Source organism: Talpa europaea (genome assembly GCF_964194135.1).
Source record: "Talpa europaea genome assembly, chromosome: 2".
In the NCBI taxonomy this organism is placed as follows: domain Eukaryota; kingdom Metazoa; phylum Chordata; class Mammalia; order Eulipotyphla; family Talpidae; genus Talpa; species Talpa europaea.
Genome location: NC_140068.1, coordinates 4082591 through 4222226, shown reverse-complemented (window position 1 = coordinate 4222226; position 139636 = coordinate 4082591). Strand labels below are relative to the sequence as shown.

General features: G+C 55.9%; 2 protein-coding genes across 2 annotated transcripts in view; both read left to right on the top strand.

The window, feature by feature from the left end:
• Nucleotides 1-27422: 27422 nt before the first annotated feature.
• On the top strand, nt 27423-114864 carry IGF2R (insulin like growth factor 2 receptor; the record flags this gene model as incomplete). Its single annotated transcript, XM_084228281.1, has 48 exons — nt 27423-27565; nt 43726-43865; nt 52884-53008; nt 54497-54595; nt 58658-58790; nt 61123-61252; nt 62647-62752; nt 65198-65357; nt 65485-65653; nt 66597-66700; nt 72589-72753; nt 74996-75136; nt 76085-76228; nt 77669-77806; nt 78342-78489; nt 78943-79120; nt 79710-79825; nt 80259-80427; nt 82225-82404; nt 84230-84331; nt 85400-85501; nt 86826-87018; nt 87771-87941; nt 88482-88625; nt 88706-88881; nt 89111-89198; nt 89602-89817; nt 90385-90515; nt 91384-91481; nt 93831-93967; nt 94822-95012; nt 96328-96454; nt 97058-97177; nt 97409-97665; nt 97917-98138; nt 98934-99083; nt 101312-101473; nt 102388-102595; nt 102916-103062; nt 104210-104444; nt 104667-104803; nt 106218-106332; nt 107648-107794; nt 108244-108431; nt 110884-111070; nt 112628-112777; nt 113644-113713; nt 114364-114864. 48 exons carry the CDS (start codon nt 27423-27425, stop codon nt 114778-114780), a joined length of 7476 nt encoding a protein of 2491 aa, XP_084084407.1. The 3' UTR covers nt 114781-114864.
• Nucleotides 114865-120878: 6014 nt separating this feature from the next.
• LOC311167767 (solute carrier family 22 member 1-like) overlaps nt 120879-139636 on the top strand; it is a gene marked incomplete at both ends in the record, with an annotated part of 23372 nt that continues 4614 nt past the window's right edge. The window contains 8 exons of the mRNA XM_084228828.1: nt 120879-121289; nt 124808-124911; nt 126413-126567; nt 127675-127843; nt 130147-130261; nt 130473-130579; nt 132763-132977; nt 134957-135065. Of these exons, the coding sequence (XP_084084954.1) occupies nt 120879-121289; nt 124808-124911; nt 126413-126567; nt 127675-127843; nt 130147-130261; nt 130473-130579; nt 132763-132977; nt 134957-135065 (1385 nt within the window). The remainder of the gene's footprint in view (nt 121290-124807; nt 124912-126412; nt 126568-127674; nt 127844-130146; nt 130262-130472; nt 130580-132762; nt 132978-134956; nt 135066-139636) is intronic.

Genomic DNA, 139636 nt, shown 5'->3' with positions numbered 1-139636 from the left:
ATATTTAACACATTACTTTTTTGGGTTTGTTTTTTTAGGCCTTCAATTAAATATGCATTTTCCTGTGTCATTAAGTGTGTTTTAGAAGCATAACTACGGACCCCATGAAATTGCACAATGTGGTTGCTCATAATTAGTCCAGTGGCTGAGTATCCGGCTGGCTCCTGAGTGCCAGGGCTGGGCAGGGACCCGGTGCCCCACCTGCTCCAGGCGGGCTGGGAGGCTCCCCCGTCTGTGTGCAGCCTTCCAGGCACAGGAAAAGTTGAATGTGCTTGTCAGTCTCTTGTTGCATCTCTGATGTGTGTCAACATTCATTGAACCCCATTTTGCCCGTGAGAACCCCTCCTGATGAGTGTGCAGGGAGCCAAAGTGGCTGTGAAAAGGAGGGAGACCTGGGGGACAAGCACGAGGGATGCCAGCAGCAGCATCTCAACAAGAGCACCAGAAATGAGATATTTTAACATTCAGTTCACCCCAGGCGCATTTACATTCATACCTGTGACGATGGTTGTTCAAAAAATAATAATAATAAAGGAATAAAATAAAAATTAACAAAAAAGGAAGCAGGGTGGGTGAGGATGTGGAGAGAGAGGCACCTCGGCTCGCTGGTGGGGATGAAACGGTCCCACCGTTCAGGAAAACACTGTTGTGGGTGCTCAGAGCCAGCAGAGAACTGCCCCCAGGCCCCCCAATCCCACTCTCCCCAGACCTATGCGGGGCCATCGCAGCTGGGACCCGAGCAGGCGTTCCTCGGCCAAGGTCCCAGGAGCTCTCCCCGCACAGCCAGGGTGTCGCGGCTCGGAATGTCCATCAGCGGGGTACACAAGGCGGGGCTGGCCAAGGACGGGCCATGATTCAGTCTGGAAAGGGGGGATCTGATCCTGCTCCAGCCAGATGGACCCGGAGTTGACGACATTCAGGGAAACACCTGCAGGGGACAGCCCTGTGGTCCCACGTCCCCACAGTGGCCCCTCTGGGGTCCCCGCAGGAGTCCAACTCAGAGACAAGGTAGAGGGGGCTGCCGGGGCGGGGGTGAGGCAGGTGGGGCCCCATCGCCGAGGGGTGTGGTTTCGGGTTTGTGCGATGAAAGCATCTGCTGGTGGGCGGCCGTGAAGGTTCACCACGTGAGGCACTCGATGCCACTGAACTGTGTGCTTACAAATGGTTAAGATGGGGCCTCCCTGGTGGCGCAAGGGGTTAGGATGTAACACTGTGAAGCTGTCTGCAGCCTCTGCAGCATGAGTTTGATCCCCGGCCAGGGAGCTACCCACATGGCGCAGCAGACCTCTCCTGTCCCCCCGCTGCTCCCCTCAGCAGTGTATTTCAGTAGATCTGCCTGTTCTGCTCCCCGCTCTGTCTCTGGTGGATCCTCTTACCCCTACACCTCTGGCCTGCACCCCAGCTGTTATATGCATAAATAAATAAATGTTTAAAAAAATGGTTAAGATGGTAAATTTAATGTGTGTATTTTACACACACACACACACACACACACACACACACACGGTACAGCAGCAATGTGTGAAAAGTTGACATCACTGTCATTTTAAAATGGAGAAAGCTGTGCACGCAGGAAAAAGCACTTTGCTGCCCTCTGAGCTGGGCCAGGCCTCGGGACAGAACCAAGCCTCTAACCTTCCCAGAAGCCAGCAGGAAGGAGGCATCCTGTTTGGAAAGCCGGTAAGGTGAACTTTTGCCACCTGCTGCCTTGTGATCTCTCCACCTGCCCATGACCCCAGCATGGCTGCCTTTTCCGCTCTATAAAAAACCCTCGACCTTTGCTCCTCCTCCAGGCACAGACCCTGACTTACTTCTGAGCCTCCTCCCTCCACTTCCACCCTGGAGCCACACACTTTGCATGAAAAGGCCCCCAAGACTGTACAGGAGTAAAGAAAAAAACGGAGCATGAGAGTTAGAGCGTGCAGGCGAGAGAGAGAGAAGCGCAGGGCCTGACGACACCTTCTTTTTGTAACAGGTGCCTGTTTGCTGTCCTGTTGCGCTCGGCTGCGGGAGTTGTTCAGAGCCCCGAGGATGCAAAACCCAGTTGGGAATGTTTTTAAAGGGCAGCCAAGCAGGCGTTTCTCTTCCAAATAACAGGATTGATTCCACTGTTGGCTTTTTAAGTACTTTATCTTCACTAATTATTTAACTTTGATTTTTTTGCTTTCTCACCAAATAAATATTCTGAAATTGGCTAAAAGAATGTAAAAATAAGATCACTGCAAAACACTAGGTTTACCGCGTGTTCTGGGGACTAGAAGCCTGGGCCGAGACTGGGGATGCTCAGTTTTGCTTCTGCCCCACTGTGAATGGGTAAGCTTGCAGCAGCCTCTCCCCAGGCCACCGTCCAGGGTTGGCCAGGCCTGCAGTATCATTTGAGGTGCTCCAGGGAAGAGGGGGCTTCTAGCTGGTTCCTGGTCTCACTGCTGTCCTGTGTAATAAAAATGGGGACACATTTTCTAGCATGCTCCATGGCCTGGCTGGCCTCTCATTGATAAAGGCCTTCTAGGTCCTCGCTGGGCTAAGCTGTCCTTCTTGCTGGCGGCATTGGTCAGCAACTGGAGGCCACTCAGCTTTTCACCACATGGGCTTCTCCGCCACGGCCCTTGTGGCAGCTACTTCAAGGCTGACAAGGGCGAGTCCAACACATGAGTGGCAAGATGGGATCTTCTCTACACATGGTAATGGGTTACAGAGAGGCACCCCACCCCCTCTGTGCTCTGTGGGCCATAAGCAAGTGGCAGTTCCTTAGGGAGGGGATTAAACCCAGGAGGTGGGTTACCTTGGGGGCCACCACATTCTCCTCTAGACCACTGACATAGGAGGGTGGACATAAGAATGAATGAATATTTAATGCCCCCTGCTCTGCTGGAAAGTATCTAGAGCCTCAAGCTGGCACTGTGCTTGTCCATCTGTCTCATCTTCAGCTTCTTTGTATATTTTGTGGCCAGACCCCAAGAAGATGAGCCTGTTGGGGTTCTGCTCAGTGCAAGTGTGTGGATTCAGGCTGCAGGGCCTTCACATTTGCTTTGACACCTATGTTGAATGAGGGTTTTCCTCTGATCAAGGAAGGCTCAAGGCCAGCTGCTGGCCAGGCCACTGGGTGACAGACACGGCATTTTTATCTCCATCTTCAGTAGAAGGCTTTAATCAACAAGAGACCACCCAGGCCATGGAATGTGCTGGGGATATTTTACTACACAGAACAGCGGTGAGACAAGAAAGCGCTGGAAGAACCCTCTCCATTCCCTGGAGGCTCTGAACATTCCACACTCTCCTTTGGGGAGACTTTCAGTGTCTGTTCTTCTATTCTCTGATTAAACAGGAATGGTGACAATCAGGGCTGGGAGAAGGAGGGACAAGGGAAGGGTGTTTGTGATCCAGGGCAGCAAGGGGCACTAAAACTGACCAAGGACACTGACCAAATAGTTTACCGGTCCCTGTCTGATTTCTTCACCGGTGCACACAATTGCGGACTATTCAGGCTCAGGGAACAACGATGGGATTATTTAACAAACCAGGGAAAAAGTTACTGAGGCCAAAAATGGCCATCTATCTCACCTGAAGCAGCGTCCAGTGTTTCTCAGTCCTAAACAGAAGCAGCTAAGATGGCATTTTCCCGCCCCCGAGGGTCGATGCTTCTTTCCCAAACAATAGGCCACTTGTCCAAGATGGCGTCTTTTTTGCCGTTGCTGACCTGGAGCATGCGGAGCCAGACTCTGAAGCTTCTGACTTAGAAAGATAACGGAAAACACAGCAGGAGACACTCCTGGAGCTGACGGGACAACCCAGCACAGCACCAGACAAGCGACACTCAAGACAGCAGCGGCCAAAAGACCCGACAGAGGGCCACACTCACGCAGCTCAGCAAGGTGTCCCGCTCTGGGTCTTCACCTTCTCTGCCACCGTAACCACAGCAAAGCCAGGAACAGTTTCCGTCACATGGCTAATTGCAAAGCCTCAAACGTTTCCTCTCCAAGATTGTCGGCTGGAGGTGTCCATCTTCGGAGGGCCACAACAGCCTTCTGGAAGATAGGTGTGGTGGGGGCCAGAATCCACTGACCCAAATGCTGGAAATCCAAAATCCTTGAATCCTGAAGCCTGAATGAATCTGCGCCCCACTCTGCCCCATCCGTTCCCTGGGGCTCTCTATCCTCACCAGCAACCCCCTCCAGGGGGCTCCACCTGTAACAGTGTTTTGTCTTCAGCCACCGGTTATGTTTGCACAGAGAAGGATGGAGAAACCCAAACTCATTCCTGCTTCACAGACGAGCTGACCCCCACATCAGAGCAGGCGGAAGATCAAAGATCAAAGATCAACACCCATTTTCTAGGTTGGAAGATAAAAAAACAAAGAGGATGGCTACTTCTTAGAAAAGCAGTGTTATTTCAAATGTTAATTATTATTCAATTTACATTTAGCTATGACTTTAATTTTAATGTTAGCATAGTTTTATATTTAAATTTGGGGAGATAGCAAGTATTTCCCTAAATTTTTGTTCAAAGTGTCCTATGCCTGGTTGCCAAATCCATGACCATTCTGTGTAAGAAGGCCAGAGACGGCCTCTTTTTTAATTTCCTTTTTAGTGCGTGGCTGCCTCAGTTTTCAGAGTAGGAGGATGGGGGTGAGGCTGGAAGAGGAAGTGAGGGGGAAGAGGCCAGGGGGGCAGAACTTGCCTCAGCGAGACAGGCAGGCACTATCGATGCCCACATCGACCAGGACAGCATAGTTTCTGGGTTCCACTTATATTAAGTCTAGAAGCTTACGCTGTAAACTGCTCTGTGTGACAGCTGACAAGTGGCTGCTGGGGCATTGCAAAGGCAGATCGTAAGGAAACCTGGAGGGAGGGATAGTGTCACTACCTGCTCTGTGCCGATGGTTTCACAGGTGCTCGCATTTGGCAAAACTTACCACATTGTATGAGGAGTTTATTGATGTCGATTGGCAATTTGTTGCATGTGATGATGCCTCCATAAAGCCATTTACACTTTTCAAAGGTGCCTCTACTGCCAAGAATGTGCCAGCAAAACTCCTTTATCAGACTCAGAGATAAGGCTGTGCCAGTGGCTGCCAGCAGACAAGAGGCAGGTGTAGGGGGTAGGGAGACTTGTGCCCCTGAGTTCCCTCCGAGGGGTCACTCAGGGGTTAAGGGAGTCGGGGAAAGAGCTGGGCTGCTTGGCCTGTCCAGAACCTTCTGCTCTGAACCAAGTGTTCTCATCTGTAAGACGGCAGGCTTGGGCAGGTCGTTCTTTAACAGTCAGGGCTTCCTGGCCTGGTGAAAATATCTTGATGTTTCGTTCTCGATAAATCTGAATTTGAATTCCAATTCTACCAGGCGCTGGCCCTTGCTTCTGTAACCTTTGACCCCGAGTGTCCTTAGCATAGGGGGGTTGTTGACCCTTGTGGCTGTGGGCATGAGTGGCGTGCTGATGTCTGGGTAGGACGGGGACTCCGGGGTGCTTATTTTCAGCCCTCTCCCTCCCTGGTAAAAATCTTGTTCTACCACGTCGGAGAAATCACATTTTTTTCTTTACTTTTCTGGTCCTGAATTTCATGTACACTTTGAGCCATGCGTCCACTGGAGAGCAGAAGTCACTCCTGTTTGCTGCCTTTTCTCAGAGTAACTTCCAGGCTGTTTCCGTGGGGCCACGGGAGAGGTGGGGGTCTGCTCTGATGCCTTTGGGGGACAATCCTCCTGCTCACACTCGATCACACCTCCGGGCCCTCGGCTGCCCGCCACCCTACCCACCTGCTCTCTGTCCTTTGGGAGAAGCACGTGAGTCAGGGAGGCCACTGGACAAGGCGGCTGCCCAGAGGTGAGGTCCAGCCCTCCACGCCCCCGAGGGCACAGCCTTCATCTTCGCACCTGGAAACAACTGGGGTTAAAATAATCTAACTTTTCCTGTGGGTGTGAAACCCAAGTGAGCTGGTGCTGATGGCAGAACCTGGAACTTGGCGAGTCTGTGAGAAATGGCATTTGTTTTGTTATTTGAAGTGTGGAGGCCTGTAGGGTAAAGAAAATGTCAGGCTTTTCTGCCCTTCCGCCATCAGGATAGATGATGGATCCTTGTCCTGAATGCATTCCTGATGGCGGGCACCTGGAATAGGGTGTGGGCATAGGTAGATGGGATTCAGCTGAGCTAAGACTGTGCTTTTAAGGGCGGCGTCACGTCACAGGGAGACGCCAGCAGCACCAGCAGCAGCAGTAGCAGCACCAGCAGCAGAACCTGAAAGAGAAGCCGAAGCAGAAGCAGAGAACGCCAGAGAGCCCAGATAGAGTGAAGACTTGCTGGGGGCTGGGAGGCTTGCCAGTCTCCCAGCCCCCCAGCCAGAACCCCTGCCTGCCATATGCCTGGTGAACCCCAAATAAAAAACCTGCAAAACTACTGAGGACTCTGACTCCTCCTTTACCCGGTCTGCATGGGATCAGAAAACCTGCACCGTGTCCAAGTCCTGCCCTTACAAGGCCTGACTGGGTGTGTCCTTCTGCCTGCGCTCTGGCGCCCGGGGTTCTGCCAGGAAAGGAGGCACTTGGCCCCTCTGGTCTTCTCTCTCCAGACAATCTGGGGGTTCTGTGCGATAGAGGATCCAGGACGCCATCACAGCCTCCTCATTTGGGGTTCCCCAACAGAGGCCCCCCACCCCCAGGGATCTAGTCTGAGGGAGAGAGGGTGAGGGCAGAATGCCCAGCTGCTGCCTTTCATGCATCCCTCACAAAGCACATGGACACCAACCTCCACCTGGCTCTCAGTCTCGAGGCCAGGAGCGGCTGCCTTATTGTCTGCACCAGCCCTCACAGAGCTCCGCGTGAAAGCCACATCTGCAGGGCCCCCTGCCTGGCCAGAGACTCAGGGTGCAGGGACATGCTGGGGCACCCTTGGGGTCCTCTCCCAATGTTAGCCTCTGCTAGTCCTCTGGGACCAGAGGGAAGTTGCCAGCAGAAGCCGCCCCACAAATATTAGGGCTGGGACAGCTGCTTCGCCCTCTCCACGCAGAAGGCCAGACCCGGAGGTCAGAATCCCTGGCAGCACCGGCTCAGGAGGGGCCGTGACCTGCCATCTAAGGCCTCCGGCAAAGGTCAGTATTCAGCCCAACGGGGCGGGCACCATCCAGGAATAGAATCAGCTCCAACTGCATTTTCCCTGTGGACACGTGATCTATTTTTGGGGTGGCTTAGTGGGGTGGCTTGATGTTTGGGAGTGAATTGAGACTGAAAGTTATTTTGTGCAGGGCAGTGTCATCCTGCCACCTTGTGGTAAGAGCTGCGAAGGCTTCTTCCTGTTGGTGTGGACTTTCCCCCGAAGGACAGTGTTTGATTCCCGCCCACCCCCCCATGTCTTATTAACCATCATTGCACTCTGTGAAAAGCAGATGACTTAAGTGTAACCATATCACTCAGATCAAAGTACTCGCTCGTCACCTGTTGGTCTTCCTACGAGCCTCGAGCAGAATGAGGCTCTGGAGGCGGCGGTGGGGCAGAGTCCTGTCCCATGAGAGGAGTTACCGGAGAACAGGACAGTTTTAAAAATATCTATATTAAAATCCCCCCAAAAATTTCGTGTCCTCTGAGGAGCTCCAGACAAAAGGGAAAAGGAAGTGAAGCCAGCGGAGAAAGCTGGGAGGGTCTGGTGAGGGAAATGAGGTTCTCCACTAGAGGGGAACAGAGGACTGCGGAGCGGCCTGGTGGGCGGGGCGCACAGTCCTGCTGCTCTCGCGCCCCTGAGAAGCGAACAGACAGACGAGCCGTTTCCACACCATAAGAGAAGTAAGGGTATTTCGTCAATGAAAAGCATGCCCAGGTAGAGCGTTACATTACTCCTATGTTGAAAGGAGGAGCATAAAAGAATAAGGAGAATGATCTAGTGCTTTCTTCTTGCTTTCATTGTGTAGCCAGGCCCACCCCACCCTGGGTGTCCTCAGTTTGGGAGGGAGGTGGAGAAAGCACTCCTGGGGTCTGTAGATACCAGGGACCTGAGTGGAGACAGAGCAACGTGGGACAGGGAAAGACTTTTGGAGACAGAAATAGAGAATTGCCACGCATTGACGGGGAAAGAACTGTTTAAGGTGATTTCTAGGGGGGTTTTGTTTGCTTGTTCATTTTTGTCTTTAAATTATTTGATGCTGGAAAGACACGAGACATGTACTGAAAGTGGTAACACAGAGAAAAGGCAAGTTTTGGAGATCACGAGCTTGTTTTGTACATGTTGAAATCTACTTAGCTTCCACAGGAATCTGGAAGTGTTAACTGTCCAAGGGAAATCTGGACATTTCTCTCTCAAGTCCAAAGTGCAGTATTTCATGTTATTCAGAGGAGATGGCAGACTTGAGGTTGTCCAGGAAAAGACTGCTGAGTGAGGAGACACCATAGCCAGGGGCAGACCCCCAAGGGCAGACCCCCTCCAAGGCAGACCCCAAGAACAGACCTCCAAGGAAAGACCCCCAAGGACAGACTCCCAAGGGCAAACCACCAAGGGCAGACCCCAAGAGCAGACCCCAAGGACGGCTCCCAAGGACAGATGCTTTCTGTCCGGAAAGGTAGGGGGCTGGTGATGCAAGGGTGACTTGAATCGCTCTGTCCTTGCCAGGGAAGTTTATCCAGCACTTTCCGGATAGACTTGATTTTCAGCTTTGTAACGAATCGGCCATAACAGATTATTCCACTCTATGACCTACTGTCCGGTCGTTTTACCAAGCGCCTGATCTAAGTGCTTCCTCCAGGCATGAACACCTCTGTTCTCACACCGTGCTCCAGAAAGATAGAAAACACTTGCTTGGAGAATGTAACTTTCCCATTCACTTATTTATCCACTACGGTGCGGAATTCTTAGGTGCTCAGCGTCGGGCCGGTCCTGAAGGTGGGGGTGGGCGGCGGGGAAGGTGCTCCCAGCAGAAAGGCACCGAGGCCAGTTGTACACGAGGCACCTCGCTGTGTCCAGAAACCTCTTCAACTCCACTCTGTAGGTGCCTGATCTTCAAAAAAATAAAAATCTTTGAACAGGCTTATTGAGATATAATTCATACACCGTACAATCTGCCTATTTATAGAGTATAATACAATTTTTTTTAGTATGTTCACAGAGAGATCAATTTTAGAGCAATTTTCATCACCTTAGAAGAAAGCTCATCCCCTTTCTCGCCTGCCCCGCCCTGAGGCACCACCACTCTGCTCTCCTTGCAGATTTCTCTTTTCTGGCTAAGTCCTATAAGTAGAATCCTATGGACGTGACCTTTTGTGGCTGTTTCTTCCCCTTAGCACGATGGGTGCCTGGGCCACCCCCCGTGTCCTGGGGCTCATGACTTCCTCCTCATTTACGGCCGAATAACATTCTGCCGCGTGGCCAGACCACACTGACCAGCCTAGCCGGGGGATGTCAGGGTTATTTTCACCTTGTGGCTGTTACGAGTCAGGCTGCTTTGCACAGTATTTTCTGTGGGTATCATTTTCACTCCTCCCGGGGAGATAGCTGGAGGGAAACTGCTGGGTCACGTGGGCAGCAGTGAGACACGGCCAGGGTTTCCCAGGCAGCTGCACCTTGGAAAGGCCAACTCCCCCCAGGACACATGTGGGGGCCCCAGCAGTTGTTACCCCCTCATTTTTTGATTCCAACCATCCTAGGGGTGAAGGCTACAGTTTCCACTTGTGTTTCCCTAATAGCTAGGGCTGTCGAGCCTCTCCCTTGCTCACTGGCCATTTGTAGATGTCTCAGGCAGCAACATCTGTTTGGATGGCTGGCTTGTTAAGGGGGTGACTGGCCTTTTTATAACAGAGTTGCAAGAAGGCGCCAATCTTGAAGGGGAGCTGATGTTGAAAGAGACACATCCAGGCTGGTCCTTAGGAATTTCACATAGGCGCCATGTTATTTTTAAACGTCTCACCAAAAATATACATCTGCCAACATGAGATCTCTTGGGGTAGTTCAACTCTCAGGTTGTTTTCCTTCAGGCAAGACCTGCAACTACCCAGAGTGGTCACACGAGCTGTGTCAGCCTTGCTGGGAGCTGCTGGCATGGGGTTCTCCAGTGTGAGAGCAGTGCCCCCCAATAGTGGACAGAGCCACACCTGGACAGCCACAGCTCCTGGAGAGGACATACCTAGTAGGTCCTCAGACTACACGGGGGTCGCAGAAGTCTAAGATGTACGCTCTCGGATTCATTCAACAAGCATTGGCCATTCTGTTGATGCTGAACTGTGAGAATAATTTCTAGGATGAATAATTGGCTTCATGGATCTCTTCTGTGAATGTGCACTTTCTTATTTGAAGAGGGACTCCGGTGTTATCCTTCCTCTCCAGCATTCTTCCAGCTAAAGATCATCTGTTCCATTTTCTCACGCCTGTCCCTGGCCATACAGCTCCTTCAGGGTCTTCTTTAGCAAGCCTGAAGGGTGCATGAGTTATGGGGCTAGAATTTGGACGCATTGTTGTTCTGTTTAGAACCTCGCCAAGGGCGGAGCAGATGGCTGGGCTTAGCAAAGTTTCCCTGTTCCCACGGTGCGCGGCGCATCCAGCTTGTACCCTGGCCTGCCCTCCCCCCAGCCCCAACAGGCCCGCCTTTTCTCATGGCGGGGGGACAGTGAGGGCACGGTAGGTGTCGTCCTCCGGGATTTTTCCCAGCCTGCCTGTGCCTTCCCCACCCGGTTCTGGACCCCGGCATGGGCCGCCCTCCCCTGCCGCCACCTGCGCCTTTCATGATGCTGTCTCCAAATCTGCTGGGCAGAGTCACTTGTACCCTTGAACTTCCAATGCACTTTCTGGAGTCCTTACTGCTGCTGAGTGGACTTGTTTGCTTATTTATCCATTAATTCTGCAAATATTTGGCAGGTGCTGTGCCAGGACTAGACGTGACCCCCGTGAGCGCAGTGGCGAACCCCTCTCATGAGGCATGTGGGCTAGAGGGCCACGCGCTAAATCAGCAAGCTGTCCTGGGGCGAGGGAACAGTGCAGGGATGGAGAACACCAGGTAGAGGGAGCAGCTCCCCGCAGTGGCAGCTGGACTCCCCCATTTGAGGCCGCGCCAGTTTCCTCTGCTCGTGTGGGAAAGCGTTCCTGGCAGAAGGAACTGTAACACATAAGCCTTGTCAGGAAAGAACTTGGCCCCAGCACACAAAGGAGACCAGTGGGACCCAGCTCAGCGCGGGAGGAGGAAGGACGGATTCCCGAGTCTGGATTCATTTACAAGCGCCATGGGAAACCGCTGTAACACTCGAGCAGGAGACGGCCGCGACCCCATAAAAGGCATAAATCTCCCCGTCCGCAAACGCGGGTGTGCAGCAACGGGCCTTCTCTAAAATCAAATTCAGTTGAGTTCACGACTTTTCCTTTCTTCTGAAGGAGAACATCTTGCCGGAATTCCATCGCCTCCGCTTCACCACGATCTCCCAGTTCACTGGGGATTTTCTCCACCCCCTGCCGCTCCTTCTCCCGGGGGTGCGTGTCAGGCTCCCATGCTGGCCTGCAGTGGGGCAGGGCGCTGTCGTCCCAGGTCCCTGTTCTCTCTGGCCTGTCGAGGTCCACCAGCCCCAAGGCCGCTCACGTGGACATCGGCCTCGTGTGGGCCTGGGTCTCCCCGGCGCCTCTGGATGTGTTAAGCATCTCCTGGCCACCACCACCGGGGCACCCTGTGGGCCCGCAGGTTCCCTGTGGGGTCGGCAGCTCGAGGGCTGTGCCCTTGGGGCCAGGCTCGCTGCAGTCTCCCTGGGCTTCTGGGCCTACTTCCTGAGCTGCCCATCCAGTGTCCAGCCCCAGAGACAGGGCGCTGGACTCCAGCTGCGAAACTATTTAGATTCCCGATTTTCTTTTTCTCACCAGCAGCTTGGGCCCTGCCTTTTGGGATGGAAATGGTGCTTGTTTCTTTCCCCTGGTTTCTCACTGCGAGGACCGAGTTACCCTAGCCCTGGGAAGGGTAATAGGTTCAGTGTAGGCCTAGGGCATGTGGGAAATGGAAAGTTTTTATAGACAGAAAGAGGGTGGTGAACGAAAAATGGTTCCTGCAGAGTCACCTTCCCTCAGGGGCAGGCAGGGGGTCTTCACCCCTCCTGTTGCTGACCAGGAAACTCCCCAACTGGTTAGTTTAAATTTCCACTCTGGGGAGAGGCTGAGACTGCAGTTAGGTTGGGTGTTCAGTCTTGGTCTGTGTTTCTTTCTTTCTTTCTTTCTTTTATTTTTTTTATTTAACACATTGAATTCTGCCTTGGGCAATGGCGAGATTTCTTCTCTAAGCAATTTTTGAAGTGACAAAGAATAGAACAATAAAGCTAGACCTCAAAGTGTTCTTAGGTGTGACATTTCATAAAAGGAAAATTTGGTAAATCGAACTTCACAAAATTGGAAGCTTTGGCTCTGAGGGAAACTGCTAAAAGGATGAAAACACAAGCTGCAGACTGGAAGGAAATACTTGCACACAATAGATTGTTCAAAAATAGAAAAACAGGCCCCAAACAGAGTTCTTCCGGCTGGGTCCCCACCCAGACTCAAGATCTAGTCTCACTGCAGTTTCAGCCTCTCCCAAAGGTGTCACCCTCATGCAATCAGCCTGCCAATTCCAGACCCCCGCCCCACCACCACCCGAGCCTCTCTGGCTTTACCTGAAAGAATCCTTTCTTTTGCTAAAAACCTTGTCCCACTCTCCTTCTGTCCACAGAGACCCCCTGTGAGCCCCTGAGGGATGGAGATGGAGGCTGCTGATTCAGGGATCACTCAGGAAAGCCAGTAGATCTCTAAATCTGCGAACTTTGTCTTTAAATAATAGCCGAGACAGAACTTGTATCTCACATACATAAAGAACCTTAAACAGGGAAACAAGCAATCAACTGAATTAGAAGAGAGGCTGAAGATGCTGTCTTGGGATTGTACCCCTCAGAATTCATGTTGAAGCTGTGAACCCGAGTTTCCCTTCGCTCCACCCAACCCTCCCTCCACAGGGTGCTCCCCACATCCCCGGGGGGCTCAGGAGGCATAAGCACGCCAAGTGAAACCAGATCGTTGGTGATGACAGGCTGGTGACTCCAGGAGGGACAGCTCGAGGCCTTCTCTCCACCCTCAGATGAGGCCCTCTTGGCGGTCTCCTGCTCTGCCTTGGAGCCCACCCTCCCCCTCCTCTTGGCTCCCACAGCTCCTGGCATATTTTCCTGCAGCCCTGGAAGCCAGAAGTCAGCACATCTGCCCCTGGATCTGCACGTCTGGCCCTGAGGCCCGTGGCCTGGCTGAGAAGCCAAGTACTTGCAAACTTTGTTCCCAGTCTGAAGTGGGTGACTCAGGCCCATGAGGCACAGAGCCCCAGAGAGGCCCCCTGTTACAGCAGAAAGACTTTCAGGTGGGGGTGGGGCCGGGGAGCTGAGAGGGAAATTCACTGGGAAAAGCTTTGAAATCTGATTCTGGAGTCTTCCAAATACCCTCAAACTTCCCAGTGGGGAAGGCTGGTCTGTTCTACCCCCGCTGAGAGTGACTGGGCCGGGGAAGTGGGGTGTGGAGGACAGAACTGTGACTTATTCTGCATTTATGGACTGTCTATACTGTGTGTGCCTCTTGGTGAGGGACCTCGCTTCATCATCTTGGGAACTGGTGGTGACTAGTTCTGCAGAGTTGTCACATTTCTGGATTCTGTTTCAGTCAACTGACCTTTTTCAAACTTTCAGGGTCATCGTGATTATATTCTTGGGCTGCCCCGGACTAGCCATCCCCTATAAATCGTGATTAATGGCAACAGCTCGGCAAACAAAGCAGCTGTCTTTTGTAAACACACTCAAGACCTGTGTTGTCCCCCGAGGGAGCACCCCGGAAGGGCCGGCTTGCAGGCGCCCGCCGGTCAGCGAGGCTGTGCAGTGAGGAGGCCTGGGAGTTGGCAGTTTGCTCTGCAAACATGTCTACCTCTGTCTTTAACCTATAGCCGGTCAGCTCCAGAGTCGGGGAGAGCTGGGTTGATGTGTCTTGCTGGAAACACACAAGCTGGCCCCTCATTCAGCAGAGACACTTGCCAGTGGCCCAGCGTTCACACCCCAGGCCTAGCATGCCTCCTGCCCAGGACCTCTGGTTCTTTGGAAGCCAGTGTGGCCCTCCTAGCACACAGCACCCCATTGCCTTGAGTACAGGGCAGGAGCTCCCCACAAGCCAGTCCCCCGCCAGCCTTCTCTAGCTTGGGCCGCTGTGACCCATCACACACTCTTGGGAGACAGACAATCTCTGCGGGGGTCACTCAGGGGTGCATTTCTCAAACTCTGGGGCCTACGTGCTGAAGCGAGGCATCCCACCCAAGGCCGAGCATCAAACAGCAGAGACGGTGGGGAACAACTCCTGGCAGGGTTTGGTTGCTGGAGTTGAAGCTTGTGCACACTTTTTTAACCTAAAAGGAAGACAGAGTCTTGCGTGACCTGCAGCCAGAGATGTTCTTGCTGGCTGGGCTGTGATTATTTTTTAAAATTTTATTTTAGTTATTTATGCATACAAGAACTGGAGTGCAAGCCGGAGGTGTGGGGTGTGAGAGGACTCACCAGAGACAGAGTGGGGGGCAGAACAGGCAGATCGACTGAAATCCACTGCTGAGGGGAGCAGCAGGTGAGACAGGAGAGGTCTGCTGTGCCATGTGGGTAGCTCCCTGGCTGGGGATCGAACTCGTGCTGCAGAGGCTGCAGACAGCTTCATAGGTTGTGTCTTAACCCCTTGCATCACCAGGGAAGCCCTCATTCAACATATTCAACTTTTTAAAAACATAGAAACCATGAGCAATTTATTATCCAGAGTTGTGGGGGGAGAGAGGACTCACCAGAGACAGAGTGGGGAGCAGAACAGGTGGATCCACTGAAATCTACTGCTGAGGGGAGCAGCGGGGAGACAGGAGAGGTCTGCTGCGCCCTGTGGGTAGCTCCCTGGCCGGGGATGGAACTTGTGCTGCGTGCCTGTGGACAGCTTCATTGTGCTGAGACTTGACCCCTTGTGCCACCAGGGAGACCCTCAGTTGTGATTTTATACTGAAGAGTGAGCAGGATGGAACCATCAGAAAGTTTCATTCTTTATTTCTTCTCATCAAAATGTTAGGGATTTGCCATTCGTTCACAGAAACAGCTAGGTGTGGGGCACAACTTCTCAACGTGTCCACGTGCTGCGGTCACCCCCGCCCCCCAGCTCCAGAGCAGCTCCCCACCACCCTACCTCTCCACCCCACACCCCCTTGGAGCCGGTGGGCGCTGTTCCTGCCGCTGCTGCTTTCACCCTGATCTAGCTGTGGAAAGCCAGGAATGTAGCCCTTGACCCCTCACGGGTTCCTGTCCCAGGAGGCCATAAACAGGAATCCGCAGGCTCTTTAGAGAAATAAGCAGAGAGAGGCAAACTTTATTTAAGAAAGTAAAGGACGGTTTATTTAAAGGCAGAAAGCAGAGGACTCCGGTATGCTCTACCTGGGAGGGGCGAAGACGCCTTGATGGGCCGCATCTAGGGCAGATTTCAACATTTTTTTCTCTGCTCTTAAGTCTCATCATCCCGCTTTAGGATGGGCTCCACAGGCCTGCACTCCTCCGGGCGGATGTGCCCATTTTCCCAGCTCTTATCTCAGCGCTTTTCCTTTACCTCCCCTGTCCAAGGCCTTATTAATTCTCTCAGGATTTACTGTCCCTGTTTATTTAGTCCTCCTGGACTTTCTGTCCTGGGCTCTGGAGTATGTTTGGTTATAGCATCTCTCAGAAGTCACTGCCCTTATCTCAGAAGCCTCTTTAACTCTCCCGAAGTCTCTGCCTGTTCTGTCCCCGAAGCTGCCACTTAACCCTAACGTGCCCTGGGGCTCACCCAGGCAAGACTCGCAGAGTCTCTGAGCGATTGTGTTGTGCTTTACTAGCTCGTTTCCTTTGAGTATTTGTACTTTACCAAGGGGTGGAACCATCCGGAAACAGTCTTTCTCTGTGTCACCCAGTTCACTTAGCACCAGCCGTCCCTCCGCTCCCGGTGGACGACCTCATCTTCTATGTACTCTGCTGAGCCTCTGCTCCACAGTTGCTTTACCTGGTCATCTTCCAGTCAGGGCTAATCTTGATTTCATGTCTTGGTTACTGTGAATAATGTTGCTCTGAACATAGGGTGTAAAAATCTTTTGTATTCATGTCAGAACAATGTATTGTAAAGTCAGAGGGTATCCTCGGCCCTGCTCACGTGGCTTTCCAACCAGGACATAGACGCCTGTGAGGCGACTTGGGAGTACACATGGGCAGGTGTACTTGAGATGTAAGTGCAGAAGCATCTAGACTTGGGATTCTTTTAAAAAAAAATTATTTTTATTTATTTATGCATACAAGAGCTGGGGTACAGGCCAGAGGTGAGAAGGGGGGAGAGGACTCACCAGATTCAGAGCAGGGAGCTAAACTGGCAGATCTACTGAAATACACTGCTGAGGGGAGAAGCCGGGAGACAGGAGATGTCTGTTGCGCCATGTGAGTCAGCTCCCTGGCCGGGGATCAAACTTGTGTTGCAGAGACTGTGCATAGCTTCATAGTGCTGAGACTTAACCCCTTGTGCCACCAGGGAGGCCCCCTTAAAAAAAAAAAAAAAAAACAGACAGCAGGGCCTCCCTGGTGGCGCAGCGGTTGAGCGCTGGGTTGCGAAGCTGCCCGCAGCCTCTGCAGCGCTGGTTCGATCCCCGGCCACCGGCAAGGGTCCCACATGGCGCGCAGACCTCTCCTGCCGCCCGCTGCTCCCCTCAGCAGTGTACTTCGGTCCTTCTGCCTGCTCTGCTCCCTGCTCTGGCTCTGGTGAATTCTCTCACCCTCCCGCGCTTCTGACTATACACAGTGCTTCTATAAATAAATAAATAAATAAATAAATCTTTAAAAAAAAAAAAGACAGTACATTACAAAACAAAGAATTCATTTCTGCAGGCACATGTTAATTTCCAGACAGCAGAATGTGCCTACTTCAAACTCAGATCATTCTCTCATTATCTTTGGTAGATGCAACCTGTGTGAGAAAAGCAAGGACTAAGGAGAGCAAATAAAGAAATGCTTGTTTGGTTGGACATTTGGGGGTCACACCATGCTTTCAGATGGTGATTCCTGTTGATTGGCCTCACAGGGCAGGACTGAGCTCAGGGAACCTCCCCTCCCAGCAGATCTGTTTGTCCTGCTGACTTCTGCCTCTGCAAGTCTTCATTCCCCCTTTGCCCAAAGTGTTGATTTTCTTTTACAGATAGTAGTTTAAGAAAATGTGGTATATATACACAACGGACTACTACTCAGCTATAAAAAAGGATCAAACCAAGTCATTTGCAACAACAAGGATGGACCTAGAGGGTATTACGATCAGTGAAATAAGTCAGAGGTAGAGAAACAAATACAGATACAAATACAAATACAGCATGATTTCACTCAAACATGCAGATAATGAAATAAAATAAAAATGAATGAACAAAATAAAACAGTATAAAAATTTTAGATTATAAAAGTGAATTAGTGGTTACAGAAGGGAAGGGGAAAAGGAGGTGGGTAAAGAGATCAGTTGTAGGGTAAAGGATAGAATCAGACTTTCAGTGGTGAACTGAGTGTAGTCTAACTAGATGTTGATTTATAATGAGGCGCACGCCTGAAACTTTCATTGCTTGCATATTATCATGCAAAGCTACTTCAAGAAAATATTTTTAAGGGCCTCCCTGGTGGCCTACGGGTTTAAGTTTCAGTGTTACCATTGTAAAGGCCTGAGTTCGATCCCCGGCCAGGGAGCTGACCCACATGGCTGGCGCAGCAGACCTCTCTTGTCTCCCCATTGCTCCCCTCAGCAGTGGATTTCAGTAGATCCGCCTGTTCCGCTCCCCATTCTGTCTCTGGTGTATCCTCTCACCCCCTGTACTTCTGTCCTGTACCCCAGTTCTTGTATTTATAAATAAATAAAAATAAATCTTAAAAAAATAAATAAAATCAATGGCCCAAAGGAAAGGTTGAAGCTCAATGTGGACAAAAACATTCCCATTTTATAGGAATCAGAAATCTGGCCCCCAGAGCAGGTTTATGGTAAGATAGCACAAAGTCACACGTCAAGCTTTGTCTATTACTTCTTAGCTGCCTTTTTAATACCCATTAAACAAATGAAACTTTATAGACATTCATTATGATTCATATCTTGGAGATTAGAAGGTTAAGTTTGAGAGTGTGAGATCCATCTTCCAGATGGCCCAGCAAGAGTGTCAGACTGCAAGGATTCAAATCCAGGATGCCTTTCTGGAAGCCCAGTGCTTAGCCACAAAACCAGGGCTCATCCCACTGAAGTCTCCGCGATCACGGGCCTGGGAAAGACTCCCACATCCAGCCGGCCTCTAGTGCCACGTCGATTCCACATCCCCAAAGCGAGAGTGTTGTTCCAAGCTTGGGGCACTGGATCCTGCAGAGAACACAGAAAATAATATGTACGCACCAAAAAATCATATAAAATGTAGCCCCTGCCTTTGCGTTTGCCAAAATCAACGCACAAAAATGGAAAGTGAACTAATGACACGAGTTAGCTAGTTCACGGCCAGCGCCAAACGAGAAGCAGCCTTAAGGAGTGTCCTTGGCGCGCGGAGAGGGGCCCGCTGGCGCCAGCAGGGTCAGCGAGGGATTGTGGACGGGAAAGGGGTTCACGCTGGGCTGGAAGGAAAGATAGTCTGTCCACAGGGGAAAGGGAGTGGGGCTGGAATCAGAAACTAGACTTCCGCGGGGCCCCCGCTCTGTCGTCCAGCAGATGTGCGGGCTCGAGGCCGCCTCCCGGTGCCACACGTCCAGGTGTGTGTGCACGCCAGCCCCGCTCACCTGTCCCCCACCCCGGCAGACCGTGCCGTCCCTTCCTCCCGGGGGCCCCAGGGCCTGTCCGAGGTCCCGCCACCCCCAGCGCGGCCCAGCCCACCCTGGGAGCCGGGTCCCAGCCAGCAGCGCTGCACAAACATAAGCTCTGGCAGCCCCCACTTTCATAGTTTCCGAGCTGAGCTGTTCTCCCTGAATGTCCTTTGAAATCTCGCAGACCGTGTCAGCTGCGGGCGGGGGCGCTTCCTGGATCTTCCACCTCGGGATGGCTGGAACCTCTTCTTGGGAGCCTCCTCTCTCCCCTGGAGCAGGAGGACCATGGCCCCTCTCCTGTGGCTGCGAGGTTCACCGGCCAGATCAGCCCGTGTGACACCGGGCGCGGGAGGGGCCCGTGGGGCCTGCACCCCCATCTACTTTCTCTGCGGCCCTCCCTGCAGCAGTGGCGAGCAGACGAGTTATGAAGTGTGATATTGGATTCATGTATTTCTTTGTCTCAGATTTTAGATCAGCACGGAACTGGGTCATCCCAGAAAGATAAAAAAAGAAATGGAGGGAAAAGGCACTGCTAGCTGCGCTCACCCCCCACCCCGGGCAGCAAAGAGAGGGGAGAGCTGGCCTGGGGGTGCTGTTGTGTCTTAATTAGGGCTCAGCACGTCTTGATGTTAATAAATAACCACAGATCCCTATTCTTACCTTTCTGCTGCTAAAGAATATGACCCGGCATGGTAATGGCTAGTCTGTAAGGACTTCCTCGGGGGCAGAAGCCGGGTAGTCAAAGAAAACTGAGTTTTGACTCCGGTCCACACCCTTCAAACTGAAGTTTCTGAATTGCCATCTTCCAGGAGAGAGAGAAAGAGAGAGAGGGAGGTGGGGGAGAGAGAGAGAGGAGACAGAGAAGGGGGGAGGGGGGAGGGGGAGGAAGGGGGGAGAGAGAAGGAAGGAGAAGGAAGAAGAGAAAGGAAGGGGGGGACAGAAGGGCTTTGCAGGAGCCCTCGGCCTCTTCTGTGGTCAGCCCCAGGATCCCGACACTTCATCACTTTGACATGCTAATAATTACTGCTGGCTGCTTTCCACCAAGTCTTTTCTGATGTGGGCTGGGAATCTCAAGCTAAGAGAAGAGATTGTTTGCAAAAAAAATTTTTTTTTAATTATTAAAGAGAGATGAAGGACTTTCATTTCCAACGGAACACGGGTGTCAAAGGCCCGGGTGGGTCTCTGGTCAGCGAGCCAGACGCGCAAGGCTGGGGGAGGGGGTTCGGTGATTATTTCAATATTGCCATATTTACATTGGTCGAGCTTGGTGATCTGCCTGCCACGGTCACATACATTATCCCGCTTAGATTTCATGGCTACCCTTGGAATGAGGTTTTCACTTAGGATGCTTTTAGCTGAAATAACAGATGACCTAATTCAGAGTTAATAAAGGGAAGTTGGGAAACTTTTTAGTTCACATGAAAAGAAGTCTAGAGAAAAGGCTTCTCTCTGTCATCCTTATAGTCAAACTTTTCCTAAGGCCACTGGGATGGAGAGAGGCTTCGGGGGCTGGGGGCTTCGCTGTCCTAGTCTGGGGCAGGGAGAGGCTGGACTTCACACAACAGCATTTTTCAGGAGCGAGGATGGTGATTTCTCAGCTGCCTCCAGCAACCCCCTCCTCGTGTCTCATTGGCACACAAGGGCTGCTGTTTCTGAACTAGCACATCCCAGGGCATGGACATCGCTGTTTGGCTGGACCCATCAGCTGGGATGAGCGATGGAGCGGTCACGCACGACGCCCTCTGCTCGTGTCCTTGTGGCCCTGGTATTTGTAATGGGAAGTGTCTACTTGGTCTTCCTCCTGGTTTGTGGCACGAGCTCTCAAGGCCCTGGGAATTTCCTAAGTGCTGGGAGGGATCAAGGTGCCTTTGGTTCTGTTAATGAGGTGACTTTGGGGGGGTACCAAGGCTTGGGGCAGGTTGCCAGTGGAGTCAACTGTGTGTGCACTCAGGGGTTGGGAATTTCATGCCCTCCTCACAGATCCCCGACCTCCGGGGAGGGCCGAGGAGAGAAGGTCTGGAAAGAATCAACTGCCAATTGGCCAGTGAGTTAATCAATCGTGTTGACAGAATGAAGCCACTCTATAAACCCAAGAGGACAGTGTTCCGGGTTGGGCACAGGAGGTACAGGGAAAGCCTGGAGGGGCAGGGAAGCGCCACCTCCCTTCCTGAAGAACTTGCCCCGTGTATTACTTCCACCTGGCTGCTCCTGAGTTTTATCCTTTCATTAAAAAACAGTGATTACATACATAAAATATTTCTGTGTGTTCTCTAGGCCACTCTATCGAATTAATCAAATCCTGGGGTTTATAGCTGATTTATAGCTGTTGGTCAGAAGCATAAATAAAAACCTCGACATGAGACTGGTGTCTGACAGGAGGGGGGCTGAGCCAGGGACTGAGCCTTTAACCATGGGGTCCGATGCTTTCTAGGGAGAGTGTCAGATCTGAGCTGAAAGATTGGACAGTCCCCTGTCCAATCACAGGAGACTGTCCATCACAGCTATGGATTCATACAAGCAAATGGCAGGACTGTGTGCCAATAAAACTTTATTTACAAAAACAGACAATCATTCCAATTTCGTCCAAGGTCTGCAAACTGCTGATCTAGAAAACAGTCCCTTTTCAGGTCCTAATCACCAATTTCTGATGTGTGGAGTGGGGAGGGAGGGGGAAGTCACCGTCACGAATTCAGTCTCTCAGGCCAGATGTGCCCACCTATGCAATGCAGGCCCACACCCCACTCCAGGTGCCTGCCATCAGGCATGCATGTAGGACCGCAGGGATCTCTCATTAATGCTAATGGGCAGGAGGGCGGGAAAGCCTGATAGTTTTCACTGACCCTACAAACAGACAATGCTCTGAACACTGACTGGTGTCCTACAAGTCAACTCAGCCTAAGTCCACAAAGCCTAAAACATCCACTAATTGGCCCTTGATAGCAAATTTGTTGGTCCTGGGTCTAGATGAAGAGTGTGGAGTGAGCGTTGAATGATCTCCCAAAGCGAGAAACTGGCTACTAGGAAGAGCATGGCTCCCGGCGCAGGTGCGGAAGCTGTCTTCACGTCCCACTCCGCCCAGAGAGCCGCCGGAGACGGGCTGGCCTGCCGGGCATGTGAGCGGCCTGGAAGCAGAGCAGCCCCAGCGAAACCTCCAGCGGATGGTCCTCCCGTGCGCATCTGATTGCAACCTCAGGTGAGAGCATGGGCCAGAACTGCCTGTCAGGACCCCCAAAAGTGAAAGAGATAAGAAGGTTCATTGGTATTTTAAGTTGTCACGTTTTGTCATTTTGCAATATATAGAAACATTGAATCAGTTTACACCTGAAATTAGTGGAGAATGTTGCTCACGTCTGTAAAAAGCCCTTCCTTCCCTGAGGACCCCTGTCACGTTGGATGAGGGCCCACCCTACTCCAGAATGATCTCATCTTAACTGATTACAGCTGCAAAGAGGCTTTCCAAATAAGGTCCATGCAGAGGCCCTGGAAGCGAGGGACTGGAACATGCTTTGGGGGACACAGTTCCATTGTCACATCTGGTCATGCCACAGTCTCCCCACAAGCCTCCCTGCCTCTGGTGGTCCCCCCGCAACTCCCAACCCACCTGTCCTTCACAGAGTGGTCAGTTGATTGGTCAAACGTCCTCCCCAGTTTTCTTCTCTTTGGCAAAGCACGGTTTCTCACCCCCCATGTGCCCTCTCTCACCCCCTCCTCCCCTGCTTTCCTCTCACGGGTGTTCCGGCTGCCTCCAGCCAAGCCGCGTTCCCTGCCCCCAGCTGCATCAGGCCCCACTTCCGGGCATGCGTTCTCCCAGCTTTGTGCCTTTTTTCTTTTTTAAACCAGCTCCCCTTTTTCCTGAATGCTCCTCCCTTCAAGGCCCGAGCACCCCCGCTGGAGTCCCTGGTCTCCAGATAGGGTTCCGTTGACAGGCCATTTCTGTCTCCCCTGGTTCCCTGCAGGATCTGTCTGCGCCCTACCTGCCTGGTGTGCTGAGCGCTGGGTGAATCCTTTGCCCACCTCTCCTCTTAAATCTGAGTCCCTTGAGGCGGGGACTGTGCCTTCTCTGCACCTCGAGTGCTGAGCATAGTGTCAATGAAACTAATTGGTATTTTACGTGTTTGTTGAGTTAACTTTGCTGTCGTCTCTTGGAAGTGTGCTGGGCGAGGAAGTTGCGGAGAGCAAGGCGGTGGTGGGTTGGGTTGCAGGGCTCCTGCCGGCGAGGGTGAGCGAGCGCTCCGGTGGGCGCTGCCGGCCCAGCCCGATGCCCACGTCTATTTCTGCGCCCCCTGCTCTCCTTGCGGGCAAGTTTACAAAACTACGGAAACAGACACTCTCCTCATACGGGATACACTTACTTAGACAAGTAGAGTGAAGAATGATGGAAAATATATATAAAATAGAAAATATTTTTAGCTTACAAAATAAAGGGGCGCTGCCTTCCCATCTTCTCTCACATCTGAGGTTGTCTTGCCTCCTGGCAGGAGACCTGAACTCATGGGAGTCTGAAATCAATCCACGGACTTTCTCTTCATCCACCAACCTAAAAGTGAGATTCTTGCGGGAGCCACTCACGACACAGCGCTCCCCATTCATTTTTATTCGTGCTTCTCCTGACTGGGCTCTGAGCAGTTCTCCAGTGGAACGCCACCAGAACTTTCCCTACCCTCTGGGCACCCTGAGTGCCCTTGCTTCTCTTGCTACATCTCTGCTTCCTTTCTGACATGTTTCTAGAGATGGCCACACCTCAGTATTCATTATCTCTTCTTTGGATGTGGCCAGACGCTCCCTTTGAGTCCTGGGGTCTCAGGTTCCTCCCCTGGAGCTGCATGGGGATGGGGAGTGCCCTGCCCCACCCTGCATGCCAGAATTGGTGTGATGCGACAGCTGTGCTGAGGTCGCCTTTGTCCCTTTCTTTTCCCCTTCTCCCTGTTCTCTCCCTCTCTGACTTGCTGCCCGTCACCACGGTTGGTGGTGCTCAGGCCACGGGTGCAGCCACACCAACCCTCAGACGTGGGAGTCCATGAGTTCTCATCGCCTCAGCCCTAAGCCCTCCGGTCTTCCAGCTGAGGGCCAGAAGTCACAGAGCAGGAAGGCCATCCCCACTGGGGACTGTCAATTTCTGACCCACAGAAATTATACAAGTGGTGATTATGAGCCTGATTCAATTTGAGGCTATGGGTCACTAACACACCAAGAATCTCTCTTCTCTTGTCCTCTCCCAGGGCGATTTCGTTCACATTGTAATGTCCAGTTGTCCCTCCCACCACCACCTCTCCTGTCCAAGTGTCTCCACTGTAATTGCTCCTGACCTCTTGTCCGTGTTCAGCGTTGCACCACCAGCTCTCTGTGGGCATCTCTTCCTAGGTATTCCTCAGACTGGCTACTGCATGGAACCTATTGCTGGCAATGTTAAATGAGCATGTACTGTGTCATGAACTCAGTGTTTTACAACAAAAATCTATTGTCTCACAATTCCGGGGGCTGGAAGTCCCAAATCAGGGTGTCCGCAGGGTCATGCTCTCTCTGAAGGCTCCAGAGTTTGCTAAAACAAATTCTCCATTTGTTCCTGCCTTTCCCCTAGTTTCCGGGGCTGCCAGCATTCCCTGGTTTCCTTGGCTGGCAGACCCAGCTTCTTCTGCACTCACTAGGCTGTCTTCTTCCCGTGGGCCTCTGTGCCTCTTCAGTTTGTTAGGAAGCAAACCTTTTCCTCTACCCTTCTAGGTTCTTAGCTAAGATGCCCCTATAAGGAGGGAAAAAGTAGAATCCTATGCATATGAGCTTCAGAAAAAGGTTCAATGAAATGACCAATGCAGATTGCTTTCATAACTTTTAGGGAAAAAAGCAAGAAACCTGTGAAGAGTAGACAGGACAGAGCAATTTTAGATTTGGACACCAATTTTAGTGTGTCTATGGCAGACAATATACGAACAAATGGGTATGACGATGGTGCAATAAAACTTTATTTGTAAAACAGCTACCGGACCAGCTTATCTCTCAGTTTGTTGTCTGCTACCCTAATCTAGGATAGTACTCACACTTTTTTTTTTTTTTTTTTTGGTTGGGTATGTGCCTTGAGGGTGGGATGTCTTTTAGAGTGCTGACACTTTCCTTGTAGAATGTTTCACAGTCTGGACTTGATTGTTTTATTTTGATTTGATTTAGGTTAAATGTCTTGGCAAGAATACCACATAAGTGATACAGGGGAAAACTGTGAAGGACTTTGAAATTAACCCAAAATATTATTGGATAACTTCACGGAAAATAACGTATTGTCTTGCACCTTTCTGGACTATAAAAAAACAACACAATTTAACTGCGTGTAATTGAAAGACCTTACCGACCTTATACAGTGGTCACAAATGGGGCAGCTTCCAGTCTAGCAGATAAAAAGGAGCCCTAAAGAGCTGTACAAAATGAAAGATTTTTATAGGCAGAAGGGAGCAGGACAAGGAAGATAGATCAGCCAAAAGCAAATGGCTGTGGCAAGCCTCCTTTAGGGGACTGCAGGAGCTGGTCAGGCAGATCACCTCGTTAGTACTAACCAGACAACCTTAAATTAAAGATTCCATTCCTGGGAGAAGCTGAGACTATAATTAAATTAGGTGTGAAGCCTTGGTTTGGTGACCTGGGTCTTACCACAAGTCACTCCACTTTGGATCTGTTGTCTCTTTTCTTTTAATAGATTCTATGTGGTTTTCATTGTCTTTGAGCTATTTTACAACTCTGTAAATTGTAGACTCTTAAGGGAGAGTTCTATGATTCTTGTCTTTAGAAATGCAACGAATGACCTATGGATATTGATCAATCTTCCATCTGTTACAGGGCAACCCTGTTGTGAAATGGGTTGCTTGCCTGTGGGTCCTCACCCACATGCTTAGAAGAGACTTAGAAGAAGACTCAACTGCAGGCACACGCAAAAAGGACACCCTTTCCCCCCAACACATCTATTAGGCATTCTTGACAGTCTATATATGTGCTGGATTCGCCTTTGAACCAGTTGTAACATGTTACTGGATCCCACATTATTTAATGAGTTAAGTAGCATCTTTGACACATGTTCATTTCACATCTGCATCTGAGTCATAATTACACCCTGTTTTAAATATTACCCTAAGGCAGTATTTTTCATTGCATCACTTTAGGAAGTAGAAATTGTTAGTTTTTCCAAATATTGGCGATACAGACTTTAATTGCTTGATTAAGGTGGTTCCATCAGCTCTTTCCCTTGGAAAAACATGTATTTTCCCTTTACTAGGGAAATACACTTTGAGGATGATACGTTGAGACACAGTGAATATTCTGGTTTGCTATATAATTTTTCACGATTATTTTAGTGTCCACTGAAGATCTTCGCATCAATTATAATATTGTAGTTGCAAAATAGGGAGCCTTTTTGATGCCCAGAGCTGGACATCTGAGTGCTGCCTTGCGGGCTCTAATACGGTCTTTCTCTCCTGGACTGTATTCCAGTCATGCCCCAGGCTTTGGGACTGTCTGGGGTGGGTTCAGACCCTGTTTTTTCACTTAACTGCTGCATGTGCAGGCAAGTTATTTAACCTCTGTGCCTCAGTTTCCTTATCTGTAAAAACGTTTGCTGTTTAGCTCTTACAGGGTTGTTCAGATTAATTGAGCTAAATCAAAGCACGGAAGGCTAGTGGGCCCATAATTACACACGAAATATTATCTATTATTAAACCGTGATTACTTGTACGTGTTTGGAGCCCATCTAAAAGGGCCTTGGAGTAAGTTATTTCCTATCGCTGAGCCTCTGCTCCCAACTTAAGCGTTTCTGGATTCAAACAAGAGGGAACTTTTTATTCTGCTGGGGAGTGAGCATTGTGGCCACCCAGATTCTTCTGCCTCTTCCTGTTTGCTCCTGCAGAAGGTAAAAGCCTTCGTCTTTCCAGGCTTGTTATTATTATTCACTGTCGTGCCGCGCTCACGGCCATGCGCAAGGCGTGGGCTTGAGCAAATATTTGGAGAGAGGAATTAGCAAACTTCGGGGCTCGCCTCCCGCGCTCGGCGGCTCCTCTGCCGACGTTGCAGCTCCGGTCCCCACACTCGCGCCGCCCCCCCCGCGCCGGACTCGCGCTCGGGGACACCCCTGGGGGCCGCGGGCCCCCGCCGGACCCCGCAGGGCAGCGGCCTGTCCGGCTCGCCCGGGCCCCGGGCCCCGAGCCCCGCCGGCGCGAAGCCCCAGCCCCGCGGGTCCCGCCGGCGGCGGCCGGGGCTGGACGCGGCCCGAGGCGGGGAGCGGGCAGCGCGGGGCGCGGGGCGCGGGGCGCGGGGGGCGCGGGCCGGGGCCCCGGGTGGCCGCCCGGCACCTGCGCCCGCGCCGCTTCCTGCCGGCGCCACGTGACGGGGCGGGGCCGGGGCGGGGGTCACCTGAGCCGGGGGGTCACGTGAGCGGGGCGGGGCGGGGGCGGTGCCGCGCGGGTCACGTGACGGGGTTCCGGGGCCGCCGCCGCGCCGAGCCCAGCCGAGCCGCGCTCCCCTCGGGCTCCCGCTCGCTCCGCTCCGCGCCCGCCGGCCCGGCCGCCCGCCGCCCGCCGCCGCCCGCCGCCCGCCGCCCTGGCGGCCCCACCGCGTCCCGCGCGCGGCCCCGCGCCGCCCCGCGCCGCCCGCCCCGCGCCCGGGCCCGGCGCGATGGGGGCCGCCGCCGCCCGGAGCTGCCCCGCGGGGCCCGCGCCCGCCGGCCGCCCCCCGCTCGCGCCGCTGCTGCTGCTGCTGCTGCTCGGGGCGCCGGCGGCCGCGCGCGCCCAGGGCGCCGACCTCCCCGAGCTGTGCAGGTGGGTGCCGGGGGGCGGGGGCGGGGGTCGGGGCGGGGGTCCGGGCGCGCGGGGGTCGGGCGGGCGGGCGCGGGCGGAGGGGGCGCGGGGGGCGCTGGCCGGGCACCGCGGCCGCACCGCCGGGGCTGTCACCGCGTCCCGAGGGGCTCCGGCCCGACCCTGCGGGGACCCCCGCGGCACCCCGCGCCCGGCCGGCCCTGCCGCCGCCGGCGTGGGAGCCGCTGGACCCCGGCCTCGCTTTGTTCCCGCCGCCCGGTTCCCTCAAAGTTGCGCCCGCGCGCCCCGGCTGCGGGGAGACCCGCCCGCGCGCCCCGGCCCCGGGGAGCGGGGTGTCCCGGGCCCACGCGTGTCCCCCGGGCGGGCTCCGCGGGCCCCTCGGTCGTCGCGCGCGGGGCGTCGCTTTGCCCGGCGTGGCGGGGGTGGACGGGGGGGGGGGCGTCGTGCCGCGGCGGCCTTCGAGGCTCGGCCCCCCGCCCCCCGGGAGCCCCGCTCCCCGCCGCGGCCCCGCGAGGTCCCCGCGGGAGGGGCCGTGGGCGCCCCCCCGGCCCGGGCTGGGGGGGCGTCGGGCCTGCCGCGCGGGTCCCGCCGGGGAAACCGCCGAGTCTGCGAATCTTCAGGACCGTTTGGGATGATGAAAAATGTAGCTTTCATTGATTTTTACAACTTTTTAGTGGAGAGGAAGCAGGAGGAGAAGCTCGCAAGGACGAGCGAGCGGGCAGCGGACCCCGGCGGGCCGGAGCGGGCGGAGCCCACGTGGACGCTGCGCGGGGCCTGCGCGTCCTTCTCGGGTCGGGTTAACAGTCCCGAGCTCAGAACTTGCAGAAATTATTGCGGGGAGAGTGGGGCGGAGTCCCCGGGCAAAGCTGGAGGAAAAAACCATCTTCTCTAGTTCTTCTGTCTTTTTTTGGAAGGGGCCACGGCAGGAGGGCGAGGTCACCGCCCCTCTTGGCAGATCAGCTCTCTGTCCCCAGACACCTCATTACGCAGGTCATGAGCCTGATAGAGAAAAGGTGTACACGGCTACTCAAATAATGAGCTTGATGCGGGGAACGGTGGTGATTTTATACAAGGTCAGGCTGACACTTTAAAGGCAGAAAGTAGTTGTGGCGTCGAGGCTGCAGCGCCCATCCTTGAGAAATGAACTCAGCTGGGTTAGTGGCGGGGCAGTCTTGGTCTTGTGAGCGCACTTACATTTATTTCTTAATTGTTAGTTAAGCTTCCACTTGGTCTCAAGGGTAGAAGGGTCTGGTGGCTGATGCGGGGGTGGGCGGGGCTTCCTGGCCCTGGGTTACCCATCCCAGGGATCCGAGCTGGCATTCCTGAACCTCTCTTCCCTGTGCAACCTGGTCTGTTGGCTCAGTAGGCAATGCTGTTTGTGCCTTTAAATACTCTGGCCACCCTCACACGTGGGCAAATTTAGCAAATGCTCTCAGGGATGGTAGCATCTCCAGTGCAGGGATGTGCCCTCTGCAGTTTTACTCTCTTTAAGGTTTTACTTTTCCTCAGGACCACTAGCCTCCCAGTCCCCTGGGAGTTGGGCTTCCTCTCTCCCCTCCCTGCAGCTGCCCAGTGGTGAGCAGTCTGCCCCAGCGCCACGTGTAATCGCTATACTCGAAACCCAATCCCTGCTGAGTGAAGTTCTTTGTATTTGTTCCTGTTTTAAATGGAGACCTTGGCTTAAATACTTGTTAAGACGTTTCCCCCCCTGGGGAGGGGGGAGGAGGTGTCAATAATCTATGTACTTTATGAGATAACACCGGCTGAAAGTTCCTTACCTCCTGCACTTGGCTGAGGCTGGCACGGGCAACTGATTACTTTTAAAATCCAGTTTGAAAAGTTCTGCCAGGTCTTACCAAAGTGGGATGATTAAGTTGCCCTTTAATTTCATTGCCCCGTGTCCATTTGGCTGACATGTTAATACCTCACCCGGGTCTCTAATCTGAGCAGGGAAGGTAGCCTCTGCAAGTGTTACTGTTTGTTTTTAACAGTTTGACCAGGTGGTACACACAAGGATCACATTTGAATATTTGTGTTGCTTGTTTGTCTTGTTCATTCAGGTTGCTGCCTTAGGGCAGGCCCCAGGAACCCATCTGCCAGGCCCTGATGGGTTTGCCCAGACAATGGAGTGCCCAGACACTGCAGCCCTCACCAGCACTCAAGCAGCAAATTCTTGTCTGTGAACAATGGAGTTTGATTTCTGGGGAACCACCCCTCCTGCCAAGCTAGCTCCTAGAACCCAGAGGGTGCTGATCCTCTGCATCTGTGAGGGCCAACCGTAGGGTAGTGGGGTGCTGCCGGGCACCTTGTGGACCTCAGGAGGGGGTGAAGCTTTGGGGTGAGCTTGGGTTCTCACCACTCATGGTGCTTCTAGGGAGGGATGGAGGAAACAGTAGAGGAGCAGTTTTGGCTGCAGCTTTCACCGCGTTCAGACAGCTGGAGGAGAGGCCCTTCCCTAGCCCTGCAGGGAAAGGCAAAGACAGAAGCAAGTTTTCCAAAGTATCTGGCTCCAAGAAGCACTTTTGATAAGTGCTTGTTCTTTGGCGAGACTCAGTCATAATGTTTTTAAGCTTCGAGAGGGTTGCTGTGCCAGCTGAGTCCTGTGCTTAGGGATGTTGGGGACTCACAATCCATTACTTCTTGGGAGGTGGCGTGCCAGTAGAAAGAACTTGTTTCCAGTGTGCCTGGCTGCGGGAATGGCATGTCCACAGGTCCTGAGGCCCCAGGGAGGGTTGTGCTGGTGAGAACTGTTGGGAGGTCTGTGGACCAGTGAGAGCAAGGGGATAGGGACAGATAGGGAGGGAATCATGCAGATTCCCCCAAAGTGGCCACAGTACTCTCCTGACCCAGTCGCTTCATTCACACTTTGTCAGATGCCACCTTGCAAATTTAATAGGTGAGCGTCCACCCTCCACGTGGGCGTCAGCTTCTCAATGAATGACGCCTTAACAGCTGGTACCAGTTCTATCAAATGCGTTGGGCTGGCTGGGTGTGGGTAGTTAAGCACTTTGAAATTTATTCAGGATAAGTCTTCCCCAAACTGTTGGGGTACAAATGCTGGGAAATTTTGATTATATTGAGGACAAGAGAATAATGAAGCCAGCTGGGAGCTGAGGTCGGTTTAGTTGCTGTCTCTAAGGAGATGTTTTTTCCTGAGATTTTTCCGGAGGAACAATGCTTATGTGAAATAATTTGGGCCACATGTGAGACCTGGACCACATCCATTTGTGTGTATATGTTTCTTGCAACAGTAAGTGTGTGGAGAAGCCCAAGGTGTGCATCACGGGCACGGAGACGTGCTGTGTCAGTCGGGCAGCTTCCTGACGGAGTCCCAGGAAATGGATTCTCATGGAAGCGCACGTCTTCGAGCAGTGTTCTGTGGATGCGTTTTTAAAAGCTGGGCCTGAGAAAATTAATTTCAATGTTCTCATCTTCATCCTGATCTTGGCACATAAAGCTGTATTGTTCTGGGCAGAGAAAACTCAGCAGCGTCCCGGAGCCGGGGCTGGTGGCTGGAAGGGGCCCTGCCTATGCAGGTTCCATACTGTTCTTTGCCCCCTTTTATTGGGAAAGGAAATATTCCTTTTATCTCCCAGTCACAGAGAGCTCTCTTAACGCCCCCGCCCCGTGTGGACAGTGGGTGAGGAGGTGGCCTGGCTGGGCTCCCTGCTGGCCCCTGGCATTTTCCTGGGACCAGCCTGAGTTATGCTAATGGTGTCTCCTGCTCTTTGATCCTGGCCAGGTGATTTAGGATTCATTCATTCTCCCAGTATTTCTTAAGCAGATGGGGTGTGAGGAGTGGGAGGGACTGGCCTGAATTGGTGACCCCGCAAACTTAACTGCCCCAAACTTAACTGCCCCGGGGCCCTGGAGGACCACTGGCCGGGACCGCTCCCCAAGAAAGGCAGCACAGACACCTCCCTGATTTTTGCTAATTTAAAATAAGGCGTAATCAACAGTTTTAATGTTCTCTTTGAGCCAAGAATAATTTAGATGTTGCTAGTCTTGGGGCCATGATGAATAAGGCTGTTGTGTTTCTGCGGGGGCTTGTGGCGAGTGTTCCCCGGGCAGCGAGCGGCTCCCTGAGAGCTGTGGGATGGGACGCCTCAGTGGTTGTCCAGCGCGTGCCCCCCCAGTCCCCGTTGCGTTCCAGATGGCCCACATTCTGTCAGCATTTGCTCTTATCAGTCTTTTCAATTTTGGCCATTCCTCCGGGTTGGCGGGGGCGCCTCAGTGAGGGGTGGATTTTCTTCCTGCTGACGCAGCACCTGGAGGTCTTGCCTCGCTCTCCCTGGAATGCCTGCCTGCGCTGGCCCCGTCCTTTGACCGTTTGGATATGTTTTGTAGGGTCTGATAAAAACCATCTCTTGCCCTCCATCCCTCAAACAAAATTTTGGGTCATGTTACTGCGATTTAAGATTTTCCAGTGTCTTCTGGGTCCATGCCCTTTCTCGGGAATGAGTAACTTACGTGCATTATGAATATTCGCCCTAGTTTTGGGCATACCTTTTAATTTTCTTAATATATTTTTTGAAGAACAGATATTTTGAAAATTTACATGAACTTCAAATTATGCTTGTTACAGCCTAAGAAACCATTCCCTCCCCCAGAGTGTCTCAGGCTCAGCCCTGCTAGGTTAGCGCGGGGGATGCTTTGCTGTGGATGTGCAGGGAAGGCTGTTCAGCAGCCGCCCTGGTCTCTACCGTTAATGCCCATAAACGCCAGGGGTACCCCTATCCCCATACCCCCTGCCCCAGTTATGACACGCAAAAATGTCTCCAGACACTTAAAATGACTCCTTGGGGACAAAATTCCCTTCAGTTGAGAACCACTGTTCTACTCGAAGATCAAAAAGATTTTCTCCTCTGTTTGTTTCTTGAAGTTCTGTACTTTTAAGTTGATGTTTAACCCTAGGATCAATTTTCATGCTAGTTTTTATGTATGCATGTTGTGAGGAAAAGGTGAAAGTTAAATTTCTCCAGAATATATTTAGTTCTCTTTACTAATGTTCTAGTAGGATGCTCACAGCCATTTTCAAGCGAGATAGGGCTCTAATTTTCTTTGCTGTGCTGTTCTTGACTGAATTTGGTGTCCAGGCTATGCTTGCTTTGTGGAAAAAAAAATAATTAGGTTGCAGTACTTTATATGCCTTGGAAAAGTTTGTACAAGATGGACATTTTCTCTTTCTTAAATTTAGTAGAACTCAGCAGTGAAACTGCCTGGGTCGGAGGCCTTTCGGAGTTGGGGTACAGTAGAAGAGAGGAGCTTTGATTACATCTCAGTGTTATGTACTTTATTCAGATTTTCTTCTAATGGAGCCAAATTTGAAAGTGTGTATTTTGCTAAACTACTGTCATTTACACTTACATTTATATAAATATCTAGACTGCTTCTCTCTCCTTGTATCTGTAAATTAAAAAAAAAACAATCCTGCGGTTTATCTGTGCATTTTTCCCCTTAATTGTATTTACTAAAGATTTGCTTACCTTTTTGAGTCTTAAGAAAAGAAATTTTGTTCACCATTTCTATCAGCATTTATTTTCAGTTTGTTGATTTCTGCAATTACTAACTTTCACCTTTTCTTTTTCTCGTTTGAGTTGAGAGTGTAGCTCTTTGATCTTAAATCATTTTTACATAGTTGCGAAATTAATTTGAAGCAGCAGGAATGATACCAACTTTAGGCACATTTAGGTTTTGGTACACTGTTTTTTCCCCTACAATTCCTTTTATTTTTCTTAGTTGAAGTAACATTGCTTTACAGTGGTACATAGGTTTCAAGCGTGCGCGGGCCATTCTTAGGCTCGGAATGTATACTCCTTTAAGCTTATTGCCCAGAGTCTAGTTTCCACCCGCCACCGTGCAAGTGGCCCCTCATCCTTCAGTGCTAGATATTTCCTTTTCCTTCTTAAGCTATTTCAGGTCCATGGACTTGCCAATTATTTATAAGCTCCCCCTCCTGTAAGTGGATTTTTTTTCTCATTGTGACCAGTAAATGTGACGGAATTTATTGACATTTTCCTGGTGCCCCACACCTGCCGAGGTGGGGAGCGCCCTATGTGTCTGGAAAAAATGTTCTCACATTGCGTCAAAGTTTCACCAAGTGTGCTGTTGCGCTTTCCTTTGTGGCAAGGTGCTAGTCCTGCCTGCTCTGTCTTTTGCACTTTGTATCTGCTGCCTCCTCCATGGCGCAGCAGCTCCTGTGAGTCTCTGCCTTGCCCTGTTGCTCCCCAGCCTGCGACTCTTCTTTTCTAAACCTCAGCCCGGTCTGCAGTTGATGTCGCCCTCGGCAGGCCCTGCCGCGTCACACATCAGCCCCGGGGAGCTAGATCACACCCTTCTGCTGGGGTTGCTCTTTCCTGGGGGCCCATTGCTGTCTTGGGGTTGGCCATCTCCTTTCACGGTGTGGGTGCCCTTCTGACGCCAGGCAGTTCTTCATTGTGTGGGCGCAGGGCTGCTTTTGGGATTTTGCCGCCTCCCCTGGTGCAGCTGTGTGCGGGGGTGGAGGGGTCTGCAGCAGCGGTTGGCACTTGGCCAGAAATTTGTTGGGGGGAGTCTAGGGGAGAGGAAGGCTGAGCCTCTGGCTGGCCTCCGAGGCCGAGGTGCCTTTTCTCCCTCCCGTGTCTCCCGCCCAGAGGCAGCAGCTGCCGAGTCCCTGTGGATGGCATGGGCTGAGCCCTTCCCGCCTGCAGCTGGAGCCAGCAGCGCGAGGGATTCGGTGGGCCGTGGCAAATCCCTTTTTGCTCTGGGTCTCAGTTTCCTCCCCAGGAGAGGCGAGTTCAGCTTTGCACGTCACGGTCCTGATTTTGAATCCAGAGCCTTCCCTCACTAGTTGGAAGGCTTTGGGATGGTTACCCATCCTTCGAGGTCTTCCTGTCCCCGGGTGCTAGTGGTGTTTGTAGGGTTTGGGTGATAATTGCCACCACTTGCAGGTGCCTGGCTGCCCCAAGGCCATAAGTGGTAGTGGTGGGAGGGGCTGCCTTCTAGCTGTTAGAGAGCTCATCGATCCTGGCATTTTTAGCCCTGTTACTCCACACCCCCGGGCTCCCCATTCGAGCCTTGGGGTTTCTGCCTCAATCCAGAGCACTCTGCTTCATCTGTTTTATACATTGAGACTCTACGTGAGTCCTTGTTGAGAAAGAAATGTTACTATCATGAAAAAGCCTCAAAACCACTGGGTGATGTGCTTCTTGGGGTCCCTTTTGCATCCCGAATTCCATGGTCCTGCTGTATGCATCCTTTGGGATTCTTGCAGTTGGGGATATAGCGGGAAACCCAGCTCCAGCCCCTCCAACAATGAGGAACTTGATGCTGGGAGGTGTGGGGTTTGGGCAGGTGCCAGGTGCCATATGTCAGGGCGGGCCGTGGGCCCTGGCCCTGTCCTAGCAGTTTTCTTGGCTTCCCCTCCTTCCTGTGGTGGCTGTGGCGGTTGCACCATCCAGGGGAGAAGAGAGAGCCTCCTTGTTCATCTCCTGCAGGAGTCGCGGAGTCTCAGTGGACTTCTGCGTGGGTGTCGGTGGTCAGAAGGGGCCCCGTCCCCCCTCAGCCCTCACAGGCTTCCCTCGAAGGGTGTCGGGCCTGTGGTAGGCGGGACAGGCATGAGCTGTGGGGGGATGTGAAGGCCCTTCAGAAACTCCGCTGGGCCAGACAGGCCAAAAAACAGCCCCCGGCGGCGGCTGGGTGTTTGAGGTCCCAGAGCCGTCAGACGCCTGTTTTCATCCTGCCGTGAGCAGGGGGGTGGCTTGGTGTAACCCCATCATTGTGGGGGTGGGCCCCGGCCCCCTCCGAGCCCCGTGGCCGAAACCTGCCCTTCCACCCTTCCCGCTCCCTGCTCCACTGTCCTGTGCCGGGCAGCGGCCTCCCCAGGGCCGACTCCTGCCGCGCTCCCTCCAGACAGGGGGGCCTGAGGGAAGGGGGTGGCCGAGGCAGCAGCGCGGAGTGGCCAGGCGGGGTCTGCAGCCGAGTCAGGAGCCCCTTTTCACTCTGAACCCCTTTTCACTCTTTCCCCGTGTGCTTGGAAGCTGGGACCAGGTCCCGCAGCTAGCAGGCCCCGGCTGCGCGGGAGGAGCGCGGCCCTGGTTTCCTCTATGCAGAAACTTCTTTTGCTGGCATCTGTCTGTCCATCTCTGCTCCAAAGCCAGCTACACATTTGAAAGCATTCTTTTCTCCTGAAAACGAAAACCACTCCTTGCTCCTCGCCCTGGACTGCAGACGAAGCAGCAAGCCGCCAGCATGGAAGTGCTGAAGGAGTGGGTTCCTAGAAGTGACAGGGGTGCGTCCCCGCTGAGTCACCCCGTTCCGCTGAGGCTCCCCGGCCCCTGCCGGCCCTGCCACGTGTTACTCACCACACAGTGAATGCCAGCGGGGCTCCCTGAGCCCCCCTTGAGGGGAGGAGGCATGTGCGCTCCTCCAAGGTGGGCCTGGCTTGGGCCCTGTGGGCTGCCACAGGGGTGCCCTCGCCCAGGGCTTGACTGGTGCAGGTCATGAGACCCTGGTGGCAGGTCATTCCATCCCCACAGATGGTCCCCACATTCTTCTCAGTGCTTTTGAGGACCCGGGGAAATAATGCCGCCCTTTCTTTACACGCACGGAAGGCAATACCTGACTGGGCTCACAGGGAAGGCGAGCTCTGTCTCCTTCACCCGCCGGTGTCAGGTTCTGCTTGCCCGGCTCTGCCGCGCTCTGGTGTCAACCTCACCTTCCTGTGAAGACCTGCACCTGGTGGTAACACCTCGTTAGCATCGTGAACTCACAGGCAAGCTGCTGCCTGAGTGAGGGAGGAGGGTCTGCATGTGGTTAGGGTCTGAAGGAATCTGGGCCTTGGGTTTTCTGGGACAGTGACGAGGGCACTGAGCACTGAGGCCTCGGTTCTGCCCATGGGCCTGGTTGACTTTCAAGGCATCTAAGTGCAGCCATCTATGTAATTAAGGACTTCAGCCTGTAATCCAGCCTCCTTTATGCATATGAGGAAGAAAGTATGAGAACATCCAGATAATTGCTCTGATTTAAATAAATGGGCGCAGAGCAGGATTTAGGGCTGGGATCCTGGCCCACAGCCAGCAGCATAGTGTTGCTCTCAGCAAAAACTGCAGCAGGCGAAGCAGCAGAGGGAGGCCAGGCGGAGAGGCCAGGTCTTTGTGTTGAGGGGCTTGCGCCCGTTCCTCAGAATTGGCCCGCACCTCGCATTGTAGCGAGGCCCCAGGAAGAGAATGTCTGAACGTTCAGACCCTCCAGACCCTGCTCTGGCAGCAGTGTGTTCGCACGTGTCCCTGCCCCCTCCCGTCCCTGTCTGTCCGGAGGCCCCTGGTCTACAACCTGGGCCCCAGATAGGGCCTTGCCCCGACCTCTCCCCTCTGCAGTTGTGTGTCCGAGTCACGGGGTGTTCTTCAGGGGGCTGCAGCCAACTGGCCTTCTTTTGCAGACTCAATTTTTAAGCTCTCTGAATCTGTCGTGGATGAGAGGTGAGCCTGGGCTCACGGTCTCTCAAATAGTTTGTTTCTGGTCTTGATTTTTTTCCCTCTAGTGACCTTGTGGGGTGCTCCGTTTTCGAGGAAGTTGGGACTTCAAGGTTAAGAAGCCCCAACTACACAACTTGGGTGGGGCCGGATTCAGGGCGTGGTGGCAAGGGCCCGTTCAGGGGACCGCTTACCCCAGCTGTTCCACATGAGCCCCGCTGGCCTGGGTGCTCTCTCACCGCCTTGCCCCCAACCCCAGCCCCGTCCTCACCCCTGGCTCCCTGCTCCCAGGCCCGCCTAAACACCAGGAAACTGCAAAGGCTCACGTCTGGCACGTCTTGGCCTTTTTTTTTTTTTTTTTTTTTGGTTGGGCCCTGTATCTATCCACAGCCTTGCGGGCTGGTTCGAATAGGAAGTGAAGTACTTCCTATATGAGCCTGGCCCTGCCGAGTCAAACCCGGCCCGCAGCCTTGGCCCAGGGCACGCGTTCATCTCCCAGACCAGAGCTCGCTCTCCTTGGGTCAGCGGCAAAGAGTTGCTGACAACAGCGGTCACGTTGTACTCTTAACATCCTGCTGCAAACGTCTGTCTTGGAAACTGCCTTTTCCATGTCCTCCGTTCCCCCTGCCCCCGGCCCCTTCTTAGTTTGGGAGACTGTTCCAGATTTTTGAAGGTTAGTGGGCTGGCTGCATGAGCTGAGAAATGATCCCATAATGATATAAGGGTCGTAGCGAGCCAAATGATTTCCTTAAAATTCTGTTAGAGGACTTGGATGCAGGCGAAAGTAGGAAAATCTTTTTGATACTCATTTTGGAAAGACTGCATTTCCTTCGTCCCCCGAGTGTTAGATTCGCTGCCCACTCCGGAATCCGAAAGACACGCCTTGAACCAGTGACCGGGAGCTGCATCTTGCTCGGAGAATTCAGCTCGTGTATCACCAGCTTTTTTTTTTTTTTTTTTTTTTTAAGGAAACCAAATTATAGATTCTCACATGCTTGTTAATTTTATTACTGATTCCATTGTACCTCTCTCCTGATGTATATTCTGATAATTGTAGGTCAGTAATGAAATGTTTAATAGCCACCTGACTATCCATGTCACCCCAGGATTCACAGGGAGTGAGGGAGCGAAGATAGATTGAAAGAATCTGGCCACGTGGCAGGGTGAAGTGGTGATGTGGCGGGGCGGGAGGGAATCAGCTCTGTTCTCTAAGATTTGGGCACGCCGCGCAGCTTACAATTCAGTGTTCTTTATTCTGTTTTAGATGCTGGCTGTTTTTTCTAGTAAATTTATGTTTATTGAGATAATGTTGATTTACATCACACTATGTGGGCTGTTTCGAAAATGAAAAAGGCCCCACTTATTTTGCAAGGTGTTGCAATTTTGCAGACTCGGTGATGACTTAGATGAGGACTTGCGAGGAGTCACAGAAAGACACGCGTCCAGGGGTGCTTGCGGCGCGGTCAGCCCCGAGCTCCTCTTTGGTGCCTGGCTTCCTTGCTGTCCGGCGCGTGTGCCTGGGGTGGGTTCTGCACGTGACCTTGGCAAAGTGGCACTGGAAAGCAGCGCCTTCCTGTCTCTGGGCCGGCCGACAGTGCGCCGCTTGTGTGCGGTGCTTCCTTCTCTCTGGTAATCTGCCAACACCTTTCAGGATATTGTGACATTTAAACCAAATGAGTTTAAAATGGAGCCTCTGTGCCCCAACAGGCGCGCTGCAGGCGTTCAGGGTCGTGGCAGCAGCGGCGGCGCTAAGGGCAGAGCAGAATGCCGTCCTGGGCTTTCTGGGCTGCAGCGCGGGCTCCGCCTGTGTGCTCGGCTGGGCTCCGGGGTGTCATTAATCACCGCTGTCTGGGGCACATTGCAGCCACACAATTCACTGCAAGGCCAGAGGCTCCTAGAGCCTGGGCTTCGGGTGTGACTTCTGCCCTCCCCCTTCCGCGGGGCCTGTCGTTGGGTGTTTAGGGTGCTCCCGCACTGGCGAAGGCCCTCTTGACTCTGGCTGGGTCGGGGCTTTCGAAGGGCAGCCTCTGCTGAGCTCAGCGGTCCTTTCAGAGGGGAGCAGCTCTGAGATGAGGGAAAAGGGCCTGGGTGTGTCCCTCCGCGCTGGAGTCCTCAACCAGCTTGGGGAGCGGTGGTCGGTGGGTGGGCCGGAGGGGTGGAGGGGATGGAATTGCTTGGGTGGAAACCAGCCGGTGGGGGATGAGGGGTTGCAGAAGGCGTGCCTTTGGGGTTTGGCAGTTCAGACTGTCCAGAAAAGGAAGCGGAGCTTGCCAGGGACAAGAGCAGTGCTCGGTCCGCACCTGGGGAGGAGCCACAGCCAGGACAAGCCGTGCTGAGTTGACGGCATGATGCAGGGCGACCTGGGCCCCATACCGTTCTCCGGCCTCGTGCCCGAGGTCTTGGTGTGCCCCGGAGCTCGCCGCCCTGTGCGGTGTGTTGGGAGCACAGCAGAGCTCTGGCGCTGAGCGTTTTGCCATTTCAGCATTCTAGGCAACAGCTATTGTCTGAAAAGTTAAACTTTAAATTACTGAAACTACATGAGGCAGTTTACCTTAGAGGTGACACTGGCCCTTGGGGCTCGGAGTGCAAAGCTGAGGGACTTGGGGGGTTGAGTGATGGCGCCAGTGCCTGGGCTTTGCTCACTGGACGTGAGTGCGTGTTTGCCATGATGCCTGCCTTGTCCACTGGCTCTGTTTCCTCTTCAGCCCGTCAGTAAATATTGACTCTGTGTCTGCTGGGCCTTGTTCTGGAAGGGAGGGTGTTACTGTCCAGAAAACAGCATAGTTGGGGATACCAGACACCCCAGAAGGCCTAGCCTGGGTGGTGGGAAGTACCTCTAGAGCTGGCTGCTGTGGGCAGGTGGTCAGGACCAGTCCATACGGCCAAGGAATCCACAGGCCTCCACGTTTGTCCAGAGTGCTCAGGTTTCCTTTAAAGTGAATTTGGATTTTTTGAGAGCGGGAGGAGGACGTTGGCGAACTACATTTTATACGCTGGGAAATGAGGTAGAATAGCACGGATTTGGCATGCTTTTGCGAAAAAGGCAGGAGAGCCCCTCTGACCGGGAGTCCGGTCACCGCTGTTGAGGATTTGAGCTGAATTTGGCCAGGGAGGGGCAGGGCTTCTGGGTAATGCTTCCTTGCCCCCTCTCAGCCCTTGTGTTCATCTCCCCCAGGTGAGATGGGGCGGGGGCGGGGGGAGCACGGTCCAGTGACTGTGGAGACCCGAGGGGAGTGTGAAGAGTTTCAAGAAAAATGACCCTTGAGCTTTCATGCGTGTCCTGTTATAGGAGATGCTTGGGCAGATATTTTTACAGTATTCCTGTGTGTGTGTGAGAGAGAGAAAGGGAGAGAGAGAGAGAATTTCCAAACGTTTTCTTCCAGAGACTTGTTTTTTTGCTAAAATTTAAAATCTTATTAAAGCTTAGATTTCTCTTTGCCCTAATAAGTTGGTCTCATTTTTTTCCTCCCTGTTTCCCCTAAGTCTTGTGTAAACGCAAATCGCGCGTCCAGGACGGAGCCTTCCTCTGGGTCTCCGCGGCGTGGCCGCCCTGGGTTGGCTGTTAAATGAGTCATGTCGTTGGCTCCTGTCCCGTTGGCTGTGCATGTCCACTGTGGGTACAGAATTTTCTAGTGGACAAAGTTTTGGACAAAAATGTATTATTCCTCAAAGATATAATTAAGTTTTATTGAGTTTATAATACTTTTATGGCTTCTGCAGTCATTCTCTGCTTCCATAATATGAGCAGGATGCCTGGAAATGCCAGCATGGATTCAAAGGAGGATTTCAGCTGAGGCTGTTCTGGCGGGCCTGGCCTTTAATCTGGGAAGGAGTCATTCAAACACGTCCTTTTTTCAAAAAGCGCTATCAGATATTTGTATGGCTTCCAGGTTTATGAGGAAATAGTCTTAAAAAATACTCCTGCACATCTAGATGATAATGTAACCAGGTCACACAAAAGGACATGTAACAGTTTTTGGAACATGCGTCATGAGTTTTCAGATGGATTATTTCAACCGAGTGATGATCCCCGAGCCCCCGATAATACGAGTCGCCAGGCCTGTCTCTTTGTTCTAAGGCAGACTTAGGTCATTTGGAATTTGAAGGTTTGAAGCACTGCTGGGCTGCAGATGCCCCAGTTGTGGGGTTTAGAGACACGCTGTGAGCGTTCCTGCCTTTTTAATGAGAAGGGCTACTCCTCCCCCAGCCTCTCCAGCTGGGGTTTGTGAGTGGCCTTGCCGGCGCCAGCCTGGAGGAGGCTGCCTGGGGGTGAGGGGTTAAAGCAGTCCTAGTGAAAAAAGGCAGCCCTTAAGTACTGGGTAGGAGCCTCCCTACTTAGCATCTTGGTCAATCTTGACAGGCACCTAAGAAATGTGAATAAAGAAATGTTCTTGAAGAGAGCAACATTTCTCTTTCTAGGCACTCTGATTTTCAGACACTCAGTGCCCTCACCCATTTTGTTAGTTTTCATCTCTCTGCTCCCCAAACATACATTCTTTACATTTCCCTATTTCAAGATCAGCTCTGCGAAAACAACAGCGGCTTTATGTGTTTTAGGGAAACCTAGCAGTTTCAGTGCGTGTGGACTTCATTTGAGCAGATGCTTACCCGTTGGTTCATTCTAAAATCCCCTTATTCACCTCGCTCACACACACAGAAACTGCCGAAGTTTTAAATACAACGTCTGGGGTCCTGGAAAAACTGCCGTGGCTGCTAAACAAGCGATTTGCATAGTCCGTAATTGGCTGTAATTAGCAGGAGGGTTTACTAGCGCTCTCCCCAAGAAGTCACTAGCCTAGAACTTTAAGGAATCGTGTCTTCCAGTGGTGATGTCTGCTTCAAGGACAGACTGGTAACTGCTTCATCAGGCGTGGGAGCGCCCCGTGCCCAGGCCGCCCCGTCCCCTGCACCCCTCCCTCCGCGCTCCAGGGCCACCACCGGCTCCCGCCACATTGACTTCTTTCTTTCCCTGCTAGACTCTCCCACCTCAGGACCTTGGGGCTTGCAGTGGCTGCTCGGCCTGCTGGGGGTCCTTCCCACCCTCCTGCCCCCCCACCCTTGCTCTTTGTCATTCAAGCTCCAGGATTAATATCTCCAAAGACATGTCATTTCCGGTCACTAGGTGGGATTATCTGTATTTATTTACCTGCTAATTTTCTCTCCTCCCTGGAGTATACACTCCAGAAGGGCAGGGCCTTTTGGTTTGCTCTGTTCTTTGTTGTTTTCTTCCTTGCTCTCCACTTAAAGCAGTTGAATATTTGTGAAGCAAATGAATGAAAGGCTAATGGAGGGGACAGGAAACAGACCTTTCCTGGTGGCTTCCCGGAGCCCAGTGGTACTTGGGTTATTTTCTTGGGTCTTTTGCCCCTCCTGACTCGGCGGTCACTCTGCGAGATTGCTGAGGAAGAAGCTGAATACAGAGGTAACTGCTTCCCGCCTGGCGTCACCCCAGATTCTCAGGAGCACACCAGCCTGTTTTTCAGGTTTATCTGAAGTTCAGCGGGTGTTGGGACTTCTGGGGAGCATTCTGCCTCCGCCTGGTCATTTACCTCTGCTCTCAGCCTGGGCTTCCAGATGGATACCAGACCTGAGTGCTGGGTCGAGCTTGGCTGCCTCCTGCAGACCCACTGTTGGGGGACCTGCATGGCCGGGTGGGGTGGCCGGGTGGGGAGACTGCAAGTAGGCAGGGAGGGTGTCCTACCGGGTGTCTAACGCCCGGGGATCACTTGGGAGGAAGGGGCGCTGGAGGGGGGGGGGGAAAGGGGGGCTGGGGGGGGGACTGCTGCTTCTGAAGATGAACTCCTGATACTTGTGTGTGGTCTCAGGATTTAGACCTGGCTCCACCACTCCTGGGGAGGGCCAGGCTAAGTATTTCTGATTTAATTTATCTTCCTTCCTTTCAGCAACACAATTGAATTAAGACTGGATCTTTGCATTTTGCAAGGAACTTTCTAGCCACTTTCTTTACTTCCTGCGCTATCCTTGCTGAGGAAATGACCCCCATTTTATAAAATGGACAGAACATTCTTCCTGGAAAGAATAGAGAGTTGAGACTGTTTTGATAGAACTGAAAGCCATTATTTTGTCCCCAGTATTCAGATGGATTATGAAGAATGACTCTGCTTCGCCAGAGGTTTGAGCATTTTTGCCTGCAAAATGTCTGGTGTGGTGGATCAGCCAACAGGAGATCCTGTCGAGTTTGAATCAGATAGGAAGGACTCGTCGCAAAACTTGATTCTGTGGGTTTAAGTTTGAACTGGCTGTGTGCTCGGAGGGGCCAGGGGGAACTGCCTTTCAGGCCATAAATAGTTTTTAAGTCAAACAAGTCAAAAACAATCCTTTGACTTTTCAGTGTGACTAGGAAGGTCACTTTCTTACTCAACATCAAAGGCTGCAGTCGTTGAACACAGTTCTTAAGCACTTACTTATCATCTAAGCCGATATGCTTAAAATTAATTTTGAGTATTCAGATGATTTTAGAGACCCAGGCGGCTCCCATGCGGGTTGAAGCAGAGCGAGGTGGTATTTGGTGGTTTCCGCCCAGGCTTTTATTCAACTTAACATAGTTTGACTCTAGCGTTCTTGGCTCGCGAAAGGGTGCCTTCTAGGTGGTGGTAATCTTAAGCAAATGTGGCTTGAATGTGAAACTAGAGAGAAGTTTAATTATTGGCAGATTGATGACAGTGACAAATTGTTTTTCTTCCTTTCTAGTTATACTTGGGAAGCTGTTGATACCAAAAACAACAAACTTTACAAAATCAACGTCTGTGGAAATGTGGACGTTCCCCACTGCGGGCCCTCGAGCGCCATCTGCATGTACGACTGGCAGGCGAAAAACTACTGCTCCGTGGGTGAGTACGCCGCCCCTCTGGTGGCTGGAGGGTCTCAGTTTGGCAAAAATGACTCCTGTATGTAATAGCTACACAATTATGCTCGTGGCCATCATGTGCATTCTGTGTTTTATTTACAACAGTCAAAATGTGGGGAGTTGGGATGAGTCTTGTGCTACTGTGTAGCCAGTCACTAGGAGGAGAGGCACCTTTGTACTCACTGGCAAGAAGTGTGTTTCCTGTGTCCTTCTCCCATATCATGTTAGTCTCAAACGCCTTCTGGACTTTTCTCCCCAGTCTCACCCCTTTCCCAGGGTGCCCAGCCTCCTTCCCCTGAACCTGGCTTCTGTGGTGGATTGAGTCTCGGGGCAGTGCAGTCAGTATTCCCAAGGGGTCAAGTTTATCCTTGGCTTTAGAGTGTCATTAAAATTAAAGTGTCCTAGGGAACTGGCACTCCCAGACTGTCTTTCCCAGGGCTCCTTCCACTTCCTAAGTGCCTTCCTTCTCGGCTGGACCTCTTCCTCTGGAGCCGATGAGAGGCCCTGGTTTGTCTGCGTGGATTTCTCCGTGACCTTTGAGCAAGGCCGTGTCGTGTGACCGGCGGGGTCCATCGGGGATGGGCCATAGCGAAGTGGGAGCTGCGTGTGAGTGGGGTGGCTCAGAGCGCCAGATGAAGGGCTGATCTTGGAGTTGGGAGGGGCAGCCTCCATGTGGCAGCGCCATTTTGTCATTTTGAATGGAAAGCGCTAAATGGGGTTTAAGGGCTCTTTAGAAAGTAATGTTGAGAGTAAGGAGAGTAGCGTGTGAGGCTGAGCTCCTGGTGGGTTTCCTCTCTTCCAGTGAGGAGGCTGTGAATACTGGCAGACCTGGCCAGAGGGATTTGCAGCGTAGGGTGGAGACCTAGAAAGCACCAGATTCTGAGCCCTTGGGTCAGACAACAGTTACTATTTTGTAACCTACTTAATTTGCAAATGAGGTTGCCCTTTTCCTGGTTGGGATCTTCTGGTGATTCACAGAGAGAGGCCACGCGTGGGCCTGGCCAGTGCGCCTCAGGTTTTCGTACAGAAAACTATTTGTCCTCCTGACTTTATTATCATGCTTGCTTGAGGACTTTTTCCTCCTAATAAAAGTGTGTGGTCCAGTCCGTGGTGGTATTGCACGGTAGAGCGCAACATAACTTGCATGCCAGGTGCAGTCAGATGGCGAGCTGGGTGGTTTGCCAGGTGGGCATGGCTGGAGAAAATTTGAGAATGGCCTTGTTGGGAAGACTTTTGAGAGTCAGGCAGTAGAGTTGATACATAATGGGTAGTGGATCTGTTAAAGAATTTTTGTGACTGGTCACCGGGGAGGTGATGTGCTAAAATTGGGTGGAATGGGAGAGGTGGCTAAAGGGGAGAGGCAGAGGGTCTCTGGACTAAGTTACAGGCTAAGTTAATGATGATCTCAACCTGTAGTCTCCAGTCTCATTTTCTAGTCCCAGATACAGAGGACACATGCATCCCCGGTGTTTCACACTCCCCAGGACGGGTGGTACTTGATGTGTTGCCGGCGGCACTGGCAGTCACAGCCCGGCCCTTCAACCTGAGCGCGCAGAGCACCAGTGCGAGTGGAGAGAGACGCCGACACTAGCACAGGCCACCCGTGATCAGCTCTACTGTTGCTAACTTGTTAGACAATTGAAATAACTATTTCTATTTAGTCTTATAACTAAATCTGTCATGCACTTACACGGTAGGTTTCTAAATAAAATTTCATTGAATTCATCTAACAACTTTTGAAGTTTGGTGATTTCATGTCCCTCCTTCTCATAAATGAAGACACCAGAGCACAAGAATAGTAGCTGGCCCAGGGGTTGCCCGGCCATGGCCTTGAATGCTGACAGACTAGCTTCAGGGCCTGCGCCACATCAGAAGTTTTAGAGCCAGAATGGGACCTATGATGGGAACCCCTGACTCCAAGAACACAGCTGAGTAACAAATCTCTTAGGATCTTGCTACCAAGGCAAAAAATTGGCTAGGAGCACAAGAGCTTGTTTAGAAATAGACCAAATATCTATGAGGACTTACATGCACAACAAAAAATTGGAACGTAATTAACAAATTACAGGCACGTCAGGGTGGTGTGGCCATAGACAACTCGGGTAAAATTTAAAAGTACCAAGACAAAAAAATGGTGGGAAAAGCCCAGTAAAATAGAAACACAGTCTGGAGGAGTACGAGCATCTCTTAGTAAATGATAAGACAAACAACCCAGGGAAACCGTGGCAAAGTCTGAGAACAGGCAGTTTACAGGAGAGGAAATCCAGCCAGCTGCACAGCGTCGTGGGCAAGCCCTTGTCGATGGAGATCGGAGCAGTCGCAAAGCCTCCTCCTCCTCCATGCACGTTGGCAGAAGTTGAAGTGGTTGAATCACAGTGCTGGCAGAGAGCCCACAACGGGCACATTGCTATTTTGCTATAAAAGCCAGCTTTCTAGAACCCTTTTAGGAAGATACTTGTTGATGTGAGTCTTATAATGCCCACAAGAGCAGTTTTTGTACTTAGATATGAATGGTAAGTCCTCAACTTTGGTTAAACTATAGTACATTTTGAATGAGAAAGTCATACATTTCTTCTTCCCCAGACAAACGACCCTGTTACATACGTAAATCTAGCAGAGCATCACGATCATTTTCATGGGGCTTGTGAAAGGCATTTGGTCCCATTTACATATTTTAAAATTATCCTCACATTTTAAAATGATATAGAAGGTTTTCACATATGATTTCCTACATCCAGTGTCTACTAACAATTAAAACTGAAGTACAAGTTAAGAATTCTTATATATTCAATACTTTCAACTTATAAACAATTTAATTCCTTTTCTTCCTTTTCCCACCTCTTGTCCATGCCGTTTTGTTTTGCACTGTTTCATTGGTAATGAGTCACAAGCTTCATTTGTTCTAAGTATTAGAGTTCAAAACTCCTGCATCTAAAGAAATACCATTGAGGTCATTAATACAGAAAATATAGCTTAAAAAAACAAACAAGATACCAGTCCAAATCAATCGCTCATCACCTTTGGAGTTATAACACTGAACATAACCAAAAATACCAAGTGTGTTCACATTCCTCCTGTCATGCCCAATATTTTTGTTGTGGTTTTAATTTAGTCTTCCTGAGGGTTAAAATCTGTAACCCTCTTCAGGGAGCCTCTTCCTCGCCCATCTAACCGAGGCAACGAGCCCTCTCGTGAAGTTACCATCCGTGCTGGGGTTCTGCCTGGCTTCTTGCTGGTGCCCTGGGGAGGGTGCAGGGAATCTGGAGGTGAGGTGACATCCTTGACTTCAGGAGCCGGCCCCTGACCTCAGCTCCTGTTTGCGTTTTCACATTCTTGTGTTAACACAGGAATCTGCCCCAACTAATCTGGTTGCGCGCTGGATCGCATTTTGGTCTCTGTTAAGAATGTGAAAAGATCTTTTTTCCTCTTCAGCCCTATATACTTTCAGTTTCTTAAAACCATTGGAGATTTATGCTGTCTGCTTGAGCTTGGGCTCTAACTCCTGTTTTTATCTCATTTATGGTCTCTTCTGAAAGTCTGACAGACAGTATGTTAACACTTAAAACATACATTCCCCAAACCTACTTTTGTATATCTACCCCACAGGGGATTTAGTCCTGTATACAGAAAACCTAACTATATGGGGATATTTGCATAAATCATATTTTATTCTGATTTACTTGGTTAAATAATTTTTTAAAGATATATGTAAAATTATATTTTAAAACAATCAACATTTAATATCCATTTATTTGTAACAAATATTTGAACGAGTCAATCACAAAACAGACAAAAAACCCCTTTTCTCATGGAGCTCACATTCTAGGGGAGCAGGAGGCAGACAGAAACAACGGCCAGCGGTATGCCAGGATGGGACACGGCTGTAGAAAAGACAAGGGGGCAGAGTTAGAAGCGCTGCAGGTCTCAGGAGGATGTGCTCAGGAATATTCACTGCGGTCAGTGTCTCTGAGAAAGTGACATTTAAGCAAAGACTCGGAGCCCAGGGAGTGAGTCACGTGACTGAGGGGGGAGGTGGGTACAGCCAGCGCAGGGGGCCGGGGGAATATTTGGGGAGGGGATCGGTGGTAGCAAGAATAGAAATTTCTTTTTAGAGAGTATGAATATAAAGAGGAGCAGAAAAATGAGCAGCAGTAGCTGGAGGGAGAAACTGGGCAGAGGATTCTTTTTTAACTTGGTGAAACAACACGGGATCAGCACTCCAAGAACACGACACAGTACAGAAGGGCTGAGTGGTGGACAGCGAGGGGCGCCTTGCTCCAGCACATTGGTGACTAGCACGGAGAGGGCTGCCCGCCCGTCGGGCAGGCTCTGAGTGAGGTGTCGGAGGGGGCCGGCGGCCGAGCGGAGGGTCCGGACGCCGCCGGCGAGGTTGCGATCGCCGGGCTCTGCGGCCTCAGCGCGGTCGAGTGGCCGCGAGCTCGGCTGGGCTCGGTCGGGCGCGCCGCGGGTTGCAGGCGAGCGCGGGCAGCCCCGGAGCGCGGCCTGGCCTGGCGGGCTCGGGCGAGCGCGGCCTGGCGCGCAGGGTCTGGAGGACCCGGCGCGGCCGGGGCGGCAGGGCGTGGCCTGACCTGACGGGCCCGGGCGAGCGAGGTCTGGCGGGCCGGGCGCGCAGGGTCTGGAGGACCCGGCGCGGCCGGGGCTGCAGCGCGTGGCCGGGTCTGGCCGGGACGGGCGAGCGTGGCCGGGCCGGCCCCCGGGTGCGCAGGGTCGGCACGACCTGGCGCGTCCTGGCCTGGAGAACGTGGCCGGGTCTGGCGGGTCCGGGCGAGTGCGGCCTGGTCTGGCGGGCCCGGGCGAGCGCGGCCTGGAGGGCCCGGCCTGGAGAGCGCTGTCTGGCGGGGCCAGCGCGTGGCCTGGCGGACCCTGCGTGGTCTGGCGGCCCCAGCCTGGACGCCACGGTCTGGCGGATTCGCCATGGCCTGGCGGGCGCGGCAACTGCGGTTGGGTCTGGCGGGCCCAGGCGAGCGCGCCCCGGCCTGGCGGGCCCGGGCTGGAGAACGCGGTCCGGCGGGCCCGGCGCGCGCAGCCTGGTCTGCAGGACCCGGCCTGGCGAGCGCGGCCGGGAGGACCCGGCGCGGTCTAGTCTGGTGGGGCCCCGCCAATGCGGCCTGGTCTGGTGAGCCCGGACGACCTCCACCGGGGCTGGCGGAGCAGGCCTGGAGAGCGCGGCCGGGAGGACACGGCGGGGTCGGCTGGGCCCTGGCGAGTGCGGCCGGGCTGGCCTGGAACGCAGGGTCGGTAGGACCCGGCGAGGCCTGGCCGGGAGAGCTCGGCCTGGTCGGGCGGACCCGGCCTGCAGAGCGCCGTCTGGTGGGCCTGGAGTGCGTGGCCTGGCCGGCAGGACCCGGCCTGGAGAGCGCGGTCGGGAGGACCTGGCGCGCGCGGCGCGGCGCGGTCCGGCGGACTCGGCGCGATCTGGCGGGCCCGGCGAGCGCGGCCTGGTCTGGCGGGCCCAGCGAGCGCGGCCCGGTCTGGCGGACCCGGCCTGGAGAGCGCGGTCGGGAGGACCTGGGGCGCGTGGTCTGGCGGGCCTGGCGCGGTCCGGCGGGCCCAGCGCGCGGTCTGGCGGACCCAGCGCGCGGTCTGGCGGACCCAGCGCACGGTCTGGCGGACCCAGCGCGGCCGGGCGAACCCGGCCTGGAGAGCGCGGTCTGGAGGACCCGGCGCGGCCTGGCGGGCCTGGGCGAGCGCGGCCTGGTCCGGCGGGCTCGGGCTGCAGACCGCGGTCTGGCGGGCCCGGCGCGCGCAGCCTGGCCTGGAGGGCCCGGCCTGGAGAGCGCGGCCGGGAGGACCCGGCGCGGTCCGGTCTGCTGGGGCCGCGCCAGGGCGGTCTGGTCTGGCGGGCCCGGCCTGGCGAGCGTGGTCTGGCGGGCCCGGCGCGCGGTCTGGAGGACCCGGCGCGGTCTGGCGGGCCCGGCGAGCGCGGCCCAGCCCATTTGGCGCCGTCCTCGGAATCTGGCCGTGGGCCTGGCGTGCTGGCCGCGGCCCCACAGTCCTCGCCCGGCTCGCGCCCGGGGAGGACGGCGGGCTGGCCGGTTGCCGCGGTGGTCTGCCGCGGGGCGCTGCGGCCTCTCCCGGGCGCCGCGCCGGCTGCTGGTCCGTGCCGCGGGCGGGCGGGCGGGCGGGCGCGCGGGCGGGCGGTGCCGTGGGCGCGCGGAGGGTGCCGTGCCCGGCGCTGGCGGCGGTGCGGGTCCCTCGGCCCGAGCCGGAGCCCTGCTCAGTCCTGCGCTGGACCCGCGGTCAGCAGCCCCGGGAGCTCCGCACTGGGCCGGAAAGGGCCGCCTTCTGGGGGGACAGGCGCGGAGGAGGGTCTTTAAAGTGGGGGGCGTGGCCCGTGCGCGCCCCCTCCTGGCCGCCTTGCTTGCCGCTGGCTTCCTGCCGGCCCCCCGCCTCCTCGGGTCTGGGGGGAGTGGGGGGGGGACGGGGGGGCGGGGGGTGAGGCCCCGCCCGCCGCTGGGGCCCAGGACCGCCCCGGGGCGGGGCGCCGGGCGCTGTCCACGGCGCTGTCCACGGTGCCGAATCTCGATTCTCGGCAGGACGCCGGCGCCCTTCGGCGAGGAAAGGATCTTCCCGAGGTCTCGGGCCGAAGCAGGCAGACCCTGCGGCCTGCGCCCCGGGGTGCGCGCGGGGCCGGGGCGGCCGCGGGGCGCCGCGCAGGGGCCTGCTCGCCCCTCTCCGTGCGCGCCTCGCTGGCGTCCCGCCCCGGCCTTTTCCCTTTTTTAAAGACCCCGGGTGGATGCGTCGGGTCGAACCAGTTGTCACCTCAACCCACGATACACGCTCAGCTGCAATCCGGGCACTGGCATCCCGTGTTTTCATTGTTTGGGGTAGCGTGGTGAACCCCATCTCTGAGAAAAATCTGGGAACTTGCCATAAACACTGTCAGGGTGCTCCGCGGTTCCCGGCCCCCTCGTGGACGGAATCGTTAACCCACTTCCTGTGCTAACACGGTTTTTAAAAAAATCCCTCTGTCCTTCCCAGTAGTCTGTGTCTGTGATTTGGTACCTTCAGAGACAGGGTCTGTCACACTGTGCGCCACTGGAGACTCAGTACCGGTGTTACAGTGTCGGAGCCCGAGCTGAGCTTTCTCTCTGGTTTCTTCCTTTTAACGCCTGTGAAATGTTTGATGTTGCGGATCCTCCAGAGCTAACTTACCTGCTGACCGACGGTGGGCCTGTTTTCAGGCTTTTGCTGATGTGAGGAACACAAGATGTTCTGTCAGATGTTTCCTGTTGTGTAGACGTGTCTGTGCCGGGTTTTCTCCTGAACCTCCCGAAGAGCAGACTCCTGGACAAGGGCAGTGAATGTTCTATTTTAAGACCCGGTGCCACTCAGAGGATGTTGTTGCACCAGCGCCGAGCGCAGCGGCCACGTCTGCTCACCCGCAGGGGTTTGCCTCTTGTCAGTGCAAGGGTTGTAATTGGGGTGCCGCGTGCTCTTGGTTTGCAGCTCCTTGATCTCGGAGATGTGACGTCTCCATAGATTTATGGACATGTTTTTCTCCTGTTTGTCTGATCATGTATTTTCCCTTTTATGTTGGCTCTTTTAAGGTCTGTGAGCCATGGTTTTCTATCTAAAGGCTTTTGAATTTTTCTCTTTGCCTTTGATATTAAGATTCACCATAAGGTGACTAGATGTGTGTTTTCTCCCGACCCCCCCGCCCCCCATTCTTTACAGGACATTTATTTCCTAGAATTACAAATTTTTTGGTTCATACTCAATGAAAATGTGAATGGATATGTTCTTGGTGACAGCTCTCTGTCAGCTCCCAGTTTGTAACTTGGTTCTTCTTTAAGCTTTTTGATAAATAGAAACTTTAAAATTTAGTAATCAAACTTACTGATTTTTTTTACTAGCCAGAGCTTTTGAGTCTTAAATGTTTCCTACATTAAAATTTAAATTTAAAACATAACAGTTTTAATTTTTTTGGTAGTTTACCTCTTTAACTGATTTAGAGTTGATTTTTGTATCCAGTGGTAGGCAATGATCCTTCCCCGCCGCCCCCCATATTGGAATTCCATAATGGATGCCATCTTGTATTGAATGGTCTCTTTGCCCAATGATTTGATATGTTATGACTGTCACATACCAAGGTTTGAGGCACACTTGTGTCTCTGATCTAGTCACTTGGATTCTATTCTGGTTTCTCAGTCTGTCTGTTCCTGTGTCAACTACCATCGTACTGGTATTACAGACTTTTCATTTTGGAGTATTATGATAATTTCCTAGGGGGGTCTAGAGGTTAAGTCTCAGCGCTATCACTGGTGCATCCTGAATTTGATCCCCAGCCAGGGAGTTAATCCACATACGGCGCAGCAGACCTCTCCTGACTCACCCGCTGCTCCCCTTAACAGTGTATTTCAGTAGATCCACCCGTTCTGCTCCCTACTCTGTGTCTGATGAAATTCTCACCCCCTGTACCTTTTCTACACATAAATAAATCTTTAAAAAATAATAATTTACCTGACAAACTAAGACATGATCACCCTACTTGTGGGCTACTTTAAAACGTTTGATTTTATGGCATGAACATGGGAGGTTACTTCTTGAAGACTTTCGGCAGCTGGATTATATATTATGATGATGTTCTTGAGGGTAGACAAGGTGAGGGGCGAGATGAGAGTGGAGGTAAGGGGGCCGATTTGGTGGCTATTGCAAGAGTCCAGGGAAGAGAGTGGTTTTAAGTAATGGTAGCAATGAAGAGATGTGGATGGGCTTGAGATGGAGGTAACACTACTAGAACTTTCAGAGACACAGAATGTGGTAGATGAGAGATAGATGGGGTTCAGTCTGAGATGTTTGGGGCTTGAACATCTGAGTGGATCGGGGTGCCGCTGTTCCTGAAATGGACACTTCTGGGGTAGAGTTTTAAGTTTGCTGCTGAATTATATTACCCCTTTTTATTTTTTTTTTTAATGCTTGGAAATAGCTTTATGGTTATAAATGTTATTTAGCTTGTTCATATTTCCTTTTCAAATAGGGAACTCTGATTTGAAAAGTACAACCAGATCTCTTATGGAATTCAACACAACCACCAGCTGTGATGGGCCAAATTCAAATCACAAAATCCAGAGCAGCATCACCTTCCTATGTGGGAAAACCTTGGTGAGTTCACAGTCCCTCTACAACCTTTGTTTTGTGAAGAACGTTTGCCCCTTTAAATTTTGTTCTAGTGGTGTTCCAGGGAGAACAGGGCAGTAAATAAGCAAGCAGAAACCCCATCAAATTACTGCGAGGAACCCAGAAGTAAACAAATTGTAAGCCTCGAGTTGCAACTTTCAGGTGAAACTTGACCCACGTCCTGTGTAAAACTTGTTCGCAGAGATTAGTTGACTGTAAGCTCAAAGTGCTGTTTTATGTTTATGTTGCAGGCATGCTTTTTTTCTTCCTAAATCCTCTTTTTCCGGCATTTCATTTTCTGTTTTTAGCAGACTGTATGATGTGTGTTAATGTTTTTTCCTTCCTTGCTTCTACTAAGTTGGAGTGACCGGTGGGTTGTGGGGTTCCCAATCTTTTTGAGTATTACGTGGTGTTGAAGGGGGGGTGTGGAACACATTGTTTAAAACATGATGTTGCTCATACTCTGCATATTACATGATTTTTTTGGGTCTTAATCTAGCATTTAGAAATAGACTTTCAGAAAATAGGTGCTACCCTTTAGGGAAAGAAATCTGCATATGAAACCTTGTGAATCTTCTCTAAGCAGAGTAAGAACTCAAAATTTCCGAAAAGGCAAGATGGACAAAACTCATGTGGCAACCAGATTGCTTTGAATTATCATTTAAAATAGATGTTTTACGTGGAACTTGGTGCTGGAACTCTTTCAGGCCCATGATGCCTCAGTTGAAGAACTTTAAAAATAGAACTTATCTTGTTAATTTCGATCAGGCCGTCTCCTTGCACCATCGTCCTTGTTGAAACCTCTGGAGAAAAAAAATCTTCTTGTCGTGGGATGAAATATAGAGGTCTCCATTACAGAAACAGCCAGCTGCTGTTTTCATTTTAGCTAATTTCCTTCAAGAGTTCTGTGTTCACCATCAAGCAGCAGAATCGAGGAGGATTCTGTGGGTGCTCTGCTTGAGGGAGGGTGGCGGGAAGTCCCCACCGAAGCTCCTGCTCCCACTCGTCATGTCGGGGACCCAGTTTGGAGGAGCCCTGCCCCCCCAAGGTCAGAAGGGGCTGCCCTCACGTGCGGGGGTGTCCGAAGCGGGGCTGGTGTAGGAGCTCGCTGTGTCCAGATGGGCCTCCTCCCTCCGCGGACAGGAAGCATGAGGTCACGTTTTCTGGCCCCGACTCCTTGGCGCTGGCTAGGAGAAGCTGGAGTTTGAGCAGAAGCACTCTGAGGACCCCTCCCAGGAGCTTACTGTGCTTGCATAGTTGGGGCAGTGGGACAGTTTTGGACTGATTACACCAAAATTCCAGTGTGATTTCATGAAGCTTTAAGCTCAGAATTTTTGGGTTTGTTTAACTGAAACAGTTGCTTTCCCACCCCTGCTTTCCCACCCCTGCTACCTTGAGAGTCTTTGCTTGTTTCTAACTTTAAAACAAAAGAAAGCGTTACTAGGGCCTTGCTTTTATTTCTCTTTTAAATAGGGAACTCCCGAATTTGTCACTGCCACAGGCTGTGTGCATTACTTCGAGTGGAGGACTTCTGTTGCCTGCAAGAAAGACATATACAAAGCCCATAAAGAGGTAACAAGATCATTTCAAGGTCATATGCTTGTGAAATACCATCTGGGAGCGTTAAGATTTGAAATACACCTTTTGGGGTAAAATCTTTAATTTTTGGATGTCATTTGAGGGATGGTCCCAGGTGATTTCATTGTTCAAATGGTGGAGACAGTGACTGTCCAGGACCGAAGCACGTCCTCCTGGCCCTGGTGTCCCATCCCATGGGGCAGCACCGGCCTCCTCCTCCCTTGCTTTGCCGAGGTGTGTCTCCCCCCACCGCAGGAGACACCGCTTTGGAGGTGAACAGGCAGCTCGTTCTCCCTGTGCTGTGAGCTGCACGTCACGGGCTACAGCCATGGGTCAAACCCAGCTCCAGGCCTGGGTGAGCCAGCCCCAGAACTAAGAAAGGGTTTTACATTTTTATAGATTGTAAAAACAACCCCCCCCCCAAAAAAAAAAAAACAAAAACCCAACAACCAAATACGAAACAAAAGAATACACAGCAGAGCCCTTGCCTGACTGCCAAAGTCTCGCATTTACTCCGCGGCCCTTAATCTAGGGTTCATGAAGCGGGGTCCCACGTGGCAGGCAGGCGTGGGATGGAGACTGGAGGAGCAAGATCAGCAAGAAAAAGGGCTTGTTTCAGGGGAGCCCGCCTTCCTGGGGGCCCCGGGAGGGGTCCCTCTGGCAGGCTGCCTGGCCCAGGTTGGCGGGAAACTTCAGCCTGACTGAGATTCCATTCCGGGGAGGGGGCTGTGCTGTCACTGCTGCTAAGTGCAGTGCTAAGTCTTGGCAAATGGCACCATGTTGTCGCTTTTAATCAGAGGTATAGTCTGTGCTCACTTGGTTTCTCTCGGAGGCTGATGGAAAGACGCGTGTGGCACGCAGGCCGGCCGTCCTCAGGGAGCACCCTTAGGTGTGGGCTGCAGTGGAGCTTGATTCGTTCAGTTTTCATTTATCGAGGGCCTGTTCTGGGCCCAGCAGTCACAATTTCATAAAAAGGTGGAAGGGTTCTTGCTCTCAGGGGGCCCGTAGCCGAAGCTGTGAAGGCGGTAGGTGGAATGCTGTTAGCCTGGGGAGCAGATGGCTGTTCTAGAAAGCGCTCATGTCGCCGTTACCAATCACGAGAAAGCCTACTCGCCTTTCTCTGCCTTCAGTAAGACGTGCTCACACCTTAGAAGCTACTTACAACTTCAGAAGTTGTACTAAGTGCTTAAAAAACTCAATCATTCCTCCAAGAAACTTATCCAGATTCGTGTCCACGCACACTCTATCTCTACACCACGCTGGCATCTTCTGACTTGATTTGTTAGTTTTGCATCATCAGATTCAGAACAACCCAGAGAGCAAAGATTTTGGCCACTCAGAGCAGTGCTTTTATAGGCTGCTGTGACGGGCTGGTCCGGGGGGTTCTGGGTAGTGATCTTTTTGGAGACTGTGGACCTCCGCCCCGCACTCCCACTCCTGGGGCCCGACACACTCTGCGCGGGCCTGCTGGAGTCTTCCCGGAGGTGCATAAATCCGCCTGATGTGCACACAGCGCCAGCGAGGGTGATTTAGTGTGTGGTGCGCGAGCTGGCAAGCCACCTCCCGCCCCGGCTGCTGCATTCCTGCTCTCATGAATGTCTCCTTTGCTCTGCTCCATGGAGCAGGAAGTGGGAGGATTTTCCCCAGGAGCCTTGACTGTTTTTCCGATGCTCGCTCCAGTTCTGTGGGGCGCTCTGCTGGGCGTGTCTCCTGTTCCTTCCCGGAGGGAGAGGCGGCCAGGAGCGCCGGGCCCAGCAGGGTGTTGCGGGCTGCTCACTGGACCCTCGAGCCTCTGGGTGAAACTGAGCGCCTTCCAGCCCTCTGGATTCTTTTGTTCCCCCTCCCTGCCTGCCTCCTGCCAGCTCGCACCCTTTGCTTTCAGAGGCTTTTGCTGTGTAGCTTGAGTTGCGTCTAGTCCCCACTTGTGACTATCAGCCGAGCCCCTACTGCTCCAGATGGCAGTTCTGTCTCGTTCTGCTGTGGACAGACATTCCAGATGGACGCGGTGATGGACCCTGGATCCCTCTCCCTGGAGTCAGCACGGCGGGCAGGAAGCCCTTGCTTCTATTTTCCCCGCCTTTCTGCAGGCAGGGAAGGATGCACCAGCGTCTGACCCTGTGGGCTGTGCGCCCGTGCTCTAGCACCCCAGCACCCCAACCCTCCACAGAGATCAGCGCTGTAGGCGGTGGCAGACTGGATCTGCTGGGATAATATGTTCATGTGCCCCCGGGGCTCTGAGAAGTACAAACTGTCTGATGTCACCCAGTGGCACTCCTTGGAATCTCTGGAAACAGCACTGGGTAGAAAGGTCAGTGGGTCAGAGCCCACATGTTTGATACCATCTTTTTCAGAAAAATTTGAAAGTTAAAGATTAAGCAGTTAGCTTTTGCAAATAGACCTGCCTGTGAATCATTTCTTCCTGAAAGACCAGAGTTTGGGAGAATTATCCACAGAGAGTGAGAAAGCGAAAAATTTGGAGATGATTGCAGGGATGATGAGTTTTTATAAGATTTATTTTATTTATGCATATAATAACTGGGGGGTAGGTCAGCGGTGAGGGTGTGAGAGGATTCACCAGACAGAGTCGGGAATAGAATAGGCAGATATACTGAAACACCACTGCTGAGGGGAGCAGCGAGTGAGGCAAGAGAGGTCTGCTGTGCCATGTGGGTCAGCTCCCTGGCCAGGGATCGAACTCAGGCTGTCGGGGTGTTAGCTCCCTGTGCCACCAGGGAGGCCCAATAGGCGGGGTTTTTGAAGGACAAGGTTCCACCAACTGCAGAGGGTTCGTTGAGATTCTAAAAACAGAGATGAGAGTGGTTGTACCCCGAATCCATGGAGAGGGGGTGCTGGCTTCCCTGAGGAGGGACTTGCCTCACATGCTCTTGGGCAGGTGCTCAGGTCTGGGCATTGCCACAGTCTCGCAGAGGGTGTGGCACCGCTGAGCCCCGGACCCCAGGAAGCGTGCACTCAAGCCAGCAGGCAGCGGTGCCCCCAAGTCCTTGTCGGTGCCTTGCAGGGAGCAGGCTGGCAAGGGTGAGGCGCAGAGAGCTGGTTTAGATGATGTCACAAGGACCTAATCGCTCTGAGACAGCCCCTTGGGTGCTGGGAGAGGGGGCTTCTGGGGCCACCTGTGTCTGGAGCCAGTGGTGGGTGGGTGTCCAGAAGGTGGGGGACCACGGCAGGGTCTGGTTCTGGGTAGGCTGGGATGCTGTGGGGATTCTGAGCATGGAAGGACTGAGCTGGTCTTTTGCAGACCTGCTGGTGGGTGGGGATGTGAGCTGGAACCAGGGGGCATTTGGGCCAGGGGGTGACGGCATTTGGATGGGTGATGTGACAACTCAGGCTTGGGCAGGACGTGCTCACATGTAGGGTCTGGAGTGACCCTAAGTTTTGGCCTGAGCACCTGGCTGAATGTGCTAAGATGGGGGATTTTTGGAGTAAAAGCAGGTTTTTCGGGGCAAACCAGATGCCCATTTTGGATATGCTGAATGAGTTGCTCTTGTATTTCTAAGTGACTGAAAACAGCCGTGAATAACCCTTATGTCGGACTGGCCGGGACCTGCAGCCAGAGCTTCACATACATTAACTCATTCAGTCGGGGTGGCAACCCCAGGAAGTAACCACAGATACTGCTCCCACTTGACACCTGGGGAAACTGAGGCATAGTGGTTGGCATGTCTCTTGGTTACAGTGTTAACACCAGAGTTTGACCCCAGCATTATGTCCGCAGAGGATGCACCAGCCCTGCCTTGGGTGTTCTCGAGGGCTGGATTGGGGAAGGCCAGGGCTTAGAGAAAAGCTGGGGGTCACTGGGAGGCATTTAACCCAGGAAGGCATGTAGACAGGCAGGGGCTAAGAGTCAGGTGTGGGCGCCCTGCATTCCTCTTCAGTTAGAAGGGAGACGAGGAAGGGTCTCGGCGGGCTGACGGAGCACACCCAGGCCGTGGTGACCCGTCAGAAGGAGGCCTGCTTGACAGGACAAGGGCCACGGGCCGGGCTGAGCCAGAGTCCCCAAAAGGCGTTGAAGACTCACTCTTCGTCCCTCTCTTCCAGGTGCCGTGCTCCGCGTTCGATGTGGACCTCAAGAAGCGCGACTTAAACCCGCTGATCAAGATTAGCGGCGGTTACTTGGTGGACGACTCTGACCCAGACATGTCTCTGTTCATCAACGTTTGTAGAGACATAGGTGTGATTCTCGGTGGGCGCGGCCTGGGGGGGGGGTTCTTTCGAGGGGGCCAGGTCTTAGTCCCGCCACCCTCGCTCCTGTCCGCGTGTCACGTCTCTCGTTCGGCCCACGATACTGCCTCGTCCTGGACAGGGCTCTCTGTGCGCCCTTTGCTCGAGTGATTCTGAGTCCATCTGAACTCGCGAGCCATCCCGGTGCGTGGGACGCTGTGGGTTCACAGTTCTCAAGTAAATCTGACTTCTGATGAGGGGAGAGCATGTTGCTTTGGTGCCCTGGGAGTGCCGGGGCCGCATGGAGCTGGCCGGCATGGTGAGGGAGGTCCGACAACTGGCTGTGTGTCCCCGAGCCCCGGCTTTGATTTCCAGGGAGGGAGGGCCGGGGGACCAGCTCCTGGGGCCCGGCGATGGTGCCGGCTGGCTCTCGCCCGGCGTGAGGCGTGGGTGTCTGCAGACTTACCTGAACTCCGTGCGTGGCCTTTGTCCCAACAGGACCACACCAAGTTTTTCTTAGCCCTTGCTGGCTCTGTCAGTAATTCCCAGCACCCTTCAAGGGCTGTGTCTTGTTAGCCCCGGGCCAGGGCTTGTTTTTCTGCTGTGCTGGTGGTGCTGGCGCCGTGAGTACGATTTGCTTACTGTAAGACAATACATTATCATGTACCATAAAGAAACGATCATTTCTAGTATTTTCCTAATCTTCCCATTTTTCACATAGCACAGGGTACTTTGGCCCTAGGACAAGTTTGAAAACAATTTAAAAAAAAAAAAAATAGAACTGGTGTGGGGGCGGGGGGCGGGGGCTGGGCACAGGCTTGTGAGCAGCTGTGCCTCAACCCTGTGCCCCTTTGCATGTTAGCTCTGGACGGTTTTTAAAAGGAAGGGGAACACGCCGCTGCCCTGCTCACCAGAAGTGGTCAGTGATGACTTTGTTCTGGGGGCTGAATCTTACGTCTTTCTGGAAGAAGGCAGATGCACAAAGTCTTTGTTTGAAATGACTGTAGTTCAAGCTCATTATAAAGGTGAAGAATCTTACAGGTTGTTGAGTTGTGGTATAATGTGCTGTTTCAGTTTGGGAAACATGTCGATTCCTGGGCCTTTTTTGTTTTGTATTTTTAAATCATTTTGAAGATTATCTGAATTCACTGGCCTATATTCTTATATAAAAGTTTTTTTCTTTCCAATTTATTGGCAATTGGAGCTGAATGTCAGTGACTTTGGTTCACATCGGGTGTGCCCCCATTTTGGCCTGCTTCCACCCCCAGGAAATTGCCCCGAGCCTCACACCAAGCCTGACAGCAGCCCTGGAGCCCTCAGCAACAGTTGTGGTTTCGCTAAGCCTCATGCACACGGGGAGACTTGCTTCATGTTTCATTTTCAGCAAACCTAGCAGGCAGCCTGATGTCACGTCCCGTGGCCCAAGGCACCCTCACGGTAGAGGTGCTGTGTGCGCTGAGCCCGCCCTTGGGTGCCATTTCATGATGGGCGCCAGACCCGACGTGTCTCCTGTTCATCAGCTGGTGCCTCTGCATGGCAGGCTGCTCCCTTCCCCTTTGATGGCTTCAGTTGAGCCCGGGCTACGTTCTCACTCCTGGCTGAGCTGTGGCCTGCAAGGCTCATGTCGGCAGGGGCACAGGCCCCCGCTGTCCTGGGGCTCGTAGTCAGGGGGCCAGGCTGTGAGCAGACGCACCCAGCGCGGGGGCAGCAGCTGACGGTGGCGAGTAGAGAGAGGCAGCTGCAGCGGTGCTTGTGACTGTCCTAGCGTCCAGTGGGAGACCTGGGGCGGGCCTCGGCGTGCACGTCTCCCGTGGTCCTTTGTGCTCCCCCAGAGCTGCGAGGGGCCCTTGGGGAGAGCTGCAGTTAGACCGACGTCAGAGATGGCACACGGGGGCCCTCAGTTTCAACCCCGGAGCTGCCTCTGCTTCTTCCTGTGAATTCCCACCCTCCCCATGAATCCAGGGAGTGCCTGCATTTTTTCGTTTATTTATAGCTGACAGGAGATCGTGCTGAAGTTAGTGTATCTCTAAGGGAAGGGGCACATTCCTTGTCTATGAATAACAGAACAGTCCCTGTTTGTTGGGTGGCTCTTCTGTGCCAGGTGCAGAGGGAGGCCCTCACATTCCTTCTCCCTGCAGGGCGGTGCTGCTGGCTCAGCGGGGCCGCTGCTTTGCTCAAGGTCTTGCATGTGATCCCAGCTCTTTCTTGTCTCTAAACTGCCACCTTATGTTACTTAGGAAAACTGTTTCAAAAATTTGATAATATTTTTAAAGGGACCCTGGGCCCAAGGCAGAGTTTGTCCGCCGCCCGAGCTGATTCAGCTCACGTATCGTGTTTTCCAGACTCACTGCGGGACTCAAGCCCGCAACTGCGAGCCTGCCCTCCGGGCACCGCCGCCTGCCTGCTGAGAGGGGACCAGGCATTCGATGTTGGCCAGCCCAAGGACGGCCTGAAATTCCTGAGCAAGAACAGGTGGGTCTGCTCTTGACTCGTGACTCGACCAGAGCCAGCTGTCCTGGGCATGTGAGACCTTCCCGTCCAGCGGCCTGCTCCACTGCTGGTCCTGCCTGTGACGCTCCTTGTCTCATAGCACATGCGCAGCCTGTGATCCGGCCCTTGCTCCCGTGTGCTCACTTCGCGCGGGCACATCCTGCTGCTCCCAGACCCACCACCCGGGAGGTGGCTCATGTGTCCACGTTCCTCTGTGTTTTGAAAGGCCGTGGGGCCGCTCGCCAGAGTCCTTGCAGGGGCGTGGCTTCCAGCCGGGCGCGGACGTACCTCGTTCCCAGCGGGGGACCGCTCATGCCTTGCAGCCAGCCTGCTATTTCACCCGCTCCGCTGCCGCCTTTATACCCGACCAGGCAGAGACATTTTTCTCCTGTGTGTCACACGTGGCCACGGCGTGGACTTAGATCGGGATTTTGATTTTTCTCCCTGCCTTTGGTGGACACAACACTTAGGTGGCCATTACAGAGCACACTTCTGTCCCCAGCAAACACTGGCACAACCTAAATTTAAACCGCCCTGGGGACCTTCTGTGTGTGTCTGAGCACGCGCGAGGGCAGAGGGCTTGTTTCCCTTTGCTCTGGAGGCCGCCAGGGCAGCGGCAGCTCCCGCAAGGCCTCTGTCCCTGGTGTGCGACTCTATCTCCTAATCTCTTCCGAGTACACCAGTCATATCTGACAGGCCCAGCACCAGGAACGAATTTTACTCACCCCCTGCTTTAAAGCCCTCGCTTCTGACACATTCACTCACTGAGGAGCTGGGGTGAGGGCTCAGGTGGACACCACTCGGTCTGATCGCATCGCCCTGGGCGACAACTTGGTCATTCTTCGGGCTGGGAGGACTTAGTGAAAAAGCCCAGGAGCACAGACAGAGCCGGCCGGCTTACCCTCGGTGGCTCCAGGCTCCGGGTGAGGGAGCTGCCTGGCTAGCACTGGGAGGGCGCCAAGGAGCTCCCCGCCCCGTACTTGGGGAGCCTCTGACAGGAAGCAGCGAGCGCCTGTGGGTAGCCGTGGGCTGGGCTGTGCGGCCTTTGGTTTGCTTTGTTAGGTCCTTCATAATTGTTTTTTGTTTGTTTTACTCCAACAGAGCTTTCAGATTTACATGTTGGTCGTTTCATTTGTTTATTTTCAAAACAAAATACTCAGTGGAGTTTACTTTCAAATTGTTGTTGTTTTTCCCAAGTGGCCATGAACGAAGGCTTTCTGTGCTGTGACCTCGTTTATATTTTAGTGTGACGCTGGCCCCACGCTGGCCTCCCCTGTGGGCCCGTGAGTTTGCTGAGGGCAACAGACGAACTCTGTTACTTATAAAAAGGTGGTTTCGATGGGTGTAACACCCCTTTCTCATTCTGGTTCACGCAGGCTTGTCTTGAGCTACGTGAAAGAGGAGGCAGCAAAGCCGGACTTCTGTGCTGGCCACAGCCCGGCGGTGACCATCACGTTTGTGTGTCCATCAGAGCGGAGAGAGGTGAGTGACTCGTCTTGAAGCCAGGGCTAAGTGGGGTGAGTGGGGCCAGGGGCTTGGGGATCCAGGGGCAGGAGGAGGCAAGCAGGGAAATGGAGCAGAGGCCCTGGAGAGGTGCATGGGGGAGATCAGCCTGTCCCAGCTGCACCACGTGGAGGGGCCCCTCCGCGTGCTCAGGTAGGAGGGTGTTTTACTAGAGCATTAAGATGAGTTTAAGTGGTTTGTGGACAGATTTAAGCAGCCTCTGTAGTTAATACTGATTGGGATGAGTATTTGAAGAACTCCAAGTGAAACCCCAGTCCTCTGATTCTGGGGCTATTATTGCTTCGGGTGAGGCAAGGTGAAAAAATAGCTCCTGGCTTACAGACACAGGGAGAGGGAGCGGGACAGCTGGTCTGCAGACCTGGTGCTGGTGGGAATCGTGCAGGCCAGGCGGTGGCGGGGACGCTGGTGGAGGAGGATTTATGGCCCGAGGGAAGGTCCTGGAGCAGCTTGGCCCCCCTTCCTGCCTGCCTGCCCCCTCCTCACGCTCAGGCTGATTTATGGCTCTGTCCTCTGGCTATTTATTCAATTCCAGCACAGTTGTAAACTCCTCGAGGGGCGGGGACCCCAGCCCTGTTTGTCCTTGGCCCGTGCCCAGCGGCCTGCACGTGTCCCTGGGGGCTGGCTAAGTGCTTCAGCAGGCGTGGGGTGCTGACAGAGGAGGGGGCCCCCAGGAGGAAGGGTAGGGCTTTCCTTAGTTTTTTTCTGCCTTCTTGGAATAGAATGAGGCAGGAGGAGCTGAATTCTTTTGTCAGGGAACCATGTCCCCCTCCCACACTCCTCAAGCAAACATGGAATTTGCCCTGGTTTCATCTGGCCCTGGACCCCTGTGTGTGCTTGTGTGTGGGGGTGGGACAGTGGGGGTGCATAAAGACCAAAGAGTACCTGGCACTTGGCTCCCGGCTCCCCGCTCCGTTCCCTCAAGTCCAGGGTTACGTGCCATCAGTGCCTCGAGGACCTGACTGACCAGTGCCTGGCTTGGTTCTGGGTGTGAATGTCGGGAAGTCTTGTCCTTGCATCTGTGCCTGTCACTGGTGCATGAGGAGGTGCTGTCGGTGCTTCCCTTGGCTGTTTGTCCTGCACTCTGGAATCATTTCACACCAGCACAATGGAAAGACTGGGGAGTCTCCCGCTCCTCACCACGGGAGGACTGTGTGGTGTGGGGAGAGGAGACAGGCCTATTTCTCGTGGAGCACGCGGCTGCAGTTCCCACTTAGTTAGCTGTTCTGTGGCTGGAACACATGTTACATGTGTTCACACACATGTTACATGTGCTCCCGTTACACTTGAACATTTTTCTAGGCATTTGCATGGGCTTGCTGATGCTTTTTGGAATTTTAGTAAATGTTCAACAGAGATCTTTTTAGTGAACCTGTATTGAATTTACATACTGGGATAGTGACCTGCTGTGAAAATGGAGTGGTTATGAGCATATATATGGAATTGTCCACGCCCTCCACCGCAATCCAACAGACCATGTCCGTCACCCCACAGAGACCCTGTGACCTGGTGTGGTCTGTCCCTGTAGCTGTCCACCTCACAGCCTCCAGTCTTCTCCCTCCTGGCTCTCTGGACCTGCCCTCCCTGAACCTCTTACACAGTGGAGTGGCGCGTGGAGTGTGACCTGTGTCGGGCTTGGCTCGCCCTGCGCTTGGCAGCACAAGTGCAGGGTGCTGGGGTGCTGTGGGCACTGGTTTTGAGTCAGACAGGGCTGGCCCACCTCCGCCGTGGGGTGATCTGGTGGCTTGTTTGGAAGTTGGCGCTGATTGCTGTGCCTGGCGTGTAGCGGACACCCGGCAGACATTTGTGAGGTGCTGATGCCCGGAAGCAGGAGAGCTGCTCCTGATCTGAGGCCAGTGTGCCTGGACGGCTGCGGCGTCCCTGTGTTGGGAACGTGGCTGTGGCGCTCCTCCCCGCGCGTGCCATGCCAGGCCAGCACAGCCCCGCTGGACAGGCGGCTGTCAGCAGCACAGTGGCAGGATTGGGCGTGTGGTGGGTGATGCCTTCGCCTCACCTGGGGTTGAGCCAACAGGCGTGCAGGGAATGCAGCACCCAGGGGCCTGGGATGCTCTTAGGAAGGGGCACTGAGCCCACTTGCCCAGTGTTGGGCGTGCATCAGGCCCAGCCTGGGCAGCACCACGGATTGGAAATGCCAAATGGACCTCAGTCCTTCAACATGGTGAGGCTGTGATGCTCGAACATGGGGCTCGGGCTGGCCGCTGGCGCCTGAGGGTGACTCGTGTTCACCTGAGCGGCAGCAATCAGGGGCAGTTGGGGCTCAAAAACAGCACCAGGAAGTCCTGAGGCACCTGATGCTTTCCTTTGGGCTTTCGGCAACAAGGCCACACGCTGCCTTCAGCTGGGTTTAAATGGTGAATTCTGCTGCTTCCCTGTGCTTCCCACCAGGGCACCCTTCCCAAGCTCACGGCCAAGTCCAACTGCCGCTTCGAGGTGGAGTGGATCACCGAGTACGCCTGCCCCCGAGACTACCTGGAGAGCAGGAGCTGCTCCCTGAGCAGCAGGCAGCACGACATCTCCATCGACTTGCAGCCGCTGCGCCTCCTCGGTGAGGGGCGGGGGACAGGCGGGCGGGCGCGGGGGAAGCCGGGGTGGGGGGCATACCAGGGTCTGCTGGGACTTCCCTGCCCAGACATGTGACGCCACCTGTGTCCTCGACTCCTCTCGTCCGGCAGCAAACCCCCCTTACTACGTCGTGGATGGCGGAGAGTACACTTTCCACTTGAATCTCTGTGGAGGAGCCGAAGCGGGGGTCTGTGGGAAGGGCACCACCGTGTGCCAGGTGAAGAAGTCCCAGCCCTCACAACGCAAGGTTGCCGGAAGGAGCCAGAATCAGACGCTCCGGTGCGTGTGGCTTCCAGTGCCTTGTGTGTTCTTGTGACATCCCGACCCCTCTTGGCCTCGTCCCCCGTCCCCGACCATGGGGCAGCTGTCCTCCTGCTGGACGCCGGCCTGTTGCTGCTTGTGCCTGAGCCGTGTGCTGTTGCTCCTGGCCCCTTGTCACAGCTGTTGTTAAAACTGCGGGGCAGCCAGTGCTTGTGAGGAGCTGCAGAAAGTGAATTTGACAGCTTCCTTATTTAAAAACTGATGTAGCATCTTAAATTTCAGTTTAAAAATCTTTTTTCCAGATTACATTTATTGAGGTAAAGTAGGTTTACATCTTTGCGCCTCCTCCAGGGGGCTGTGGGTTCAAACCTCTGCGGGCGTGCACTTCCACACCCTCCTGCCGCCCCGCACGCCCCGCCGCCCTCCCCCGACCCCACCGGGCCCCTTCCTACGATTTATTTTTGAGGAGCTTTGGTTTTTCTCTGGCAGTTGGAGAAGCTGCCCTTGGTTAGCACTGCCTGAAAGTCTCCAACCAGTAAGGCAAGGCAGTCAGTGCGGCTCCCGTGAGGCGGAACTTGGTCGCTGGCCTCACCGCAGCGTGGTGAAAATGTGCTTTTCTGAAAAGGCCGGCCGCGCAGGACCCCGGGGCTACCCGGCTGTTAATGGCAGTCGCCCGGGAGCCGAGCGCTCCTGGGGTGTTACTTGTTTTGTGCAAAATCCAAAAATTAGAGCAAGGGTGTCTTCGTGCTTAAGCAGACCCCAGGAGCGCCTGCCGAGCCTCCTGCTTTGAAGTGAGAGGCTGGCGGCCGGCCCCCGGGCTGCCACAGCCGCCCCCAGCCCCAGAGCGCGCTGCTCTGTCATCGGTGATTTGTCGCTGGCAGGCACGGGGCCTCATGTAGAAAATCCTCGTTTCTGACCTGGTTCTCCCCAACATGTGTGTCTGTCTCTTATAAAAACCCAGGTACTCCGACGGCGACCTCACCTTGATCTACACCGGGGGCGAGGAGTGCAGCTCTGGTTTCCAGCGCATGAGTGTCATAAACCTCGAGTGCAGTGAAAGCGCAGGTGAGGCAGCCGCTCCGTGCGCTCCTGGAGGCAAGGGGTGGGCGGTCAGGGGTCCTTGGGGCTGGCCACCCCTGGTCCCCGCATGGGGGTTTCCTGCTGTTGGGTGTGAGCGCCCCTCCACCGCAGCCGCACACACATCCTGTTTGTGTTTGCCCTGCTCTCCCTGTTTGTGTTGGGAGCAGACCCAGCCTGGCCTTGCTGGGGGAGCCTTCCACCAGGTGGGTCTGCTCTGTCTTCGCATGGGCTGACGCCACACAGCTTTCCTGGACGAAGTCAGTTTTGAGGTGACCATTGGTGTCCCTCCTGCCTGTGGTGGAGGCTGTGTGTGTGGGGCTGCAGGAGGCCAGGGGCCACTTGAGTTGGGTGTTTGGTGGGGACAGTCCATTCAGGGGACCACAACACGGGCAACTCGAAGAGCCGAGATGCCACCCGTGTCTCTTGGAGTTCTTGGACACAGTTGGCCTCTGTCGAGAGGGGAAGGGTCCTACCCAAGGGCTAGCCCATTGCCCATCTCCTGCTGGGACCCCAGGGCCCTGGCCCCGCACAGAGGGCCCCTCGCTCAGCTGTTCCAGCCTGGCTGTGGTCTGCAAGCAGCAGCCCCGCCCCGAGGGCCCCCTGGCTCCTTCTTTCTGTTTGTTTTGTCCGTTTCCATAGTAGAGCTGTTGACCATTTGGTCATGGGGCCAGGGTGGGGGGCCTGGGGAAGCAGCTGTGTGGGACGTGGGCTGTGCTCAGTCGATGGTGGGGGCGCCGCTCTGGAGAGGCGGAGCATGGGGAAGCAGATGGGAAGCTTTCCAGGCCAAGGCCCCCTCCGCCACGTGGCGCCCAGTCCCCTCCACGCCCGCCCTGCCCCTGAACTCAGGTCCCACCTTTGAGTTAGTTGGCTTGCCCGCCTTTCCTGTCACGTTCACGCTCCCTGTTGATCTGCTTACACGTTTATGATATGGCAGGTCCTCGAGGGACGCCGCCTCATCAGCATGGGTTGGGTTAAACGTTGAACGGCCAGGGCCACAGTCTGCGTGGGGGGTGACCTGGGCTCCCCCCAGTGTCCCAGAAATGTGCCCGTGGGGTTCATTAGTGTGACCATCATCCTGGCCCATGGGAGTGTGGGGTGTGATGTGCCTTGTGGTGGGTGGGCCCACCTTAACCCTGAGCTGCTGGGGGGCTCAGGCCCCAGTGGCCCTAACCTGAGTCAGTGGCTGGAAAGGGAATGAATCAACGTGTGAACACAGATGTGTTTCATACGGGAAGTGTCGTGGGCCCTTCTTTAGAGGTTGGTTCTCGCCACCAGAAATCTGCCTCCAGGTCTTGACCCTTCATGCCAGCTGCTGTGGTCACAGGGTGTCTGATCCACTTAAAGTGGCAGCTTCCAAGACCCGAGTGAGGACTCACCTGTTTGCTGAGCCCTTGGAGGCCTGAGGGTGCCGGTGCGTAGAGTGCCCAGGGCTCCTCCAGCCTGGAGTAATGCCAAGTGAGCGTTGCCAGCCAGGCTGAGTCAGGAAGGCACATGACCACGGAGGAGCAGTGGGTGCTGAAGGGGACCCTCTTTGGGGTGGAAGGAATTGCTCACGAGGCCAACGCGATAGTTCGGGTAGCTGTGAGCAGGTCAGAGCCCCGTGGTCAGGAGCTGGCTGGAGATGGCCCTGGGAGGCCAGCAGGGCAATGCTGTCCCTGCATGGGACTCAGGCTTTATCTGTGAGTTCCAGGGACTGCAAGCAGGTGGTGACGTGACTCTGACTGGTAGTGACCTGTGGATCCGGCTCCTGTCTGGCTTCACTGTCCTCTGCCCGCCCCAAATTCTCCGTCTGCCTTCCATTGTCCTCACCGTTTGGAGCTTGCTTGGAGGAGTCCCTCTTGAAGGACACCCCTTCTGCTCTGTGTCCCGGTCCCTGGGAGACACAGTGTTCAGGCTTGCTGGCGCCTTCCACCTGCTTCTGTGGCCCGGGCTGGCTCTGACCTTGTCACACCTCCTCGGGCCCTGTCCCATTAGAGGCTCACGTTAATCACTTGACTGAGATCTTTGCAAGTGTGCTGATCTCATTTGGGCATGCTGGAAGCTAGAATCATACAAACAGATCCCAGCTGACCAGGAGAATATCAATAAGGCAGTGTCGGGGGCTTGGAGGGAAGAGGTGTGGGCAGCCAAGAGTTATTCTGGAAAGCTACAGCCCAGATGAGCTGAGACTTGAAAAAAAGGCTTAAGGCCATTTTTGCCCTCTTATTTTTTGTTAGGGAAGTTCTCAAATATTACAAGTAGAAAGAACACGGCGGTGAAAATTGATCTGCTCTCTGCTCGGGTCGAACAATTGTTAATGCTTTGCCACATTTACTTGGAATAAACTGCATGTCACTGATGGGTCATAAGACACCTCAGCTCCAGCCTAATCTGCCCTGTCGGATCCGACAAACAGCCCCGATGCTGGAAACTCAGTGTCTCGCTAGCTGTTCCTGCTCTCCTGTGGCCAGGAGCCCACCAGAGGCTTGATGTTTCCTGGGGGATTTTGAGCCTGCCCTCAGGCTGGAGTTGGATTATTAAAACATTTAAAACTCCTTCCAGCTCTGATTCAGTTTTCCAAACCTGGGAGTACGGTGTGTGTACTGTAGAATGATTTCATTTATTCCTTTGCTCTAATTTAAATTTAGCTTTTTTAGAGAAAATCCCCCAGTGGGTTCTGTGTTCATCAGCTGAGGGTACAACATGTTTTTTGCGTTTGGTGTGAATATAGACGCTGTAGTGTGGTCCGATTTTACCATCTCTGCTGGAATTATTTGTCTTTGGGTGTTGGGCTCATGCGTTTTCAAGACACTCCTACTCTAACATTTAAAAGGCAAAGTGTGTTTACTTGGGGTGGGGGGAAGTGGTCAAATAATTTGTCATTCGGAGAACATTGGTTCAGGTCAAAAGCCCCACAAAATGACCCCAAGAAGGGAAAGAGGAAGTCAAGGTAAGTGGTTACAAAATACGAGCTCATGGGTGCTGGTGGGTGAGGCTATTCTTGGCTTTCGGTAATTGGTGACTGATTCTCTAGCAGGAAGTCCACAGTCCTCAGTCCTGGGAGATCAGGAGAGTGAAGTGTCTGTTTGCTTGATGATTTCTTAAAACCGTGCACTTTGGCCCATTTCAGATAAGACACGTAGGTCAGTTTCTTTGGAGAGCTGCTCTGATTGTATTTGAAAATGGCTCCGCTTACATCAGTTTTTAACAAGACAAAGGTACATAAATTTATTCTCTTGGCCATAACACATGTATTTTTTCGGCCATGTGTTTCAGTAATGTGTATCTGGCTTGCTGTAACGGGATCCCCTCGTATGGTCAAGTAAGGGCATTAGGTGACTTTGGGGGGGGGAGAATAAATATTAGGATTGTCCAGTAAAAAACTAGTTCTAGAGCAAAGGGTACATTAGGGGGTTGTGTGCTGTGGTTCAGGGCAGGGCTTTGGAGGGACTGACAGGGTTGGGGCTCTGCTCATCTGATCACCTTTTCTCCCTTGTCTGTAGACGTGGCCTCCAAAGACATGGCAGAGGGGAACTGAGTCTCAGCCGGGGAGGGTGGGCAGTGTTGAGAGCTGTGTGTCTGTGTGTCTGGAGCAGCTTGCTGCCCTGGGAGTGTGTCTTCCCTATGGAGTAATGGAGGCTTTGCTTGCTGCTCAGGCCGAGAGCTGCGGGTGCTGCGGGGAAACTTGCTCTTCTTCTTGCTGGTCACGGGAACCCAATGCCTCCAGGCCTGGGGAGGGGTGGGCCAGGGAGTAACCTGTGGGGGTAGGAGAGGCCCGGGTGGAGTTATTGGGAGTGTGTGCCTGGCCAGAGACTGTGGAAAGTGTGCATGGATCCTGCCAGGGGGTAGAAAGTACAGGCCAGGAGTGTCCTGGAAGCCAAGCCCGTTATGTTTAAAACCAATAAGCAAATGCGATCTGGCCTAGGGGAGACGCCATCACTATTCTCCTAAAGTTCATTGAGAAATTAATGACAGAGGAGGGGTACCCACGAGTGGATATTGAAATGGACTCCTGGTCAGATCATTAGTAAGTCCCACGTGCAGAACCAGCTCCGAAGTAGGGGCGGATGCTGGAACCACTCCTAGTAATGCTTAGCCGCTTTTAACTAAGTGACAGATGGGAAGTGCTTCCAATTTCCAGAAACACACTTCTTTTCCAAACAGTGAAACAGGTATCCAGTCGGAGCCTACTGGATGTGGATCTGGTAGGTGAGTTGAAAAGAGGGAAATGAGCCTCACCGGGCCCCCACGGTGACAGAGGTGCTCGCTTTTGTGGGAAAGGAAGCTGGGGGCTGGGGCTTGGCTTCTTAAGGAGAAAGGCTTGAAGTTGTTCTTGTAAGAAAAGAAAGGGCCAGGCAGGCAGACAGGATCGCTGTGCGGTCTGGCCTGGCGCTGGGCTTGGTTCTGGCCCAGCTCCTGGCAGTGACCCCATGGGCATAAGGTCCAGCCGCCATCATTGCAGAAGGGGCTGCAGTGGTCCCTGTGCTGTGGGGTTTTGAGGCCTGGACACAGTGATGTACGTGAAGGTTTAGACCTGTGCCCATCTGCACCTACTGGAGTGCCCCGCCCGGCGTGGCTGTCATTGCTGGTGTTGTGACATTTCTAATGTTAAAGATTTAGTAACAGTGGCAACAGAAACCTCCTTTTTCCTTGGTCCAAAACATTATTCCCTCTCCTTTAGAACATTGTGAGTTCAGGGCACAAAGCCTTGAGAAAGGGAAGTCATGGAGAAGGTCCACAGGAGGACTAGGCCACCGCGGGGTGGAAACTAGAGCTGAGCGCCAGCTTGGAAAGGAGAGGAGAGTTTTTCTAGAAAGGGAAAAGTCAACGAAATTTGCTGAATCCCAGGCGATGTGAAAGTGCAGCTGCCCCCGCCCTTCCCTGTCCAGGAAGATTGTCTGGCAGAGGAGAGCCGAGCTGGGAGGCCCCGGGGGGCCCCTGGAGGCAGTGGGAGGGGAGACTAGATTTGAGTCCAGTCGGAGCCGCCAGCACTGGCTAAGGCCGGCGAGTGCTGGCAGCACACGGGGGCTGGGGGATTGGGGGGGGGCTGTGGACACCACCTCTCTCTTGCACTCGTTTTGGGTGGCAACCGGAGTAAATGTGATGGCTAAACAAAGAGCTAGAGAATCAAAGTGAGGATTTGAACTCGGGAAGTGGCCTGACGGGTTCGACTCTGTGAGCTATTCCAGTAAACACAAGTTTAAGTTCAGTTTACAGAACGGTTGTAAAAATGTCATTTTTCTGGTTCTGAGTGATTTTGACCTAAAGATTTATCGATGGGCCCTGTGCACAGGAGGTTTCGCCACGAACCAGGTGTGTAAAGATGCGCCAGGAGGGGCAGGCTGTGCCCCTTGGTGAAGTTCCTCTGCCCCGCTCCTTGGTCATGGGGTGGGGGAGGCTGGTCTCCCCAGTGCAGCAGACGTCCCAGTGCTGCTCCACAGGCTTCCAGAGTGGCCGGGGACTTTTCTCCTTCTGCCGGACTCGGCAGGGGCTCCCAGAACATTAAATCTGTTTTCACAGGATGTGCCTCGGGGAGCTGGTCTTGCTCACACCAGGAGCCCAGGGGCTCTCCTGGACCCAGAGGCTGCTTTCTACCCTCCTTCGGCGAATGCCCGCCCACTGGGGATGCTGTGGGGGCCTGTTGGCGGACGGCCCTTCGTCCCCATTTCATCTCCTCACCCATATACTGTGCGCGGCCTTGAAGCCGATGGAGACCATTCTGTGGGGATGAGAGGCCCGTGCCTGCTGTTAGGAGCGTTATGATCGCCTGACGCATCATAGGAGCCCCCTCCTCTCTGACCTCCAGGGCTTTGGGGTCCTGCCTGCTGTTTCTTGCTCCTCCCACAGTCCCAGGCCTTGGGTCCATAACGGGGTGTGTTGTTTTCCTTGCTCAGGCAACAACGGGAAAGGAACCCCCGTGTTTACCGGGGAGGTGGATTGCACCTACTTCTTCACGTGGGGCACCAAGCATGCCTGTGTCAAGGAGAAGGAGGACCTCCTGTGTGGCGTCACCGACGGCAAGAAGCGCTTCGACCTGTCTGCTCTGGCGCGGCACGCAGGTGGGCCCCGGCCTCACTCCCACCTTGTCCACGAATCCCTGGGATGCTTTCACTATTTCCTCTGGTCACCAGCTGGTCGCCTCGCGGCCTCCCTCTCTTCTCATGAGGCGGAGGAGCTGAACTGCAGCCTGGCTTTGCCTGTTTCTAGTTGGGCTACTCAGGCTTGTCTTCAGATAGCTTGGTAAAGACTGCCAAGTGCCCGCTTAGGCCTGGCCTCAAGATTAGAGTCTTTCAAAAAAGAATGGAAACTCTTGTTGTTAAGAGAGTAGATCTAAAAGTTGTGAATGCGTGCATGCGCGTGCGCACGCGCACACACACACACACACACACAAGACCGTATGAAGTGTTAACTAAGCCACGGTGTCATTCTGCCACACGGACATATTGGACAGTGTACACCTGAAGCCAGTACAATGTGACATGTCAGTATCTCAAGAAAAAAAATTAGCTCTCACATCCGCCTTCAAGAGGGTATTCCCACGAAGCACGTGGAGGGCCAGGCCCGAGGAGCAGGTGCTGTGTGTGGGGTGGGTGAGCTGGGGTCGGTTCGTGTCCTGCTCTTGTTGGCATTCCCCACCCAACCTCACATTCTTCTGGGAGGGTCAGAGGAGAATGGATGTGGGAGCCCTTGGTCCGAGTCCAGTGCTATCAGCTGGAGGTGGGGTGTCCCCGGGGCCTTGGGTGCAGAGGCCGTGCTGGTAAATTTGCTCTTTCCTGACGCTCTGTGGCTGAGCCTTTGTGACAGGACAGGCTCTGTGCCGGCAAAGCGGGCCTGTCCACACCACCCTGCCCGTGGGCTTCGGGTTTCAGTGGCTGGGGAGATCAAAGAAAGCACATGGGGCTTCCAGTGGGGATCACCCGACCCAGTGGGCATGTTTGCAGTTTTCTCCTTAGTAGCCCTGGAATTAGGTGTGGTGGGGCGGCAGCATTTGTGGGGAGGAGATAATTGAAGGCGGAGAGAGACTCGCCCCAAGTGCATAATTCCCAGCTGTGATAAGGATGATTACTCACATCTTCAGCATCCCATCTGGTCTGCAAAGGGTGATGTTAGAGGAACCCCTGCTTTGTGCAGTGCTCGCCCTGGGGTGCAGGCTCCCACTCTGTAGGCCCAGCGGCAGAGAATTGCCGTGAACCGGCCTTGAGCTTGGGGCTCAGTGCCCTGAGCTGGGGAGGTAATTGGATTCTGGTGCGAGCATGCTCATGATGCCCCGGGGGGGGGGACTCTCAGCCCCAGTCGGAGGGTCGGGGGTGGCGGCCGCCTGCCCTGGCCAGCCCTGGCCTTCTCAGGGCCTCCGTGGTGGTATGGATGCTGGGGTTGGAGTGCAGTCAGCCTGGGTCCGTGCAGGTGCAGATGCACCAGTCGCTCTGCAGATGTCTCTGCCGTTGGCTCGTTAGGAACCTCCGGGACATCTGCCTAGCGTGTCCGTCTGAAGACTTGGGGAAAGCCACGAGCTGGGATCTAAATCCCTTCCCTACCCGCTTAACAGCTCCTGTCCTAGGGCTTTTGAGCCTGGCCGAAATCTGCTGTGTGTGACCGGGCCCCTGTGTGTGGTAGCCTTGCTGTGTGGCTCTCAGCAGTGAGTGACCCACTGCTCATGGGCTGATGGAGTCTTCCCTGGGTCACCCCACACCCCGTCTGTGAGGGAACCACTTCACTGTCTGGAGTCCTTCACGTAGTGCTTAGTGAGCCCCTCTGTGACTTGCAGGGGCTGGGGCCTTCCTTCTGTGACCTTCCTTGAGGCTCTGGTTGTGTCCTTGGCACAAAGAACAGGCTCCCATCCCTTCTGTGTGTTTTTGATCCATTTCTGTCCCAGCATGATGGACGGGGAGCCATTTCTGTTCAGGGAACATGTAGCCCTCGTTCATTTCCTGGGGCTCTGATTCCTGTGCCTCAGTGGCCAGCTCTGTGGCCCAGCTTCTCCAGGTCCAGGGTCCGGCTGGCCTCCCAGTTTGCCTTTTCGGCTCTGATTTCACATGTTGGGGCTTGGGGAGAAGGTACTGCTTTAATGCTCTGTCCTCTGTTTAGCCCACCTTTCTGAGGACGGACAGGGGCAAGGTTTGTGTCTAAACATTACACGTTCCTGTGCCTTCATCTGCCTGTCCCAGAGACGTGGGCCTAGAGCACCTGCCGCCCTATGCCCCTGACCTTGGCTGAACCACCATCTGTGGGCGACCCAGAATAGTAGTAGTTGCCTTTGGCTAAAAGAAGCTTTTTTTTTTTTTTTTTCCTCTCTGATTGCAGAAACGGAACAGAATTGGGAAGCTGTGGATGGCAGCCAGAGTGAAACAGAAAAGAAGCATTTCTTCATTAATATCTGCCACCGGGTGCTGCAGCAGGGCCAGGCCAGGGGCTGCCCTGAGGATGCGGCTGTGTGTGCCGTTGGTGAGTTGCTCGTGGGCACGGTGGGCTCAGGTTTGCTTAAAGCCGTGGAACTTGGCTGCATCCACTCGGAGCCAATTAGTGCCTCTCTCTGGGCGTGGCCTATGAAGGGTGGTAAGGAAAAAATATAGTTACAACTAGTCAGTCAAGAGACATGGCAGCCGGGGAGGGGAGTGTGAGCACCACACGGCAGTGCTCAGACAAGATGGCGATCACTATATTGAGATTGTTTTTGCGTTGTATGCAAACAATAGTGAGTCATTGTGTCATATATATCCCAAAACTAAAATAAGGCAGGATGTCAACTCTGCATGAAATGGCCCCGGTAGGCAGCTGCTGGGTGCGCTCTGGAAGCCATGACCGTTAGGAACTCTGACCCCGACCCCGGCCCGCGACAGGCAGTGAGGGCGGCTGGAACCTGCTGCCAACCTCAGTTGAGGCACCCTCACCGGGCTGGGTTTAGGGGTTACCCCAGCTCTTTTAGCCTTTGAAAGCAGGTCCAGGCATGTCTGTGTCTTGATTTCAGGGGGAATTGGGGCAACAGTTTCAGAGCTTTCTGCTAACAGGCAGCTGAGCCCAGGCTTAGGAGGTCGCCTGCTCCACGCACGGAGCAGGTTTCGTTTCTTCTTCTTGGTCATGGGACCTGGACTGGGCTCCCGAGAGACCTGTGTCTCGGGGCACGAGGCTCCAGTATGGGTGGCCATCACCAGCCTGATGTGTTAGCATGTGTGTTGCCCCTCATGCCCACAGAGCTCACCACTTGTCCCCCTCCTGCCTTCCTGCTGAGCCTGAAGCAGCCGGGGGTCCTCAATGTGGCTGCCTCCCCTGCCACTGACCACGCAGCCCCGCCAGCTAGCTGACCTCTCACCCCCGCCCGTCAGAACTGACGTGGGCACCTCATCACAGCTCTAACCATGTCTTCCAATTGTCCCTTTTCTTTCTCTTTTCCAGATAAGAATGGAAGTAAAAATCTCGGAAAATTTGTTTCTTCTCCCACAAAAGAGAAAGGAAGCATCCAGCTGTCCTACATGGACGGCGACGACTGTGCTCTGGGCAGGAAGACGGCCACGAACATAACGCTTGTCTGCAAGCCAGGTAGGGGCGTCTGGGGCTGCCCTCTAGTTCCCTGTTGCTCACCGGCCATGGCCTGGATGACCTGGTAGAAGGGGTGTGGCAGGCATTTCAGGTTCCAGAATCTTCTGTGGGGAACATGGTCAATAGTGGTTAGCTCCCTTCCCCCACTCAGGACCGTCCAGAAATGGAGAAACTATATGGTGCCCAAGGGGCCCTGTTGTAATTTTCCAAGTGACTTATGGGTCCCCGCTTCCTCTTCCTGACAACCAGTCTTGCAGGCAACGGCTTCCTCCAGAGGGGGAGGCTCATCAGCAGCTTGAAATGCCCTTGGCTGCACCATCCCAGCACATTGTTCTTCTTTACTTCCCTTTAACTCTGGGCGTACATGGTTTTTACAGGGTCGGCATCAGTTGGTCTGTCTGCGTTTTATAGCCCTTAAAACGTGTATGTCGTGACTGCGCCCCTGTGTTGCACAGCTATGCCTGTAATCTGAGGCACATCCTTGCTGGTGGAGCTTGGTATTCCTATTTTTAAGCATCTTGTCTGTTGTTGCGTTAATAGCCTGTTTCCAGAGTTGGTGATTGTGTTACCATATCCTCTCTGCCTCTACTGAGATATTTCCTTTGGACTCGTTCCCAGCTGTGCTATAAGCTCAAGGGCTATTTTTTTTAAATTGTGGTAAAATGTACATAATATGAAAGACACCATTAAAAAATTGTAGTAAAACACACGTAACAAGAAATCCGCTGTTCGGACCATTCTTTCAGTGTCACTAAGTACGTTCACCATTGTGCAGCCATCCCCACGTGGGTCTCCAGAAATTTCTCATCCCAAACCTGACTCTGGGGGTCTTCCCCAGCTCTGCAACCCCTCCCCTCAGAATACTGTCCACCCTAGTTTCTGCCTGTGTGCGTGAGCATGTGCATGTGCATTTTTAACTATAATGAATGAACAACACACATATGGAATAATCTCACAGTCTCTAAATAGGCTGGCATTCAAATGGCATGGGAAGTATTTACATTACTTTATAGGTTATTACTGAACTGGAAGCCCAAAGGGTGACATCTAAAAATACATCAGAGGGCCTGAGTTTGAATACACAGGGTCAAACAATACACACTGCCTGTCTTCTCACGCCAAATAATCCAGTGGACTTGACTGTGTGTGTGTGTGTGTGTGTGTGTTTGTTTGTGTGTCCGTATCCGTGTCCAGTGAATGTGCATTCCAGGGGCCCCTCCGGGCAGGCGTAGCTCATGTAGCTCTGCACCCCCTTCCAGACCCTGGCCCAGCACTTGTCCAGTAAATCTCTGATGTTCTGGCCGGTTCACCATGGCAATGGAGAGCACTGTCATTGCCGCTCCTTCCTGTGTGTGGTGTGGCTGCACTAGGGCGTCCTTGGGGGCTCACGTCAGGAGGTGGGTGTTACCCAAGGATGTTGAGTGCCTGGTCTCCCTACAGGTGACCTCGAGAGCGCCCCAGTGCTGAGGTCCTCGGAGGACGATGGCTGCTTCTACGAGTTCGAGTGGCACACGGCCGCCGCCTGCGTGCTGGCCCGGACAGAGGGCGCCAACTGCTCCGTGTTCGACTCCCAGGCAGGTGCGTTTCGCAGTGGTGCCTCACCTGACGGCTTAGGTTTTTTCCTTAAAGTGTTTTCCATGAGTGATTCAGGGTAACCTGCTTTAGAGCTACAGGAACTCTGGCCAATATTTTGAAAACCTGAAGTTTGAGACTTTACCTGAGATCATGAAAAGCCTCTCTTAAATTCACATTTGAGGTGGATTTGCTGAAGGCAAAACCCGAGGAACACCTGGGTGTACATCATGTCTGAAAAGGCATTTAGCATGAACTTCGGTCAAGAAACTCACCTTAGAAGGATTTTCTAAGACAGCCACTGTGCTGTGGTTGCCCTGCTTTGGGCACATCCTGGGCCTCCCAGCAGCTCTGACGGGCTCTAGCGGGGACTCATGGTTGAGGCCATGAGCATCCCCCGCAGGGGCTGTGCCTGTGGGTGACGGCAACTCTGGTGGCCCCAAGGGTTGGCGTCTCGAGGGCCTTGGGGGGGGGGTGTGCTCCCACACGGAAGGCTCTGTCACTCCCTTGACTGTGCTTGGTTGTTCTTACTCTTTTTCAGGCTTTTCTTTTGACTTGTTACCTCTCATGAAGAAAAATGGTGCCTATAAAGTTGAGACAGAAAAATACGACTTCTACATAAACGTCTGTGGCCCTGTAACTGCCGACCTTTGCCCGCCCAACTCGGGAGCCTGTCAGGTCACAAAAAGGCAAGTGACGATTCCAGTTAAGGGTTTTTTTTTTTTTAGGGTATTTGGTGCTAAAATGATATTTTGTTGAGAAGTTAGTGTGTTGCCTGCTAACAGCATCTTATGACAAGCATTTGCACAGAGGAGACTCCACCTGGAGACTGGAGGGTGTGAGGAGCTGGAGCGGCTGTCCCTGGGGAGGAGAGTGGGTTCGCCTCATGCTTTATTCTGTGGAGTCTCAGCCCCTCCATTGTTAGATATTTACGTGGAGTCTCTTTTCAGTGTAGTATCAGCTCAGGTGAAGTGAGTGGGGCCTTAATCTGGTTGTCTCATCCCCCAGCTCAGAAATCCTAGCTGGGCATGGGGGCGCTTTGCAGCCTGTGCCCCAGTCACTGCCCTGCCAGCCTTCTGGGTCATAGCCTTGCAGTGCTCATGGTCTTAGTGTCTGTTCTGAGACATGCTTGTTTGTTTTAGTGACAGAAAGGCCTGGAGCCTGGGGCAGAATAACGCTAAGCTGTCCTATTATGACGGGATGATCCAGCTGAACTACAAAGACGGGACACCCTATAACAATGCCAGGCACACACCGAGGACCACGCTGATCACATTCCTTTGTGACCGAGAAGCTGACATTGGCTTCCCCGAGTATCAGGTGGGACTCGACCTGCCTGTACCAGCAGGGCTCAGCAGGCGACAAGGGCTGGCTCGCAGAGATGGGGGTGGAAGCAAAGTGGTGGCAGGCTCGTGGGGTCTCTGAGCGCAGCGGGAATAGTGTGCTCCCTGCAGATGGACTGGCAGGGTAGTCTGCTGGCCCCGAGGCCCCCCGCTCCCCAAGGCCTGCACAGGAGCCCACATCTCCCTTTATTGAGAAGCAGAGCTATTTTTAGTCTGGCTTCCTGCCCAAATCATCATGTCCTGTGATTTTAATGAATCCTTTTAGATTCGCCAGGGTACACAGGGGGTGTGCATTTTCTGAACTGTTTATTCACTGGGCCTCAATGGGAACCCAGAACACACACAAACACCAACAATCACCCCTTATTCCTGCTTAACAGAGGCTAGATGTCCATCCTAATTTATTACCGGGCAGTCTTTCTCTTAATAAGACGAAAGGAAAAGGTTCGGGTTTGCTTCATGCAGTTTTTATTTACAAGGCTGGATGGAGCCCCCATCGCTTCTCAGGGCAGCTTTGGGTAACATTTCCTGTTCTTGTGCTGCTTCTTACCTCGTCGTGCCATTAGGAAGAAGATAACTCGACCTATAACTTCCGGTGGTACACGAGCTATGCCTGCCCGGAGGAGCCCCTGGAGTGCGTGGTGACCGACACTCTGTCGCTGGAGCAGTACGACCTGTCCAGGTGAGGTCAGCCCAGCCTGCCCTTGGTCTTGGCCCAGGCTGGTGCCGTGTTCTTTTAGGGCTCTCTGGTGAGCATGTAACAGCCTTGAGAGGTGGTCCTGTTAGCCAGGGGCTGTGGGCCCAGGAGGGCCTTTGACAGGGATCGGTAGCCTTCCTGGTGTCAGCCCACCTTTGCCATCACACGATGTAGCCCTCAGCTGCATCATTGACATTCATCGCCATTGAGACGGAGATGTGGGGGCAGGTGCAGGCCTGCTGAGCCCTGAGTTTAGTGCAGGCTGCTGTACTCCTGTGGGTCAGGGGTCACGGCGAGCTGGCCACTGTGCCTCAGTGAGCGGGTGTGTCAGTTTGGTATACGTCTATTCCTCTAGTGACTTAGAGTCAAACTGGGACGTGTCAGCTTTAAAAGCACCCATGTTACTCTGAAATTCTAGCTTGGCAAAGGCCGAGGGCAGCCAGGGAGGGAACTGGTACGCCATGGACAACGCCGGGGAGCACAGCACATGGAGGAAGTACTACATCAACGTGTGCCGACCCCTGAAGCCGGTGCCAGGCTGCGCGCGCTACACGTCGGTTTGCCAGATGAAGTACGAGAAATCGCAGGTGAGCGGCCTTCCCTGCCTAGGCTTCCCTCCCTGGCCCCTGACTTGGTGGGATGGTTATTTCAGGACCCCAGGTCAGGAGCGGGGACAGAGGGGTCCTGCTCCCCCTAGATGTGCTAGCCTCGAGTTGCCACATGGGCTGAGCACCGGGCTCGGCGTTGGCAGGGACGCCCGTGCACGCATGCTTGAAGCAGCACCATGGAGCGTGACTGGGACACGGAAGCAGCCTCCCTGCCCATCAATGGACAGAGGGCAGGAGGCGTGATCTGTGCCCACAGTGCAGGATGGTTCTGCCCCAGGGAGACGAAGTGATCCATTCTCAGCAGCAGGGCGGGGTTTTGAGAGAAATACCTGCAATGTAAGGCAGGTCAGATGGTAAATACACCATAGAGCAGGTGATTTGGTGCATGAAGCACTTCCAGAAACCAGGGGATATTCATGGGCACCGTGAAGGCTCTGAGCTCAAGGGGGAGGAAGGATGAGAAGGGACAAAGGGACACTGGGATGTGGGGAGGGGGGGACTTAAAAAAAAAACACCCCAAAGTAACACCCGGTGCTGGTGACCTTTGGCCACAGTTGGGGCAGAGGAGGCGCCTCGGGCTGTTGAGCCTGAGTTTAGAACCACCTTTGACCACGAGGCGTCTGTGGAACAGTTCCGCTCCCCAAAGCTGGCTAATTGGGGGAAAGCGGGGAGTTGCTGTGACGAGCTGGCCCCAGGCATCAACTCCCATTCTGGGTGCCGGCGCTCTCCATCATTCCCCTGAACGCAGGCACTGCCCGAGCTCTGGCGTGGTTCCCTGTGCTCGCTGTGCATGGGGGATCTTAAAATAAAGACGAGTGTGTGCTGCTTTAAAAATAGCACGTCGGGAATGTGCTTTCCTGGCCCGGCAGCGCGGCCGCCCGCAGGGAGCCCGTGAGTGCACTCTGGTGGCCGAGGGCTGAGGCCGTGCTGGGTGCTCCTTGCTGGAGTCGATGCCTCAGAGTCATGTGTCCTTATTCACAGGTTCGTAATTCACGGAGTCACTTACTTGCTCGCTTTTTATTGTTACCCTAAAAGCCACACTGCAGTGCCCACGGTCACTGCGCTGGGCCAGGAGCCTCTGCTTTCCTGTCTCAGGCCTGCCTTGTGGGCAGGGCGTGCAGGCCGCAAGCTCCAGTTCTGGCTGGGGTCCTGCCCCTGGGGTCCATTACAGGCTCCAGACAAGTCACGTCTTATGTGTTGGGGGCAGAGTGAAGGGTTCGTTGGGACCCCCAAATCTACACGCTCTAATTGGGTTCTGCCATCTGGCGCATAAAGATAAATATCCTAGTGCATAAGACCTTCCATAGAAAGGAATTTTAATGCATTTTGTGTGCAACAGTTAGTGTGTAATAGAGAGAAGAGAAAGAGAAAGAGAGTTTCCAAATGAAGGACCCAAAGTTGCCCACCCCTCCTGGATAAATGCCCAGCTAGATAGGGTTGGCCCAAAGTGGGGCTGCCGAGGCCCCAAAGTCTGCCACGTGTCTAAGGCACTTTCTGGTGGGGACCCACGGGAAGGGGGCAGAAGGGTTCAGGCAAGTCTGGAAGGAAAAGAGCAAAAATCAAAATCCAAGTCAAGGTAAAGGCTGCCATTGCTAGCCTCCCCAGGGGTCTCTTCCAAGTGTCTCCTTCTGTGTTCCTGAGTCCCTGGTGCAAGCCCAAGGCAGAGCATCTGGTCCCGGGGACAACCCCACATTAACAACCCCCCAGCCCCGCGGTCGTGAACCAGTGTCGGCCACGCGGAGGTGGGAGAAGCCTGACGGGTGTGTGGGTTCACAGGGTGCCTACTCGGAGGCGGTGTCCATCAGCAACCTGGGCATGGCCAAGACGGGCCCGACGGTGGAAGACAGCGGCAGTCTCCTCCTCGAGTACGTCAACGGCTCGGACTGCACCACCAGCGACGGAAAACGCACCACCTATACCACCAGGATCCACCTCGTCTGCTCCAGGGGCAGCCTGGTGAGGCTTGCGCTCCCTGATGGGACCCTGGGGCTCTTCCAAGCGCTCCTAACGGTGCCCGCACAGGGCATCTAGGCTAGCTGGGGGTGGCAGCGGGGTTGGGGCCCTCCTGCGAGGCTGCTCCCCTGGCTGCGCTTCCTGACGCGAAGCTGCCTCCCTTCCTGCCAGGACTTGCCCTCCCCGTGTCCTGCAGACATTTGGTCTTTCTCTGAGCTGGGCAGATGGGCCCTGCTCGTTAGTGGCTCGGAGTTGGTGACTGGAGGTTGGTGGCAGTGGGACCTGTCGCAGACGTGGTTAACTCCAAATCCTGACCCAAACGAGGCAGCTTGGCGCCTCCATCTCAGCCCCATGGACCAACAATGGGGACGTCTAATTCAGCAGTAAACAGTGACAGAGGGAAGCCTGGAGACAGCCAGCGATGGGGCTTTTAGCCAGGGCGGGACAGTAGCGAGAGCTCTAGGTAGAAGCGCTTTGGATGGTTTTGTCCAGTCCTGATCACGTTCCAAAGTTACGTTTAAAAACACAAGACGTACAACTTATCCTCTGGACATTGCAGGTATTACGTGTGCATATCCATCCCGGTGCCCGTTTCTAGAATTTCGCCATTCACAGACCCTAGTGCTTTTTGTACCTGGGGTTTGAAATTTATACCTGGATTTTGTATTTTTCAGGCAATTCCTAGACTCTTAGGTAAAGAGTAGACATACTGAAACCCGTGTTTATTAATAACTTGAAAGTCCAGTGCCTCGGGGTCAGTGGCAGCTTCCTGGAGCTTCGCTGAGGTGACCCAGCAGAAGCACCTGTCACCGCTACCCCCTTGTCTTCCAGACCCGCGACTTCGTGTCGTTTGCCAACATGTGATTTTTCCCCAAGAGATAATTTCCTGGAACTGTCCCTTCCTCTCTCTGCTCTCGTTGCCATGGAGATACTAGAGAGTTCCAGGAAGCGCTCTTGAATCCCTGGTACTGCAGCAGTCACCTTATTTGGCAGCGTTTTTAGAGCAGTCCCACGTTACTGCTGCCTCTGGTGCTCAGGAGCTGCCGAGTGGAAAAGTCACGTGCAAGAGGGTCCTAAAGCCTCAGAGCCTTCAGGCGACAGCTGTCACCCTGCACAGCCACGCGGTGGGGGCAGGACAGGTGTTTGTTTTGACTGGAGGCGCTGAGGTCGCAGACTGGGGGCCTTCCAGGTGAGAGGGTCTGAGCAGGGGAGACTCGGTGTCAGACACCCATCACCCTCTTCCCCCTGACCTTCTGCAGGCACCTTAACTTCTCTCTGTCTCAGTTTCTCATTTGTACACTCGCTGGCTAGTGCTAGACCTCAGTCCACTGAGTCATGGAGGGGCTTGGGGAAACACTGATAAACCCAGGGCAGTGCTGGACCGGGGTCTCTGTGAGGCACTCGCTCTGTTATTAGAACACTCGCAGCGAGTGCGGGCACCGCTGGGGCATTCCACAAGCTGAACTCACCTGTGGAGCTGAATGCCCGCAGCACCTGCCCCTGTGTGCCCCTCCTCTGCCAGGTCCGGCCCCACGGCCCAGTAGGTGCAGTGGGCCCCGTGGGTGCTGTGTGGCTTCCCAAGGTAGACGGGGCGCAGCTCAGTGGATGGCCCAGGTCTACTCCTCACCCCTGGCCCTTACCACCCCCAGCCAGGCTTATGAGGTCATACCTCCTGATAGAAACAGCACAGGAGCGAGAGGCTTGATGCACCCAGTCCGGGCACAGACACCTGGTGTCCAGAGGCCCTCGCTACCTTTCTCTGTCAGGCTGGTCTCCTCAGTCAGGTTCCACTTCCTCGTGATGACTTTCCCTGCGTCTGACCTTGCAGAATACCCACCCCATATTTTCCCTTAACTGGGAGTGTGTGGTCAGCTTCCTGTGGAACACCGAGGCCGCCTGCCCCGTGCAGATCACCACGGACACAGACCAGGTACGTGAGCTGGCGCAAGGCGGCGCCAGGCGCTCCAGGACCTCTCTGCCTGCCCCGTCCCTCACCTTCTGACTGTTCTGGTTTCCTCCATGTGGAAAGCAGGGTCATCCTGCGCCCCTCTCCCCGAACCTGGGTCCTGAGTCCTGGGCTAAGGGCAGGACGTCACTCTATCCCTGAACCAAAGATGTCTCCCTTTTCTCCACCCTGGTCCTCTGATGTCAAGAGAGCTGCATGGTCAGTGTCTTGCCACAGAGCTAAACATCTGGGTGCCCGCCTTCTGTGACCCTGGCCTCTCGGTGTTCTCAGCTGTGGGACACCGCCCACGTGTGTCAGTTTGCCCTCATCTGTGACCCACTCATGTTCTGATGGAACACTCAGGTGTAACACTGTCGTCCAGCCAGTCTCCTGCACCTCTTCTTTCTGAGCCCTGTGCTGCCTGCATCCTGGCTCCCGCTCAGGCCACAGCACACGCTCCAACCTCCTGAACCCCTCCTGTGGGGAGCAGCTCTGGGATGTCACCTGTGATCCTCCACAGGTGGTGGGCAGTTGTCACAAGCTGGTTTTCTTTATGGTGGGGTGGACTTTCCTCTCCTCAATTTTTTTCAAATCTCCACTGAGCGGCAAATATCTAGTATAAAAACATAGGTGTTGGTCTTGGGGTGCTCAGGGAGGGTGTGCTTAGCAGGTGGCTGCCCAGTCAGTGCGCTGGGACTGGCTACTGCTCGTCCACGGCGCTTGGTGGCCATGGCAGGAGGAGCTCGGCAGGCTCGCCCGCCTCGGAGAGGAGCAGGGTGCGGCCTGGTCCACTGTGTGGCCTCTTGTGGTCAATTTTCAGTTGGTTTCTAAAAAGCCATTTCTGGGTCCCTTGTGCTTGGTGATCTTGGGGGCTGGAGGGAACCGAGTGGCTTCCAGGAAGGTTTGCCCTCTCTGAGCTTGCGCTCACGCTGGGGTGTCACAGCTGTTTGCTGATATTAAAATCAGGAGAAACGTGGTTGTGTGAGGCCCGTGTGTGCAGGTTTGGGGGTGCTGGTGGGCATGGTCTGACCGTGCCTCTTCCTGTCCCCGCAGGCCTGCGCCATCAGGGACCCCAACAGTGGGTTCGTGTTTGATCTCAACCCGCTCAACAGCACCCAGGGATATGTGGTCTCGGGCATCGGGAAGACTTTTGTGGTAAGTTATGTGATGAATTCCAGTGGCTTTGATGTGAGGAGTCACCTGCGGGGGGCCTGGCAGGCAGGTGTCTTCAGGGGCAGGGCAGTGGTAGCGCCCTTACCCAAGAGGAGGCACAAGGGCCCAAGTTTAAGGGGGGCATGGGGAATGTCATCACCCTATCTTGGTACCGTGCAGATGGTGGGGGGCGTCATTCTGCAGGAAGTTACTGAAATCTGTCGCTCTGTGTTTAGAAGGGTGGCCCCGAGCTGGCACCACCTTGGGGGGGGGGGTGGTGGTTGGCAGAGACCTGAGTCTTCACCTGGGGTGGAGGGAGTCCCCAGCACTTAGATTTTGCAAGTGCTCCAGGAGATTGTGGTGTCCACTCAAGTTTAAGGAGGAAATGCTGACTGCATTACCCCATAAATGGGAAATAAGCTGGTAGCTGTGTTCTAGGTTCTTCTCATAGCACTTTCTTTATAGGCAGTCTTACAGTCTAGAGCAGCGAGTGGGAAAGTCTCCACACTGATACTATTCTTTATAAACAAGCACTACTGGAAAGGGAGAAAATGTTTAAAAAATCTTTACTCTGGTTTAAATTGTTGCAAATTCCAATTGAAGTAAGAGAGTAGGCTTTGAAAATGGAAAGTTGGGATGAGAATATCTTACAAAAATGTGACTCGGGGGGACTTTGTAGGTAAACACAGTCCAGGAAAGTGCTGGATGGAGCTTGTCACTCAGCAGCCCTGGGACTGCTCATCTCCACCCCACCCCAGCTGCCACTACAGCTCGCTTTATGCCAGGGATTTAAAACAGGCAGCGTTGCATTGTGCTGCTTGTATGAGTGTGAGAGGTAGATAAGAACCTCCTTGAACTGGGTAGAGAACACGCCAGAGGAGACGACCACCATAGGGAACATGCTAGAAGCAGGCTGAGGGGCTTTGCCTTTGTGCATTGTGATGTTAGGAGGGTCAGCCTTGTTGAGAAGGGGCATCATATTATATGCACTCAATTTTAGTTAACTTGACCGTGTAATGGTCTCCACGGTGATCTAAAGTGCTGCCCTCTCTAGCTCATGTGCCTCCCTTGCTGTGTGTGGTGCATTACTATGTGTGACACACCTCACGCGTGTGGATGCAGGGCTGTTGGGACCCTCGGGGACAATTTCTGGGCACTGCTGCTGGGCTGTGACTCCGCCTTTGTACTAAACTTAAGGACCAGCTGTGTACTTGTGGAAGGGGTAACTCGGGTGACAAGAACAGGGTCGCCCGGTGGGCGTGGCGAGGGTCTGCGTGTGTCCTGTTGCTGGAGCTGCTCTGAGTGGTTCTCGCTGTCCCGCCTGCAGTTCAACGTGTGCGGCACGATGTCCGTCTGTGGGACCTTTGACGACAAACCTGCTTCTGGCTGTGAGGCCGAGACCCAGACGGAAGATCTGAACAATCTGAAGCCAGTCAGGCCAGTTGGCCTGTCCAGCCTCCAGCTGTCCACAGAGGGCCTGATCACACTGACCTACAAAGGACGTGTGAACCCTAGCAAAGGTGAGCTCGGAACCAGGATACTTGCAGCTGACCAGTGTCCTGGGGGTTCTGAGCACACGTCAGTCATGCAGGCACCCCACGGGCCTCACGCCAGCTCTTACCACCCGTGAGAATATGTGAGAGTCCTGTGCCCTGACCCAGGTGTCTTCCCTCGGGCACCTCCAGATGTTCCTGACCTGGATTGTCAGGCTTTGATGGCCTTGCTTTTCTGCAGGTTCCCCAGCAGATACCGAAGTTACTGTTTCTCCTATTTTTTCCTTCTGTCTGTTCTCCCTTCAGTCTTTCCTCTGTGTTTTCCTTCTGTCTGTTCTTCCCCTCAGTCTTTCTTGTATCTTTTTGTAATAAATACACTTCTGCTGGGTTGCGTGTGTTAATGTTTCTGCACTTTCCTGCAGCTCTGTTGTCCAGCAGAGCGGAGCTCTGGGAGGTGGCACTGGCTTGTGCAGGTGTCCTATGCAGGCCTGGGTTAAACGCTGCATCTTGCGGACTGGTCCCCTGGCCTCTACCCCTCCTCACCCCTGGGCCACTGGCCCCTCTGCTAACCTTCCTCCTCTAGGCAGAGAAGTTCCAGTCAGAGCCGGTGGCTCCCTGCAGGCTAAAACTGGGGCTGGGGTCCCTCATTCAAATCAGGTCTCTTTAAACAGGCCCCATACCTGCTGTCCAGCGGGTGAGATACCCAGTGTCCCCTGCAGCCTGCATGGACCGTGCAGGCTTGCTGCCTGTCCCTTCACACCCGCCTTCTGATTCCCCAGGGGCCGCTGATGCGTTCATCATCCGCTTTGTTTGCAACGATGACATTTACCCAGGAAGCCCCAGGTTCCTGCATCAAGATATCGACTCCAACCTGGGGATTCACGACACTTACTTTGAGTTTGAAACTGCACTGGCCTGTGTCCCCTCCCCGGTGGATTGCCAAGTCACGGGTAAGGCTGTCAGGGGTGTGACTGTGTGTGCAGTGTGTGTGCATGAGTGTGTATGTGCACGAGAGTGTGTCTGTGTGTAGTGTGTGCGTGGCACTGTGTGTGCACGAGAGAACATACGTGTGCATGTGTGTGCATGTTTGTTTTACAGGCAGCGTGGCATTTGTGTTACATGTTTTCTTTGATGCGCAAAGTCCTGTCGTTTCTCTTGAGAGTCTGAACTTACAATTAAATACTTTTCAGCTGTGTTTTGAGATCAGCGCTCGTTTAGAACTGAGACGAAAATGTGGGTAAAAATCAATACACGTGGTCAGAGCTTCTTATTTAAGGAAGACAGTTGTAGCTCTGGAGGGTGTACCCCAACACTGGACGTCCCCCAGGGCCTGCACCTCCACGTGCCTGGTGCTGCCCTGAGGGCTGGTGTTGGTGCCGGGGCCTGTCCCGTAGCTGTGTCTCCTGGCAGGTCACTGGTCTCTGTGGGGTTAAAGTGTGCCCCAAGGCTGACAGGAGAGCAGGGCACCCACACACCCTGCTGTGTTTCAGACGATGCTGGCAACGAGTATGACCTGAGCGGCCTGAGCAAAGTCCGGAAGCCTTGGGTTGCTGTGGACACCTCACCTGAGGGCAGGAGGAGAACTTTCTATCTGAGTGTCTGCACCCCTCTGCCGTACATCCCTGGGTGCCACAGTGAGTTCAGAGCCCTGGACCTGGCGCCTCCCTACCTCCCCTCCCGTGCCCCAACCCAGACGAACGCCCCGCTCTTTCAGGTAGTGCAGTGGGGTCCTGCCTGGTGACAGAGGAGAAGAGCTGGAGCCTGGGCGTGGTGCAGATTAGCCCCCAGGTGGCAGCCAACGGGTCCCTGAGCATTGTCTACATGAACGGTGACAAGTGTGGGGACCAGCGCTTCTCCACCAGGATCACCTTGGAGTGTGCGCAGACCTCGGTGCGTGACCCCACCCACCTGCTGCCCACACCCTTTACACCAAGGCGCCCATGTGGTCCAGCCTGTCTTTCCGGGTTTAGGGCATCGCTGGGGTTCAGTGGAAATGTGCCACCCCCAGGCCTCACGTTTTCTCAGAGGTTGAGGTTGGGGATTAATGGTGGCTGTTGTTGGGCTGATTTTTTTCTTTCTAATAAATGAAAACAAAATCAACCACTGGCTGCTTTTCCAGGGATCGCCGACCTTTCAGCTTTTGGACGAGTGTGAATACGTGTTTGTCTGGAGGACCGTGGAGGCCTGTCCTGTCATCCGAGCGGAAGGTGAGGCCTGGCGCCTCGTGAGTGCACCGCAGGGGCAGCCTTCAGCTGTGCCTTCCCGGGCCTGGGGGGGTTTGGGCCCCTAGTCGAGGAAAGGGCCCCCGTGTCCTTGTCACCCCATGTCCTCGCCCCCTGTTGCTGAGTCTGCAGCACTGCTCATCCTGCTGGGATGATGGACTGTTGCTTTCTCACACTGGACAAGGGGCTGAGCAGATCCTAGGGGCTAAGAGTGACCTAGTCTTTTCTAGAAAGCTGTCTGCCAGCAGTTGGCATCATGCCTATAAACAAAAATGATTCGGTGTGAGGCTTAATGGCCGTGTCAGACAGTCCTTCCCCGTGAGACACTGGGAGGCTTTCTGCTGGAGCGCGCGGCTGAGGCTGCCCTCATGTCTTGTGTCTCCTGAAGGAGACAACTGCGAGGTCAGGGACCCCCGGCACGGACACCTGTACAACCTGAGGTCCCTGTCCCTGAACGACACGATCGTGACTGCCGGCGAGTACACCTACTACTTCCGGGTCTGCGGGCAGCTGTCCTCGAGCGTCTGCCTCGGCGGCGAGAAGGCCAAGGCAGTCTCGTCGTGCCAGGAGAAGCGGGGGCCCCAGGGCTTCCATAAAGTGGCAGGTACGGCAGGGCCTCGCCTGTGGAGGAAGGGCAAGATTCCACACTTCGGCTCTTGGCGCCGGGAGCACATCTTTCTCCAGTAAGGAGGACGGCTGGTTCCCCCTGGGGGAAGCCACGTCGTCACTTGATGTTGCTTGATTCCTGGCGCCCGCTGCGGGAAGGGGCTACTCGCTGCCTTCTCGGTTAGCGATGCCAGTTCCGGTCCCGAGAGCCCATCCCCTGATCACGCGTGCGCCCTTTGGGCAGCGGGTGGGTGCTGGGGGGTCTGCGGCAGCACGTTCTGGAACCCAGCCGGAGGGGCACGTGCAGTGCAGGCCTGGGCCGTGAGGCGTCGCGGGGCCCGGGCAAGAGCTGGGCGGGTACTGGTGAGCTCAGGATGTGGGAGAAGGGAGTTGGAACGGATGAGGGGTCATCTCTGTGCTGGCGAATCTGGGGCCTTGCCCGGGAGGGCTGTGTCCCCTCCCTCCTGGGCGGTGGCCATGGGTGGTGCATTCAGGGTGAGCAACCTGACCTGCCGGCTGGGCAGACGAGGGTCCCGGCCTCACCTGACGGCGTCTCTGTCGACAGGTCTCCTGACGGAGAAGCTGACCTACGAGAATGGGCTGTTGAAGATGAACTACACCGGCGGGGACAGGTGCCACCAGGTGTATGAGCGCTCCACCACCATCTACTTCTACTGTGACCGTGGCACCCAGAGGGTGAGTGTGCCCGTTGCTGGGCTCCGGCGCCCTCTTGGCCTGCTCCCCTGGGTTCCCCAGCCCTCCCGGCTAGCGTCGTTGAAACGCGTGATTCATGCAGAGTTCCTCAACATGAGTGCTCGGGGTGTGAGTGATGTTTACTGAGCACACGGGCTCGAGGCATATTTATAAGTACTTTCATTTCCCCCGCCCCATAAGCCAGTTCAGGGGGCTCTGTGCACAGCCCAGGTGAGCTTTTACGGTGTTCAAATCAATCAGCAAGCCTTTCGGTGGCTGCAGGGGCCAGGCTAAGCCCACACGGAGCCAGCGGCTGTGCGGGGACAGGGAGCTCCCCGCCGCCCAGGCCCAAGGGGCAGGGAGGTGATGGGTCTCGTGGGGCTCACCTGTGTAGACCAGAGCACAGGCCTTAGGAGTCGGAGGAATTGATGCATTTAAGGTTTCAACTCATAATATTTCCAGTTCACAATACAGGTCGCCAAGGGAGAGGCTTTGATTATTTGGAAAATTCATTATTTTCATTGTTTTGTGATACTGTGGGTAAATGAGGTTTTAATTTCATTCATAGTTCAAAATTCAGTGGTTCAAAATTGGCATTATAATCTCAGTATTGCTGCTCACTCTGCAATACCGTGAGACTAGTAATACATGCAGACGCCAGTGGTCAGCTCTGTGTGTAAAAGTGCAGCTTGTCAAGCATCATAAAAACTTTCTTACTCAAAAACACATTGTTTACGGAGACTGTGTTGGCTCCTTGATCACCTGTGTGACCTTAATGCACGTGGCTCTCCTTGACTGTTTTCACCCATAAGCCCCACGGATGAGCTACCGCACCTTTCCTGATTACCTGCGTGTGTCTCTCTCCTCCCAGCCCATGTTTCTCAAGGAGACCTCGGACTGCTCATACCTGTTTGAGTGGCGGACCCAGTACGCCTGCCCACCCTTTGACGTGACGGAGTGTTCTTTCAAGTAAGGCCCGGGAGTGCAGACTTGGGGGCTGGCACGTTCACTCCATCAGGTTTCTCTTCTGGGGATGGGGCCTTCGGGAGTCAGGTGATTTCTCTAAGCCACAGTGCTTGTATTAGCTGAATGAAGGGCTGGATTAGGTTGTCTCAAGCCCCTCACACCTGAGATTTTGAGATTACTTTGGATGTGATTCAAACAATTGGGGAAGAGCTCAGTCAGGGCGGAAAACACTGCCAGGTTCACAGGTGTGGGCAGAGTGGAGTGACCAGAATGATCCCCTGCCTTGGCTTCTCCCTTGCGTGCTGCTTGTCTGGGACGATGTTGAAGCCATGGAGAAGGGTGACGGCAGAGGATTGGTGGGTGTGGGGGGGACACCCGCCTGCAGGTGCTCAGTGGCCTCTGGTGGTCTTGACCACCTTGGCTCAGGTAGGGTCCTGCGGCAGGTGGTCGGCTCCTCCTAGGATGAGGTGGAGTCTTTATGCGTGAATTTCAACAGGGTCACCCTTGGAATTGGTACAAAATAGACACCTTGGGTCCCTTCCCTGGAGAGTTTGGTTCTATGCATCTGAATCTCGTGTTCTGAGTTGGTAAGGGACAGACTGGCAGTCGCACTGTGAGGACTTGTCCCAGAAAGAGTCAGGGTCACAGCAAGCTGTCTTGGGGAGACATTTTGTTACCCCCCCCCCCATCTTTGTCCTGCGGTGCTGCCTCCTTGAGTAAAGTGAATGTTAGCAGTGCACGGAAGTGCCTGTGGCGGTCAGTGTTTAGTGTCTTTAAATTGAAATTAAAGCAGCGTTTCATGAGCGTTTCCACGTGAAGCCCATTCATTTCTCGTTGCTGGTGGTTGTGAGCAGATGACTGTGCGGACACCCCGAGTCACTCAGCCGCTCACGCCGCGGCTGGAGCCGTCTTCAGCTTCCTCACACTTGTGTTTCAGGAGTGCAATTCTGGGGATCTTTGTACAGAAAGCTTTGTTCCCCCCAAAGTTTTTTGTGCCCAGTTTTAAAAGCTGGCAGGTATTAAATCAAAGGAAAATTAAATAATTGGGTAAAATGAAGGCTTCTATGTGCATATTGTAAGAAATTCAGAGTGCAGAACGCGTCCTGTGACGCGAGCTTTATCCCGCACTCACCTCTCACATAGCCTCATTCCATCTTTTCCCAGAGCCTCATTCCACCTTTTCCCCATGTCTTGTAGTTCTTTCTAGAACCTTCCAGGACTCTAAATGACACATACACCGTTGTCAACCTCCAGTAGTCTCTGTGGACTCCTTCACAGAGGAGCAGCGTGATTCGCGCGAGCTGGTCTCTGCCCTGCCCCCATCGGCGGCATTTTTCTGTGCTTCCCGGCGCCTTGGGTCGTGTGCTCTGACTCCAGCTCCGGCTGCCGCCGGCCAGCGTCTCCGCTCTGCTTCTCTCCCTCTTCTCGCCCTTTGCTGCTGCTCCCCTTCCTCTCTTCCTCTCCCTCCATCTGAAAACATCATTATTTTCCTTCAAATCTGATGGGTTGGGTGTAAGATTAGAGTTAACATCATTTCTCCTTGATTCCTCTGTCAGTTACTGCCAGTTCCACCTGTGGTTCCGCCCCCCCGCCCCCATTTATGGTCCTTTTACCTTCACGTTGCTCCGCTTCTCTTTCGTGCCCCACGCTGGTCCAGGCCCTTTATCTTGTCCCTGCATCTCGGCGGGCATCTCACCGTGCCTTCTGCGCCTTCCTGGCCACGCACTGGGCTCGCCCAGCCCAAGAATGAGAGTGACCCCGGCGCGCAGGCCCGGCGCGCTCTTGCTGAAACTCCCAAGCCGTGGTTCTCGGGTCTCATTAGGATCAGCCAGCTCAAGCCACAGACCCTGCTGAGCCCCCGTGTTACATCAGCCTCCTTCCCTGCTGCTTCCCTCACATGTGCAGGCCCAGCCACGCGGGTGGCCTCCCTTTCTTTTTAAGTCAGGCTTACTGGGTTTGCTTTAGTCTGCAGTGCTGCGTGGTGTCTAGGGCCGCCCCTCTCTGGAAGTGCCTTTCCGCGACATGCCCCCCCCGCCAGAGCACCCGCGGCCCACCGGGCCTCTCCCCAGGGCTCTCCTGCCCGCCCCTCTGGTGGCCCCTGCTCTGCAATCGCATTGCTGGAGTTTGTTCTGGTTTGCTCTTGTCTGTTCCTTTGTGCCTGTACGTGCCATGTGAGGGGAACACCTGTATTTGTCCTTTTCCTTCTGAATTATGCTGCGTGGTACACTGCCCTCCCGCCCCGTCCGTCCTGCTGTGAGCGGCAGGTGTCCTCTTGCAGGGCAGGACGGTGTCTCGGGTGCTGGGGACGTGACCACGCACACTCAAGCCTGCTGCTACTTCTCCTCCCTGCAGAGATGCGGCCGGGAACACCTTCGACCTGTCGTCCCTGTCAAGGTACAGTGACAACTGGGAAGCGGTGACGAGGACGGGGGCCACCGAGCACTACCTCATCAACGTCTGCAAGTCTCTGTCCCCGCATGCTGGCTCGGGTGAGAGGGGCCTTTTGGCGGGGTGGAGCGTGGGGCGGGGTGTTGGTGGATAGTGGATTCATGGGGGAGACTAAGCAGGACGGGATTCATTGAAGGTGTTGCCCTGCAGCGTGGGTGTGGTTTAGCCAGGAAGTTGCAGGGGCCTTGACGAGCCTCACAGTTCCCTGGGGGGGTTCAGGATAGACGGGTGCCGAGGCTTGGCTGGGAGCATTGTAGCCTTTTTGAGTGACTCCTTGGCGTATTCGTGGGGGCAGGAAGTTCATGCAGGGGAAGAGCTGTGGGGCGACGTAAAGGTGGGGTGTGCCTCCTGCTTATGGAGACTGACACCCTGAGTGCCTGTGGTGGAGACTAGACTGTTATGTTTGTGGCACCAGCATGTGAGGCAGTGCCCCACCGTGGCCTCGGCGTCCAGTGGTTCTTGGGATGCTGGGTCGAAATGTGTCCCATTTGCATAGAGCTTAACAGCACCCACCGAGTCCTGTGTGGCGCAGCTCTGAGCAGGTGCTGGGTTTTCCCTACACAAGTTGGTTTCCATCCTCTGCACGTTTGAGACTGTGGATGAGACTGGTTCTAGACCTGGGCAGGCAGTGTTGACATCCCAGGACTCTGGGAGTCGGCATGTGAGTGTGGGCCGTGTACACATTCCAGTAACCCAGGTATTTTAGCATCATCACTTGGGGTTCAGAAGTAATTCCAGCCTGGGATTCTTCCCACCCTGCCTGCCCGCAGTCCCCATGCGGTGTAGCAGCACTGAGCGAGGGTGGGCTTGGGGGAGAAGCGGAGGCTCCCTCGGCGTGTCTGGTCACTTGGCCTGCAGGCCCGAGGTGAGTCCTCGCCGCCCACACGTGTTGCAGAGCCCTGCCCTCCGGAAGCAGCCGTGTGTATGGTGGGCGACTTCAAGCCTGTGAACCTGGGCCGGGTGCAGGATGGCCCTCAGTGGAGCGATGGCGCCACGGTCCTCACATACGTGGATGGAGACTGGTGTCCAGACAGGATCCGGAAGAAGTCGACCACCATCCGCTTCATCTGCAACGACAAGCAGACCGTAAGTGATGGTGTTCTCAGCCCTGGTGTTGCTGCGTAGGGGGCAGAACCATCTGGGGGCACCAAGACCCTTGGTGTGTGTCTTGGGTGTGAGTGGATGAGCTCGGGGGCCCAGGGTGGGTCCTGCGGGCCGTGGGCCACGTGCCCTTTCTCGTCTGGCTCCCAAGGTGCCCGCCCAGGTCTAGTTTCTGAGTGGTTGGGTCTCTGAAGGCTGGAGAACCTCCGGTGGGGCTGGCCTCATGGTGTTGGTCCCTGTGGCTGCCGCTTGGGAGGTGCTGGAGGCCGGACAGTGCTGGGCAGAGGTCGGCCTCCCACTCCCAGCTGGTCAGTCCCATACCCACCCTGGACCTTCACTGTGAACAACGTGTCATGTTACCTGTTGCCAGGTGGTTGTCAGGTTGAGGGAGGAGAGGCTGCAGGGGAGGCTCCTCTGGGGCTGGGCCTCTCTCCCTGTCAGGGCCTCCCCCAGAGGGTCAGTATGTGCTCTGAGCCAGGGGACCAAGCGGATGGTTTCTCAGAAGAACCTGCTGCCCGTGTGCTGTCACTTATGACCCAGGCTTGGGACTAGGTCTATGCAGCTGCCCACCCTACCTGGGCTTGGGCGGCCTCCTTGCCCGCTGGGGTGCTGGGGGTGCCGAGGAGCCGGGGCTAGTGATGGGCTCTGATGGGGAGCAGTCCCTGTGGGGAGAAGGTGCAGAGGCTGCTGGGGTCAGAAAACTTGGGCCTCGGGAGACTTCTCCACTCTGAGTAGAGGCACCTGGCAGAAGAGGAAGGGCTGCAGGGGTGGAGGAGGATGGTGCCTGGGTGAGGCAGCCACACCTGGGCTGAGGAGGGTGGTGCCTGGGGTGAGGCAGCCGGCCCTGGTGGCTGGTCAGGCGGGCACCACACCCTCACCAGCTTTATCTGGGGAGGGTGGTATGAGGATGAACCACACGGGTTCCGTGGTGGCAGAGGGCATGTGGGATGGGCGGCTCGGCTGTGGCCAGTGTGGGTGGAGATCTGGTAAATTTATTTTGCCTTGTCCATCTTGACACATTGTTTTCCAGAATGTTACCAGTAACTTACTCTGTGGCTTACAGTGGCCCCCGTCCCGTCCGGTCCATCCCGGGCCTCAGCTCTAGGCTGGCTCCCCTGTGCCCGTGGGTGGTGGTGCTCTGCGGCCCTGGCACGAGCTCACAGATGAGCCTGACCTCTGCTGCACACTCTCTGGATACGCAGTGGAGTGTCACATGTGTGGGGTGGGCACTCCTGGTGAGGGGTGACTAGTGTGCCTGCCCTGCGCGGCCTGCCGGCAGCTGTGTGTCCTTTGCGTGCAGAACACCAGGCCCGTGTTCGTCAGCGCGGTGGAGGACTGTGAGTACACCTTCTCCTGGCCCACGCCCGCCGCCTGCCCTGTGCGGAGCAATGTGCACGACAACTGCCAGGTCACCAACCCCAACACAGGTGAGCCCACGTCAGCACCACGGTGGGGATGTGGTGGGCCCCCGAGGGCCGGTGCACCCCACGGAGGCGTGTGGCTGCTGGGAGAGGCGCCTTCCCTGCAGGCTGGTGTGGGGCCTTGCCCTCGACCTCCCGCCCCTGCTGGTCCTCCTCCGTGGGGACACTCACTGGGCAGGACCCAGCATCCCCCGAGCTGTGTCTGTGGTCCCGTGTCCATGTGTCAGCCCCGCAGCTCAGGAGGTTGGAGTCCTTCTGCGTGCACACAGGCACACTGGGACCCCTGCACTGCCCTCTGCCCAGGCCTGAGGGTGCAGTTCACTGGCCATGCAGGGACACGTCAGGCCCAGTCTGTCCCACCGGATCCTGGTGGTCGCTGCGGCCCAGCCCAAGGGACCACTGGGCTGTTACCTTCTGGGGAAAGGGGCCACCTCATAAATGTGGGGCTGGTACCTGTGACATGGACTAGTGGTCAGGGGCGCGTCCAGCGCTGTGTCCGTGAAAGGCAGGGACTGGGTGAGCGGTCAGGAGTCCTGGGGTCTGTGCATTCCAAGCGTGAGCACTGGCGAGGCCCTGAGTCTGACACGTGTGCTCCTGGCCCCTCTGCAGGACATCTGTTCGACCTCACCTCTCTCGGGGGCAGAGCTGGACACACGGCTGCCTACAGTGAGAAGGGGCTTGTCTTCATCAGTATCTGTGGGGAGAACGAGAACTGCCCCCCTGGCGTGGGTGAGTGTGTCCATCACCCCCTGGCCCTCCTGTGACAGAGGAGACATTGGCCGTCCACTACCATGGGCAACAGCCCATGCTGCACTGTAGCGGGCTGGTGCTGGCCAACACAGCAGGGGGTGCGCACAAGAGTGCCCTCAGCTGTGAACCCCAGAGCCTGCGTTTGCAGTGCGTTCTCACGGGGAGTTGGTCAGGGAGTGGGTGACCCTGTGGTTTCCCCCCTGGACACAGGCGCCTGCTTCGGGCAGACCCGGATCAGCGTGGGCAAGGCCAACCAGAGGCTGACCTACGTGGACCAGGTCCTGCAGCTGGTGTACAAGGACGGGTCCCCGTGTCCTTCCAAAACCGGCCTGACCTACAAGAGCGTCATCAGCTTCGTGTGCCGGCCCGAGTCCAGCCCCACCAACAGGCCGATGCTCATCTCCCTGGACAAGCAGACGTGCACGCTCTTCTTCTCCTGGCACACACCCCTGGCCTGCGAGCAGGTGGTGAGTTGGAGCTGGGGCTCTGACCCCGGTGCCCCCGGGGGTGATCCGGCTCCGTTGCCGGTTCTGGGGGTGCCCCCATCTTTCCCACTTGCTCTGGCGATTGGCAGCGAGCGCCCCATGTTCTGTTGGGAAGCAGCTGGGGACCGTGACCCACCTTTGTGGTGCCTTTAGTTCAGCGTCGCATCCTCGCGTGACTCGAAGGGGACCGGGCCCTTGGTCACGGACTCCCATGAGGTCTCTGCTGCTTACAGACGGAGTGCTCCGTGCGGAACGGGAGCGCCCTGATCGACCTGTCTCCCCTCATCCACCGCACCGGGGGGTACGAGGCCTATGACGAGAGTGAGGAAGACGAGGAGTCGGACACCAACCCTGACTTCTACATCAACATCTGCCAGCCGCTCAACCCCATGCACGGGGTGGCCTGTCCCGCCGGAGCTGCCGTTTGCAAAGTGCCCGTGGACGGGAACCCCATAGTGAGTAGTCAGTGCTGTCCGGGCCCAAGCTGTGCAGGCGCGGGTGGCCTTTCCTAGGGCGGTGCTGGGAGGGCGCGGGCAGGGTGGAGGTGGGCTGGGCGCCCAGCCCGTCGCTCTCCTCCTGGAGCGGTGCCCCTGGGTGCTGGGTGGACAGCACTTCCGCGACCCCGGCCTGGGTTTCTCCTGATTTTAAAAATGGTTTTGTGTCTTCATGTGAAGAGGGTGTAGGGTCGCCATGGCTGGGATGGTGCCTCGTGGGGACAGACGTGGTGGCGTCACCCATAGACTTGATAATGTGCTCCATTCCCGCCCCACCTCGCATTCACGTGTTACAACTGCTACCTCTGAATGACCGGTGTCCTGCTGAGCAACCTGGTCGTGGACCTCCCCTCCCTGGGACCCCCTGAGGGCACCTGGCCAGGTCTGGCAGTGCCAGGGCGTGGGCCTGAGGGCACGTGGTGGCCTGGGGCAGGATCTGGGCTCAGGTGACAGATTGGCTGTCCGCATTCTTGATATGACTGGAGAGTGATGCCTCTTTCCTAGCTCTTGAGAACTGGCTGTGGGAAGAGTTGGAACCACCGAGCCAGCCATGGCATTAGAACCACCCCGCGGATGCACTGGGTTCCTGTGGGCAGCTTGGGGATGAGGCTTCCCGAAGGAGCTGCCATTGGCCTGGTTTCTTCCATACCCTGCTTGTTTTCAACGCTGTTGGTGCAGTCAGTGCTGTGTTGCAGCCCGTACTCCACCGCTGTGGGAGTGGCCTTCCTGACCCAGGTCTGCTTCTCCCTTGTGTAGGACATTGGCCGTGTCACAGGACCTCCTGCCTTCAACCCGGTAGCCAATGAAGTTTACTTGAACTTCGAGAGCAGCACGCCCTGTGCCACGAACAGTCTTTTCAACTACACCTCATTGATCGTGTTCCACTGCAAGAGGGGCGTGAGCATGGTGAGTGCGGCCCGCTGGCCGGTCCCCCTGCAGAGGGCTGTGAGCATGCTGAATGCGGCCCACTGGCCGGTCCCCCTGCTGTGAGCGTGGCCAGTCCAGCTGGGCACAGACAGCTGGGAGCGTGTGGTGGTGTCTTGGGGTGCTGGTGTGTTTGCCTGGGGTCATGTGGTGCCCGCTGCTGCCTCTGGGTTATTGTAAAGCTGCCCACTTAGCCAGGAGCCAGCCTGCCTGAGCGAGCAGCGCAGGACTTGTGCAGAAGTGCTCACTGTACTCTCAGGATGCGACTCAGGGCGGCGGCGCCATTTAGTGCTGCCTGCAACATGTGGGACGTGGGCTTTTTTTTAAACCTGGTGCTACAGGTTTTATTCTTACTGGGAAGTCAGACTTGGCAGCTGTAATCATCCAGCACGTAACAAAAGAGGATCCTGGGTCAGAACAGCTATAAGGAGGTCCTAGTTTTACTTCTAGGGAGGCTGCGCCCTTCCGCTTTTGTGTGTTTCGGAAAGGAGACTGCGCGCGGCTTAACGAGGCCCCCTGTTACAAAGAGCTTTTGCACTGCTTTCTCTCGACCCCCATTCTGTGAATAAGAGGTAAATGGGTAGATTCTGCCCCCCCCCCCCCCGTTTTGCAGTGACTCCAAATGGCTGGGTGGGGCGCCCCACGTCACAGCCTGGCCAGCTGGTCAGGTGGGGTGCGCTCTGCTCCAGGCAGCCTGGCTCCGCCCCCTCACCCGTGCTTCCCGGAGCTCTTAACCTCCCCCACACAGTGCACCGAGGCTAATGACGCTCTGTCTTTATTCCATGTCAAGACAACGCTATGCATTTGCTGCAGCAGCACTGACATAGCGGGTCGCCGAGCCCGCGCGTGGTGCGGGTGTGTAATGGAAACATGGATCTAAGCTGCCTCTTAGGATTCCGGAGGCGCAGTCTGAATTCTCACACTCCTTTGGCCCCAGGAGTTCAGAGAATAGCCTGTGGCGTCTTGTAATTTTTGTAAGATGACTGATTCCTTGGCCTGGAGCTGGCTGGTGAGGGAAAGGGCCCTACGTCTGCAAGATGTCGGTGTGGACAGGGGAGCAAGGGGGACAGCAGCAGCCTGATGAGGCGGGACAGGCCAGCGTCGAGGCAGGGCGGGAGCCCCAAGCGCCGGGGAGCCCCGGGTCCTCTGAGTCACCAGGGCTCGTCAGGAGGTGGGTCTGGACTCGTCAGCCCCCTTCTGTCTGTCTGTCTGCAGGTCACGTGGGTGTCTGCACTCAGACGTGTGGACACACGCAGCATAAGGCAGCCTGGTTTTGTCTGAGGCATTGTTGGTAGCATTTCATTTGGAAGGGGGGGCGATTTTGTGGGGCTCCCCACTTTGCGGAGCCCCACGAGCTCACTGACTGGCAGTGCTGCAGCGTCTGGGCGCAGGTGGGCGGGACCTGGCCCTGGCGCAAGCTGGCGTGCGGGGCTCGGCGCTTCCTGGGGGCTGGAGCCGGCCACCCTGGGGCACGTGCCTCCCACCCGGAGAGACTGACGTACAGTCGCTTTCTGTGTGTTTGCTGAAGCGGCTGCGCGTTACACCTGGGCATCAGCCGGGCGTCCGTGCGTGTGTCTGCTGTCAAGGTCACTTCCAGGAGTAGCCGCATCTCTGGGACAGACTGTCAAGACATGTTCTTCCTCTGTGGTTTTCAGCTGAAGTGGAAATACTTTCCCCACTTGAGCTTATAGACCAAACATCCTCAGCAGCAGCAAAAAATGAAATTTCTGACCGGCTCCCAAAACCACAATATGCTTGTTGCGATGTTTGAAAGGGAGGGAACAAACATGTGTGTGCGGGCACTGGCCGGGGCAGCCTGGCGCTGTGGCATCGCACCCTCGCTGTGAGGATTCTCAGTTACTAGAATGGGGTGTGGAGAAGCCCCGGGTCAGCACACTGACACTCTGCCTCTTTCAGCAGTGGCCAGGCCTCAGTTTCCCCAGCTTCACTGTACTGCTGTTTAAAGGAGAGTGAGAGGCCCCTGCCTTCCGTGCCCAGGGAGCACGGAAACACCATCTCTTCAGCATAGAGTGGCAGCCAGACTAAGAGGGAGCCTGGTGGGCAGGTGCCGTGGGCTGCCTACAGCCCCCAGAGGGCCATGTGTGCTGCTGCTGATCCGTCCACTGGGTGCCCCCCCGCAGGTGTCTTCAGTCCCCACCCTCCCCGGGAGGGGATGCTGACCACCTCCTGCGGGCTGTTCTTCAACACAGGGCACCCCGAAGCTGCTAAGGACCAGTGACTGTGACTTCGTGTTCGAGTGGGAGACCCCGCTGGTCTGCCCGGACGAGGTGAAGGCGGATGGCTGCTCCCTGACGGACGAGCAGCTCTACTACAGCTTCAACCTGTCCAGCCTGTCCAAAAGCACCTTCAAGGTACAGCTGCCCTGAGCCTGTCCCTTGGGATGAGCGGCCTGGACTCTGTGCTCCCTGGGGGTGCGGGGTCACCAGGGCATGCAGGGAGGGTGTGGGCATCTGGCTCACCGGCCAGCCGGTTGGGTTTCTGCATCGCTGGCCCCCAGTCACGCTCACACTTGAGTCCTCGTCGTGCTTCCAGGGTTGTTCCTCAGGGCTTTGTGAAGATGAAGTGGCCCCCAGAGGTGTGGGGGCCCTTCATATCATAGGTGAGAGCAGGTGGGTGGGTGTGCTTGTGACCGCGCACCTGGAGGGCCGGCTTGGCAGGCGGGTGCAGGACCGGGCTGTGCCCTCATCTCTGGCCCGGCTCTCAGGTCAGGTGGCAGGGCTTTGCTGACCACAGCGGCGGAGGTTGGCGGGAGCCTGGCAGTGCCCCTGATGTGGGACGCATTTGGCTTGCCTTATTCCTGCGCTGCAGTGGCGAATGGTCTGTTGTGTCGGTGAGGCCGAGTCACGGTCTGTGCCCATGGGTTGCAGCCTGGGAAGTGGCAGGCTCTGAATGGCATGCCCGGCTCCTGTCACAGAGAGCTCCTGCTGGGCAGCCCTCCTGCCAGCTGTGGAATAGGTGTGAGCCTGGGCAGGGCGGCAGGCAGGGAGAAGTCCTCCCCGCGGCACAGGAAGCAGCCCAAGGCCCTGCAGCCGGCTTGCTCCACAGCTGTGGCAGGCAGCGAGGTCGGCCACTGGGAGGGGACAGGACAGGAGAAGGCTGTGGAGCTGGGGGTGCAGGAGGTGAGTGGGGCAGGCGTTGCCCTCTGAGGAAGACCAGGGCTGGGGGCAGGCGATGAGCTCACGCTTGCTGGGACTCGCCTGCTTTCCCGCACGCACCACCTTCCTCGGTGGAGACCCGCTCACAGCCGCTGCTGGTGTCTGTCCAGGTCACTCGAGACTCGCGCACCTACAGCGTGGGCGTGTGCACCGCGGCGTTGGGCCCGGACCAAGGAGGCTGCAAGGATGGCGGTGTCTGCCTGCTCTCTGGGACCAAGGGCGCGTCCTTCGGCCGCCTCGCGTCCATGAGACTGGATTACAGGCACCAGGACGAGGCCGTCATCTTAAGTTACGCCAATGGAGACAATTGCCCTCCAGGTAACCTTTGCAGTGGTGAGTTTTTGCATCCTGGTCACTGTGAAATGGGGCCTGACAGCAGGAAAGACTGGGCTGAGCGTCTGGTGGGTGCTGGGGTCTGCTGGGTGCTGGGGTCTGGTGTCGCGGCCCTGGTGCCTCTCGGGCCTCGCCCACGCTGGTCGGGAGCCGCTGTCACGCTGGCCTTGTCTTTCTCCCGAAGGCGGTTGGGTTGGCCGCCCACGCTGGGACCCCTGGTGGGTGTGCCTGTGGCTGCCCCTGGCAAGGCACAGCCGAGGTCGTGCCGGCACCGTGGGTCATGCAGGTGTTCTGTCTCCTTCCAGAAACCGATGACGGAGACCCCTGCGTGTTCCCCTTCATCTTCAACGGGAAGAGCTACGAGGAGTGCGTGGTGGAGAACAGGGCGAAGCTGTGGTGCGCCACCACCGCCAACTACGACAGGGACCGCGAGTGGGGGTTTTGCAGACACTGTGAGTAGGGGCCCGCGTGGGGGCGGGCCGGGGCTCACACCTGTGGCCAGTGGCCGACCAACGTGGACGTCCAGTTTAAGGAGTTAGTTACGTTGTCGGTAGGGCTGTTTTCCATAATGGAAGGATTTTTAAAAAGTTCGTCGTCACGGAGGAAAAGCTGGTGTGTGACACTGCACGTGACGGGGGCTGCCGGTTCGTGCCAGCACCCCTGGCCCTGCCGAGGCGCCCTGTCCTCCAGCGCAGCCCTTGCCTTCTCTGCGCTGCCCCCACCTCTGGAGCGCCAGTTCTGCTGTCAGGTGCTGGGGTCTGTCTGGGTTTGGTTTTGTCGGTTTCCTTCTACTCCACGTATGAGGGAGGTCACCTCGCATTTGTCCTCGTCAGGCTAATGGCTCTGTGGGGTGAAGTGCCCAGCTGCAGAGCTGGGTGCGGGTGGAGGCTGGGGAACAGCGAGGCCTCTCACTGGCCTGGATGGTCACGTGGCCGTCTGTCTCCTGTGCTGGGACTCGCACCTCACATAGCAACGCTGTCTCGGGGCGAGGGCCGCCCCCCGGCATGTGGCTCTGTCACGGCAGGAGCCCGATGTGCGTCAGACTTGAACAGGGCTGCTGTGTGGGCATGGAGGACGGTCAGCAGCTCGTCCCCGTGTGTGGAATACAGATGACGAGAGAGGCCAGCGGAATAACAAAGATAACTCTTAGAAGAGCGCCCCCTCTCGCCACCCCAATTTTTCACAGCATCTAAGAGTTATCTTTGGGGTCGGGGTGAGGTAGGCGTCAGGTGTGCAGCTGAACCCACAGTATGGTCTCAGAAGCTAATGGCAAGTCTCTGAAACTAAAAAAGTGAGTGTGCAGATGGCCTGTGTGGGTGTCCAGGGCCTGTCTCCGGCCAGTGGGTCAACTCCCATTTTTAGGTGGTTATGAGGCATCTCGCGGTGGCTGTTTCTACATCTTTGTGGTCATTGGCTCATGGGGCACATGTTGACTGCCTGTCCACTGCCTTGCGCTGAGGGGTCACGAACGGGCAGGGGAGAGCCGGCCCGGGGGCTGTTTGGGGTGGGGATGGGCTGATGGCGGTGAGGGAGCGGTGGAAGAGGACGGAGGCACGAGCCCCAGGGGAGGCGTCCTGACCCGCGCGCCCGCTCCCCCAGTGAACAGCCACCGGATGTCTGCAATCATCTTCAAGTGCGACGAGGAGGCCGACCTCGGGAGGCCCCAGGTGCTCAGCGAGACCCGCGGGTGCGAGGTGACCTTTGAGTGGAAGACCAAGGTGGTCTGCCCTCCAAAGAAGATGGAGTGCAAGTTCATCCAGAAGCACAAGACCTACGACCTGCGCCTGCTGTCCTCGCTCACCGGCTCCTGGCACTTCGCCCACGACGGCGCCTTGTGAGTGTCCGTGCCTCCCGAGGCCGCGGCCCGCTTTCCGCAGGGGGCCAGCCCTTCGGGGCAGGTCCTCTCGGGCCACTGCGCCTTGAGGCGGGGCTGCTCCGGGCACCGATGCTCGTGGCCTTGGGTGGGAGGACGAAGCTGATGCTGCTGCAGGCGGGTGGTTAGAGCGGAGACCTCAGAGGCTCACCTGTCCCGGTCCCCCTTTGTGTGGGTTCGCAGGTACTACATCAACCTGTGTCAGAAGGTGTACCAAGGGCCCCTTGGCTGCTCTGAAAGGGCCAGCATTTGCAAAAAGACCAAGACTGGCCAAGTCCAGGTGTTGGGACTTGTCCACACGCAGAAGCTGGACGTTGAAGGTAAGCCGTGGTCCCTGTCGGGCTGGCGGGTGCCACTCTCTCTGGCTCCAGGGGAGGAAGGGGCCTTGAGGGGCCAGGGGCTCAGCATAGGCTCAGCACTTGCAGAAATGATCCCTGGCGCCTGCTTCATAGATGCTTTGATAGCTCCTGGACTTCTGTCCACTTGGGAGGAAGTCAGGGTATCTGGGGCTCTGCTTCCTTGCGCTCGGTGGGTAGGGCGCCTGAGCCCGCACGTGTGCATGCGTCGGGAGAGCTGAGCAGTGTGGGAAAGAGAAAACCGGGGCCCACGTTTGTGAGCATTTGGAGGATAACGACGAAGCCGGTCGCCGCCTGAGGGGGGCGCCTTCCATCATTTGAGGCAGGACAGTCTGGGTGTGTTGGGAGAAACACACATCTTTGCCTGTTAGGTAGGGGTCCCCCAAGTTGTCCTAAGTCATAAGGGGCCTCTAGTTCCCATGAACTGTTGAAACAGGAAGGGAATTTGAGGACCCTGTCAGCCTAGCGCGGCTTCGGGGTGGCTCTGAAGTGGGAGCGAGTGTCCCCACAGGCAGGGTGGCCAGAGCCCCTAGGGTGCGCCCTGCCGCCCCCTGCCCTCAGGGGGTGCTAGCACCTTGCTGTCCGCAGAGGCTGGTGGGGAGGGCACGGCTTCTGCGCTCGTGGCTGTGGGGGGATAGCTGACTCGTCTACACTCGCCGCGGGTTGGGGGAGACAAGTAGCTCAGGGCCACAGGGATTTAGCTGGCAGCGGCCTGCAGGCCCCGCCGCGGGCTGGCGCAAGTCAGGCTTCTCCCAGGCACCCCGCCCAGCCCTGTGTCTTGAGCTAAGTCTGTCACTGAATTGGGCTGGGCCCAGGTCAGCACTGGGCAGGCCCTCGGCACCAGGAGCCTGACTGTGCGAGATGCTCGGCGGAACGTGTGTCTGCTGTGTGCTGAGACTGAAGGCAGGCCCAGCTTTCCCTTCCCTGCGTCCTGTTCAGAAGCAGCAAGGGCCGGGCTTGGAGCCAGAGCAACCGACATGACAGAGGGGCTCTGTCTGGCTCTCACTCTGGAGGGTGGAGGTCAAGCACCTGCCCTTCTTTTGGAGGCTCAGGTGTGGGGCGAGTATCTGAAGTGAAACAGAAATTGTACAAAGCGGGCACTGAGCTGCCAGCTACTCACCTGAGGGCTGCGTCCAGCACGTTACCCGGCACTGTCTGTGTGCCCCGGAGCAGGAGCCCGGTGAGGACACTGAGGCTCAGGCCGGTCACCGGCACCCTGGCTAGAGCCGGGCTCACCCCCTGGGCAGGTGCAGTCAGCGGCCGGGTGTCTGTGGAGCAAGTGCTTGCTCTCCTCCGCTGCTTCCTAGAGCTGCGACCACGACGTCCGGGTCTTCCATGAGGCGGGGCCTGATGTCGGGTCCACCACTGTGTCTTCCAGGGGACAAGGTCATCGTGACTTACTCCAAAGGGTATTCTTGTGGCAAGAATAGGACGGCCTCCACCGTCATCGAGCTGACCTGTGCCAAGACGGTGGGCCGGCCTGCCTTCAAGAGGTGAGAGGCCGAGAGGACGCGGTGCAGCTGCTGACCACGCCTGGGGGCTGGGGCTCCGGGGGCTTGTGCAGTGGAGCAAGTCGGAAGAACAAACACGGGTTGACAAAGCAGAACACTTACAGAAACTAGCGAATGCTCTGACCAAGGAAGCCCTCAGCGGTGCAGAGGGAAGGGCAGGGAGAAAGGCAGAAGGGGGTGGTTAAGGGCGATCAGCGGGGGAAAAGGATACAGAATCATGAACGTGCAGGCGGATGAGACAATTATTTTTATTTAAAATGGGGAAGAAGGGATGTTGGAAGGAGCCCTGGAGGCGAGGGCTGAGAACATGGTGTCCCCAGCTTCATGCTCGGCGCTGCTGGGGGAGAGAAGAAAGTACGGTCTGAACCCCCCTTAGAGCATGCTGGGCTTGGAAATGCACCGAGGCGTGGCTGTCCTTAGAGCTGTGACTCCAGACGTGCATCACCAACGTGGTCGCTCCTCGAGGCTTGGAGAGAGCCCACAGGACCACCCCCCCACACCTGAAAAAAAAAAGGGGGGAAAGAAATCACAATCAGGCAGGAAAGAAAACAGAAAACTGAGGTGAAAGCATGGGGTCAAAGGTTATCTGTGGAAGGCAGTACCAGGCGCTCTTGGGGTTTCTCCCTTGGTGGCTTGGGGTTTGCTGGGAGTGGATGTTTAGGTTGTCACTACAGGGAGGGGTTCTGGCCGCTGAGACTCAGGCCCAGGCTGCCTCTGGCGAGGAGGGACCCCCACACCCTGCAAAGTCTGGGGCTTGTGTTGATAGACTTGGCTGTTAATGGAACCACCAAAGGTGGTATTTAGGGGCCTCCGTCCTTGGGTGTCATGAAGGACTGGTGCCACCAGCGCCATCCGGACGTGGGACAGGTGGCGGGGCCAGCCCTGGAAATTGGGTCCTGCTGGAATTCTTGGGGAGTGCTGGGGGTAGCCTGGCTGACAGGGGGCATGACAGCTGCTCTTTGTGAATAACCGCGGCCTCCCAGTAGCTAGGAGTGGAGATCCATGCACGTCAGAGGCTCTGATCAGCACGTGAGCTGACAAGCTTGTGCATGCCAGTAAGGCCAGAGCCAGGCCCGTGTCCACTGTTCCCCAGCACAGCAAACCCTGGCCGTCCTGGCAGGACCTCCATCCTCGGGTCGGGGTCCAGCAGCCTGCCTGGCACAGGGTGGGAGGTCTGTGGAGACCCTGGGCCTTCAGGGTCTGGGATCCCAGGTCTCCTGGAGACCCGAGAGCCAGTGGCACGTCGGGCACACTTGCAGCCTTTTGCTGTGGTGTGACCGGTGGCTGCCCTTGGCAGGTTCGACGGGGACACCTGCACCTACCACTTCAGCTGGGACTCGCGGGCCGCCTGCGCCGTGAAGCCGCAAGAGGTGCAGATGGTCAATGGCACCATCACCAACCCCCTCAACGGCAAGAGCGTCAGCCTCGGAGACATTTACTTTAAGTATGTGGGGCGGCGTCCTCGGAGGGTGTGTTTGGGGCCAGACCCCAAGGCAGCTCTCCCGGCAGTTACTGCTTCTGGGTGATGGTTTTATCTTGCTTGGGCCAGAGAAAGCACTGCTCCCCTGTGCTGTGTGCATACCAAGGTGGTGCAGTATTGGGGTGAACATGAAGTCCCCTTAGAAGCCCAGGGTCCAAGCCGGAGCCTTCTGGTCAGGATTTTGGGGTGGGGTGGGTGGGGGTCAGTTCTCAGCAGCATCCCTGGGGCAGACCTTGGGGTCTGGTGGCAGTGGCCAGAGTTGGGGAGGCAGGTGTGGGTTGCCCAGTATGGGGGGCAGTGGCCATGGAGCTGGTGCACCCTCGTGGCTGTGGGACCCGTGCCAGGTAGGGGTGGGAGACGGCCTGGCCGCCCCCGGATGCTGTAGCGAAGGACCTCGCTTTCTGCTGCTGCAGGCTCTTCAGCGCCTCCGGGGACATGAGGACAAACGGGGACCGGTACCTGTACGAGATCCAGCTCTCCTCCATCACCAGCTCTTCCAACCCGGCCTGCGCCGGCGCCAGCGTGTGCCAGGTGAAGCCCCACGACCAGCACTTCAGCAGGAAAGTGGGGACTTCCGATAAAACCAAGTACTACCTGCAAGGTGAGTCCCTGTTAGGGTCCTGCGTGCCCGGGAAGGGCCTGAGAAATTTCACGCGCAGACGCCCTGCACCTGCGTGCTCCGCGCCGTGGAGACGCGCCGTGGTCTGATTCTGCGTCTCGAGGTGAGCCCTCTGACTGGGTGGAGCGGTCCGCGCCAGGCCGAGGCTGTCACTGGACGTGACTCTCCCCTCAGTTGACAGAGGAGTGGAAACCAGAGTCCCGGGCGGGCGGGTCCTGTCCTGCGGGTGGAGCAGAGGCTGGAGTGGGCGAGGGCAGAGCCGTCCTGGGTTTGGCTTCAGTGCTTCCGCTCCTGGGCTGTGAGAGAAGGTGTCGTGCTGGCCTGAGAAATGGCATTTGCAGACGGCAGAAACTCTGCATGAAGAGTTAAAATTTTTTTGTAGTATTGATATGCATTTTATTTTTTATTTTTATTTTATATATTTTTTACATCTTTTTTTTTTTTTTTTTTTTTTTGTGGGACCTTTGCCGGCGGCCGGGGAATGAACCGGCGCTGCAGAGGCTGCGGCAGCAGCCTCGCAGCCCAGCGCTCAACCGCTGCGCCACCAGGGGAGGCCTTTTCCTTTGGTTTTTAAGTAAAGTGCCCACGCACCTAGGAGAGCCCCCGAAGCTGCGCTGGGGAGCAGCCCGAGGGGTGACGCAGAGGGCGTGTCCTGCGCTCCTGAGCCGGCCCTGCCTTTAGCAGCCCCTGCCTTTAGCAGGCCGCCGGGCACCTGCAGGCCGCCTGCTCCTCCGCCATTCCCGTCCTGGACGCGCCCCTGCGGGTCTCTGTTCTTTGCCTGCCTTCTACTTGTGGGTGGGCGGGATGTGGTCAACTGCTGGGACCTGCATTGGCCGCCGGGGCCCCCTGGCTGTGCCATGCTCAGGGCATGGGCCTGCAGTGTGTGTGGAATGTCGTGGACTGGCTAATGGGCTGCCTTAAAGGCCTTCAAGGTCCCTGGAATGTTCTGAACACGGCCTGGAAGGTTTGTCAGGCGCCCCTCCCAGAGCAGGCCTGGAAGCGGCGGGGCCCATGTGTCTGGGCATCAGGTGTCCATGAGCTCTGTCCTCAGGCCACCTTCCCACCTCTCCAGCCTTGGCCCTGCCCCAGTCAGCAAGGCCCTCCTCTGCTCTCGTGCCTCCTGGGCTGTCCCTGTGGTCAGACCTCCCCCTACACGGGGTGGTGTGTCCAGTCACCAGGCAATCCTAGACTGCCTGCCCTCCCCGTGCCATGCCCGTGTGTGTGTGTGTGTGTGTGTGTGCACATACATGTGCATTTTTGGATTCAGAACGAATTCACAATTCAGGAAATCCCTTCCAGCCCTTTTTGCTTCTTCATTCACCAGCACTAGAAAGTAGGGTTTGTTGTAAGACACTTTTCACATTTCATGAAGAAATACAGTTAAAATCTCCTCCTGAGTCTTTTCACTCACTTGAGAGGCTAAAGCAGGAACCCAGGCCCCGGCTCTAGCTGAGAAGAGCTGTCCCCTCCCACCAGCTCTCTGGCACACACCCACACCTGGCCTGTGGGCCGAGCTGCAGCTCATGCCTCAGCCCCCATGGGGGGTGCACAGGCCCCCACCCAGCCCGGCCCGCTCATCCTGCATTTTGGCGCCTTTCTTGGTGGATGTGTGCGCCCCGCGTGCCACAGTCCACGTTGCTGCTCCAGCAGTGGCTGACCTCAAAGAGTTTGTGCCAGTTGCAAAGTTTCGAGGGGGCAGAGTCCATGTGCGGCTCCCTTCTGACACCGGCTGCAGGTTCACCCATCACCACCCACAGGCTGATGATTCACTAGAAAGACTCACAGGACCCGCAGCGCTGTCACGGCTTCGGTTCGGACTTGTTTCAGCAAAAGAAGGGCAAACGGTGCACAGGGGGGATCTAGGCGCTTCCTTCGTCCTCTCCCCCGGGAATCAGGGCATGCATGGGGCACGTGGCCCGCCCGGAGCTCACCTGGGCCAGTGTCCGGGAGACCGTTGGGTGCTCCAGTGCGCTGGCGGGTTGACAGCTTGGCTGGTTTCAGTTGGTTGGTTGATTGGTGGTTGGTTGGGTGGGTGTTTGGTTGGTTACAGTAGTTTGGTTGGTGATTGGTTGGTTGACGGTTATGGCTGGTTGGTTGGTGGTTATGGGGGGTGGCTGGTGGTTACGGGGGCTGGAGGGTGGTTGTTGCCCACGTGGCTGTGCTCAGTCTCAGGAGGGCTGATAGAGCCCCATCTCCCAGGTCACCTGCCTGCTCTGCACAGTCCAGCTCTCCTGGGCAGGGTGGGCTCCCTCGAGCACACTCTTCAGGGCAGGGGCGCCCTAGCGTGCGGGACGACTGGTGAAGAAGGGCACTGGGGTTCAGCCACGCACCCCTGCATCTGCTTTCAAGTCTGCACTTCCTGTAGACTTGAAAAGCTAAACTCGGCCTGGCGCTGACACGTGATGGTGATGGCGTTTTCTGTCGCCTCTGGCAGATGGTGATCTCGACGTGGTGTTCGCCTCGTCCTCCAAGTGTGGGAAGGATAAGACCAAGTCTGTCTCCTCCACCATCTTCTTTCACTGTGACCCTCTGGTGAAGGACGGGATCCCTGAGTTCAGCCACGAGACGGCTGACTGCCAGTACCTCTTCTCCTGGTACACGTCCGCCGTGTGCCCGCTGGGGTAAGTGGGCCCACTTGCCCCAGGCGCGGCAGGGCTGACCTTCCTGGGGGACGCTCCCGGCTCTGCCTCCCCTTGTCAGAGCGCGGAACTTGGCACGGGCTGTGCTTCCCCATGAGGTTATCACGGACGTGTCCAGTGCGCGGAGTAGAGAGCTGCCGTGACTGACAGCTGCCCGCTCAGCCTGCACAGCTGCCCCCGGCGGGCCCCCCAGTGCCCACCAGGTCCAGCGCCTCCTGCAGCCTCGCACCCCTTCCAGCCCACGTTTCCCTCCAGGGCTCCTGGAGGCAGGTGCTGGGCCTCATCTTGGACTCACAGTGACATCTGAGATGCTTTTGTATTAAGAACCGATAACGAGAAATTAGCTGAACAGTAGAAATGCACCTGAAACTTAAACACACCACCAGAGTCACGGGTTCAGAGAGGCCAACAGTACCAGCAGGGCTCACGGAGCGTGACTGGTGGTGACGCCCCCCCGGCAAAGCATTGGGGTGCCATGAAGCATCCCAGTGCCCGAGCAGCATCAGCTGCGGGGCAGAGTCCAAAGGCTGCTGACAATTCTGTCTGTCAGTCTTTGGGGCGATGTCCCCACCCGAGCAGGTGGTGCCACGAGCATCCTGCCGGAACCGCACACCCCCGCACCCCCGCTCGCCTGCCTCTGGGTGGCGATGGGTCCCTGCTCCGTCACTGAGGTGTGGTGGCCCGGACGGCCTGGAGCCAGAAAGATCAGGGGTGCCAGCCACCCACTAATAAATGCAGTGGGGCGTCTGAGGTTAAGGGGGTGGGGGGAGAGGGTAGGGGAAGCGAGGATGACTTTCACTGCCCGTGGAGAGAGGAGGAGCCTGCTGGGCATCATGCAGCGGGCAAGCAAGGGGCCAGCTCCCCACAGGGCCCAGAGCCAACTGGGGGAGTTGAAAACACTCGAGTTCAGCGCTAGTGGGGTCGAGTCACCCCACAAACTTCTGGCTCTCTTAGCAGAAAGGGGAGGTGTTTCTAACTTACTTGCTCTGCATTCCCTGAGTGTCTGACGACATCAGGGGAAGAGGCTGCTTTACCTGTCAGGGGGTGGGGGGTTTGGGGAGTCTGTGCTGGCTTAACAGCCGCTGTGTTTATCAGGAGCCTCATGGCATCCTGAGACGTAACACAGGCTTGGGAGAGAGTGCCTGGTGGGGTGTCGGCGCCCGCCCGGCGGTGGCCTGTGGGTATCCCTCTGTCATATCCCAACATTCCCTGTGGGTGGAGAAGCCACTGCCAGGCTGTTGTCCTGGAAGACCAGAGTGGCCAGCTTGCCCCTCAGGGAGCTGTGCTTCGGAAGTGCCTTGTCCCCTTCAGAGCCCAGAGGGGTGGCCAAAGACTGGAGGAGGCCATGTCTTCCGATCTGTTCTCTGGAACACCTGCCTGATGTCTTCTGAGAGCTTTGCCATCACTTTCCTCATGTCTGGCGGCGCCAGTGTTGGGGTGCTGCCAGATAGTCCAAGGCAGGCGGAATCTGAGTGCCCTGAGTTGGGGGTGCTGGGGTGGCTGTGACAGCGCAGGGCCTCTGAGATGGGCTCCTTCTAGGGTGACCTTCGACGGCGACCCTGCCGAGGACCAGCAGGAGCACACGGGGCTGTCGGAGAGGAGCCAGGCCGTGGGGGCGTTGCTCAGCCTGCTGCTGGTGGCGCTGACTGTGTGTCTGCTGGCCCTGCTGCTGTACAAGAAGGAGAGACGGTGAGGAGCGTTTGTTTTGAGCCCAGTGGCAGCCAAAGTCCCGAAGTTCTCGGTCAAAACCATGGACATTTTCTCCAAAGCTGGTGGTGCGGTGTCTGCCTCTGAGACAAGGTGCCCCATTGGCCGGACTGTCTGGGCTCATGTCACCGCAGATGCCCTATGGGCTCAGCCTGGCCCACCTGTCCCAGGACCTCGGTCTCTGGATGGACAGTAAATGAAGACACACCTGTGAGCAGAGTCCTCCAGCCAGCTGGGCCCACCTCTTCCCTCCTCTCTCCCTCTGCTCCTGTGGGAAAGTGAGCACGTATTGGGCACCTGCTGTGTGTCGGCCACACTGCCATCTCAGCTGCCTTCTGCTGGATGAAAGGGCTTGTCCCTCTCCCTGGGGACTGACCGCCGGTTCATGTGTCACATGAATGCGGCCCAGAGCCCCAAGCCCTGCAGGGGCAGAGGAGCAGGTGGTGGGAAAGGCTGGCCCATTGAGGTATCTGTGGGCACAGGATTGGGCCAGAAGACACATGACTTACCTGGGGCAGTTGCGTGTATATGCCGTGTCCACCCAGCCTGAGGACAGAAGGCAGGTCTGCCCACAGCCACACGCTTCCAGGCACGGACGTGCTGACCTGCTCTGGCCTTGCTCAGTCACTAACTCTGGGGCAGGATTTGGGTCCCCTTCCGGCCGCTTCCAACATGTTTCCACCAAAGTGGCTTATAACCTGCTTAGTGGGTCAGCACGCCTGTCCTTGGGGCGCTCGTCTGGGCCTCGTCTGTTCATCAGCCCTGAGGGGCCAGAGGCCGGGAGGGCCTGTGGGTGGGGCTCCCGCCCCGCTGGATCCGCCCTGGAGTGACTGGTCTCCTCCTCACAGGGAAACGGTGCTCAGCAAGCTGACCAGCTGCTGCCGGAGGAGCGCGGACGTGTCCTACAAATACTCTAAGGTGAGGGCGAGGGCAGGTGTGATGGTGCCCTCGGGCGGGAAGGAAGTGTCCTCACAGGGGAATTGAGACAGAAAAGCGTCACCCTAGCGCACAACCTTTTTTTCCTTCAACTTTTTCTCATCGTGGCTGCAGCTGATACCCTTAAGCATATTTAATATTTAACTTCTTTGGCTATTCTGAGAAAACATGGAAAGGAAAAATTTTGTGCAGACTTTAGCAAAATTTCCAGAAAAGAGATCCTTTGGGCCAAAGGCCATGAGTACACATGTGCCTCTTGACGCGGGCTGCCGGGCCACTTCCTTTCTGGAAGGCTGAGGCTCCATCAGGCTCCCAGCTTCCTCCAGGTGGCTGTCGGCCTCCGCCCCCTGCCCACCCCGGGGAGGCCGGGCTCCCACCGAGCGGCCTGAGGACCCCCACTGCCAGCACAGCCTGCTCGCTGCTGGTGCTCCTGGCGCCCTGCTGGCTGCCTCCACTGTGCAGGCTTGGTGATCTGGGGGCCTGGCCATGCCCTCCCGTGGGACCCAGTCCCAATCTGAGGTGACAGTGGCAGGGAGCCGAGGGTCCTGGTTCAGCGTGGGTGTGGGGGGAGGGAAAGGGGAGCAGAACAGGATCTCAGAGGAGGTCCTGGGCCTCTGCTTCCTCCTGCCCAGGTCAATAAGGAGGAAGAGGCGGATGAGAATGAGACCGAGTGGCTGATGGAGGAGATCCAGGTGCCAGCTCCGCGGCCCCCAAAGGACGGGCAGGAGAACGGCCACATCACCACCAAGTCCGTGAAGGCCGAAGCCCTCACGTCTCTGCATGGGGATGACCAGGACAGTGAGGATGAGGTGCTGACCGTGCCAGAGGTGAAAGTTCACTCGGGCAGAGGGGCTGGGGCCGAGAGTCTGCACCCCGTGAGGAACCCCCCTAGGAAGGTGCCGCGGGAGAGAGGGGATGACCAGGTGGGGCTGGTGAGGGGCGGGAAGGCCCGCAGGGCTAGGCCTAGGTCTGCGCAGCTCGCCCCCGGGACCCCCGCCGGCCTGGCCTCCTTCCACGACGACAGCGACGAGGACCTCCTGCACATCTAGGCCCGTGCCGTGCGCCCGCGCCGGCGGCACAGCCAGACGCCTCCGACCAAATAGGACTTCAACTTGATGATGCTTCTGTCATTTTTGCCTTTAACAAAAACAGTTTCAAAAGGGAAGTGTTCTCGTGAAGGGGGAGAGGGAGAAGGGTCAGGTGCTCGCCCGTTCCCGAGTGTCCACGGTCCTGGGACCAGGCACCGCACCTGCTGCCCGGCGCTGTCCTGGGCGCCGGGCCGGACGCATCTCGGAACCGAGGGCTGTATATGGAAAACCCTTGCTGCTTTAGGCCCCGTCGGGCATTTGACCATTATATTTTAGCATTTAATTCTCTCCTCCTATTTATTGACTTTGACAATTACTCAGGTTTGCGAAAAAGTTAAAAAAAAAAAAACACAACAACCCACAACAGTTTCTCCCTGCCTGCAGGGGACCTCGTCCGGTCGTCCCGCTGCCAGGGAAGCTGTGGTTGGCTAGGATGCTTTCCTAGGAGAATACGAGATCTCGAACTGGTCTTGAATTATGTATCCTCTAAGTTAGAATACTCCATTCTGTCTCTTCTCTCTTTGCTTTCTGTTTCTTAAGGGGACGTGCGTGCACACACACGCACGTGCAAGCACACGCGTGTGCACCGTCCCCCGAGTGCCTGGGCTTTGGAGGGCTCGCCTGTCTTTGCCTTTTGCCGAGAACGGCCGCAGCTTTTGCATGTAACTTCAGTCCGGGTGTACACGGCACATTTATCAGTATTTCTTTCGCCAGCTGGTGAATTCCACCAACCGCCCAAAGATTGATTTGAGTGTGTGTGTGCGCGCGTGTCTGTGTGTGAGAGAGAGAGAGAATGGAGATGTCAGAGAAAATAACGTTTTTCAGATTTGGGGTACAGGTCTCGCCTTCAGGTTCTCATGATACCACCTTTACTGTGCTTATTTTTTTAAGAAGAAAAAAAGTGTTTATCAACCATTTGACCTAATAGAAGCCTTAATTTGCACGGTGCGTGGCTTACAGAAATGGCGGGGCCGCCGAGGGCTGGGCCGCTGGCCGGCACCCCGCGGGCCCTGCGCCGGGGTGGTGAGGCCGGCCGCCTGCTCCCCGCCGTGGGCGCCTTTCTCCAAGTGTTTAACGAATGACTTTTCTTGCATTCTAGACTGTACATAGACTCGGTGGTGTTTATATACTGGAAAGCAAACCACCTACCGAATTCTCGGTTTGTACTCAGTTTGGCTGGCTTATATGATTTCAACATGAGTGTATTTTTTAAAATTGATTTCTTTCCTCATTTTTTTTCAATCAAATTTACTGTAATATGAAGTATTAAACAATTTCAATAAAAGATAAATTATTAACCGGGCGTCACTGTTCTTTTCCCTCGTCTGCCCTCTCCCACCCGAGAGGCACTGGCTGCCCCCCGGGGCCGCTGGGCCGCGCGTCCGGGAGGAAAGTGGGCGGGCGGCTGTGGGCGCCGGCTGGGCGAGCCCCAGCAGGCGCGAGGGACCACGTTCTGGGCAGAGGTGGCTCCGGACGGAGGGACCACGGACACGGTGGCCTTGCGTGGAGGGTGGGGCTAGAGTGGCCGGGGGCGGCAAGGTCGGCCTGAGACAGGCCTGGACCCTGAGGTGTCTTGTCAAGTCCCCAGCAGGCGCGTGACCAGTCCTGCTGGCACTGCGTGGGGTGCGGCGGGTGGGCGGGCCCGCTCCCGGAGGCAGGGCTTGCTGGGCCTGGGCAGCGGGCGTGTGGCACTGCCCAGCCTGGCGGGAGGCCGGTCCGGGGGAAACGAAACCTGCTTTCATTTCCGTAAGGGTTGATGGGCCAGAGGCGGGCTTGTGAGGCGTTAGTGACTTGCATTTCTTTTCCTCCTACTCCCTGTGGTAACTGCGGAGACACTTGCAGCGGAGTCAAGAGTTTGCTAAATAGACTGAACCGGGAAGCAGGCTGAGGCGCTTACTGTGCCATAACGACTCCAGCAAACACACTTTTCAATTTAGTTTATATAGCAGGAGCCGTCGGTCACTGGCATGGAGAGGGAACCCCTCACGGCGGGCGCTGCTGGTTCTCAGTTGTCCTCACCTGACGACATGCGGGTGCTGAGGGGGGCCGCGAGGACCCGCCGTTCCATAGCACGCCCCGCAGTCGCCAAGGCTGGGGTAGAATGTGAAATCTTTATCTGGGCCCTCCGTTTATCAACGGGGTGAAAATGTTAGTGCAGCTGAGGGGCACCTGGCACCCACAAACTCACCGGCTTTAAAGGGTTCGGACGTCTGTGCCCACAGGAGCAAAGTTCTTCGTGTGAGAGACTTTAATAGGATTAGTGCACAGAGAGAGAAGGGAGAAGGTCATTCCCAATAAACCACTCAGTCACCCGCCCATCCCCTCGTGGGCAAATGCCCAGCCAAATGGGCTTGGCCCGAAGCGGGGCTGCTGAGGCCGGAAAGCCTGCCACGGGTCTAAGGCTCCTTCTGGCAGGAACCCCAGGAAGGGTTTTGAGGCAGGTCCCAGGAAGCGGGGACAAGAGGAGAGACCACGTGGCGGTCACAGCTGCCGTCGTCACCTCCCCGCGCGCTCCCTCGTGTCCGCATGTCCCTCCTTTGACGTGTGTCCTCCACGCGCCTCCTCCCCGCGGCACCAGGTGCAGGCTGGGCCACGGAACAAGAGCTCTCCTCCCACACCCCTGCTGCCCTGTACCCTGGAGCCCCGCGGCCGCTCAGCTGCCCCTCGGCCAGTCCCAGGCGGCTGCGTGTGAGCGGCCCCCTGTTGTCCAGGGGCCTCTGTTCCAAAGACGGCTTGACCCTCAGGCGGCGGGTCCTTGCACAGCTGCAGGACGGAGCCTGTTGGGACTTAAGTCCCTGAAGATGACTTTGCTCTCGTGTCTGCTAGATGGGGGTGGGGGCGCCCAGAAAATTTTAGTGTTTACATATTTTTTTTGACATTCATGTGTTAGAGGAAATCACAGGATCTCACGGCCCTGCTGAGCGTCGCACTGAACAGGGCCAAGGTGTGGCACTGCTCGCTCATCAGCGGTGTGGGGTGGGGATCGCCGGGCCCTGCCCTCAGGGCTGCCCTGGGGCACCTGGCTGTGCCAGGCCACTGTCCTTTCAGCCCGAACCACGCCACATGGGGCCCCTCATGGCCCCATGGCTCCCCGCACCTTCAGGGTGAAGCCCAGTCCTGGCAGGACCTGGGACGCTGCCCCCCAGCCACCCCAGGGCCAGTGTCCCCACAAGACCTCCCCCGGCTGCAGCCCCCCCCCAGCCCCTGCCCACTATAGCCTCTAGTCCTTTCCCGCTGCCACTGCCCCTTCCCAGCCTGCCCGCGGTGCCCGCCGCAGGAACTGGCTCGCTGCTGTGAGCTCGGCGTCGAGGACAGCCTGGCACGTGGGAGTGAGAGGATGAGGAGGGCAGGGGGACAGGGTGGGCGGGCAGGGAGGGCTGTCAGGGGCTCCTGCCTGGACGGAGCCGGCTCCCTGGACGAGGCTCCCACAGCAGACGCGACGCGAGCCGTGGACGCAAGCTCAGGCGCCTCGCCTTGGAAAGTCAGCGCCCAAGGGGGACCAGAACTGAGAACCGGGGCCCCCAGAGGGGTCCCTGCCCTCGCCGGCACCCTGTGTGCAGACTTGCCCACACTCCAGCATGGGGTACCTGGGAGCTCTAGGGGTGTGCGTGGGGCCACTGGGGAGACCAGTGGGGGCTCGTGCCTGGCTTCGGCCTGTGTGCCGGGACACAAGGGGGTGAGAAGATGGTCCTGGCCGGCGGGGCGCACGTGGGCCCCTGGGTCTGGGTGGCCTGCTGTCTGGGGAGGGGAGGCGCAGGCAGGGGGTTGGGTGGGGGAGGGGCCCCTTGGAGGCACAGGCCCAGCTGAGAGCCTCACCACGGTCCCCAGGCTGCTTCCACGCGTCCGTGGTTTCCACGCTCCTCAGCATCCTTTCACAACTCCCCTAATGACCTTTGCTGAAGGTGCTGTTTTGGAAGAAGGTGCTGGGGTGGGGAGAGGTAGCCCCTCCTGGCGGGCCAGGGAGGAAGCAGCAGACAGGAGGGGTCCCCTGGGACAGCATGGTGGGTGGCGGGGTGCTGAGCAGACCTGGGGGGCAGGGCGCCCAGCACTGTGCCCGTAGCAGCCTCCTCGGCCCGGGGCACCGGTGGGCAGTCACCCCACCTGTTTTCCCGCAGCCCTTGGGGTGGAGAGGCGGGCTGGCGGAGCTGGGGTTCGCCTGGTCTCTCCTGGCTACCCCGGAGGGCGGCTGTCAGTGGAGAGGGCTCCACTCGCACATCTGGGCTTGGCTGCGAGTGTCTGTTTCTGGCTGAGCCCGGGCCCCGGTCCCTGGTCCTGCTCTGCTCAGGAGGGTTCAAGGTCCGGGAGCCGGCCTGGGAAAAATGCTGTCCTGTGGCAATGCGCATGGCAATGCGCTCTGGAGACATGGCCACACGCCATGCCCCTCCTGGCCACGGGCGAGCGCACGCAACCCCCCAGAAGCCCGAGTGGGAGCTCAAGCCTGGGCCGAGCGGCAGCCCCGCAGGACCTGCTTCCTGTGGGCGAGCTGGCCTGTCACCCCACGAAGGGCCAGAGCTGATAAGGAGACTGAGCAACGCACCAGCCCTGCCCCTCCCGGCGCCCGGTCAGACCCCCGGCGGCCCAGCGTTCCCACCTCCGCGGCGGGGAGCGCGAGCGCGTCTTTAGGTCTTTAGGGAACTGATAGGTGAGAACTGGAGGAGAGACCCAGAAGCCCCTGCCGGGGTGAGCAGGTGTAGCCACCCAGGGCCTGGCCTGCCCCCTCCTCGTGCCCGGCGCTGGCTCAGCCGGGGCTGGAGGCCACAGCTCCGCCAAAGCCGTGGGCCGCTGCCCGGCTCGGATCCTCCCCGACCGCCGAGGCACGACCACTACCCCTGCGGCTGGGTCAGCCGCCTTCGGCCCCTGGCGAGGGGCTCCGTGGGCGGGTTTCGTGAGAGTTGGCGAGTCAGCTGCAGCGCAGCCCTGAGGGGCGCCCCTGTCTAAGAGTGGGGAAGGGGGTGTCCCCTGGGCCTCATGAGAGGGAGTGGGGACCTGCTCGGGAGGCGCCTGCCTGGCATCCTAGAGATAGAGACGCGGCGGGACGGTGCTGACTGGTCCTTCCCGGGCAGCCATGTCCCCCTCCCCTCCCACTTGGCAAATGCCCGTGTCCTGCCACCTGCCCCCGCAGCTGGGAGGCAGGAGGGGCGCGGCGGGTAAGGGCCCAAGTGGAAGGAAGTGCCGCGCCCCCAGCAGCCTGCTCCAGGCCCTGAGTTCCAGGGGGCGCTGGGGTGAGGACAGAGGGAACCGGGTCCACCTTGGGGAGCTTGGCTCTCCTGAGGTGCTCATCAGGCGCCCTCGGCCGCAGGGCCCGTTACCGGGAGCCCCAGGGGCTGCGTCCCTGTCACCGTGGCCCTGGCTGCCAGAGGCAAGGCTGTGAAGGTTGGCACCCAGGGCCCAGCTCTGCTGCCTGCTTTTTGGGTGACTTGGGGCAAGTGGCCTCCCCACTGTCGGCCTCCAGCACCTCATGTTGAAATGCAGGAAGGACGGGGCGGGCTGAGAGTCTCCTGCGGTTCTGGGCCGGAGGCTGAACAACTGGACTGCTGGCTCCGAGGTGTGTCCTTGGCCCGTGATCTGCTTTGTCCTGGAGAGGACATTGGGGACCAGGACGAAGGCCTGGAGCCCAGGCCAGGGGGCCAGGCGGTGGCATCCACCTGACCTCAGCTGAGCTCGGCGGCCAGCTTGCTGCCTCGGGTTTATCTGCTGGTAGCAAGAAGTTTTTAAATGGGTCATCTCTGTGCAGGGCTGGGCTGGGCTGGGGGCCCAGGGGTCCCTTGCGCTCTTGCTCTGTCTTCCAGAGAACTGGGTCCCCGGCCTGGCGCACTCTGCCACCCCCGTGCCGTCTGCCCGACCCCCCATCTCCCGCCCCCTGCCCCCCGTGTCCACCGTCACCCTTGCCCTGAAGCCGGCACCTTGGGGTAAATGATTTATTTCTCGCTGGTCGGCTTCCAGGGCATCCTGGTGACGGCAGCCTGACTCCAAGCCACTCATTACCAAGAAAGCTCCCGAGACCTTGACCCTCGCTCAGCCCCGCGGGCCTGCTCAGTGCGCAGCGTGCGGGCCCAGACATGCCCACGGTGGACGATGTCCTGGAGCAGGCCGGGGAGTTCGGCTGGTTCCAGAAGCAAGCCTTCCTGACCCTGTGCCTGCTCTCGGTCGCCTTCGCCCCCATCTACGTGGGCATCGTCTTCCTGGGCTTCACCCCCGACCACCGCTGCCGGAGCCCCGGGGTGGCCGAGCTGAGCCGGCGCTGCGGCTGGAGCCTGGCCGAGGAGCTGAACTTCACGGTGCCGGGCGGGGGGCCGGAGGGCCAGGCCTTCCCCCGCCAGTGCCTCCGCTACGAGGTGGACTGGAACCAGAGCGCGCTGGGCTGCGTGGACCCGCTGGCCGGCCTGGCCGCCAACCGCAGCCACCTGCCGCTGGGCCCCTGTGGGGCCGGCTGGGTGTACGACACGCGGGGCTCGACCATCGTGACCGAGGTCAGGCCCTGCATGAGAGGGGGGCGTGGGCTTTGGGGGCGGGGAGGAAATATGCAGCAAATCCCGAGGTTGCGTTTCACGTCAGGGGGCCCAGGTGCTCTCGTCATGAGCTCCAGGGATGGGGCGGCTCCACCTGCGTGTTGCCCCTCTGTTTGATCCTCCACAGACCCTGGTGCTGGAGGAGAGTGGGATTGTGTGTATGTGGATTGGGGTTCATTTTCCTCCCGCTCCCATCCTGCAGAATTCACTTGGGGTCCAGCTCCCCCCCTCACATCATGGCAACCCGTCCCTGGCCAGGAGCCCCGCACACGTGCTGGCCACTCCCAGGGGATCTCGGGTGCTGAGGTGGGGTGGCAGTGGGGGGCTTTGGAGTCAGACCCTGAACCCCAGCCCTGCCCTGGAGCTCCACGTATCCTGAGCTAGTGTCTGAGCCTCGGCTTCCTCCTCTGCAAACCTGGATGATAACTAGCGTCTTCCAGGGACGCGGGGTTCAGCCAAGCTCGGGGCAGCTCCACCGCAGGCCTGTGGGCAGGACAGTGGGCTCAAGGACTGGCCTGCATTTGTGTTGGGAATATTTTAGCACAGGCCACAGATTTGCCCCATCAGGGGCCCTTTCCAAGCACTGCGCGGTGACCCGGAGCCTGCGTCAGGCAGGGGTGGAGCCCCGGGCCTCATGGCTGCGGCAGAGCTCGGTTCTGGTGAGGATACTGCTTGCCTGAAGCGTGCAGATTCAGGGTATTCAGCGTGTGCGTGTGTATGTGTGCATGTGTGTGTGTATGTGCGCATGTGTGTACATTTGCGTGTGTGTGTGTGTGCGCGCGTGTGTCTTGGGTGCCCTTTGCGAGGACGTGCCCAGGGAGCCATCGAGTGAGCGTCTGGTCTCTGAGCCCCCCCAATGATGCGGCAGCCGATGGCTCCTCCGCACTGAGCTGTCCAGCGTCCTTGCTGAGCCGCCAGGCCGGGGAAGGTGGTTCTGCGGCTGGGATGCCCCTTGCTTGCCAGGACGGCGTGCGCTCATTCCGCCACTCGCTCCTCCTTCTCATCCAACAAGGGGTTCAGAGTTTTCCTTGGTTTTAGCCTGGGGGTGATGCTTGGAGGAAGACGGGGAAGGAAGCCACGAGGCCCCTTTAAGACTGTGCAGTCCCCTGGGAATGGAGGCGCCCGGCGTGTGGGGGCCGGCGCGGAGGGGTGGGTGGGCTCGGCCCCTGGGCAGCACGGGGGTGTTTGAAGAGTCTCGGTGGTCTCTTGAGCAGCAAGGGTGGGGGGCCAGGGCGGGAAGGGGAGCATGAGCTGAGGCTCAGGGAGGGGAGCAGAGAGTTGTCAACAGGATCTGGGGTCCAGGTCCTGCAGGGAGGCGCGGGAGGGCTGGCCCGGGTTGGGGCGCGCTGCTTCCCTTTGGACGGGAGCATGAGGTCTTCACGCCCAGTGGCAGGGAATATTCAGGGCCCACTTACATTTGAATTTCAGATAAAGAACGAGCACCTTTTGAGGGTGACGTTGTCCCATGTGGTGCGCGCTCTGTGGTGCTGACAGCCGAGACCGGGCCTGCGAGCCCGCGGGAGCTGCCCTGAGAAAGCGTAGTTTATCTGACACTCAGACTCGCCTGAACGCTCTGAATTGTTATTTTTGTGCTGCCTCTGGCAACTCTGGCTTTATGCCGGTGGAGTTTGGTCTTATTGGGCAGAGGAGCCCAAGAGCTGGGCCTCGGGGGTGGCCTGGGCGCAGGGCGGTGGTGGGGTGGGGCCTTCCCAGAGGTAGGTTGAGGGTGAGGGAGCCGAGAAATGAGCCAGCGGACGTGGTTGTCCTGGAAAAGGAAGGAAGAAACAGTTTAGGGCACAGACCAGACACGGGGCCTGGCTGGCGGGAGAGGTCCGCAGAGGTGGCAGGAGACGGAGGCTGGCACAGCTCGAGTGCAGTCTGGCGGGGGAGGGGGGGCAGCAGATGGGGAGGGGGAGATGGTGAAGAGCCTCTGAGCCCGGGGCCGTGGGGGATGGAGGAGCAGGAGGGGCTTCCAAGTGACCCAGGTGCAAAGAGCTGGCAGAGAACCCTGGAGCTGTGCCGGGCAGGGCGGGGAGGCTGCCCGTGGGGACTCCCGCTGGGGTGCGTGAAATCCCGGGAGAGCTTGGGAGGCCTGGAGGCTGGCGCTCCGGGACGCCCGCCCTGGAAGAGGGGGCTCCGCTTCGGTTCTCCCTGTTGCCTCAGAGCCCTGGCCTCCCGCCTCCCGCAAGCCCAACACTGCGCTGGCGTCTCCGCAGCTACTCAGCCTGCGGGAGTCATCGCCCACCCGCCTGGCCTGGACGCCGGAGCTTGCTCAGGAAGGGATGGTGGGAGACCGGCTGCGGCCCCCGGCTTCTCTCCCCTCCGGTGGGGGGTGGACAGGGCGCCCTCTGGGGTGAAATGTGCTCTGTCCTTGGCGTCGGGCTCCCCCGTGGGGAGGCCCTTCCCTCTCTGCCCCACCCCAGCTGGGCGCCCAGCTCCCCCTGACTGTGACCTTGCGCAAGGCCTCAGATCAGGGAGAGGGGGTGCTTACCCCACTGTTCCCCAGACTCACCTGGATTCTGATCCGCGACCTGCTCAGACAGGGCCCGGGGGTCTGTGTTCTAATGGGGACTCTGGGACAGCTGTGATGGGGCCAGCTCGGTGACCACTAGTCGGTTGCTTTGCACGGACCGTGCCAGAAATACATGGTGCTGGTGCGATCCCAGCAACAGCCCCAGCTGGGCCCCATGGGACCCCCAGCACCCCTGCTTACGTGTCTCCAGGCTTTCTCGAGGGAGGTTTGCGGAGGGGTCTGCAGGGGTGGGGGGTGTCCGTGGGGGGTCTGCGGGGGTGGTCTGAGGAGGGGTCTGTAGGGGGTCTGAGGAGGGGCCTGGGGGGGTCTGAGGAGGGGTCTGTAGGGGGTCTGAGGAGGGGTCTGTAGGGGGTCTGAGGAGAGGCCTGGGGGGTGTCTGAGGAGGGGTCTGCAGGGGGGTCTGAGGAGGGGTCTGTAGGGGGTCTGAGGAGGGGTCTGTAGGGGGTCTGAAGAGGGGTCTGCGGGGGGGTCTGAGGGTTCTGGGGGGTCTGAGGAGGGCCCTGGGGGGTCTGAGGAGGGGCCTGGGAGGTCTGAGGAGGGGTCTGCAGGGGGGTCTGAGGAGGGGTCTGGGGGGGTCTGAGGAGGGGCCTGGGGGGTCTGAGGAGGGGCCTGGGAGGTCTGAGGAGGGGTCTGCAGGGGGGTCTGAGGAGGGGTCTGGGGGGGTCTGAGGAGGGGCCTGGGGGGGTCTGAGGAGCGTTCTGTGGGGGGTCTGAGGAGGGGTCTGCGGGGGGGCTCTGAGGAGGGATCTGCAGGAGGGTCTGAGATGGGTTCTGCGGGGTGGGGGGTCTGCAGGGGTCTGCAGGGTGGGGGGTCTTTGGAGAGGTCTGTGGGAAGGGGTCTGAGGAGGGGTCTGCGGCGGGGGCCTGAGGAGGGGTCTGGGGGCCTCTGCGGAAGGTTCCGCAGGGGCGGCTGCGGCCGACACCGAGTCTTGTTCCCCGGTGCGCAGTTTGACCTGGTGTGTGGCGACGCCTGGAAGGTGGACCTGCTTCAGTCCAGTGTCAACGTGGGCTTCGTGCTGGGCTCTCTGGGCGTCGGCTACACAGCAGACAGGTACAGAGAGGCGCCGGCGCCGGGTGGCAGGACCGCCAGGGCCGTGGCTGCAGGGCAGGAGGACACGGGCCAGCGGGGCTCTGCAGACTTAGGCAGGTCAGAGGCGCCGCTAGAGGTTGGGGGCTCGGTGCGCAGCCAGGGAGAGAAAGGGCGGCTGTGGGGTGCACTTCCCAGACCAAACTGCCTGCAGATGGCTCAGTTTGGGGTGAAGGGCTGAGAGAAAAGGGGGTGAGGCTGAGGCTGGTGCTTCCAGGAGGTGGGTGTCTGGGGTGGGCAGACTTTGCCGTGGGGGCCCAGTGGGGAGCCTGGAGAGTCCCACATGGAGGTGTTAGGACGGGGGCGGGTTGAGAGGGTGAGCAGGTGGGCACAGGCGGGGCGAGCTCAGGGGGCGAGAGGTGGGTGCTTGGGCTTGTCATCAGCAGTGGACGTTAGAGACCGGCCAGAGTAGTCAGGATGGCCGAGCGGTCTAAGGCGCTGCGTTCAGAGACCGGCCAGAAGGGGGTGCGGGGGGGGGGGGCGTCACAGGCGGGGGTGGCCATGGGAGGGGGGCATGGCAGCAGGAAGGAAGGATGGGCTCTGCGGGAAACAGTGATGCTGCAGAGCGAGGATGGTCGGGGAGTGGCCGCGTCTGTGGGCATGGCGGCCACGCGCCCCCTGGCAAGGACAGTGTCCAGGGAAGGTGGAGGATGAAGGAGAGACGGGCACCCTGCTGTGTGCAGTGCTGGGGGGGCAGTCTCCCTGGGGTGTGGGTGGTGGGGGGATGGACACCAGTGCCCCAGGCGGAAGCTTCTGTGGCCAGAGGGGTGGGCTCTGGTGAGAACTTCCTCTTTCATGGAGAAGGCAGGCTCCCGGGTGCGGGGGTGGCATCCAGGGGGCAGGCGAGAGGGACATGGAGGAGACGTGTTGGCAGCTGGGAGGGTGCTTGGCAGGGGGAATCGGGAGCTCGCTGGGCCATGGGGTCATGAGCATGGGTCAAGGTCACTGAGACCATGTGCAGGTCTGTCCCTTGCATCCTGGCCTTACTACCAGAGAAGGTGCAAGATTTAATAGAGCCTGGGGGTGAGGCTGTGGCAAAGACGCTGCCCATTTCATTCCTGAAAAGAGGAGGGAGAAGCCCCCACGCTGCTGGGTGGGCCAGCTGCCCAGAGGGCGCTCCCAGCCAGTCAGGAGCCTGGAGGACAAGAGCCTGGGTTCCATGCTTCCTCCCAAATCCCACTAACAATGTGGTCATTAAACACAAGATAATGAGGGGAGACTGTATGAGAATTGGGGTGTCACCAAAGGAGCCCCCACTCCTGGCTGAGACTTCAGGTTGCCGACGACACTCGACTCCTCTTTAGAGAGAGCAAGGAACCCGGAGGGCACTGTTTGCCAGGGGTGGACACGGCCAGTCCCCAAGGGGTGACGGTGATGTCCTCCGAGGGGGGCCTTGCTGCCCCCCGGTGCCCATCTGACCCCAGGACTCGACACCGGCGCTCACCCCGTCTCCTTGCCTCTGGAGGTTTGGCCGTAAGTTGTGTCTGCTGAGCACGACCCTCGTCACCGCGGCCTCGGGCGTCCTCATGGCCATCGCCCCTGACTACATCTCCCTGCTGCTCCTGCGCCTGCTGCAGGGCCTGGTCAGCAAGGGCAGCTGGACGGCCGGCTACACCCTGAGTAAGCACCGGGTGGCTCCCGTGTGGCAGGGTGGGGTGGAGGGGGCAGAGGCAGGGGGTGCTTTGGGGTGGGCATGGATTCGGGGTGCAGACTGGCCGCTCAGGGGTATTTGTGGCCTGACGACCGGCAGGGCCAGGGAAGGCGGCCCTTTCTCTATTTGCTGCTGGAGAGACGCTCAGCCGCTGAAGCAGACCCCGTCCCCCTGGCAACCAGTCTATCGGGGAACAAAAATATCACATCGACGTGCTCACGGCGGGGCCAGGGAGGGAGACTTTGAACGTGTGAATCATGAGAGCCACGTCTCCTGAGGAGAAACTGACTCAGCTGGTTTGAACGACGTGGAGAGGTGGACAGAGGTGCGTCGGGAGAGAGGACGGTGGCCACTGAAATGAACCCGGGCGTCCACCCACGTCCTCCACCTGCAGCCTCGTTCTCTCTCCCCGTGTCTATGACGGGGAAGGACAGAAAATGAATCGGCCTTGGAGGAGGCCCCGGCAGTGTGGCCGAGCCGCCCTCACTGCAGACAGAGGACAAGCAGCCGGCGAGCCCGGCCGTCCCTGAGCGAGGCCTGGGCCGCCAGCCGGGCAGGGGTCCCGGCCAGAGGCGCCCCGACGTCCCCCTGACCACCGCGGGCCGAGGCGGGGCCGGCACATTTCCCGCGGCCCCGGGCCGGCGTGGGGCGCGCGTGCACTGGGGTCACGTCCACACACGCTGAGCAGCGTGTGATCTTGGGCGAGCGTCCCAGCCTCTGGCCGCGGGGCGGAAGCTCCTCCTGCCACAACCGGCACGTTCGGTGCCCGTGGCTCACTTTCCTTCCTGCAGCAGCTAAACTCAAACCGTGTTTCCTGGCACAGCTTTCTCGGGGTGCACCGTGCCGGCCGCGCCCTGGGTTCGCACCCCCACTTTGACTGTAAAGGCTCTTTGTCTGACTGTCACGGGGACTTTCCTTCCAGATGGCAAACGCGAGGATCCCAACGGGGCAGCTAGCGGACGGGGATGAGCGTGGGGTGTGGGGGGCCTGCCTCTGGGGGGAGCACAGACTCGGGCGCAGGGGGCAGCGGCAGGGTGGGGGCCGGGGGGCTGGGGTGACGGTGTCTCCTGTTTCAGTCACAGAGCTTGTGGGCGCGGGCTCCAGACGGACGGTGGCCATCCTCTACCAGGCGGCCTTCGCGGCGGGGCTGGTGCTGCTGCCCGCGGCGGCCTACGCCCTCCCTCACTGGCGCTGGCTCCAGACGGCCGTGTCCCTGCCAGTCTTCCTCTTCCTGCTCCTGTGCTGGTACCTCTGCTGGGACCCCACGCTCCCCACCCCCGGGACCCCATCCTGCCAAGCGGGCTGCGGCTGCCCTTGGCCACCTGGCGGCCATCTCCCACAAGGGCCCCGGGCTGCACAGCATGGGATGTTCTGGCGTCAGGGGCTGGCCCTCATTTCAGGGTGCTACCCTCAGACCGAGCCCCTTCAGCTCACCCCCTCCCCTCAAGGACATGCGGTGGGCGTCAGACCAAGACCCACTGGCCGCATGGGGGGCGCGTGCTCTTTGGTGAGGCAGTGAGTGAGCGAGGGAATGAGGGGTCCCCTAAGGGGTGGGCACATGAAGCACATAAGCCCGTCATGGGCCGAGCCGGGTGCGAGTGGGCGTTCACCTGAGCCTGAGCCGTCAGTGCCGGCGGGTCTGAAGAGCAGCCACCAGCAGGGAAGTTTTTCAGGGGGGGACATGGGGGCCGCCCAGGGGGCCGTGGAGGGGACCATCTCATGGGGAGCCCTGAATCATGAAGTGTAGCCCCACTCTCTCCAAAGACGGTGGGCCTCTCAGGCAGCCCACACACGGGTAGGGGAGCCTGCTCGCTCCCCGTCAGGGTGGACGGGGTGCCGGGGAAAGGAACACTGGGGGGAAGGCAGGCTGGGGCCACGCTGCGCATTTTCTCTTTCTGTTGCTGCTGTCCCGTGCTGTGCAGCTTTCAGAATGTTTTGATCCTTTTTATTGAGGTACCTTTGTTTGCAACGCTGTGCATGATTTAGGGGGACAGGATTCCCGCTTCCCGTGGCGTTGCCAGACTCACCCACCAGCGAGGTCCCCGTTGTCCTGCACAGTCCACTGCGTCCCCCCCGCATTGTGGCCTCAATTGCACTGTCAGATTTCTAGGGTTTGTTGCTGGCCTGGCCCATCTGACCCTTTGTTTCCTTTCTCTGTATTCCACGTGGGAGTGACACCGCCCAGTCTTTGTTTTTCTCCTTCTGGCTTATTTCACTTGGCATCACCCCTCCAGCTCCGTCCATGTTGTCGAAAAAGAGAGTGTGGGTCTTTCTTTCATGTAACTGAGGACTGGCCCATTGTCTATAGACAACACCCTCCTGATCCACGGGAGGCACTGAGGTTGTCCCCACATCTTGGTGTTGTAGAGAGGGCTGCGATGAACACAGGCGGGCGCGTGCCCCTCCCTTTTAATTAGTGTTTTTACATTCTGGGGAGATACCCAGGAGTGGAATTGCTGGGTCATATGGTGGATCTGTTTGTTTTTTTTTAAACATTTGTCTTTTTTTTTTAAAGATTTATTTATTTTTATACAAGAAGCGGGGTACAGGCCAGATGCGTGGGAGGGTGAGAGGACTCACCAGAGACAGAGTGGGGAACAGAACAGGCAGCCTGACGAAATACACTGCTGAGGGGAGCAGCGGGTGCGACAGGAGAGGTCTGCTGCGCCATGTGGGACCCTCGCTGGCTGGCTGGGATCGAACTGGCGCTGCAGAGGCTGTGGACAGCTTCACAGTGTGGCGCTCAACCGCCTGCACCACCAGGGAGGCCCATGGTGGATCTGTTTTTAGCATTTTGCGGGACCTCCAAGCTATTCCACAGGGGCTGGACCAGGCTGCATTCCCGCCCGCCTTGTGGGGCTCCTTTTCCTCCACACCCTCCCAGCACTTGCTGTTTCTGCACTTTCTGTGGCCATTCTCACAGGTGTGAGGTGGCAGCTCATTATGGTTTTATCTGTGTTTCCATGATGATAAGTGATGATGAGATTCTCCCCCGTTCCTGTCGGCCATCTGTAGGTCTTTGGAGAAGAGTCTGTTTAGCCTGCTACATTTTCAAAAGGTCTTATTCCTGAGAGTCCCAGTCCTAGAGTTGTGACATCTCTGTCCTGTTGGGAATGGAAGACGTGGTGTCTAGAGGTTGTTGAGGAATGGATAGTTGATCTCTTTGGAAATAATTTGGGACTTGTTCAGCAGCCCTTGTATGGCCTGTAGACATCCTGCCATAACGCAGGTGGGGGACATGCATGGGGCATCTAATACGGGGAACAAGGAGTGCAGCTTGCAGGAGCATCGCACAGGGAAGGTCCTGGAGAAGGCAATGGCTCCCTGGGTCTGTAACTATTAGCAGGTGGCCCCGAGCATATGAGTGACTCGCAGAGCCCCAGCCTGGGCTGTCGGGGCCAGCACACAATGACACCCCTGGATCCTGGTCCCCTAGGTGATGGGGGATCCCAGCTGGAGGTGGGGGGTGCCCCCAACAGCAGTCTGCCATCAGGACTGAAGTTCAGACGCACTCCGGTGAGATGCCAAGCAGGAGCATCTGTCCGCAGGCGTATGCCCGAGTCGCCACGATGGCTGTTGTCACAGAAGAGAAAGGCCCAAGCAGTAGAGACACTGGCCCGCATCGCCCAGAGGAACGGGAAGCTGCCCCCAGAGGGCCTGAAGGTGCCGGCAGGCCTGGCTTCTGGCTTCACTGGGCTTGGGTTGTGCTTGTGGTTTAGAAGATGATCTGGGGCCGCTTGGGCATAGGAGGGTGCTGGTGGGGTCAGGGTGGCAGGTGGGGGCTAGGATGTGGGGTGGCTGACCTTGGTGGGGGTCCCTTGAGGAACTTCCCGCCTGGGGCAGTTTCGTGTGGCTGATGGCCCCCCACCTCCAGACGCTCTCTCTCGAAGAGGAGGTCGCCGAGAAGCTGAGGCCTTCCCTGGCAGACCTGTTCCGCACGCGGTGCCTGAGGAGAAACACCTGCATCCTGATGTACCTGTGGTAAGGGGCGCCTCTCCCCGCTTTCGGGGTGCAAGGCAGTGAACAAGCCAGGTGGGGAATAAAAGGGGGAGAGCGTGTTAAACCGACCTTCTAGTGGACAGAGAGCGCCTGAAGAGCTGCCCTTGCTCCCCGAGCTTGGAGTCCCGGGCAGGGCCGCATGCTGGTGGGAAGCCTGAGAGGCACGAGAGGGCGCCAGGAAGACGTGCGGTGGGTGGCGGGTGTCCAGGGCCGCCCCCTCTTGTGGCAACAGCGGAGCCCCGATGTCAGAGGTGGAGGAGCGGGCGGAGCTGTCCCTGCTACCTCTTCTCACTGTTGCTTTCAGAAAGCGTCGTGAGCGCTCTCTGACGCGCTTCCTCGCCAGCCCGTCTCATGCCAGGACTGTGTCACAGGTGTTTTCCCCCCTTTTTAAAAAAATTTATTTTATTTTATGTAATTCCTACATCATTTTTCATTTTTGCACAATGTCTGCATTTTCATCTTGGTTAGTCTCCGGACAATTCACACCCCCACATTTTGATCCTACTCTCTCCTCCCCACCCTGTAGTGTGTCTCTGGTTTACAGTTGCTTGTTGATTTTGATTTTTACTTTATTATGATTAGTCTTTTTCCTGGTCCCTTATTTAGGTTTTCTAGATTCCTGCTATGAGTGAGACCCTCCGGAATTTTTCTTTTTCTTTCTGGCTGATTTCGCTGAGCATGATCCCTTCCAGCGCCATCCATGTTGCTGCAAATTGCATGAGTTTATCCCAATGGAATATTACTCAGCAATCAAAAGAGATGAAGTCACAGGTGCTCTGTGAAGATTAACGAGCTAGTGCGAGCACAGAGCTTGAGGGGGGCGGGCACCCCCACAGGGAATTGTCAGCAGCACAGCGGCGGGTTTTTTTACTGTTTAACGTGGACATGCAATTCACAGGCTCCGCCGACAGGTGGCAGTGCCGCACATTTGTTAACTTTCTTGCTAACGGCCCCTGTTCATTTTTTTGGACAAGAAAATCAAGGTTGTACATTCCTTTGTCTTAAGTCAGTCTCTCTGGGTACATGGACCATTCCCGTTTCACTGGCTGGAGGGCAGGGGGCCGCGGGCTGAGCTAGACTCACACAGCTGCAGGCAATTCTTCTCTTGACCTCTGTCCCTTCAGGAATAATTTGGGATGAGACACAGATGCTCCCCAGCGCTTCTCTGGGTGAAGCCTCACAAAACAAGCAGCCTGTTAACAAGAAGCATCTGTTTCTGATGCTGCCCGCTCCGTGTTGGAGCCGAGAGGCAATTTACATGCTGGGAAAAGACAGTTACTTCGTAGGGGCCAAGACCTCTCCCCACAGTGTAAATACCAAAGCAATCGTAAATGTTTCTGGCCTCCAGAGTCAGTTTTCCCCAAAGTTACACAGACTCTCTGATCTTCCCTGCTGAGTGAGAGAGACTCAGCGGTGCCCGTCAGGAACATTCTGGACGGTTGCTTTCTTTCCTGGGTTGGGGGTGGAGGGGTGTGCAAGGGCTGTGGGGGGAGGATGGAGTATGCCCGAGTCTGTTGAGGGGTGCTTGGTGGTGGAGGGCACCACCATGGACGGGGGCGGCCTTGCGCGGCACTTCTTCTCTGTGGTGCCTGGGTACTTGACTTTGGAAAGATGACAGTGACTAGTGGTGATAAAAGCTCATCTTTGCAGGGAAGTACACCCGCAGTTTTTGTCCATTAACTCCACAAATACTCAGTACAAGGTGGTTGGTAGGTGCTGTTATTATCCAATTTACAGATGAAGGGATTGAGGCACAGAGAGTTTAGTTGACTTGCTAAGGCCACAGCAGTCTGGTTCCTGAAACTGCCCATGCACCACTGCCTTCTCCTGCAGTCCTCTGTGGACACACCAGAGCATTAGTGGAGGTGGGATGTGCGCAGGCCCCGTGCAGGCCAGGCTTCGAGCCTTGCAGTCAGCAGCAGTGTCATCATTTAGATTGTTGAGAAACGAGTACCCTCCTGTCGTCACGCTCACTGAGGTCATAATAAGGAACTTCTCCTTGAGGGGCCTTTGAGGATGCCCCTGGTCTGAATTGTAGCTCCCCCCCAACCCCTGTCTCCTATTGCTGGAAGAAATTCTAAATCGAGTGACACCCAACTTGAGCTCTGCCAACCCTCTTTGAGGGCCATGGAGCTTGCCTGTGATGTGGCCTCCTCTCTGTGCAGGTTCACCTGCTCCGTGCTCTACCAGGGTCTCATCATGCACATGGGTGCCACCAGCGAGAACCTCTACCTGGACTTCCTTTATTCTGCTCTGGTTGAATTCCCAGCCACCTTCATCATGCTGTTAGCCATCGACCGCATGGGCCGCCTGTCCCTGCTGGGCTTGTCGAGCCTGGTGGCCGGGGCAGCCTGCCTCATCATGACTTTCATCTCGCATGGTGCGTCTCCGTGTCTGTCATTTGCAGGTTGCTGGAGGGTGGGGCCTGTGGTTTCACTCTTGGATAACCCCCTGGGATGAAAGCAAAAACAGAGATAGCAAGCTGCTTGTCTACACTTAGCTTTTTCAAAATTTTATATTAAGGTATAACATACGTACAATGTGCCAGTTACTGTAAGCGTGCACGTTGGTGAATTCTTACCAGTGCATATCCCTGGGCACTGAGACCTGAATGATGGTGCAGGGCAATTCCTATGAAGAGGTGTGAACTTGCACCCCTAAATCATATACGGTGTTGTGGAGCAACATTACCTCAATAAGAAATGAACACTCAGTTGAAGACATTGAGGCTAACATACAGCGATAGCATTTATTTGGAGCCTTAGGTTTGCAAATCAGGGCGCAACAAATCAGGTATCAGTCCAAATCGTGTCCTGTTGGGGTCTTTAGAGGGGCTTTAAAGGAAAAAGCATGGGAGGGAGAAGGTAGAAGGAGAAAAGCTAGGGTTGGTTATAGCTTATATTTCTTATAATTCATCAGCATTTGGGCTAGCTGACTTTGGCTGCTAAGGAGAGAAGAAAAAGAAAATGATTTTCACAGTCCTGGGAGAAGGCTGTGTCCACCTGGAATCAGTTCTTGCCAGTCAGTAAATAGTCTTTTTTTTTTTTTTTTTTAAAGAGGCATGTATTTTTATTTATTTATTTATTTGTTTGTACATGCACTGGGTACAGTCAGAAGCGCGGGAGGGTGAGAGAATTCACCAGAGCCAGAGCGGGGAGCAGAGCAGGCAGAAGGACCGAAGGACACTGCTGAGGGGAGCAGCGGGTGGCAGGAGAGGTCTGCGTGCCATGTGGGACCCTCCTCCGGTGGCCGGGGAGCAGCCGGGGATCGAACCGGCGCCGCAGAGGCTGCGGGCAGCTTCACAACCCAGCGCTCAACCGCTGCGCCACCGGGGAGGCCCCAGTAAATAGTCTTTTTGAAAGTTGAAAGTTGAATGAAATGGAGCCTGGGGTGCAAGATGGAGTCAGTTCTGTCTGCCTCCAACAGCCCCTTGCACATGGACTTGAAATCTGGCCCCAAGGGAGTGACATTTATGGGGACAGTTCTGTCTCAGGCTCCATGTTAATTAGCGGCAACACTGGTTTCATAATTTTTTTAATCTTTATTTTTCAATTTTATGTATTTTTTACACCATTCTTTATTTTTGTACAATGGATGCTTTCTCCGATGAGGTGTAGTCCCCGTGAAATTCCCACCACCCGCTCACCCATGCACCATCCCCATAGTCCCTTGTGTTCTGCCCTCCCTCCCCCCTGCACAATGTCTCTGGTTGCCTGTTGATTTTAATTTTTAATTTATTATAATTACTTCCCCCCCCCCCGATCCCTTATTTGGTTCCTCTACATTCCTGCTATAAGTGAAACCATCCAATATTTTTCTTTTTCCTTCTGGCTTATTTCGCTGAGCATGATCCCTTCCAGCTCCATCCCTGTTGCTGCAAATGGCATGAGTTTATCTTTTTTGATCGCTGAGTAATATTCCATTGTGTGTATGGACCACATCTTCTTGATCCAGTCATCTGTTTTTGGGCACTTGGGTTGCTTCCATAGCTTAGCTATTGTGACACTGGTTTCATGATTAAATGGCAACAGCATGGTCACAGTCACCAGACCTGGGGCATCTCTTGCAGTCACCTGTCGGCTCATGTCCCTGTGCTCATTTACAGCTGAGGAAACAGAGCGTGGCTGAGGGAGGCAAAGCTGAGAGGCACAGACACTTCCCTCCCCGGCCTCCCTGTCTCCCCAGGCCCTGGCAGGTGTGTCCCAGGGCTCGGCTCATCGGTCCAGCAATGTAAGAATTAATCAGGGTCTTCATCAGGCCTGACCAGCGCTGAAGTCTAGGCCTCCAGGTGAGGCTTGCCAGGGCGGAGACTGCAGGCCTGGAGCCCACTGGCCCCCACCCTCCCTGTGTCTTCCCCAGATCAGCACTGGTTGAACATCACCATCGCTTGTGTTGGCCGAATGGGAATCACCATCCTGTTCCAGATGGTGTGCCTGGTGAACGCTGAGCTGTACCCTACCTTTATCCGGTGAGTGCAGGGAGGGGCCTAAGGGTGGGCCAGCACCCCATGGGGCCAGCATTCCCAAGGCAGCTCCTCCTGACATCCCCAGGTCAGGGGTTTGGACACTGAGATGGAGCCACTGAGGGTGGAAAACTGAGGGGTGCTGGTTCCGGGGACAAAGCCCTGAGCAAGGGGTCCAGCTCAGAGGCCAGGGTTGGGGACCAGGTGCAGAGGCGTCACCCCATCCTGAGTGCCAGCTGGTGGCATGAACCTCACCAGCCCCGCCGACCCCTCCCAACACGATTTTCTTAAATAGCAGCTCATGTTGTGGGGACACACACGTTTCCACCCTTCGGATTCTGCTTAGCTATTCAAAGCATTTTTTAGTCCTGTTACCCACATTTCACATGCCAGGAAGCTGAGGTTCAGGATGGGAAAGAGACCTTCTGAGGTCATGCAGGCAGGAAGTGGGGGTGCCAGGGTGAGAACCGCGTCTTTTGTCCAGGGAGCTGGTGTTTCATCCTTGATGATGAGGTGGCCTTGGTAAGCTAAGCAGCGAGCCTAGAGACAGCTTTCGGAAAGCAGAGTGGAGGTTCCTTAAAAAATGTTAGCTAGAGGGCCTCCCTGGTGGCGCAAAGGGTTAAGCATCAGCACTCTGAAGCTAACCACAGCCACTGCAGCACAAGTTCAGTCCCCAGCCAGGGAGACACCCTCCTGGCACAGCAGACCTCTCCTGACTCGCCCGCTGCTCCCCTCAGCGTGTATTTCAGTCATTCTGCCTGTTCTGTTCCCTGCTCTGTCTCTGGTTAATCCTTTCACTGCCTTGCCCCACCCCACATCTCTGGCCTGTGCTCTTGTATGCATAAATAAATAAATCTTTATTAAAAAATGTAAGTTAGAATGACCAAGTGATCCAGCAATTCCACTTGCAGGTATAGTTAAGGGAAACAGAGTCTTTGTCCCAGGAAGATATTCTACCCCGCCCCCCTGCCCCCCGTTCATTGCAGCATTATTTGGAAGATGTGGAAACAACCCAAGTCCATTAAAGTAGCTGTGATATATACAGTGCAATATCATACAGCCACCAAAAGGAAGGAAACCTGCCATGTGCAACAAGGCAGAACTGTGCTGAATGAAACAAGTCAGAGGTTAGCAAGCACAGTGTGATTTTGCTGCTTTGTGTAACCTAAAAAACACTGCAGATCTTCCATGCAGAGTAGGGGGTGTGGGTGGGGAGCTGGGTGAAGGTAGAGCCTTCCACCTAGAACATGAATAAGTTCCGGGGGTGAATTGTGCAGCAAAATGACTGCAGTTAATAACTCCTATTTTCAAGTGGCTGGGAGTGGACCATAAACGTTCTCATCACAAGAGAAAACGAATTTGGAGACTATAAATAAATACATGAAATCAGGTGTCCCGAGGTAGACGTCCATGGAGCAAAATCCACTCTCAAGTGCACTGTTTTGGTCTGTGTATCATCCACATAGGCCAGTTTACAGTGGCCAATACAAGAACATTCCGTCCTCAGCCTCCTGGGGTCACCTCCTCCACTCCCCGCTGGCAGCCCCACCTCTGACTTCTCTTGCTCTAATTTTACATTTTCCCCAGAGTGATGTGGCTGAGAGGACACGGCCTGTTGCGTTTGGCTACTTTCCCTCCGTGTCATGGGGTCACCGTGGCATGGCCTGAGCTTCGAGCCCTCTGGCTGCCTCGAGTGCTCTCGGGGCGATTTGCTCACCAGGTGCCAGCTGAGGGGCGTCTGGACTTTTCCCGTTGGGGAGATGATGGCTCCGCTGCTGAGAGGCACTCGCGAGTGGGCTTTGGGTGGACACAGGTTTTCATTGCCCTTGAGTGGAGATGAGGGAGCGCCCCTGGGCAGGTGTGTCTGAGTTGATGAGAAGCTGTTAAAGTGTTTTCCAAGGGGCTGCATGTTTTGCCAGCCCCGGCCCCGGCAGACACGGCTGTTTCATGCTCTCATCTGTGCTGGGCGAACACATTTTCTTTCTTTTTTTTTTTTTTTTTAAGATTTATTTATTTATACAAGCACTGGGTACAGTCAGAAGCGCGGGAGGGTGAGAGAATTCACCAGAGCCAGAGCGGGGAGCAGAGCAGGCAGAAGGACCCGAAGTACACTGCTGAGGGGAGCAGCGGGCGGCAGGAGAGGTCTGCGCGCCATGTGGGACCCTCACTGGCAGCTGGGGATCGAACTGGTGCTGCAGAGGCCACGGGCAGCCTCACAGCCCAGCGCTCAACCGCTGAGCCAATGGGGAGGCCCCACACTGTTTTCTTTTTGAAGTCATTCTGGGAGGGAGCACAACTACTGTGACTTTAACTTTCCTTTTCCTGGTTGCGAATAATATTGAGCATCTTTGTGTGAATCTGTTGCCATCTGTGTCTCAGGAGTCTTGGTTTCAATGAAGATTATTTTTATCGTAAAAGCAATTAACCACTTTATTTAAACTTTTAACTTGACCATTGTTTGAACAGCCTATTTCCTTAATTTTTTCTCCTTTGTATAAATTGCTGCTTCTCCTCTTGTCATCAGAACAATGACTTTTGGGAAGTATTCCTGCTCCCCAAACTGCTCTCACACTACAAGCCTCTGTGAGCTCCTGGGTGAGCCAGAGAGGTGAGGAGGCCTCTGACTCACGCCTCCTCTCCCTACCTCTCGCCCGTTTAAAGGCCTGTCTTAGGCTCTCATTTGTGAGAGATTACTTGGGCTGGGTGCAGACAGACGAAGGTGAATTAAAGAGAAAAATCTATGTTTGACATTGGGTGAGCCCAGCGTCTGAAACAGCAGGGCCAAACCATCCTGTTGTCATGGCCAACGGACCCAGGGGGCTCCAGGAGATGCTGGGATGCCAGGGCTGGGAGGGGAAAGGCCGGTGGCCTCCCCGGGGCCTGGACCATCTCTGCAGAGAACTGTCTGAGGACTCTCAGTAACCCGAAAGGGACCCTAGATGTCCAGAAATAACTAAACTTGATCAGAAAACTCAAGTAAGATAATCATGAAAGTTCTGGTATTTTTAATTAGTTGAATCAAGTCTAAATTGAAAAAAATTACTTTTATTGCTTTGTTTCTTCATCAACGCTCTGAACTTTAAACAGTGTTTAAGCCAAGTTGACCCTGCTGGTTTCTCATAGGAGGGTCGAGAGCTGAACAATGTGCTTCTACTTGTCTGCAGCACATATTGTCCAGAACATTCTTTTGGCATCAGTATACACAAAATTCTTCCCATTTTCCATCCTCTTTCTGCTCTGAGCTCCTTGAGAACAGGAGCTGCACGTCCTGCTCCTCTGTGGCCAACAAGAGATGGATTTGACATAAGACACCTCATTGCCCGTGTCAGCCTCTGTGTACTAATTTTCTTTTTTAAGACTTATTTTCTTAAACTAGTAAAAATGATAATAGTAAAAAAAAAAAGGGAAATCATGTTATTTCTTTTTCCTCTTGGAAATTACACTAACATAACTAAAAGAATGGAGAGGGGAGAACCTGTAAATGCTGCCTTTGAAAGTAGGATGACCTTGAAAGACAATATATAGGGCCTACCTGGTGGCGCAAGGGGTTAAGCACTGAACTATGAAGCAATCTGCAACCTCTGCAGCACGAATTCTATCCCCAGCCGGCCAGGGAGCAACCCACATGGCAAGGCAGACCTCTCCTGTCTCGCCCGCTGCTCTTCTCAGCAGTGTATTTCAGTCAGTCTGCCTGTTCTGTTCCCTGCTCTGTCTCTGGTGGATCCTCTCACCCACTGCATCTCTGGCCTATACCCCAGCTCTTGTATGCATAAATAAATAAATCTTTTAAAAACAAAAAAGAAAGAATATATAAGAACAAGGCCTGCCTAACGCAGTGATGTCCAAGAGGAGCTAGAAGATTCCGGGGGAGCACATCTCTGCCGGGGACACTTAGACAAGGCCAGCAGCTTTCCAAAGTAGGACGCGATCTCGACCTGACCCCTCATCTGGAGTAATGGGATGGATGAGGGCCTGGGGGTATGATCTCCCTCCTCTGGTGTGGCTGAAGGTGAGGCAGGGAGGGCAAGCCTGTGATAGAACATTCTGGAAACTTGCACAGAGCCATGTGCTATGGGGCAGAGTGGAGCAGACAGACCCTACCTGGTAAGGAGTCTTGTGCTGCCCAACCCTGGGAATAAGGGAGTCTGAAAATATAATCACACGCCAACCTGGTCGAAAGAATTTCTCCTAGCTGAGAACGTGACCTGACTCTTCCCCACAATTCCTTCCAAAAGGGCTGATACAGGGGGGAAGAAACCACAGTAATAAAAGAAAAATAATAAAGAAAAATGTAATTCTCCCAGGAGCTGTACAAATATATCATGAAATAAAAGGGAATAAAAGGAACAAGGTAGGCAAATGGCAAATGAGGACTACTCAGCAGGAAAATATTGCCACAAGGCAGAGGAAGAGTAGCACCAACTATATTACAATTAAATTCAAAATACTAATGAGTCAGTCATTTCTAGAAAATAAGACTTTAAAGCAGAGCTCTACATTCCTGGGAGAATAAGAAACAAGATAATAGAATAAGCTGAAGGCAACTTAGGAAAGAAACAAGAAGGAAAAATGAAAGC